The 142,810-nt window shown below is 41.3% G+C and overlaps 4 protein-coding genes across 4 annotated transcripts; 2 read left to right on the top strand and 2 right to left on the bottom strand.

Moving 5' to 3' along the window:
• The first annotated feature begins 22,484 nt into the window (after positions 1–22,484).
• On the top strand, positions 22,485–45,711 carry LOC116888378 (5-aminolevulinate synthase, erythroid-specific, mitochondrial-like). The gene is given in 12 exon segments (XM_032889656.1): positions 22,485–22,535; positions 27,175–27,370; positions 28,014–28,136; positions 28,986–29,096; positions 32,675–32,897; positions 33,478–33,662; positions 36,202–36,381; positions 38,841–38,868; positions 38,870–39,000; positions 40,031–40,299; positions 41,585–41,747; positions 45,418–45,711. Coding segments are annotated over 11 exon segments (1,758 nt in total). The 5' UTR covers positions 22,485–22,535; positions 27,175–27,189; the 3' UTR covers positions 45,582–45,711.
• Positions 45,712–46,601: 890 nt separating this feature from the next.
• Positions 46,602–61,574, bottom strand: LOC116888377 (DNA-(apurinic or apyrimidinic site) lyase 2-like). Its single transcript, XM_032889655.1, is given in 8 exon segments — positions 46,602–47,687; positions 47,689–47,735; positions 47,738–47,804; positions 58,168–58,237; positions 58,835–58,981; positions 59,499–59,679; positions 60,491–60,574; positions 61,347–61,574. Coding segments are annotated over 8 exon segments (1,548 nt in total). The 5' UTR covers positions 61,501–61,574; the 3' UTR covers positions 46,602–46,889.
• Positions 61,575–61,698: 124 nt separating this feature from the next.
• Positions 61,699–113,738, top strand: LOC116889124 (6-phosphofructo-2-kinase/fructose-2,6-bisphosphatase 1-like). The gene is given in 17 exon segments (XM_032890296.1): positions 61,699–61,733; positions 62,348–62,447; positions 63,296–63,427; positions 82,597–82,722; positions 90,004–90,097; positions 91,071–91,137; positions 92,189–92,263; positions 92,681–92,737; positions 95,181–95,192; positions 95,194–95,303; positions 98,882–99,089; positions 102,121–102,267; positions 104,145–104,249; positions 108,806–108,935; positions 111,726–111,788; positions 113,024–113,088; positions 113,421–113,738. Coding segments are annotated over 15 exon segments (1,410 nt in total). The 5' UTR covers positions 61,699–61,733; positions 62,348–62,447; positions 63,296–63,336; the 3' UTR covers positions 113,481–113,738.
• Positions 113,739–114,857: 1,119 nt separating this feature from the next.
• LOC116888464 (trophinin-like) lies at positions 114,858–125,877 on the bottom strand. The gene is given in 16 exon segments (XM_032889744.1): positions 114,858–115,074; positions 115,247–115,317; positions 115,319–115,454; positions 115,456–116,955; positions 117,437–118,695; positions 119,296–119,410; positions 119,857–119,919; positions 120,312–120,354; positions 120,449–120,528; positions 121,222–121,313; positions 121,753–121,832; positions 122,041–122,104; positions 122,212–122,316; positions 122,901–124,043; positions 124,326–124,395; positions 125,776–125,877. Coding segments are annotated over 14 exon segments (4,785 nt in total). The 5' UTR covers positions 124,371–124,395; positions 125,776–125,877; the 3' UTR covers positions 114,858–115,074; positions 115,247–115,257.
• Positions 125,878–142,810: the final 16,933 nt, after the last annotated feature.

Genomic DNA, 142,810 nt, shown 5'->3' with positions numbered 1-142,810 from the left:
CTAGGGGGGTTGTTGCATTACAGAGGGCAGAGAGGTGCAGAGCAGGACAGAGAGGCAGAGGCTGAAGCAGAGGTAAATGCAGAGGCACAGGCAGAGGTGAGGTAGAGGCAGAGGCAGAGGCAGAGGCAGACGTAGAGGCAGATGCAGTCAGAAGCAGCAGAGGGAGAGGGGAGAGATGTAGAGGAGCTGGGAAGTAGAGAAGCAGAGAGGTTTGTGCAGAGGGACAGAGGAGGTAGGAAAAAGGCAGGAGTGGCAGAGAAGCAGAAGCAGAGGCAGAGGCTGGAGTCAGAGCTGGGGCACTGCAGGCAGGTGAGGCTGAGGCAGGGGCCAAAACCTGAGAAGCAGAGGTAGCTGCAGTGGTGAAGAAGGAGAGTCAGAGGTAAGTAGAGCAAGTGGCAAAGAGGCAGGCAGAGGTAGTGGCAGAGGCAGAGGGGCAGAGGCAGAAGTAGAGTTAAGGCAAAGAGGTGAGGCAGAGGCAGAGAGGTAGAGAGGCAAGGTGAGACAGAAACAGAAGCAGAGGTAGAGGGAAGGTAGAGGAAGAAGCAGAAGCAGGGGAGGCAGAGCAGAGGCAGAGACAGAGGCAGAGAGGCAGAGGCAGAGGCAGAGACAGAGAGGGGGAGAGATGCTGAGAGGGGAGAGAGAGGCAGAGGCAAGGGGCAGAGGGGAAGGGGCAGAGAGGCAGAGGCAGAGGGAAGAGGGAGAAGAAAAGAGGTTAGAGGCAGAGAGAGGCAGAGGCAGAGGCACAGAGGCAGAGGCAGAGAGAGGCAGAGGCAGAGGCAAAGGCAGAGTGGCAGAGAGGCAGAGGCAGAGAGACAGAGGCACAGGTAAACAAAGAGAGGCAGAGAGGCAGAGAGGCCTAGGCAGAGGCAGAGAGACAGAGACAGAGGCAGTGAGGCAGAGGCAGAGGCAGTGAGGCAGAGGGTGAGGGTGAGAAGAGAGAGAGAGAGAGGCAGAGAGGCAGAGAGAGGCAGGGGCTGAGGCAGAGGTGCAGATGGGCAGTAGGCCAGAGGTGCAGAGGTGAGGCATAGGCAGAGGCAGATTGGCAGAGTGCAGAAGCAGAATCAGGAGGCATGGGCAGAGGCCGAGACAGGTGCACGTGGGACAGAGGCAGGAGGCAGGCAGAGGCAGAGGCCAAAGCAGAAGGGCAGAAATGGAGGCTGAAACAGAGGCAGAATAGAGGCAGAAACAGAGGCAGAAAGCCAGAGGGAGAGGCAGTGAGGCAGAGTCAGAGAGGCAAAGGCAAATGGCTCAAGGCTCATTGCTCTCTATGAGGTTTTTACCAGTCTTGTTTCTATAGCAACAAGACTAACAGGCCAAACAAGACTACATTGGGAGACTGTGTCAAAAACCAACAACAATTAAAAAAAAAAAGCAAGAAAGAAAGAAAAAAAAAATAAAAGCAAAAGCAAAGAAAGGTACGGAAACAAAGGATAGTGACATGTTAAGTTTTTCAGGGCTGGGGAGGTTGTTTACTGGATAATGTTCATTACCCCTAAGCTTGAGAATATAAGATTTGATCCCCAGGACTCAAGTCAAAGCCGGGCAGTCCTGGTGGCTGCCTTTATCTCAGAGGCAGAGATAGGTTTTCCTCGGCAAACCAAACTAGCTAAGTTAGGGAACTCTCGTTTGATCATCAGGTTCTGCCCGAATAAATAAAGTGAAGAGTAATTAAGGAAGACCCCCAATGTGAATTTCGGGCCTCCACATTTATGAAGAAACAAGTATAAGAACATGCAAATGTACCTGCACACATGTTGCATGAATCATTCTGGAATAAGCACTCCAACACCATTGAAAGCAGAAGAGAGAAGTCACCAGAGGACCAAAGCCAGGGCAGATCCTCAAAGGCCTTGAGGCTGGGTTGTGGTTTGCATTTTCATTTTGTACTCTAAATGACAAGGTGGGGGCAGGCAAGCAAGGAAGAGCTTACAGAAGCTTATGTGGCAGTCGGCAGGTTGTTAAGGGCAACCGCTCATTATTTCAGCTATTTCTCCAGGTCACTCTGTTCCAGATGGCAAATGACATCATGCTAAAAGAAGCATAAGCAGTAAGCCAAGTAAATCACTAAATATATCAGTAACCAAGATCAACAACTAGCCACTTATTCATTTCACATGTATGCACATAGGAACAAATATAATACACCACAAGCAAAATTAACAAAATACATACAATGTTTCAAGCACAGAAATATAGACTTCTCTGTTCTCTTTTTCTTTCTTTCTTTTTTGATACCTATATCATTTCTCCCTTCTAGTCCCCTCTTCAAGACCTCTCCTACCCTTCAAATTCATGGCCTCTTTTTTTTTTCATTTAATTGTTATTACATGCGTATATGTAATATGTCTGGAGACCAGTTGAATCAAGCAATAACTGATCAAAGGCGAGAACAAGAGCTTACGTAGAGCAATCCCCAACGATATACATCTACAACACAACTACCGTGCACCTAAACCCAGCATACAAAAAGAGAGCATCTAACAAACAGTTCTTCAAAATTGAGAATGACGGACAGAGTCCCTGGATTCTGTACCTGCTTTACTCAGTAAATGGTAAAAACCCCAGGATTCAATTTTTAATTTCTACCAAAAAAATCTGTAATGGTGAAAAGTTCTATAAATGAACAAGAGCATCAAACTTGTAACACATAAAGGAAGCAAGAGTAGGGTCATATATTCAAGAGTAGAGTCATAACACACTATCTGGAGGGAAGGCTTTTTTTTTTACCTGAGGGTCAAATGTCAAAAACTTTGTAGGTGTAAACAAGCCTTTGGCATACCATCTGTGCACTGACCATCCTCAGACCTTAGTTAAGCACCAGCAATCTGTAACAGAAAAACTATGGACTGCATGGACATGATGAGTCCTAATCATAAGGGCAGGCTGATTAATAACAAGAAAATCCATAAAATAAGTTGCTGAAGAGATACTATGAGGATTGGTTTGTGCTAATCTAAGCCTCATATATTTCTTTGGGCAAACTCTTCGTGGGTTTATTCACCTATTAATTTCTGATTTTTGTTATTATTGGAATGTTCTCTTTAAAAATAATGATGGGTATATTATAATCACAATGAATAAGCTATAAGTAGATCAGGCATTAGAAGAGGGTGCCCATTCCTTTGGAGTGAGCAGAAAATGTCTACCTTTTGCTAAGTAACAGTAGTACACAATTTAGCACTCTATAAAACATTCCAAATGTTTCTGAACGCAGCCCTTGTTAGATGCTCTTTTTTCTAGTGCTGAATGTATTCTATGCTTTACTTCTTAGCAATTATCATATATACATACATAATTTTTATGCATCTGCTCTTTTATACTAAGACATTTATGGAGAACGGAGGTTATTACAGATATTTCTGTGGCATTTTGGATAAGAATAAATGCCAATGTTGGCAAGATAGAGTCAGGAAGCTTTTTACCCAGACTTGGATAACAGGGCCATTTATTGAGACATCAGACATGACTGTCTAAACTTGAGCTGGACAAGGAATACAACAACAGACATGCCAAACTGGATGGGGAGCATAAGGGCCCACCTAACACTACACAAACAACTAAGAAATACTGAGAGCAGGAGAAATAATCTTTCCCAGAGAAGAGCCCACCAATTGACTATCCAGTACCAATGATTAGTCTGAAAACATACATACAAGTATAATTATATAGACTGATTAGGTTGTATTTATATATTTAGGCATACAAAATGTGTGTGTGTGTGTGTGTGTGTGTGTGTGTGTGTGTGTGTGTGTGTGTGTTATGACCAGTTAAAGAGAGGCCAAGAATTATAGAAAGAGAGTAAGGGGTTCATAGGAGGGGTTGGAGGGAGGAAAAGAAGGAGGTAATTTATTGTAAAAAGCCAGCCCTATCTATATAGAATATTAAAGACAATCAGAGATAGTTTAAAAATTTAGAAATAGGTTCTCAAGAACCATAGAGAATAGGTGTAGGAGCACAGAATTCTAAGTTTGGGATACTTAGGTAGTGTTACATCCAGAAAATCCTGTGAACCCTGCTAAGCCTGATAGCTAAATGTCCTCATAAACATTTTAAGTTCTGTTTTTTAACAGACATATATTGAATGCTTACTCTACTGTACAATGTTTTGATGGCTAGGGATACAAAAAGATAAATAGATAGTAGATTTTTATATTTTGATGTCTCGGATAGGAAAAGCAACAGCTAGTAGGGAGCGTACACATGATTTAGTGTAAACTATGGCAAGGACAATGTATGTTTTACAAAGATTCAGTCTTTTCTACCTCACCCAGGTGGTGGGGCTGCAGGTTCTTGGCAACTGTTTATTTGGACAGTGATACACAGAACAACTAAGGATCCAGTTCACCCACCAGAAGGAGAACTGACAGATAATTCTGAATTTTTCATTTTCCTTCAACATCGTGGCTTCTGAATGATAGTAACTACTTTTATACTACTTAGATTTTATTGCTCATTTCCCTCTTCATTATCTGGTGCATTCATACTTTATGCACCATTTTGAAATCCCATCTGTCTGCTGCTGTGTTTCCTGAAGCACAGGAAGAACTTTCAAACATTTGCTTGTATCCATACACTTCCCCCTGCTTGTTCAATAAGGGATTGAGAAATACAGCATGCTCCTGGCTCCTGCCAGGTAGGCAAATGGCAGGTCTGCACTTCTCCCTCCATTCCTACACATCCAATCCCCCAGCTTCATCTACACCTCTACAGAGAAAACCCTATGGCAGCCTGCCTCTGTCTCATCTCTAGTGGATTCAACAGATCCGCCACTTCAAACCTCCCTCTCCTCCACTTGTTGCTTTGCCCAGCCCCCTGAATCCATCAGAACTCCCTGTAAAGCTATAGATATCTCTCTGGTCAGGGAAACAAGTAGGCTTAACAACCAGATCTTTACCTCTCCCTCAGCAACTCCAAGTCCAATCCCCTAGTCTCATCCCTAGCTCTACACTAGAACACCTGCCTAGGCCTCCCTTCTCACTCTTCCCCCATCTCCAGTGGATCCCTAGAACCCCCATGAAAACCCTCCACCAATCTCTGCTTTGTCCCCATCCTCTAACTCCAACAGGCACTCTCTGGGAACCCACAGGCCACACTAGGCAAGTAAACAGGCTGGCTAATTGCACACCTTATCTCTCCCTCTGCTCCTCCAAGTCTAATCCCCCAGTCTCATGCCCCAGCTCTACAGTACAATACCTGCTGCAGTCTCTCAATCCCTCCTGGCCCCATCTCCAGTGGATCACACAGACCGTTTTTGAAACTTCCTTCCACCCAAGGGCTTTGTCCCAGTTCCCAATTCCAGAAGGCAACCCAGAGAACCCACAGACCACTCTGACTAGGGAGGCAAGCTCGCTAACTTCACCTCTCCCTCCAGTCCTCAAAGTGTAATCCCCCAGTCTCATCTCCAACTCTGTAGCAGACCCTCTGCTGTGGCTTATCCTTACCCTCTGCCCTTATTCCCAAGGGACCAGGTAGGTCCTGGTAGAATACCTTGCTTTCCTCCCTTCTCCAGTACACTGAACTTCCCCTAAGCCATGACCATTTCCCAAATTAGGGGTCAATACCCAGAAACACATTTATCTAGGCCTCTCAGTACCCACCCTATCAGGACCCCAGAGGCTTTCCTGCAGGCAACACACAGCCACCACACTCTCTTAACAACCAGAGAGGAAACAGAAACCAAAGAAGAAAACATCTACCCAACAAAAACAAGACCAGATATCAGGACCCAGGATAACAATCTTCCCTGTTCCATATGGTTAGAGGCCAGCAATAAAAACACAATCAATAACAGCCAGGAGAATATGTCTCCACTAGAGCCCAGCAACACTACTTACCTAGCAGGCCCTGAGTATTCTAACATGGCTAAACCCTATCCCCAAAAAGGATCTTATGCATATGAAAGAGGTCCATGAAGAGGAAAAAATAAATCCCTTAAAGAAGTCCAGGAAAACACAAACAGTGGAAGGAAATAAAGGAAGCTGTTCCAAAACCAGTAAAAACAGAAAAAAAAACGAAGAAAACAAAATGAAAATTTAGGAACTTGAACAGGAATCACAGAAACAAGCCTAACTAACGGAATACATGAGATGGAAGAGACTCTCAGAACTTGACAACACAATACAAAACCCAGATACCTGGGTCAAAGAAAATGTTAAATCTGAAAAACTCCTGGCATAAAACAGCTAGGGTATCTGGGACAGCACAAAAAGACTGTATCTAAGAATAATAGATATGGAGAAAAGAAAACGCCAAGATCAAAGGCACAGAAAATATTTTCAACGAAACCATAGCAGAAAATTTCCCTAACTAAGGGATGAGATGGCTATCAAAGTATAAGAAACAAACAGGAAAAACCCAGGTCAAAGGCATAGAAATTATTCCCCCAGGCACAGAAAATTTCCCTATCTAAAGGAGGAGATGACTATTAAAGTACAAGAAGCATATAGCACACCAATTAGATTGGAGGAGAAAAGAAAGTCCCCTTGCTACATAATAATCAAAACAGTTACCATACAAAACAATACTAACAACAACAACAAAAGAATATTAAAAGCTGCAAGGGAAAAAGACGTATTATAAAGGCCAACCTATTAGAATCACACCTGACTTCTCAACAGAGGTTCTGCAAGTGAGAAGGGCCTGGACAGATGTGATACAGACTCTAAGAGACCACAGATGCCAGTCCAGACTACTATACTTAGCAAAACTTTCAATCACCATAGATGGAGAAGATAAGACAGTCAATGATAAAACTAAATTTAAGCAACATCCGTCTATAAATCTAGCCCTACAGAAGGTATTAGAAGGTAAACTCTAGGGCTGGAGAGATGTCTCAGAGGTTAAGAGCACTGGCTGCTCTTCCAGAGGTCCTGAGTTCAAATTCCCAGCAACCACATGGTGGCTCACAACCATCTGTAATGCAGTTCGATGCCCCTCTTCTGCTGTGTCTGAAGACAGCTACAATGTATCCTATACCTGAAATAAATAAATAATTCTTTTAAAAAAAAGAAGGTAAACTCTAACCTTATGAGATTAAATGCTGCCAAGAAAACACAGGAACTAATCCCCAGATCAGCAAAAGTCAAGGAAGAGAACACAGAGTGCGGCGCTAAACACACACACACACTCACACACACAAACACCACCACTACCACTACCACCACCAACAACAATAGCAACAAATAAAAGGAATGAAACAGGAATGAAAAAATGATTAGTCATTGGCAACTTTCTTTCTTTCTTTTTTTTTTTTCTTTTTCTGGAGCTGGGGACCCGAACCCAGGGCCTTTAAACTGAGGCAAGCGCTCTACCACTGAGCTAAATCCCCAACCCCTAGTGGCAGCACCAGCATCACCATGTCAATTTCTCCAATAAGAAGCAGGCACAGACTAGCAGAATGTATACAAAAAAAAAAAAAAAAAAACAAAAACAAAAACAAAAAAAAAAAACAAAACAAAACCAAAAACCAGGATCCATCCTTCTGCTACATCCAACAAACACACTTAAAAATAAGGATAGACATCACCTCAAGGTAAAGGATTAGAAAAAGATATTTCAAACTACTGAACCGAAGAAACAAGCTGGTATAGTCATTTTAATACCTGATAAAATAGAGTTGAAACCACAATTGATTAGAAGAAATAGGGAAGAGCACTACACACTCACCAAAGAAATAAAAGCACCAAGGTCAACCTGCAATTATTAACATCCATGCCTCGAACACAAGGGTATCCTAGTTTATAAAAGAAACCCTCTTACAACTTAAATCACACACTGACTATCACACACCAATAGGGAGAGACTTCAATACCCAATTCTCACCAATGTAAAGGCCGAAAACTAAACAGAGAGATGCTGGAAATAAGTGTCATTATAAACCAAATGGACCTAACAGATATGTACAGAAGGTTTCACCCAAACACAAAAGAGCATACCTTCTAATAAGCAGCTCATGGAACTTTTTCCAAAACTGACCACATTCTCAAACACAAAGGGAATCTCGAGAGATATAAAAAGAAATCCAAATTACCCCCTGCGCCCTATCTGACCAACTCAGATGAAAGCAAAAACAGAAGCCTTATAAACTCTTGTTACTTATGAAAATATGGGTCACCCGAATATCAAAATCCATAGGATTATCTTGTTAGACATAGAAAAGGCCACTGACAAGATCCCTTCATGATAAAAACAAAAATCCTAGAAAGGTCAGGGATCCAAGGGACATACCTCAACATAATAAAGGCAGTTCACAGCAAGCCTATAACCAACATCGAATAAAATGCAAAGAAACTCAAAGCAATTCCAGTAAAATCAGGAACATCTTAGCTAAAGCAATAAGACAACTTAAGGAAATCAAAAAGATATGAATCGAAAAGGAAGCATTCTACATATGGTTATTTGCAGATGATATGATAATATACATAAGTGACTAAAAGTTCCACCAGGAAACTCTTACAGCTGATAAACACTTTCAGCAAATGACACATGGACTAAGAAAGAAACCAGGGAAACAACACCTTTCATAATAGCCTTAAGTAATATAAAATATCCTGGAGTAACTCTAACAAAGCAAGGTACTGGAGAAGATATCAGAAGTTGGAAAGATCTCCCATGTTTATCTCTACTATTATTAACATAGTAAGAACAACCATCCTACCAAAAGCAATCTACAGTTTCAATGCAATTTCCCATCAAAATTACAACACAATTCTTTACAGATCTTGAAAGGAAAATGTCAGCTTCATATGGAAACACATGTGCCGTTTTTTACACACACACACACACACACACACACACACACACACACAAGACCAGGATCATTAAAACAATCCTGAACAATTAAAGAACTGCTAGAGGTCTCACCAATTTTTATTTTAAATTATACAATAGAGCTATGGTATCTCTTCACAGCAATGGAAACCCGAACTAAGCACATAGTAGTAAAAACATCCTGGCTTTGACACAAAGCAGACATATAATCAAGGGAACAGAGTAGAGGATCTGACCCTTATGCTGCGCACTCCAGGCTTCCTGGGCTGTGAGTTTCCAAGTTCTACTGTCTCCACCTCCCATTTCACTGTAGGAATGCTGGATTTACAGATGCCTACCACTGTGTCCAGCTTTTTATGAGGGTTCCAGGACTCGAACTCCAGTTATTAGGCTAGCTCAGCTAAAACCTTTACTCACTAAGCTATCTCTCTGGCTTGATGGTAAGAGTTACTAAAACTTATTTTTAGATGTATTTTTATTTTGTCTGTATGGGTATTTTACCTGCAAGTATGTCTACATAGCACATGTGTGCAGTCCCTGTGGAGACCAGAAGAAGGCAGCATTGGATCCTCTGGAACTCTAGTTCCAGCTGGTCTTGAGCTATCATGTGGGTGCTAGGAATTGAATCTGGTGAGTTCTCTGCAAGAGCAACAAGTGCCTTTAACCACCATCTCTCTCAACCCCCCTGTATTTTTTTAAGGACATATATAGTTCTAGATATCATGAAACTTGCTCTATAGACCAGGCTGAAGATCTTCCTGCCTCTGGCTCCCGAGTTCTGGGTTTAAAAGAGTGAGCTACTACACTGGGCATAGTAAGATATATGTTCTTAGGTATATAAATTACTTATAAGAAAAAAATATTCTTTCTTTGCTTGTCATGCAACACCTTCCCTCCAATACCAAGTTTATACAGCTGTGAAACAATATTTATAAGACTATGAGTTGGAAAAGATTGACCTTTGAAATTTCATCTATACCTAACCAAAGAACACAAGTAAACTCCCAATATTACTCTCAACCACTTCAATAATATCCATTACTAACATTGATAAGGGAAGAAGTATAGATATAAAGAATCAAGGAATTCCCCTTCCGGTGTCTGCCTGTCCCCAGATCTGAAAGCCAGTCTCCAGGAACACTGACACACCTGAGAGCTGAGGTAAGACCACCACTTTTTCTCTGAGGGACCCGCCTGGAGCCCCCAGGAACAGAAACCTAGGGAGAGTCTGGGAAAGGATCCTTCCGGTTTCCATCTGAGCCCTGCGCTGACCTGGTCCCACAGTTCTCTGAACCGAAATCCCATGGAAGAGAAAGCTGGACTCTCAGAAATGAGGACACTCCTGAATGCTCAGGGGAGACCACCACTTCTGCTCACATTGCTGGTCCAAGAGGAACATGTCTGGAGACCTCTGGACACAGTAACCTAGGAGCAGTCTGGGACAAGACCCTTCCAGTCTCTGCCTGTGCCCAGGGCTGAAAGCCAATCGCCAGGAACGCTGACACACCTGAAAGCAGCGGAACTGCCTAGAGAACTCTGGACACAAAAACCAAGGAGCAATCTGGGACAGGACATTTCCTGTCTCTGCCTGCGCCTAGGAGCTGAAAGTCATTTGCCAGGAGCATGACAAAGCCTGAGGAGACAGAAGAACCAGCCTAGAGACCACTGGACACAAAAAACTGAGAAGCTATCTGTGACAGCACACTTCCTGTCTCTGCCTGCGCCTAGAGCTGAAAGTCAGCTGCCAGCTGAGGAACCCACCTGGAGACCTCTGACCCAGGAACCAAAAAGCAGTCTGGGACAGGATCCTTCTGGTTTCCTCCTGCCGCTGGAGCTGACCCAGTGACACAGCACTCTGTACACATATACTACTAGAAGAAAGCCAGTCTCCAGGAGTGCTGAAACACAGGCTTATAGGAGGGTCAAGCCACTGTCAGAGACAGCAAGGCAAGCTAACACAAAAGACAACCTGATGGAGAGAGGCAAGTGCAGGAACCTAAGCAACAGAAACCAAGGCCATTTGGCATCATCAGAGACCAGTTCTCCCAAAAGAGCAAATACTGGATAGCCAAACACACCACAAAAGAAAGATCTGGATATAAAATAACATCTCATGATGATGATAGGACTTTAGGAAGGACATAAATAACTCCCTTAAAGAAATACAAGGCAACACAGGTAAACAAGTAGAAGCCCTTAAGGAAGAAACACAAAAATCCCTTAAATAATTACAGGAAAACACAACCAACCAGGTGAAGGAGTTGAACAAAACCATTCAGGGATCTAAAATGGAAGTAGAAATCCAAAAGGGAACAACCCTAGGATAGAAAATCTGGAAAAAGATCCAGGAGGTCATAAGCATGCATCACCAACAAGAATACAAAGAGATAGAGAGAATCTCAGTGACAGAAGATACCATGAAATCATCTACAACATCAAAGAATAATGTAAAATGCAAAAAGCTCTAACCCAAAATATCCAGGGCATCCATGCTCAATGATCAAACCTAAGGATAATAGGTTATAGAAAAAAGTGAGGACTCCCCCAGCAAAAAGGGCAATAAATATCTTCAAAGAATTATAAACACAAACCCTAACGAAAAAGTATTTTGCCCATAACATACAAGAAAGCCTACAGAACTACAAATGGAATTGGACAAGAAAAGAAATTCCTCCTGTCACGTAATAGTCAAAACACCAAATGCACAAAACAGAAAAAATATTAAAACCAGTAAGGAAAAAAGGTCAAATGACATATAAATGCAGACTTTCCAGAATTACAAAAGACTTCTCACCAGAGACTATGAAAGTCAGAAGATCCTTAGCAGATGTTATACAGACCCTAAAAGAACACACATGCCAGTCCAGGTTATTGTATCCAGTAAAACTCTCAATTAACATACATGGATAAACCAAGATATTCCATGACAAAAACAAATTTACATAATATCTTTCTACATGTCCAGCACTACAAAGGCCAATAGATGGAAAATTCCAATACAAGAAGGGAAAGTATACTATAAAAAAGCGAGAAAGTAATCTTATTGCAACAGACCCAAGAGAAGAGAGGCACCCAAACATAATTCCACCTCTAACAGTAAAAATAACAGGAAACAACAATCATTATTCCTTAATATCTCTTAACATCAATGGACTCAATTCCCCAATAAAAAGACATAGAATAACAGATTGCATATGTAAACAGGACCCAGCATCTTGCTGCATACAGGAAATGCATCTCAGTGACAAAGACAGACACTACCTCAGAATAAACAGGTGGAAAACAATTTTCCAAGCAAATGGTCCCAAGAAACAAGCTGGAGTAGTAATTCTAATATTGAATAAAATCAACTTTCAACAAAAAGTTAACAGAACATATAAGAAAGGACACTTCATATTCATCAAAGGAAAAATCCACCAAGATGAACTCTCAATCCTGAATATCTATGCTCCAAATGCAAGGGCACCTACATTCATAAAAGAAACCTTACTTAAAGCTCAAAGCACACATTGCACCTCACGTAATAATAGTGAGAGACTTTGACACCCCACTCTCATCAATGGACAGATCATGGAAACAGAGACATAGAGAAACTAACAGAAGTTATGAACCAAATGAATTTAAAAAGATATCTATAGAACATTTCATCTTAAAACAAAAGAATATACCTTCTTCTGATCACCTAATGGTACCTTCTCCAAAACTGACCATATAATGGATAATAAAACAGGCCTCAAAAGATACAAGAAGACTGAAATAATCCCATGCATGCTATGAGATCACCATGGACTAAGGCTGGTCTTCAATAGCAACAAAAACGACAGAAAGCCCACATATACATGGAAGTTGAACAACACTCTACTCAATGGTAACTTGGTCAAGGAAGAAGTAAAGAAAGAAACTAAAGATTTTTTTAGAATTTAATGAAAATGAAGGTACAACATACCTAAACTCATGGGACCCAATGAAAGCAGTGCTAAGAGGAAAACTCATAGCTCTGAGTGCCTCCAAAAAGAAACTGGAGAGAGCATACATTAGCAACTTGACACCATACCTACAAGCTCAAAGAGAAGCAAATACAAACAAGGGTAGTAGACAGCAGGAAATAATCAAACTCAAGACTGAAATCAGGGAAGAAGAAACACAAAAGATTATAAAAAGTATCAACAAAACCCGGAGCTGGTTCTTTGAGAAAGTCAACAAGATAGATAAATCCTTGGCTAGACTAACTAGAGGGCCCAGAGAGAGTACCAAACTAACACAATCAGAAATTAAAAAGGAAACATAATAACAGAATCTGAGGAAATTTAAAAAGTCATCAAATCTTACTACAAAAGACTATATTCAACAAAATAGGAAAATCTGCATGAAATGGTCAATTTTCTAGACAGATACCAGGTACCAAGTTAAATCAGGACCTGATAAACCACCTAAACAGTCCCATAATCCCAAAGAAACAGAAGCAGTCATTAAAGGTCTCCCAACGAAAAAAGCCCAGGACCAGGTGGGTTTAGTGCAGAATTCTCTCAGACCTTCATAGACAACCTCATACCAATACTGTCCAAACTGTTCCACAAAATAGAAATGGAAGGAGCACTACCCAATTCCTTCTATGAAGCCACAATTATGCTTATACCTAAACCTCACAAAGACCCATCAAAGAAAGAGAACTTCAGACCACTTTCCCTTATGAATATCAATGCAAAAATACTCAATAAAATTCTAGCAAACTGAATCAAAGAACAAATCAAAATGATCATCCATCATGATCAAGTAGGCTTCATTCCAGGAATGCAGGTATGGTTTAATATATGGAAATCCATCAACATAATCCATTATACAAACAAACTAAAAAAATAAAACCACATGATCATTTCATTAGATGTTGAGAAAGCGTTTGACAAAATACAACACCCCTTCATGATAAAAGTCCTGGAAAGAATAGGAATTCAAGGCCCATACCTAAACATAGTAAAAGCCATATACAGCAAACCAGTCGCTAGCATTAAACTAAATGAAGAGAAACTTGAAGCAATCCCACTAAAATCAGGGACCAGACAAGCCTGCCCACTCTCTCCCTACTTATTCAATATAGTTCTTGAAGTTCTAGACGGAGCAATCAGACAAAAAAAAGGAGGTCAAAGGGATACAAATTGGAAAGGAAGAAGTCAAAATATCAACTATTTGTGGATGATACAGTATACTTCAGTGACCACAAAAGTTCCACAAAAGAACTACTAAGCCTGATAAACAACTTCAGCAAAGTGGCTGGATATAAAATTAACTCAAACAAATCAGTAGCATTCCTCTACTCAAAGGATAAACAGGCTGAAAAAGAAATGAGGAAATGACACCTTCACAATAGTCCCAAATTACATAAAATACCTCGGTGTGACTCTAACCAAGCAAGTGAAAGATATGTATAACAAGAACGTCAAGTCTCTGAAGAAAGAAATTGAAGATCACAGAAGATGGAAAGATTTTCCATGCTCATGGATTGGCAGGATTAACACTGTAAAAATGGCCATCTTGCCAAAAGCAATCTACAGATTCTATGCAATCCACTTCAAAATTCCAACTCAATTCTTCATAGAGTTAGAAAGAACAATTTGCAAATTCATTTGGAACAACAAAAACCCAGGATAGCTAAAACTATCCTCAACAATAAAGGGACTTCCAGGGGAATCACCATCCCTGAACTCAAGCAGTATTACAGAGCAATAGTGATAAAAAACTGTATGGTATTGGTACAGAGACAGGCAGCTATCAATGGGATAGAATTGAAGACCCAGAAATGAACCCACACACCTATGGGTCACTTGATCTTCAACAGGGGGCTAAAACTATCTAGTGGATAAAAGATAGCATTTTCAACAAATGGTGCCGGTTCAACTAGAAGTCAGCATGTAGTCAGCAAGTCAATTCATTATTATCGCCCTCTACAAGGCTTAAGTACAAGTGGATCAAGGACCTCCACATCAAACCAGATACACTCAAACTAATAGAAGAAAAAGTGGGGAAGCATCTCAAACACATGGGCACTGGGGAAAATTTCCTTAACAAAACACCAATGGCTTATGCTCTATGATCATGAATCGACAAATGGGACCTCAAAAAATTGCAAAGCTTCTGTAAGGCAAAGGACACTGTCATTAGGACAGAATGGCAACCAACAGATTGGGAAAAAAATCTGTACAAATCCTACATCTGATAGAGGGCTAATATCCAAAATATACAAAGAACTCAAGAAGTTAGACTCCAGAGAACCAAATAACCCCATTAAAAATGTGGTACAAATCTAATCAAAGAATTCTCAATTGGGGAATATCGAATGGCTGAGAAGTACATACAGAAATGTCCGACATCCTTAGTTATCAGGGAAATGCAAATCAAAACAACCCTCAGATTCCACCTCACACCAGTCAGAATGGCTAAGATCAAAAACTCAGGTGACAACAAATGCTGGTGAGGATGTGGAGAAAAAGGAACACTCCTCCATTGTTGGTGGAATTGCAAACTGGTACAACCATTCTGGAAATCAGTCTGGAGGTTCCTCAGAAAATTGGACATTGAACTACCTGAGGGCCCAGCTATACCTCTCTTGGGCATGTACCCAAAAGATGCCCCCAACATATAATAAAGACACGTGCTCCACTATGTTCATAGTGCAGCCTTATTTATAATAGCCAGAAGCTGGAAAGAACCCAGATGCCCTTCAACAGAGGAATGGATACAGAAAATGTGGTATTTTATCTACACAATGGAATATTACTCAGCTATCAAAACAATGACTTTATGAAATTCATAGGCAAATGGATGGAACTGAAAATATCTGTCCTGAGTGAGGTTACCCAATCACAGAAAAACACACATGGTATGCATTCATTGATAAGTGGCTATTAGCCCAAATGCTTGAATTACCCGAGATGCACAGAACACATGAAACTCAAGAAGGATGACCAAAATGTAGATGCTTCATCCTTCTTAAAAAGGGGGAATAAAAATATTCATAGGAGGAGATATGGAGACAAAGTTTGGAGCAGAGACTGAAGGAATGACCATTCAGAGCCTGCCCCACCTGGGGATCCAGCCTATATACATACAGCCACCAAACCTAGACAATATTGCTGAAGCCAAGAAATGCATGCTGACAGGAGTCTGATATATCTGTCTCCTGAGAGGCTCAGTTAGAGCATGACAAATACAGAGGTGAATGCTAGCAGCAAACCATTAAACTGAGAATGGGGTCCCCATTGGAGGAGTTACAGAAAGGTTTGAAGGAGCTGAAGGGTCTTACAATCCCATATGAACAACAATACCAACCAACCAGAGCTTCCAGAGACTAAACCACCATCCAAAGAGTACACATGGACGGACCCATGGCTCCAGGTGCATATGTATCAGAGATGTCTTTGTTGGGCACCAATGGTAGGAGAAGCCCTTGGTCCTGCCAAGGCTGGAACCCCTAGTACAGGGGAATGTCAGGGCAGGGAGCCAAGGCAGAAAGGGTTGGGTGGTTGGGTCGAGAAAAGGGGATAACATTTGAAATGTAATTTAAAAAAATATCCAATAAAAAAAATCAAGGAGTTCATGGGAAAAGCTCTTAGTGACTTAACTGCCACTAAGGAATGAATGGCCTGGGTTTCAAATAATTTTACTGGCATGTTCTATCAAATCTTACAAGAATGGGTGTTTTAATTAAATTAACCTAGAAACCGCAGAGTAATTTCACAAAAATAAGGAACACACCTGAAACAGGATTATAAGAAAGCCCCAGAAGTGACTATTTGCTGACATATACCCTAGAATCTTGGTACCTATTACAGCCAACAAAAGAGAAAGATAATAGCGAGCCTAACCCAGCAGAGTGCCCAACACTGCTCCATGTTTCTTTTTCAACTCTGATTTGTCGTCACAAACTGGTAACACTATCATTAATTACTGTAGCTCTTAGAGGAAATAGTTGATAACATGTATAAAAATCTTTAAAAAGTTCAGATCCAGAGGGACACAAAACAAAAGATATGAATGTGGGAAGGAGATTACGAGGAAACAGAGGTGGACACGGGAGGGAGAAAGATAAGAATGTGGGGGATGAGAGCAGTCAGAAGGCATTTGAAATAGTTAAAGAACAAATTTAAGTTTTAAATCAAGGGATAGCATTCCTAAAAAGCGAACAGTAATATTTCTATATTAGAGGTAGTGACTGTGCAATTATAATAAATATACAAATATTTGTTGAATTGTGTATTTAACATGAGTTAAGTATTTCTCAATTAGCTTATAGGTTAATGATTTCCTTATGGTACTTTCATACATACTTTGCTTTGATTCTACACTTTTTCTCTCCCCTCTTCCGGACCCTCTATTTCCCTACCATAGCCTTCTACTTCCAATATTCTCCTTCCCCTTTAATAACTCATATGCTCCATTATCTTTCATATCCTATTGCCTGGAGCTTCCTTTTCTCTTCCTAACTTCACAGTTTATAAATTTCCAGTGCTGGAAAATTCTGGCTAAAAACAATATAAGATGCACACAGTACTGTGAGTTCTAGGATAATCACTGCTGTGTAACTAACCATACTATAAATAACTGAACGATGCAGTTCATCAGAAGAGCCGTATATTTCTTTTTGCAAGGTTGATATGAGAGATCCAGACATGAATCAGACACCCTGACTCTGATCATGGAAGAATTCTTAGGCAGGCAGGAAGTCACCCGAAACACAGAACAAGTTAATCCAAATAGATCGGGAATTGTGTTAGGTAAGTATTCCCTGAGTAAGTACCACATAGAGACCTGGGACATGAACAAGGTCTGTTCTCCACACAGAATGGTCTTGCAGGGAGATGAGAATTACATAAGCACCAGACAAAGGTGACACAGAGGAGAGTGAAAGGGGAGAGGAAGAAAAGAAGAGGAAGGGAAATGAGGGGAGGAGGGAAGCCGCTCATGCACAAGTACTCCTCTGGAGCAAAAAGGACAAAGCAGGCCTTGAGCTACCGTGTGGATGCTGGGATTTTAATCTGGGTCCTCTGTGTGAACAATAAGACTGTCTTAACTGTGGAACCACCATTCTAGCCCCCAACACTTTTTTCTGGGCCAGAGTCCCACTATGTTGTAAATGGAACTTTTAAACTCCAGATATAATTGTCATCTCAGAGGTTTACGCCTCAGACTGCTAACCTAGGCCTAGTCCTGGAAGCTTCTGCCCTCCATATAGTATACGCTAAGCCTAGAATATTTTCAGCCTCCAAGACTTGCTACTGAAAAGCTTACCCTTTGTAGGTACTTCTGAGCTCTGGCTGGCTAGATTAACTCAGCTGTTTTGGCTCAAAACTCCTCTCAAAGCTGACTGGTCCAATTGGGCTTCTCTCAGCCTCTCCTGAACCGCTCTGCTTGCCTTCATACTAACTTTGGCAATAATGATCTGATCTGGCTCCTTCTCCTTCTCTGGCTTGTTCTCTCTTCTAACTCCCTTTGTACATCCGTCCTGGTAAAACTGCCTGCTTTTTCTGCACTGCCCCTTAGGTAGCTTCCCTTTACTCTCTTTTCTTGTCAAATCTTTCTCTGACTCATCACTTTGCCATCACTTTCCAACATGGGTGCTTCCTTCTACAGACTAATTTTACCTTCATTGTTTGGGATTAAAGTATGTGTGAAGGGTTGAGCCACACCACAACTAAAAACATTTTTTTTCATTAAATAACACAATCTCGGGGTACACAGTGTGATCAAATATCCTGCAACACTATGCAGTCCTAGATATCCTAAAACTTGCTATGTAGACCAAGCTGGCTTTGAACTTAGAGAGATCGTCCTTCTTTTGTCTCCGAGTTCTGGGATTAGAGGCATGAGCTACCACACTGGGCTTGGTAAGATATTTTTATTAGGTATATACATAGAAAGTAATCTTTCTTAGTCTGCCACAGAACCCCTCAGTTTTAACTTAAATATCCTTCCCAATAACCTGGGAGGCTCCTGTTTCTACCACTGTGTCACTTAACATTCTTCCTCTTCACTATTGGAGGTGTGCCAATATCCTCCTAGGGTTTTATCCTCCTTGTCCTTTCCTAAACATAGGCAGAATAGGGTGGGAGGATTGGAAAACATGTACCTGAATACAGAAAGCCTCTCCTTACCCCCACCCTTTGGAGACAGGATCTTACTATTTAGCTCTGTCTAAGCTGGAACTTAAACCTGCATACCAGACTGAATTCACAGAGATCTTCTTGCCTCTGCCTCCAAAGTGCTGGGATTAAAAGCATGTACCACTATGCCCAGCCAGCAAGCCCTTCTATTATGTCCCTTTTGCTTATGATTTTAGATCCTTCTCAAGTTTCTTAGGATATGATGGGGGAAAAGACAAAAAATAATTTAGTGAGTATACATTGTGATAAATTCTGGGAGGAGAGGGAGCAGAGCCAATGTGCGGCTAGGAAGGGTTTCTTGGGGGCAATAATCTTAACTCAATGCAGCAAATGGTTCGCTAGAGCACTGGAGGTCAGAGTTACGACAGATCTAATTATTACACTGACTGATTAATGGCTTGATTTTGTGGGGGGGAAGGAGCATGTGGGCTGCAGCACGTGTGTGGCAAAGAGAAGGCGATTTGCGGGAGCTGATTTTCTCTTTCTACCATGTGGTTCTTAGGGATTAAATTCAGCTTGTGAGGCCTTGTGGCAAGCACCTTTATGCACCAAACCACTTACCTACCTGCTATATCTCTATTTTATGTTCTTTCCAGAAGAATTGGAAACCATCTTCAACTGTTAAAAGATGGTTAAATACACTGAGGTATATCCACATTTTCCAATTCTATGCAGCAAAATTTCTAACACTTAGCACACCAATACTACAGTATCACACTGGTTGACAAGCAGACAATGTTTATTGAATTAATAAACAAACACAGACTGGACAATAAATTTTAGAGAAAACATTTTAATAGGTGTGCTGGTTAGGTTCATGTCAATTCGACATAACCTAGAATCATTCTGAAAGAGGGAACCTCAATTGAGAAAATGCCCCCACCATAATGGTCTAAGGGAAAACCTGTAGTACATTTTCTGGATTGATGATTGACAGTGGATGAAGCTCAATGTGTCCAGTGTCACTCCTAAGCTGGTGGTTCTGGGTGCCATAAGAAAGCAGGCTGACAGAGGAGTTAAGAAATCCCACAGAATCAACTATCCTGGCTCAAAGGGGCTCACAGAGACTAAACTGACAAGAGAGCCTGTGAGACTGAATTGGCCTTCTGTATAAATGTTACAATAGTGTAGCTTGGTCTTCTTATGGGACCCTAACAGCAGGGAGTGGGGCGGAGCTGTCTCAGTCTTTGCTGGCTTTGGGACCTTTCCTCATACTGGGGTTGCCCTTCCAGCCTTAATACAACAGGGGGTGCCTACTCTTACTGAAACTTGATATGCCATGTTTGGTTGATGTCCATGGGAGGCCTGCCCTTTTCTGAAGAGAAATGGAGGAGTGGTTGAAAGGGAAGAAAGGGGAGTTGGAAGGAAAGGAGGGAGGAGAAACTGTGGTCAGGGGGTAAAAATAAATAAAGGAGAGAAAGAGAGGGAGGGAGGAAGAAAGGAAAGAAAAGGAAAGGAAAGGAAGCAGGGAAGCACGCTGAGCAGGCTAGCAGTCAGCACTTCTCCATGGCTTCTGTCTGTTTCTGCTTCCTTGTTACTGCCTTGAGTTCCTTCCTTGACTTACCTGAGGGATGGACTGTGATAAGGAAGTATAAGATGAAATAAACTCCTTCTCAAGTTGCTTTTGCTCATGGTGTTTCTTCACAGCAACAGACACCCTAATTAAGACAATAAACATGCTTATTAAAGGACTGCTACAGCTAATGACCTAAAAAGCCTATAAAAACACAATAATACGAATGACATCCTTATAATGATCATATAGTATATGTGCTATAGTAGTCCCATTTTATAGATGAGGAATCAGGAGTTAGTGAACCACACATACATAATATAACATAAATTAAATCAGGTGAGTCTGACTCCAGAACACATCCCTTGATACTGCCAACTCATCCCAACAATTGGCAAAAAGCAAATCAAGTGGTTTGGATAAGGAATAGGCAAATGATCAAGAAATATATGAAAGATACCCAATCTCATCAATAATTGAAGAAACAAGTGAAAACAGAAAACTCATGTTTAGTGCCCATAATTATAACAATGATTTCTTGATTGTTGTTGAATTAAGGAATTCTCTCTAGCTCTCTGTCTCTGTTCCCCTGTCCCTGTCTCTCTCTCTCACAAACACACGACACACACACACACACACACACACACACACACACACACACACACACCACTTTTGGTGGGAAATATACATATGGACAATTGCAAATATTAAAATTGAAATCTTCTTTATACTTTTTTATACAATGTATTTATTTTATATGTGCATATGCAGAGGATAGGGACAGGGATGAACCACAGAGCACATGTGGATGTTGGAGGGGGAAACTGTGGAGTTGGTTCTCCCCTTCCAACTTTACATGGTTTCAGGAACTGAAGTCAGGCTGCCAGGCTTACTCAGCAAGCACTTCTGCCCATCATAGGCCCAGGAATCTTCGTTTTGTAGAAATAGTTTCACAAATGTCCAAAGTTATTTATTAAAAGGTTATTCCTAAAGTAGAGGACCAATCCCTGGGGCTGTTCTACATTTCCATCCATGAGGGAGTGTTTAAATGAATTATAATACCTTTGGGTTTAATAGTGCAACTCCCCTAAATAGTGGACTTTTATGGAAAGACTTCCACTGCTTATTGGCATATGGCCATGTGGAAAAAAAGAAATGGCACATAATATGTAGTTTATCATTTTTATTAATGTAGGTCTAATATTGATGATACAACTTGCTACAGAGATGAAATCACCTAGATATAATACTCCCATTGCCCTGGGCTTAGGAAAAGCATGGGGAATAAGACATGAGAGAAAAATATTAAAAGGGATAGGAAACAAATAAGCCTCATATTTTAACTGTATGTTCTAAGATGTACAGAAGAGTGTAGGTTCTGGCAGCATACTGTGATGTACTGTCTAGATGGGCATTTGGTAAGAGTCCCTTCTCCAAGTCTTAGTTTCTTTATCTGTGACATAGAGATAACTGTGCCTCAGTCTTGAGATTCTTATGAGGCTAAATTAATCAATGTAAATTACCCCCCACAAGGAAGTAAAAGCAGTGACTCCACAGGAGCTGTTATCATCTCAAACTAGGCACAGGGCCAAATGTTCATACATGACAGTTCAACATCCTTTGAGTTGACCCATCTTCCCATGGAGGCTCATAGCTAGAACCCTTCAGAGCCTCAGTGCCAACAGTGCCTACAGTGTATTTTAGGTCAGACTTCAGGGTCTTCTCCATGTGAACTTGCCTTTTCTGCCCTCCTTTCATGGTTGAGGAAACTGAAGGTCAGAGGGATGGTTCTCCAGAAGGTACCCTGGCTCTTATAAGGATAGTCTGATCTCAAAATCAAATAAGTTAGTTTTACAACCCCAGAGGGAGAAGAGGAAGAAAACTGAAAGAGAAAAGACAGAACAGGGGGACTGAGAATGTGGAAGGAAACTACTTTGTTTTTTATCTTTCACAGAGGCCTGAGACACCTTAGGGCCAAGGCAGAAGGGGGTGGGGAGAGGAGTTGGGCGGGGCTGAGCGGGAGGCTGGGATGAAAGCTGCTTCCCAGCCCAGCCCACAGTACTCACCGTCTTTGGTTCGTCCTCAGTGCAGGGCAACAGGTAAGAAGTATTTTCAGTGCTTTTTCTGGGCTCTCCCCTATGCTGCGCATTGATCCTGGGTGACTACACCTGACTTTGACCTTGACAGAAACTGTCTTTTCCATTTTGGGGTTTTCCTTTCTTTCCCCATTCTCCCTCTTTTATTCGTTTCTTTACATTCATCTCATTTCTCTTATTCTCTGATATTCCCACTTTTCCCTTGATGGACTTTTCTCCAGATCTCCCCAACCCCATTTCTATCTCCTTTTTCAATTCTGTATCTTAGTCTCTTTCTGTTTCTGTCTCTTCCTCCCCCCCTGCTTCTCTAGGAAAGGCATCTTAACCTTACTCCATGTGTCTGTCACTTGACCCTTTCCCTTCTTTGGCCTAGAGCAAAGTGCAAGGCTTCAGAGCATTTGGGGTGGGGGTGGGGTCAGATCCAGGGAAGAAACTCGGGAGGGTTACTTGGGGGTGGTGGTGGTTAAGAATGGTAAGGCAAGAAAGATACAGACAGGTATTGAGAGGTTGCAAAATTAGCAGAAATCAAGGGGGAAAGATGGAAGAAAATTGTCATTGTGCAGAAGAAGAAGATGTGTAGTCTCACTCTTAAGTCACTGTGAGACCCTAGGCAGGTCATTTATCCTTTGATAAAAGGGCTTGTCCACAGTTCCACTAATTTCTTAGTTCTGGTTTTGTGATACATTCTTCTGCTTTTAATTCTCCAATAATTTTCCAGGGTTGGAAAGTGGGTACTAGGAGGGGAGGTAAGGCCTGTTGCTTCCAGCTCCTAAAAGATAAGATTCTTTTCCACACTTAAATGATTCCTAAAAGCAGGCCACAAGTAATGAGAGACAGAGCACAGAAAAGCTACAAGAGTGGCTTCTGACTTCCCTGCTGGGATGGCGGCCCAGCTGATCTTTCTGGCCTACAGGCCTGCTAATTGAGTGCTGATAAACGGGAATTGTAGAGATACAGGAAAAAAAAACTTTGAGTAATGATGCCACTTGTCATAAAAATTCCCCACTCTCTTCTTTGATTTTGTTTTAAGATTCCTGGCAATCTTTTCTATGCAGTGGGTCTAGAAGTCATTAAGTAGTGGAATGAATTAATAAATGTTCAATAGTACCTGAAATCCTATAAAAGAACATTTGTGGAAAGTGTTGGTCATAAAAGACCACAATAAAGGGGCCTATATTACTGTAACGGAGTGGCTTGGTAGCTAGAGTTGAATTCTCAGCTAAGAAAATAGGGAACGTTTGGACTATGGATTCATGGTGGCTAAAGTTAGGGGGTCTCTAGAGCTAGGCCACCTAAGCTGAAATTTTGCTTCTTTCACTTAACAGTTTTGTGACTTGGGTGTGTCATTAGATCTTTTGGAGCCCACGTGTCCATTCCCAACCTTGTCCTGAGGACTGAATAAGTCTATGTGTGTGGAAAACTGACAATGGTCAGAGCTGTTAAGGTTTGAATATCAGAACCAGAAGATAAATTATAAAATTTCCTATCTAATCCAATGTCTGTGGAGAAACTAAGGTTCAGAAAAGGTGGAGGAGGGAGGGGAACCAAAGTTTACACACAGTAAAAACTGTAATAAAAGTGAGATAAAAATCTCATCTCCAGCTTTCCAGACTTGGCCTGACATATGCATGGTGGATCTCTGATATATTCATGATGTGACTCCTTGGCTCCAGACTATATGTTTTCTTTTGTTTGAGAAAAGATTTGCTACTTAGTCCTGACTGGGAGCTATACAGCCCAGGCTAATATGCAATTCAGGATCCTGTTGTCTCTGCTTCCTGTGGTGTCAAGATACCCAACTAAGAGTCTGTGTTCTTAATTCCCTGACCTGCTTGAAATGCTTCCTCTATTCGGTTTTACTCATTCCCAGCTCACATTAAATAGTATTCTAGAATAGACATTAAGAGTCCATATACAAAGTTATGGGTCATAATGATGTTCAGGAAGATCAGGGTAGGACAAGAGGAATTGTCACTGGAGTTTTAAAATAATCTCAAAATTTCAACTCACATCAAGTACTTTGTATTTTTCCCAGGACTCTCAGTATATCATGGCCAATAGTCTCACAAAAATGGGGAATCCACTGGACCTTTTCTGGTTTTATACATGGAAAGTAGGCCTTAATCAACTATTATTCCAGGGCAGGACTTGGCCTCTAATCTTAAGGGCTTCCTGTCTCACTATATACCTCAATGCTATTGTCAGTATTGGAGAAGGAGTTTAGACAAACTTGCAGGGACCTGGGCCATCTATCTTGACTCCCTACAGATTGCCAGAGCCAGCCTTGGCCAGATGCTCAGACGTGATTCCAGGAAGGGGTTCTTCGTCTCTCCCACGCCCTGGCCTCATCTTAGGGAGTAGCCAGACTCTAATGGTGATAAACTCTAGGGGCTTTATCTATGGTCTGCAGGCTCAGCCTTGAGTGCTTTAGCCTTCGTGGGCAGGCAGTCAGAAGGTCGACTCTTATTTCCAGATATGAGGTAGGCACTGCATCTAACCAATGGCCTACTGGGTGATGTAGGCAGAATTAATTCACATTTGACAACTGATTAAAGCTAAGGCCCAGAAAGGAGAAGTACCTTGCCCCAAAACACCGAACAAAGAATTGAGGAAGCCAGAATATAAATAAGAAAAATCTAACTTTTTATGCACTGACCAGTGTGCTGAAAGGTTCACAAGTATTTTTTTTCATTTTGTTTTGTTTTGTTTTGTTTCATTTAATCCTTCCAACCAACTTTCTGCTTTTTGTCATTCTATGGCCCACAAACTAACTCAGGCTGCTGTGACAATCTGGGAAAGGGAGGCAGGATTTCTAAGATGGAATAAGATGACTGGTGGCTTTGTACAGTAAGAGGTGGGTGCTTGTTCTTTGACATTAGGGAGATAAAAGAAGTTGCCAATAGCATAGGACCAAGAATTCCTCTTGTCCCTCACATAATAAGGCTTTATACACTGGGCCTTTTGCTTTCTTGGCAGAGCTAAGGCCTTAGTCTTCCCACTGTCCCTCCTATCTCTCCTATTGCAGTCTACAATTAGCTCCTTTTCTTCCAATCTGTTTCTCCCTCTTGTTCTGTCTTTCATTTTGGTCTCAATCTTATGTCCTTATAGCCCCACCCCCACCTATTTCCTTCTTAAACATAAATTTGTTACTTTAAATTATGTGTATGTGTTTGGTCCTGTCATAGGTATGTATACATGAGTGCCAGACCCGTGGAAACCCGAGGCATCAGATCTCCTGGAGCTGGAGTTCCAGGCAGTTGTGAGCCACACAGCATGAGTACCGGGAAGCAAACTTGGAAGCACAGGATTTACTCTTAACCACTGAGCCATTTTTTCTGCTGCTACCACTGTCTCTTGACCTTTCTGCGTTTTTAAAAATCCACTTGTCTTTTTCACTGTTTCTCTCCCACCACCACTCCAGCAGGGTCATCTCCCCCGCCTTAAGTCTATATAGTCTAACCCTCCCCTTTTATCTCAGTGCTCTGGTGCCCTTGCTGGATTCCTTTCTCTACCACTTAATTTTCAGTCTTTATATTTCTCTAGGCTACCTGATATCCCTTTTGTCTCTGTGTGTCCCTCTCAGTCTGTTCCCTGCTTCTCCTTTTGTTTTATCACCTTTCCCTACTTTCTGTATCTCCCATCATCCTCTTGTCTTGTTTCTTAGCATCAGTCTTCCTCTCCATGTCCCTTTCTACCTTTACCTTGCTCTTCTTCCGTCCAGCTCTGACATCTGTCTCTTTCTCAGTTTTGGGTCTTGCTCCTCCTCCTCTACTCTTTTGATTGCTCCTTTCTTTTATCTTTCGGAAGTTGTCTTGATTTTTCCTCTACCCTACATGCTCTCCTATTGAAGATCATAGCTATTCACTAATTTACTCCAAAATTCAGCCAATATTCAATGAGTTATTTGTCATTTGCTTTATCTTTTAATATTCATATCCCTGTCATTTCTCCAGCCCCCTTCTTTTCTCTATCTTAGCCTTTGTCTTCTTTACTGACCTACATAGATTATATCTTCCAGCCTCTTTGGGTCTTACTTGTACCTCCTCCTTTATCAGAGTTTAACCAAAAGTCAAGAAAAAAATCCAAACATATCAAAATACCAACCTGGTGGTACATAGCCTATAGGGCACATGACTGCCCTATCCTTGTTTCAGGATCTCCTTAAATTGACAGCTGGCTTTAAACCTCTTTCCCCTCTCTGGTAGAGCATTCTCTGGACACAGCAGGACTAGACTCCGAAGCATCTGTCCACGTAAGTGGGCAGAGTCTTCATTTGGTTAAGGATAGCAGTCTGGGAGATAGATCTCAGGTGCTGATCACAGGGAGAGTTGTCAGCTGTCATTCTGCAGCACAAAGTCACTTCAATGATCTTCACAATCACTGAGCAGCTGGTGACAAAGTAAATCAGAAGCCAAGTTTTCTGGGCTCTAGTTAGAACTTGCCCATTTCTCTAGTGGTGTTTTTCATTTCTCCCTCATATTTTAACACTAGTGATCCTTGCTGAGAAAGATAATGAGGGGGGATCTCTGAGGAAGGCAACTTTGAGTGGGAAACCAAAGGTAAAGAATAAGACACAGGCATGACTTTTGGCTTTTGGCCAGGCTTTCATGATGGAATCTCATCTCTTCCACAATTTCCACAGGACTTTGGGCTCAGGATGGTGGCAGCAGCTATGTTGCTACGGTCCTGTCCAGTGCTCTCTAAGGGCCCCACAGGCCTCCTAGGCAAAGTGGCTAAAACTTACCAGTTCCTATTTGGTATTGGACGCTGCCCCATCCTGGCCACTCAAGGACCAACCTGTTCTCAAATCCATCTTAAGGCAACCAAGGCTGGAGCAGGTAAGAGGTTATTGGCAAGTGGGAATTTCTGGGGCACGAAGACAGAGTTCCAAATCTGACTATCATTACCTAATAGCTTGGAGAGTTAATGTGAAAATGTCAAGGCAGGATGAATTGACCTAAAAAAGATACTCAGGATATTTATAGAGAAAATATAAATTACTCTATGAATTCCAGGGTATTTATAGAGAGTCACATACTATACTTCAGCCATACTAAACAATGTTAAAATTGCTCAAATCTATTCTCTTGTCCTATAATCCCTTGCCTTTGCTCTTGATATAAAACCTTTTCCTATACTATTATCACCTCTCAATTTTCCTATTAAACACTGAATTGGGACATTATGGCTTCTGCAAATTCAGCCTAGACTCTTACCCTATCTGATACAACTCTTGGTCACATCCCTTTTATCTTGTAGGTTTCATTTGTCCTGTCTTCCTTCCCATTTCATTTTTCCCAACGTGTTATCAGTATGTGCTATTTCTCCCTGCTTAGGAACTCCCTTAGCAGTGAGACCAGATTCATCTAAGTCCTTGACTCTATCCTAGGGGTCTCTAGGATACAGTAAGTCCCAGTAATCATTGCTGAGCTGAATACATAGCTAAGAATGAATGTGCAATTACTCTCTTACCTTATGTAGACTCTCCGTCTTGGGCTAAGAGCCATTGTCCTTTCATGCTGTCAGAACTCCAAGACAGGAAGAGCAAGATTGTGCAGAGGGCAGCTCCAGAAGTCCAAGAGGATGTCAAGACTTTCAAGACAGGTTGGAGTCAACCTCCATCTTTTCCAACCTCCATTCCTAATGACTGAACCCACATTATCAGACTCTTGAGTGAGGCAAATCCAAAGAAAGCCAGTGGACATTTTATGATGGGAGGTCTTGCAGGGGAGCCGTAATAGGCAGCTGCCAACACATGCACATGCACATGCACATGCCCCCATAACTTATAACTGTCAGTCTAAAATTGGCCCTCTTCTGTCCCAAGTGGCTAAATGGAATCCAAGAGGCTGGGATCACAATTTAAGCAAACCATATTGTGTTTGTATTAAGGAAAAAGAAAAGAGAACAGATGTTTCTTTTAGTTTTGACACAAATGGTCCATTAATTAGCTTTTGTTCCCCCCCCCAAAGTATCTTGCATTATCAATTTTATTAAAAGAAATTCAAAGAAAGTTTTGTTCTCAACAAAACAATCTTTATAAGGGTATAGAGTTCAAGGACAACCTGGGCTTAGCACCTAAAATGATTATACTTAAGTGATGACCATTCTATTTTGGCATCTTTCACAGGCCGCTTTGAGTTATCACTAAGAACTAAAGTTAAATATTGAAAGTGAATGATGTTCAGAAAAGAAGACTAACACGTACTCCCAAGGTCAGGGGTTAGGGTGTATAGCCCGGTTACCTTACCTAAAGTGCAATGAACTGTCAGTCACCTTAAAGGTTTCTGGACATACCAGGGCATTGCTACTGGGGACACAGTGGATGTTTACTTTACAGACAAGTACTCTAGGAACTTGAATCTCTATACATTACACACCAAACCTAAAGAGGACAACAAATACTGCCTTGTTTTCTCTCTTCATGTCAATGAGTTCCATATTTCCTATCAGACCTGCTGAGCTCCATGGATTCAACTACCCGAAGCCAATCAGTGCCTCGTTTCCAGGATCCAGAACAGACTGGAGGGGTACCTCCCCTGCTGATTCAGAATAATATGACTGGTGAGTTGGCCAAGATGGGAATGAATGGTATGGGAACAGGGCAGTAGCTGCTGAAAGGGTGTGTGACACAGGAGAAGAGAGGAAATGCAAAGACTCTTAAATCAAAGAGACTTCGAAAGGAAGTCTTAGTGCTGGTGTTGCTGGGGCTGTGTCATCTCTAACTAAGTCACTTCATTCCAACACTTACCTCAGTTATCTATGGTAAGAAGAATAAAATGCCATCTACAGTAATGTGGTGCTTTTAACTCATTCTGATGTCTCATTAAAAATTAGGCTTCCCAGCTTGAAGGGGCTTGAGACCCCATATGTACAACAATGCCAAGCAACCAGAGCTTCCAGGGACTAAGCCACTACCTAAAGACTATACATGGACTGACCCTGGACTCTGACCTCATAGGTAGCAATGAATATCCTAGTAAGAGCACCAGTGGAAGGGGAAGCCCTGGGTCCTGCTAAGACTGAACCCCCAGTGAACTAGACTGTCGGGGAGGGCAGCAATGGGGGAGGGGGGAGGAACACCCATAAGGAAGGGGGAGGAAGGGGATGTTTGCCGAAACCGGAAAGGAATAACACTCAAATGTAAATAAGAAATACTCAAGTTAATAAAAATAAAAAATTAGGCTTCCCTCCACTATTCCTTCCCACACTCCCTCAAAGTTTCCCGCCCTTCACAGATTTCCTTTCTGTCTCCTATATTTATTTTTTCATAATGGAACTCGCTTCATTTTTCTAATATAGGGATAAAAATATTTTTAACAGATACAGGAAAATAGAGTAAATTATATCAATCATCTACTATTAACTTTTTGTTATATTTTCTCTCAGACATACCTTTCTATGGCTATATACACACAGAGCCACAGATGCATGCACGCACATACACACAAAGAGAATATCCCATCCACTCTCATTATCATAATCACTGCCTGCTTTGTTCAGCGTGACCTCATATCACTTATCCCTTTGTGTCCATCCACACATAGCTGAACAACCACTACTAATGGCTGAATCCTGTTCCATGGTACGGACACATCATTATTCCTGCAATCTAGGACCTATAATTCAGGTCGTTTCTATGGTGTTTGTATTCTTCTGGTTTAGCCTTTCATCCACATGAATATACCCAAAGAAAATTCTTTTCCCTTTTTTCATTATCTCAACCCCTGTGTCACTTCCTTCCTGGGCATTAATTTGCTGTTCTTTTCATGTCTCAGTCACTTCATCTCTCATAGACAAATATTAAGAGAACCCTCCATAGAAGGTTGCTGTAAGAAACAACAAAAAAAAAATAGCATTTTTAAGGGTCCTAGAAGTAGGTTTTGTATGTATTGGGCATTCATTAATGCCTGCTACGATAATATAATAAGATACTAGCTAGTTTAAATCACAATTATCATCAGAACCATAATCATCATCATCCTCATCATACTTGTGATGATACTCTAATTACCTCATATCAACTATCAGTAATGTCCTCAGATTCTCACACCTCAGCAAGAAAAGAATTCTAAGCGCCATTCTACAGCCAAGGACATGAAAACATAAAAGGATTCTTTTAAAAACCATTTATTGACCTTAAATTGTTTTGGTTGGCATCCAAAGTAATGGGTTTCACAAGGTATCACCATACAAGTGTGTTATTATATTTTATTCTCATTTGTTCCTCTTTCCCCTGGCTCCCCTTCTTTGCCTAGTTAACTCTCTCTGTTTGCTGGTCCTACTACATATATTCTCCTTTCTATTTTTGACCTATAAACACACATGTACAAACACATACACTATATACACATTTTAAATTTTAAGTCCCACATACATATAAAAGAACACATGCAATATCTGTCATTCTGTCTGGCTTAAATTGTTTAACATAATGATTTCCAGCTCTAGCTGTTTTCCAGAAAATGTCAGGATTTCATTTTTTATAGCTGCACATTACGTTGTTTATATATGTACCATATGTTTATTATCTATTCATTTGTTTATAGACACATAGGCATATTCCATTTCCTAGCTATTATGCATAGTGTAGCTATAAAAATGAATGTGTCAGTATCTTTGTGGTATGATAACTTGGAGTCATTTGGGTTGATGCTCAGGAGAGATAATTCACATAGTATATCTGTTTTTTAATTGATTCTTTTGAAAAGTTTTGTTTTTATCATTTGAAAATTAGGCATGTGTGTGTATATATGCATGCACATGTGTGCTAATACCCTTGGAAATCAGATGTCGAATGCCCTGGAGCTGGAGTTACAGGCAGTCATGAGCCACTTGATGTGGGTGCTGAACCAAATTCAGGACCTGTACAAGAACAGCATGCACTGCTGAGTTATCTTTATAACCTCTGTTATTTTTCTGAGGAACTTCCTCACTGATTTCCACACTTGCTATACTAGCTTACATTTGCACCCTTGGTGTATAAGATTTCCTCCTTGCCCACATGCTTGCCAGAATTGGTTGTCATTTGTTTTCTTGACAATAGCCATTCTGACTGAGGTGAGACAGAACTAAAAAGCAGTTTAAATCTGTATTTCCCTGATGGCTAAGGATGTTAAAGTATTCAGTGTCCATCTGAACTTCTCTTTTGAGAACTGTTTATTTGTTTATCAGTTTTTTACCATTTGGATGATTTGTGGGGTTTGTGGTACTTAATTTTCACAGTAGAGAAGATTCATTGCTGGCTCAGGATCATGTAACTATCAGGTGAGAAGAGACATGACTAGAAACTAGGTCTAGCAATGACCCTTTCTCTGGGACTGAAGTGGTAACTCCTGTAAGGCATCTTTCACACTGACTGGAAAGAAAGATGAAGCCATGCTAAGTACAGAAAGCATGGCTAAATTTCTGAATGTATTACTGAGTTAATGAGTAAACAGAGGGATGATTGAATAAAATAGCAGAGAGCTAATGTGAACCAGGGCTGGGGAGACGGCTCAGTGGGTCAAATGCTTAATGTGCCAGCCCAACAGCCTGAGTTTGAGTCCTCAGAATCCACACAAAAGTCAGATATAGCACAACCATTGATAATCTCAGTATGCCCCAACTGAGAGATGAAAGGTATAGATGGGAAAAATCCCAGAAGCCAACGGACCAGCTCATCTGGAGTACACCACAGTGAACAAGAGACTCTCTTTTCAAATACAGAAATAGAGACTGACATCTGTGGCTGTTCTCTGAATTCTACACAAGCACCGTGCCACACACAGACTCATATACACATCTCATTAAACAATAGAAGAAAAAAGTGAATGAAAACTAGTAAGACATTTGTTGAGGGAAGAAATGAATAGATGAGAAGACAATGAGAAAACTCAAAATCAACACCAGGGATAAAATAATGACTACCCAGGAAGCAATTTAGGTTGAATTCTTTTTTTTTCTCTTTCCCCCCATTTTTATTAACTTGAGTATTTCTTATTTACATTTCAAATGTTATTCCCTTTCCCGGTTTCCAGGCCAACATCCCCCTAACCCTTCCCCTTCCCTTTCTATATATGGATGTTCCCCTCCCCATCCTCTCCCCATTACCGCCCTCCCCCTGGGTTGAATTATTCTTATCTCTATTTCTACTCCTGCAGGAAGCCAGGCTTTTGGTTATGACCAATTTTTTAGAGACAAGATCATGGAAAAGAAACAGGACCACACATACCGTGTGTTCAAGACTGTGAATCGCTGGGCTAACGCCTACCCCTTTGCCCAACACTTCTCCGAGGCATCTATGGACTCAAAGGATGTTTCTGTCTGGTGCAGTAATGACTATTTGGGCATAAGCAGGCACCCTCGTGTCTTGCAGGCCATAGAGTAAGTAGTAGAGTGTGGATTATACGCTATGGGTCACATGTAAAGATGTGGGGCCATACTAGCAGTAGATACCTTGGTTCTCCTGCCACTTCTTTTGTATAAGGTCCACTCAAGTATATCTGCTCCTCAGATATGAACTAAGTCAGTCAACACATAGCACTTGATTAATGACTGTTTGATGTGAAGGATAATAGAAACTAAGAAAGACTCACTGACTTTATGAGCTAGAAACCAAAGTTTAGAATGATGTGAGGGAAGGAGGGAGGGAGGAAAAGAGGGAGGAAGGAGAGAGGAGGAAATAAGGAAGGAAGAAGGAGAAAGGAGGAAGGAGGAAGGAGGAAGGAGGAAGGGAGGGTTTCCTTTAGCTTTTCCAAACTTCTCAAATTACTTCTACTTTCTACCTCCATCCTGGGGTACCTCTCTACGTGTCTCCTTCTTTCCTCTACTTGGTCACCAAGGACAGCCTTTACACAGGACCTTTATATTAGTACTGAGCACATTAAGGAAGGCTTTCATATTTCCTCAGTGCCTAACAAAGTTACGTTTTGTTTTTCCTTATCTTCTACTTTCTTGGGGCCAGGGAGACCCTGAAGAATCATGGAGCTGGAGCTGGGGGCACTCGCAATATCTCAGGTACAAGCAAGTTTCATGTGGAGCTTGAACAGGAGCTGGCTGAACTACATCATAAGGACTCGGCTCTGCTCTTCTCCTCCTGTTTTGTGGCCAATGATTCTACTCTTTTTACACTGGCCAAGCTTCTGCCAGGTGAGCACAAGGCGTGAGATGGTGAGAGCTATGTTTAGGGCTGGGGTCCTCCAATAGAGCTTTTGGTCTCTGGCTGCCCCCACTATTTTGAGCTTGCTTTCTCCACCTGTTCATCCTTCTGCCAGATACACATAGACTTGACAGTGTGTGGTTATATCCCTCTGCCTTTACTCCTTCTACACCTAGGTTGAAGGCCAGCACCAGAACCTAACCTGATGGAACAGTAACACCATAAATTCATCATTCTCTAACACATACAGTCTTTTGTGTCCACAGAACTTTTAAAAACTTTTCTTAATCTAAAACCTCTACCTCCATCCTTCACTTTTACCATAAAACCCATATCCTGCTACAGGAATAATATAGAACCATTGGATAGCTTCTCCTTACTTATTGACATGAAACCAAAATCTATTTGTGCACTGACATTTTTATTATTTCCTTTACTGTGAAATATATCTCCCTTCTGCCTAAAGACATCCTTCACCTGTACACCATAGCCCATCTTCCCACATTCCAACTCTCTAGTTTCCTCATATACCTTCCATAAGTCTGAATCTCAGATGGAGACAGTGTTCCACACCTACATCAATCCTCAGCTCAGAAAGAAGCCACTAAAATGTCACACCCCTTAACCTCTACTCAGAGCATTTCAAGCCTCTGCGACAGATCTGACAAGTCCTCCTGTCCTCCTTTCTTCTAGCACACATCCTCCCCTCCTACTACCCTGAAAGTAGAAGACACCAGACATTATCCTCAACTTTGAGCCATAAAACACTTGCCAACTTCCATGCATCCACAATTTTCATCTCACTCCTTGCTTCCTGTAACAGTGTAGTACGTGCCTTTCTCTTGTTAACTGTTCCTTCCACTGGTGCACTAGTCACGCCACAATCCAACCCTCTCCCTCTGTCGCTCTGTCCCTCTCTCCCCCTCTCTGTGTGAGTGTGCACGAGTGTGTGTGTATACATCTGTCCTCTCCTGGATCCCCTCCCAGATCTTCAGCTATTCATTTTCTTAAATAAGTCTCGCCTCAACCCCTGCATCACCCCCAACTCCTCGCTTTGTTTCTCTCCCTGACTTAAAGGCAAAAATGCATGAGTAAAGTCTTTGTACTTGCTGTCTGCTACTTCGGTGCACACTTCAAAAGTCACCACCACTTGAACACTTTTTCTAAGGTCATCCAGAACCCCTAAGTACAGTTAACATCTTGGGGATTTCTTTCTGATCAATTCTTTACTCCTCAACCAATAGAACCCAACACTTTCATTTCTACTACCAACATTCTAGTCTAACCAACATCATTTCCTTGATTTCTTCTTTCCCTGCCTACAATATACTCTTCACACACTCAGAACAATGTTTCATTATATAAATCTATACATGTGTTTACCATATTCAAAATACTTTAATGGACCTGTTACCTCTAGGATCAAATGTAAATTCTAAGTCATGGCTTCTAGCTAAACTGAACCCTAAGACAGGCACAGTAGAACTGAGCTGTAATCACAGTACTTCAAAGGCTGAGTCCAAAGGACTTCATAGTGAATTATAAGCTACTCTATGCTACAGAATGAGATCCTAATGCAAAAAAAAAAAAAAAAAATCCCTGAAATCTGCTACTCACATATCTTTTAAATTTCATCTTTTGCCATCCTTTTCTTACTGTTTCATTCATTTATAAATCAGTCACTTGTTTATCCATTCATTCATTAAAAATGTTTCCTTGGCAATATTTGTGCCTTATACTGGGAACAAGGGATATACAGATAAAAAGACTTGGGCTTTGATCTCATGAAACTTCCAGCTAGACCAGCCAAGTTGTGGAAGAAAACATGATTAATTTTTCTCAAATAGATGTTGTCCCTTACTATATTGAAGGCCACCGTTCTTTCTTAATGGCTGTGAGATTTGGGTTCTTCCACATTCCTACATCCCTACCCTACCAGTATGACATAGTAAAAATCTCTGCATTCTCCTATCCTAGAGAAAACCATTTTCATGTGCTTAGCTTTCTTCTCTGTGCAGTAAAATGGTTACTGTCTGCTCCTTTTGCTGTGAACTGTCATGATCATATAATCCCAACAGTGAATCCTGATAAGCATCCATTCCGGTAATTATAAAAATTAAGGTGCTACCTGGAAAAGGTGAGGTGTCATGTAGACCACGAAGCATCTAGCATCAGTCCAAGTCTGCAAACATTCTGAGATTAATCCTTTTCCCACCTTTGATTTTTCCCAAGTATGGAGAATAAAACTAAAACCTGTCATTGAGAAACTCAGGGTTCCTGGGAAACTGAATTTCTTCTCCCTCAAGAAAGTCGGAAGCAACAGTTAGGCATCCTTGGAGGGAGTCCTGGGCAGGGGAGTTGCAACAGGGGTGGAAGAGATGTGTCACAAAGGTTTCTAAAGGAGGAAGAAAAAGACCAGGTCTTCAGAGGGGAAAGGGAGTAGGGAGTCTCTCCTCTCCTGCCAGGTCAGACTCCAAAGGTAAAGCAGGACGAGATAGAAGCTGAAGAGTTACACATCTGTTTCCTCAGGGTGTGAGATCTACTCAGACGCAGGCAATCATGCCTCCATGATCCAAGGCATTCGTAACAGTGGTGCAGTCAAGTTTGTCTTCAGACACAATGACCCAGGCCACCTGAAGAAACTTCTTGAGAAGTCCGATCCCAAGACACCAAAAATTGTGGCTTTTGAGACTGTTCACTCCATGGATGGTATGTATACATGTGTTCAAGTACATGTTTACCAGTACTGTTATCCCATGATAAAGATGATGACAAAACCAACTATTAGTGTGCTATGCAGTTATTCATATAATGTGTGTATATATATATTTTTTAAAACACGAAATCCTTATGATTCTATGAAGTAGATTCTATTATTAGTAGGAGGCATTATTATTTATTCTAATTAATTATAAGTAGGTATTACTACTACCACTACTACTACTACTCTTACTCCTACTCCTACTCCTACCATTGCATGAGGAAACTGAGACATGAACACGTGGAGTCACAGAGTCACACAGGTAGTAAACGTCAAAGGAGAGGACACTATTACATTCTTACACATAAAGGAGCTAAGTTCCACAGAGCAGAGTTTGTCTTTCTCCCTCATTCAGTTGATGGCAAAATGACTATTCTCATACCAGGATATAAAACTTTATTTCCTTGCATGGCAGCCGTTTCATAAGGAATGATATGCAAGTTGGTTGTGGCAACGTCTGGTATTTACAGCAGCAAATTTTACAAACTCTTGCCTAGGGTCCCATGGTCCACTAGGAAGCACTGTAGTCACAAAACTTGACAGATGTGGATTTAAATCCCACCCTTGATACACAGTATCTGTGTGAACTTGGAAATTCTGGAATTCTCTTGGCCTCAGTTTTCTCCAGGGTAAAATGTCTGGCTGTAGAATTATAGGTGATCAAAGTAATTGATTTATTACATTTTAACAGAAATAAATGATTTTATTCTCCCACCTCCTTTCTTATAGCAAGTGAAATAAGGTCCAAAGCTGTCTATTGTTGGTTCTGTGCATCAGAAGTCATGTGGTTTAGGGATCTGTTTCCATCTTTATATAAAGGAAGAGGTCCTCATCTCCTTTCAAGGTGCCACTTTTCCAATTGAAACGATGGAGGACCCTTAGTATTTATTCCCTGATTTATAACCACAAGCACCATAAACATGCAATCACAAATGGCCCACATTCAAATGCTACCATAAGCATTTATTAGCTTAAGCAAGTTTTAAAAGAATATTTATTATTATTGTAGATGATGTGTATGTGGGTGCCCATGACACAGCATCATGTGGAGGTCAGAGGATAACTCTGCGGCATTGGTTCACTTCTTTAATCTTGCTTGGTTCTAGAGATCTACCTCAGGTCGTGAGGCTACTTCAGCAGGCTCTCGCTGGCTCAGCCTTTCACCAGCTCCTCGTATGTAGATTGTTAAGTTGCTTTTGGTCAAAGAAAGACTAGTCATATCTGTAAATGAACTGTTCTCATTCATTCATTCATTCACTCATTCATTCATATTGGTGGAAACTACCTAACTGGTCAATTCTAGAGATGGATTTCTCCTTCTGAAATGATGCCAGAACCATTTTGAACTGTCTTATCTCAGACTCTAGCTCCAGTTGTTGGCTGTCCTTATGTTTTCCTACCTTCCCCCAACCCCATAGTCTTTATTTCTGGTCTAGGGACCTGGTTTCCATCTGAAGAAGCTTTCATTACAAGTCTTTTACCTTGGCAACTGCTGGGGGTGGTGGACAGAGTCTTAGAAGAGTAACAACAGCCACATAGCCTATTCAGATGACATTGCAAATAGAGTGGAAAACAGTAATTAGGGATATACTATGAAATAGCTTCTAAGTTGCTACATTGTCACTGAGACTGAGGGAGAATTGCCTCAAAGACAAACCACCTTCCCAGAGACACTTTTCAGGAAAGTCAATAAAGCAAAACCACAAAGAAACCCAGGATGAGATATAAGGGTACAGAGAAAGCATAGAGAAGAAAGGAATACACTGAGAAAAAGGTTAGAAAGACAGAGCAGAGGGATGTGAGATATGGATGTGAGCACAGAAAGAAGACAGTGACAAAATCCAAAAAGGACAGAAAGGAAGAGGGCCAGGGAAGTATAAAATATGAACGGCTTATCAGTTGTCCCTGCCCAAGCAGGTGAGTGGCTTGGAAGTCAGGACTGTAGTAAGCTAGAGCAGACCATGACTTTTTTCACATTAAGCACTGGTATTGGGGTTGGGGATTTAGCTCAGTGGTAGAGCGCTTGCCTAGCAAGCGCAAGGCCCTGGGTTCGGTCCCCAGCTCCGAAAAAAAGAAAAAAGAAAAGAAAAAAAAAACAAACAGGTATCATGGGTGGCTGCCACCTCTAGATAGAAATGTACTAACCCATAAGGGGAGAATTTGAAAACAATAGAAACGAGGTTGTCAGAGTGAATTAAAAAAATGACCAGATGAGGAAATGCAAAGAATTCGGGTGTGGGTGTGGTTTGTGAGGTTGATGTTTGGAATACTCCAAAAGGATGGCAGACACGCCCCCTCCTTGTATACCACACCTTTTTCTAAGCCAAAGTAAGCTTAAATGAGAACGTCGCATACAAGAGCTGGGGAAGGGTTATGGCATCCTACCTTTCCCCCTGGCTTTTCTCAGGTGCCATCTGTCCTCTGAGGAACTGTGACGGCCCACCAGTACGGGCCCTGACCTTCGTGGGATGAAGTCCATGCGCAGAGGACCATATGGAACCCGGGTGCAGGGATCGGGAGCGTGATGGAATTATGCACCAAGCTTGACATCATCTCTGGAACTCTTGGTGAGTGTCTTAGATAAGGTTAATATTACTGTCATGAAGTATGGCAAAGAGCAACTTGTGGAGGAAAGGATTCACTTGGCTTATATAACCTGAATCACAAGCCAACCAGGTAAGAACCTGGAGACAGGAGTTGATTCAGAGGCCATCGAGGGAGTGTTGGTTACTGGCTTGCTCCTTACAGCTTTTTCAGTCTGTTCTCTTATAGAACATAGGAATATTAACCCGCAGTGGCATTACCCACAAAGGGCTGGGCCTTCCCACATCAATCACTAATTATGAAAGTGTTCTACAGGCTTGCCTACAGCCTAGCCAGCCTTATAGACACAGTTTCCCTCCTCTCAGATGACCCTTGCTTGCATCAAGTTGACACAAAGCTAGCCAGCAGTGAGCAAACACTTGTGTATAAGAGCTTCCATTATGTACAATATAGAGAAGGAGCCCTAGCAAACAGTTCTTTGGAAAGAATTTATAACCTCAGGCTTTTTAAAAACTTGACATGAACCAATTTTATTTTATTTATTTTTTGGCATTATAATTTCATCATTTCCTCCTTCTCCCCCTTTCCTTCAAATCTGCCCAGGACCCCAATGGCATAAATCTCTTTTAAGGATTATAGAAATGACAGAAAATCCTGACCTACCAAGTCATCTCTTCCCCACCCCCCCACTGTAGAGTCAACAAGAAAGTCTAGAAAAGTTTTTCTAAAAGGCTCCTGAACTAGACCAAACAGCTGGGTTTGACCAGAATAAGAAAACTGTTTTCCTCCCCACCCAGTTCATAGCCTCATCTTAGTTATTCTCCAGGCTCTAACCAAGTAAAAGTCTCCACCCTCTCTTGCCTATCTAGTCACTACATATGGTAGTATGTGGCAGTCCTATCTGAGAACCACAGCAACACGGCTCTGACATGGATAGGAGAGATGTGCAGAGGACTGGGAAGGGCGCCCGGAACCCTAGCTTCTGGTGTACCTGCCTATGCTACCTTGGACATGATCCTGTCCCTCTGGGGACTGATTATTGCTTGTTTGCAGGCAAGGCCTTTGGCTGTGTCGGTGGCTATATCGCCAGCACTCGGGACTTGGTGGACATGGTGCGCTCCTACGCTGCAGGCTTCATCTTTACCACTTCACTGCCTCCCATGGTGCTCTCTGGAGCTCTAGAGTCTGTGCGTCTACTCAAGGGAGAAGAGGGTCAAGCCCTGAGGCGTGCACACCAGCGCAACGTCAAACATATGCGCCAGCTACTAATGGACAGGGGCTTTCCTGTTATCCCCTGTCCCAGCCACATCATCCCCATAAGGGTGAGGACCCCACCATGCTCCACTTCCTTCCCCACCTCCCTGTTCTTGGAACCTTCCCATTTGCAACAAACTGACACCTGCTCCTTCAATCAACCCTTCTTACGACCCACCCCTAACACACACACACAACACACACACACACACACCCCACACAGAAAATTTATCATTGCATCTGGTCCCTGCTTTGAAAAATCAGCCATTATAAATTAACCTGTCATTTTAGCATCAACCATCACCCTACCTCTACTAAACTGCTCTGACCCTCACAATATTGGGCTTTTCATTTGGTGATTTTCAAATTTTTTATAAGAACTATTAGTGGATTACAAAATCAGTATAGTGGGTTATATTTAGCCTATAAACAGGGGGGAAATGAATAGAAAATGTTGGAGCATACAACACGAAGTAAAGGCTTTGAATTTGATCAGGTTTCTATCAGACCTAATTATACTGTAAAACATACTTGATTCTAATAGTTAAGGTCAAAACAATACAATGAACAGCCACAGAAACAGCTGGTACTCTAGATCACTACCTCTGTTCAAATGTTTCTTCTCGCTTCCAAAATCAAACCTTGCTCCTTTCTGAAATGGCATATATTTCTGTGAGCCTGTTAAGTCAGGGTGTGGGAAGGATGCTTCTTACGACAATTTTGGGGGTGGGAAAGAAAGAATAGTAATGTCTCAGTATCTATGGAGGATTGGTTCCAGCCCTGCCCATGGCCCATGTCAAAATCCATAAAGGCTCACAAAAAAGTGTTACATTTCCATATACTCTATTCAACCCTCCAATATACATTTAATCATCTTTAGATCACCAAAAATACCAAATTCAAATAAAAACGACTTAGTAGTTAGACTGTATCAGGGAGGGAAGTCTGTACATTACAGATATTTAAATTTTATTTGAGGCTAGTTGGATACTTCAACAAAGGACACAGATGCAGAGGGCCAACTGGGTCTAACTAATGTTTAAATGAACCTAGCGACAGCAACTCAGAACTGCCCTGGTTGTCCAACTCCACCAAGTTAATCGACGTTCTTGCCACACAAATAGTATCAAGACAAGATGCCACTCTCTCTCCTTCACATCTCATTGCTAGCCCTGGGTTCCACCTTGATAGAGATTCTGGAGCTGTCACTGCCTAAGCCCTTTTAGGAAAAACAATCTGTCCCCAAATTCAGTGGTGCTCCGTAATGTGGTTCCCTCCACCTACTTAATAGAGCTAGTGTGCAATGGTAGCCCCGGGGTAAGAGGTACTGAAAGCCCTGTCTTTTGAATCCAGGTGGGTAATGCGGCACTCAACAGCAAGATCTGTGATCTTCTGCTCGCCAAGCACAGCATCTATGTGCAGGCCATCAACTATCCAACTGTGCCTCGTGGTGAGGAGCTGCTGCGCTTGGCCCCCTCCCCCCACCACAGCCCTCAGATGATGGAAAACTTTGTGGGTAAGTCCTCAGCATGGGTATCTACACTTTCCTATCCCTAAACCCTGGGATCCAAAGAAGCTGGGAGAATAGATTCCATTTGACTTGGAAAATATTTCTAGAAGCATCTGTTGTGTAACAGGCTCTATACCAGGGTCACAAATGATTGGGAAACAGCCAGTAGACTCCCTGGGCTCTAGTTTGATTGGAGTAATCACAGAGACAGAAACAATAGTAGATACAAACAATGATGTCAGGCGAGATCAAAAGTTAACAAAGATGGTGTCTGGGGAAATTGTGGGAATAGAGAGGAGGGGCCTATCCTTCAGGATTCAAGATAGGCTTCCTACAGGAAGGGACCTCTGGGCTGAATCTTACTAGTTGTTTGGTTTTGGACTAAGAGAAGAAAGTTAATACAAGGCACTCCTAGAGGAGGAAAAAAACACAAAGAAAAAGTTAAGGATAAAGATGAAAAGGAGCTACATGTGAAGAAATAGTATTAGCTGAGTTCAAAAATCCCAAAAGCACTTTGGAGGCGGACAAGGGGATCAAGAGTTCAAGGAATTCCAGCAGTTCTAGAGGGATTACTGGACTGGTAGAAAGGGAGGGTGAGTGTCAATCTATGAGCTACAAAAACAACGTAAGTAAGGGCTAGGTTTAGAGGCCTATAGAGCTGAGCTGGGGAGTTTGCGTTTTACTCTAAAAGATGGCAACTTGGTGAATTCACCCAATGTTTACTCTATTTCTTTTAGGTACATTTTGAGATTGTAATTTAATTACAGTATTTTTCCCTTCCCTTTTCCTTCCTGAACACCCTCCCATATAACCCTCCTGGTGTATTTCAAATTCATGGCCTGTTTTTTCACCAATATATGTTCATATTTGTATATATGTATATAATCTGAAATATAACCTGTTGTTTCCATATAATGTTTATACACACACACACACACACACACACACACACACACACGTTGTCATGGTATAATGTTTTAAACATAGAACCTGGCAAATAACAGGTCCTTATTCTAAGTCTCTGGCATGAAATAAATATATGTAGACAATCGTACATTGATTGGCAGAGGAAACCAATATGGATGGTACTAGTCACTAAGTAGCTATGAAGTACCAATAAGAGTAGAAAGGATTCATAGGTGGTCCACACTGAACTACATGTGGATATAATGCCAAGATTCTAGAGTAAAGGAATTCCCAGAGCGATGATTAGACGGGAAAGCAGAGGGCGCGTACTGACAAGTCATTCTGTCTATAGCCTGCGCAGCATAATACAAGGATATTATATTATACTATATTACATTATATGAGGATAGTGAAGTCAATCCATTCATTCACTTAAAAACATCAAATGCTGCCTAATATCCATTACTTATCATGTGCCAAACACTGTTTTAAATGTGTTAACCCATTTAATACATGGAATAGAGGTGCTTTTATAATGTTCATTTTGTATTATGTACAAATTGAAGCTAAAAGCAGTTACTGGCCCATGGTCACATAGGCACTAGGAGCCCTCACTCTTTTCTCCGTGGTCAGAGCTTATATGAGTGGGTAGCTCAGAGTCTTCTATAGCTCTGGGATTCAGTTATGGAGCTCTCAGTGCTTAGGTGTCTCAGTGTTCTATGTTTGCAGGGAACATATACTACAGACATCTCCCACTACTCCACCAGTCCCTTAATCCCATAGCTAACTCTTCCTGAAATCCTGCACTTCTTCTCTTCAACCTCTTTCAAATAGTCTCATTTCTCTGCTGCAGTTTCTTGGAAATACATCCATATTTTCCCCCATTTTCTTGCTTCTTTCCCCTTTAAAATGTTCTTCATACTAACTAGCAGAGGGATTTTCTCGAAACCCAACAATATTGTTCCATTTCCTAAACCTCTCCATTGCCTATCACATTCTTCTAAAGTAAGGTATTCAAGACGATCCACAGGGCTGAAAGATGGCTCAGAGGTTAAGGCTGCTTGCCCAGAGGTCCTGAGTTCAATTCCCACGGCGGCTCATAACCATCTAATAATAAAATCCGGTACCCTCTTCTGATGTGCAGGCATACATTATGCAGAACACTGTATACACAGTAAATAAATCTTTTAAAAAAGATTTATTTATCTGCTAGCTGAGAAAATATATCGGAGTTTAATGTGCAAATGATGACAAATGTACAGAATGTATATGTACATCTATGCTGGAGGTACATCCTAAACCATTTATACTAATAAGAATGTTTAGCCCCAAATTTGTAGAGAACACTAGATTATACAACAAAGTTGAAGCTGCCTAGCATGACATTCGGTGCTTTCTACCTGGTGCTGTCCTTGTCCTGTCCTGCTGTGACCTCTCTTCTGCCACAGGCATTTTGTTTCTCCAACTATATCCGATCAATTCAAGTTCTCTCACTGTACTTCACTCTTTCTACTTCATCATCCATTATCCCCTCCGGCATACTTCCCTTCATCTTCTAGTCTTATATTTTTGGTTGTGAGCCTAGCCTTTAACGGCTGAGCCATCTCTCCAGCCCCATCTTCTAGTCTTAACTCATCCCTTCATAGATGCCTATCGTGTTCTTATTATCGGCTGGACACTGTCCTAGAGACCTAGGAATAGACAAGACACAGAACCATTAATTCTACTTAATTAAGCTTCTTAATTCTAGTAGAAAGGGATAATCAGCTTTAAAAAAAATCAATTAGGATTCTAATTCAAAGTGTTAAGAGAAAGCAGAAATGGGGGGACACGAAGTGCTATGAGCAGGTACTGGCTTGGAAAAGGACCGTAGACATGGAGTGGCAAGGGTAGACAAGGAGTGGCAAAGGTAGAAAACATTAAGGTGACACTGAGAGACGATCTGAAGGAGACACTGAGGTTAGCCAAGTAAGTACCTAATGGACATCCCAGAGAACAGTCCAAGGCAAATACCCAAAGACAAAAACATTCCCTTCATAGTTGGAAAACAAAAGGTGGGTGTGGATAGGTAAGTGGCTGAAAAAGTGAGCAGAATGGGCTTGGTGGAGGACAAGCAGGAATGGTTCAGTCGTGTCCACCCTGATAGATATAGCTAATTAGGGCAGCTAAGAGAGATGCTATTGGACATAAAAGTCTAGAAACTAAGTCAGAGTTCTGGGGAAGCTGGATGTAAAAAATTCAGAGTCGTCTGCACCCAGATAAGGAGCACAAGACTAGATCATACCAGCAAGGGATGGGCAGAAAAGGGCTAAAAACAAAGACCAGCCACACACCTGAAGTACTTCCTATAGGTGGTCCTGTTCCCTCCTCTGGGTTCCTACACACCCTAGAAAAGTGCCCCTACCCTGTCTCGCAACACTGATATGGCAGTATGATTCCTTTTAGTGTTGTCTTTATCGGGTCAGGATTTTCTAAGTAGAGAGATTGACTGTTGGGCCTACACATGTCCTTCATCTAGGGCAAGATAGAAGCTAGCACAGCATGATTTTAAATCTTGTCATAGGCATGATTTCCTGTTTTTTATACATCCTAGAACCCAGAAAAATAGTAGCATTCATGGGTCACACCGAAGCAGACAAGCAAATCTACTTCTAGACCCAAGTTACCTCAAAAGATCTAGGGAGGCAAGACCATGGTACACCTATAGCAACATGGGTTTTGGAAGACAAAGTCTAACCAATTCTTTCCCTTTTCTCTTCTTCCCTTTCAGAGAAGTTGCTGCTGGCCTGGACTGAGGTGGGGCTGCCCCTCCAAGATGTGTCTGTGGCTGCATGCAACTTCTGCCGTCGTCCTGTGCACTTTGAGCTTATGAGCGAGTGGGAGCGATCCTACTTTGGGAACATGGGACCCCAATATGTTACCACCTATGCCTAAGGAGCCAGCTGCCTTAGATGCCAACCCCACCTGCACTCCCCTGGGGATGGTCTTCCTCCTACTCTCTGCTTTGCTGTGTGCTTCTAGCTGACTTGATTCTAAAAATAAAGAGCAACCTGAAACATTTGTAGCCCTTTGGTAGACAAAGAGCAGACAATTTATACTATACTGACTCACTCAGACAAGTCCAGCCTCTCAAGGAAACCACAGATTACTTGTTGGTCTGACCACTCTATTTTACTGATAGGAAAAGTTAGATTTAGGAAGAGGAAAGAAATGTCCCTAAACTGTATTGGAAGCTATACAAAGAGCTAAACCCCTTAGCTAACCTAAAGAGGTTTTCCCAATAGTGCTAACAAAAATATAGGGCTCTACTCTTCACTGGGAGACTTGGAAGGCTGAGCCCCAGGTAGCCTCTAAGGTCAGAAGATAAAGTGGGTCTCAACTGAAGACTGATTGTTCTTTGGGAATAATGGCTTCAATTACTACACCATGGAATCTTCCAAAAAGTAGAATGGATTCTTTTTTGATCCACTATCTTTTTTCTCCAATAGTATCTTATAGGTTTTACTATCCTTTCTTAAGGTGAAGGAAGAGGCTTGGCTACAGTACACATGTCTTCACAGCAAGGTTCCCAACAGCAAATTAGTAACTCTAGTGACCAAGGTGGTCATCTTCCCTGAGACTTATGGTACCTCAGCCCCTTGAGCTCTGAAGGCTGAAACACTGGTTCTTCTCTCTGGTGATTCATCTGTAACAGCTGAAGAACACACTATTTGGGACACTCTTAAGAATACACACCCACACACCATGCCCACCTTCCTCACTGATCCCAACTCAGAGTAGGAAATAATCCCCAGAGCTCACCAGACCCCTTCAATGGAGAGCACAGCTCCTCCTTCTACCACGCTGCCTTTGTAGTATCTCACTGGGCTACAATGAGGCCAAGCAAGCCTCACACTGAGAGAGCCTCTGACTCAACTTTTTAGAGTGTGTATAAAATATGCACTCAACATGGTATACTGAAACAAAAATATGAACTTTATTTATGAACAAAATGTTATTTATACCCCAGCAAGAGCAGAAGGGGTTAACTTAGTTCCTTGCTCCTATATGTTACAAAGAGGAAGAAACAGAGATATGAGAATGGGAGAGGCATTAGGGGAAAAAGGGAAGGAAGGGAGTGAACCAAGAGAAGAAAAAGCAAAGGAAAAGAAGTCTCGGTGAGAAGACATCTTCAGAGGCAGGGACCTGGTATCGACCCTGTGTATGGGGTGAATACACAGACATCCCTATGCCTTGGTCTGTTCAGCTGGGCCTACTCCAGAGGAAGAAGTTACAGCGGGAGGAGGGGTCACTGGGAGGACCTCGGGGTCTAGCACACATATAGAAATGGCGGCCAAAGTTGGGTCCTGCTTTTTTTACAGTACGCATTACACATGGCTCCCTATGGCCTCCACAGAGGGGCATTGGTGAGGGCCCACTCAGCATAGACTTCCAGAAGGCAGTCCTTACTTCCTTCTCATCTTTGGCCTCTGGAACCTTGTTCTTCTCTTTTACCACTGTGGCCATTGCCACCTCTTCTGCAGTCTTTGTGCTTGTAAGAGGGCTCACCAGAGGCAGGGTAGGCAGTTCTACATCAGAAGTTTGGGAAAGGTTAGAGGAAGGCTGGAAGTAACTCATCAGGCTTTTCTGGTTTCTTTTGGGGACACCTTGAGTTTTCCGAAGCCTGGTTGAATGTATGCGGGCTTTGCTTGGCTGTTTCTGTGCCTGGATTTGATGACTGGGCTGCAGGACTGGCTGTTCCTTCACAGGTTCTTGTTCAAGAGGAACTAGGAAGCGAAGAATCTTGAGCTGGGTACCTGCAAACTCAGGAAGGAAGCGGGTACACAGAGCTGGGCACTGTTTTGCTGGCACACAGGATACATTTAAGATAGCTCCCACAGGGCAGTGGTCAGAGCCCATCACTTCAGGGAGTAGAAAGGAGGCCTGGAAGGTATCTATGACCAAGCTCCTATCTCCCAGGACATAATCAAGTCGAGAGCCATAGTTGAGATGGCGTGCACCACTGACCACTGACCAGCAGGTGAAAGCCCTCTGCTGTTTTTGGATGGAAGTAGCGGAAACTATCCATGAAGTGCCCTATGTGGGTCCAGCCTCATTCCCTGGGTTACTGAGCAAGGCATCCATCCACTTACGCCCTGGGTCCTCTTCAAAGCATTCCTGAGAAAGGGAAAGGGAATGAAAAGCCAAAACTAGATCCTTAAAACAGGACAAAATTTAGACTAACTGCTTCATTTTACAAATAAGAAAATAATAAGATTCCTGTTCAAGGTCATATACCCAGACCACGGATAGGCTTTGCTTTCTTTCTTTCTTCCGTTATTTATTTTTATGTATGGGTCTTTTGCCTTCACTGTCTGTGTACCATGTTCACACAGTGCCCATGGGGGCCAGAATAGGTCATCAGGTCATCAAGTTCTTAGGAACTGGTGTTCTGGGCTGCCATGTGGGGTCTGGTAATTAAACCCAAGTCCTCTGTAAGCACTTTTCATAGCTGAACCATCTCTCCAGCCCCTACAACATGAGCATTTAAATAAATGATGCTACAAATCAAAGTCTGGGATTAAAGCGAAAGCTCAGTGCTTAAAATGTGTCCCACCCTTGCAGTGCATCTGAGTTAGACTCCAGTACCCATACAGATATCTCAGAGCCACCTCTAACTGCAGTTCCAGGGAACCCAATGCCCCCAGTTTCTATAGGCACCTGCACTTACGTGCATCCTCCCATAGACACATAACTTAAAATAAAAATGTCTTTAAAAATATTCATTTGTCTTTTTGTCTATCCCACACTTGTCAAATGTGAAGGTCTGTTGTTTGCTTAATCAAAGTAATTCCCAGAACTGCTTTTTGAAAGATTGTCAAACAAAACAAATCATGGTAGTTCTACCTGTAAATCTAGCACTCAGAAGGCTGAGGCAGGAGAACTGGTGTGAATTTGAGGCCACCCTGGGCTATACTGTGTGTCAGTGTCCACACTGACATCCCTCTTCACTTGGAAACTTAGGGGATTCAGGCATACACATCTGTGCTTTTGCCTCTGATCCCTGATCCATCCACCTCATACATTTATCCAGCCCACCCACTTGCACACTCATTGATTTAGTGTAACAACATATCATGGAACAACTGTTTTGTGACAGAATTGATGCTAGGGGCAAAGTAGATATAGTCTTAATATCAAAGGATGCTTGCTTGGGGAAAGGATCTGGGAACAAGATGTGAAAGTCATGTGGTAGTAACTCCAGTATATGGGGCTCCAAACTGTAAGAACAACTCGGTGATGGGCTTGTGGAAGGAGAGTGCAAAATATCTCAGTAACCTGAGGGAACACCAGACTGAAGATTCCAGTAGGATAAGACTACCATAATCCATCAAGTAACAGGTGATGGGTACTTAGACTAGCGTGGTCCCAAAGAAGACACAAAAAGGTAACCATGAGATAATCTGAAGAGAACAAAGGCTACTGACTTGCTGCCTGTGGTGAAAAGATAGACAGAGAAGGATAAGAAGACTAGACAAATAGCTGTGGTGGGAAGCAGGGGCATGCCTTTGTTTGTAAAGGACTGTACCCATCACCTGGCGCCATTCGTTCTTTTCTGGAACAATCATAAAGGTGGCCTGGACACATCTAAGGTAGCTCTGAACTAACTGGAGAAGGTAGAACAGTATCCAGCACTATCATGGAAAGCTGAAACAACAAGAATTACTACCAATGCAGTATGAGGCAGGGAGTGACCAAAAGCTTGCACTTTGCAGTGTTTTTCAACTTTGCCATACTGTCATCACTTCATATTAGCCCAGTTCTGCCAAGAGTTTCTGTGGCTCTCTTAAACACCAACTAAGGAACCTTCCCATATTCCATTTCTGAAGTAACTCCGGGGATGAGTTGTACTGTGCCACCACTGATCATGTCTTCGATGGTGTCATACAATCTGTTCTCACTCATGCTTTCGAGATTATAACTACTTCCTCAAAGCAAATCCTAGAAAGTACTTTTCTTCTCCCTAAGGCAACTTTATAAACTAACCTTTCCTCACATTTAGGTAGCTAGTAAGAGATTCTTGGTCTAAACCTTGTCTGACCTTAGAGCAAGGGATACCTAGTCCAGACTCCACTCTTAACCCAGTGGCCAACTGGCCTGGAAGCTGGTTCGCCATCGTCACTCTCCTTCCTGTCTTACATTGCAATTCTCTGGCCTCATTCCAAGCCCTGTGGTGTAATGCTTGCAGGAGATTGTCCTCCCATTCTTCCTTCATTCCCTGGACCCTCCTCCAAACCTCGAGGCAGACCCAGCTTTCCTACTTCCTGTGGACCCTCTCAGTCCACCTACACCTTCAAGCCCATTCCTGTTCCTTTGTATCAACTGCTGATGCCTAGAAACACTCTCTACCTGGAAACCCAATGTCCACACTGGCCTGGGAAGCAGGTAGGCCAACTTCACCTTCCTTTCTGTCCTCCATGGCTATTTCCCTGGTCCCATCCCCAGCCTTACAACAAAAAGACCACCTGAAGGGGATAGTCCTCCCACTCTGCCCCTGTTCCCTAGGGACTCGACCAAAGCTTGTAGCACACCCAGTTTGCCTCCTTCCTATGAACCTTCTCAACATCCCTTCTAGTCCATCTCTTTCTCATGTTTCAGCCTCCAAAACCCTAAAAAATCTTTCTACCAGGAACCTGCAGTAGCTACAGCTGGCAGGGATTCAAGTAAGTTTAGCATGTTACAGTTCCTGTCTTCCATTACAATCTCCTGGTTCTCACTCTCAGCCTGGCGACAGCCTGCTGACAATACTCCTCCTACTAATTCACCTTCATTCACCAGAGACCCCAACACTTGGTTCATGTCTGTCTGTCTGTCTGTCTAGGCAATTCTTTGCCTTGCCACAACCTACTTGATAGGTTCCCTGCCCTCTTCCACTGCACCTTCCAACTCCCTGTGAAATCAATCTAGATGTGAAGCCTCTCTCAGTCTTCTCTCCTAGGACAACACTAGTCATCTCTGCAACTACTGGCCTACAGGAGGATTCTCTACAAGGCAGCATACATACAGCCATCACACTTTCTTTCTTTAGAACCAGGCACATTAACAAAATCTAAGGAATGGAACACTCATCCAACAAAGGCAAGACCAGATATCAACACCTATAATTACAATCTTCCTAATCCCAGATGCGTAAACATAAAAACACAATCAATAAAAGCCAGGACAGAGTATCTCTCCTAGAATCCAGTATCTCTACTATCGTAGGCCCTGAGAGAAATGCAATATGACTGAAGCACAAGACAAAGATGTCAAAATATCTATTATGGATATGTCCAAGGACCTTAAAGATACGAATAAGTCCTTTTATGAAGTTTGTGAAAATACATACGGTGGAATGAAGTAATGAAAATGGTTCAAGACATCAAAGTAAAAATAGAATCACTAAAGAAAACCCAAACTGACATAAAACTGGAAATGATAAATTTAGAAACTTGAAAAGGAACCATACAAGCAAGCCTCACCAACAGAATATAAGCCATGGAAGAGAGAATCTGTAATGTTTGAGACAAAGTAGAAGAAATGAATACCACTATCAAAGAAAATGTTAAATCAAAAAAAAAATCCAGGCACAAAATATTCAGAAAATCTGGGATACTATGAAAAGACCAAACCTAAAAATAAGAGAAAATAGAAGAAGAAAAATTACACTGCCCAAAGGGGTAGAAACTATTTTCAATAAAACATATTAGAAAATTTCCCTAACCCCCCAAAAAAGATGTCTATTAAAGTATAGACGGCATATAGAACACCAAATAGACTGAACCAGTAAAGACAGTCTTCCGGGAACATAATAAAAAACTTTAAAACTACAGAACAAAGAATATTAAAAGCTTCAAAAGAAAACAACCAAGTAACATATAAGGGCAGACTTGTTAGAATTATATCTGACTTCTCAAAAGAGACTCTGAATCTAGACAGATGTTCTTTAAACTCTGAGATCACAGATGCCAGCCTAGACTACTACACCCAGCAAAACTTTCACTTTCAACAGATAGAAAAAGAATCCCACAATAAGACTAAATTTAAACATAGTTCTACAGAAGGTGTTAGAAGAAAAACTTCAATTTCAAGAGGCTTTCTACACCCAAGAAAACTCAAGGAATGTACAATCCCTGACCAGTAAGTCAAAAAAGGAGAAAAAATACAACAGAAACAAATTAATGGGAATCAATAACCATTGGTAAATGTCAACACTGTCTCAATTCTATAATAAAAACTCACAGATTAAATGACTAAATTTGAAAACAGGATCCATCTTTCTGCTTCATCCAAGAAATACACCAGAAATTAAAGATAGACATCCCATCATCGTAAAGGGTTAGAAAAAAAAATATCCCAAGCAAATGGACATAAGAACCAAACAAGTGCAGTCATTTTCATATTGAGAAAATAGTCTTTAAACCAAAATTAATCAGAAGATAGAGAAGGACACTCATAGTCATCAAGGGAAAAATCTACCAAGAGGGCATTGCAATTCTTAACATTGATGCCAAAAACACAAGGGCAATCAAGTTTGTAAAAAGAAACAATACCACAGCTTTAACTGCATATTGACTCTAACACTGATAAGGGACTCTTCCATACACTACTCTCAACAATAAACAGTTCATCCAGACAAATGATAAACAGAGAAATGGTGGATCTAAATAAAGTCATAATCAAATGGACCTAATAGATATTTACAGAACATTTCACCTAAACACAGAAGAGTATCATGGAACTTTCTTTAAAAATTGACCACCTACGTGGTCACAAAACAAGTCTCCACAGAAAAATGAAAATTGAAGTTAACACCCTGGTTCCTGTTAGACCACCACAATTTAAAGCTATCAGCAACAGTAACAATTGAAATCTTACACAGTCATGGAAACTGTGCAACTCTCTACTGAATAAGAATGGACCAAGCTAGAAATCAAGAAAGAAAGGTAAGATTTTCTAGAACTGGATAAAAATGAATATATACAATATACCCAAACTTATGGGACACAATGAAGGTGGTGTATGAGTAAGCTCATAGCACTAAGTGCTCAGATTAAAAAAAAAAAAACTTGGAGAGATCTCATACTAGTAACTTTAAAGCATATTTCAAAGCTCTAGAACAAAAAGAATCCACAGTGAAAAGCAGTAGATAGCAAGACATAATCAATAGAAACAAATAAACAAAATATTAAGAATGAATAAAACAAGGAGCTGGTTCATTGAGAAAGTAAGACCGACAAAACCTTATCCAAACTAACCAAAAGAGGAGATAGAAGCTCCAAATTAATAAAAATTAGAGATGAAATGGGGACATAACCAACTGCCATTAGTGAGGCTTCCATGGGCAGCTAATGGGAGCAGATGCAGACAAAGAACCACATCCAAACAGTAGGTTGAACTCAGGAACTACTTGGAAAAGGGGAAGGAAAACTTGTAGGAGCCAGAGGGGTTGAAGACACCATCATAACACAGTCCACAGAACCAACTATTCGGGGCTCACAAGGAGTCTATATGGGTTTGAGTTAGGTCCTCTGCATAAATGTTATGGCTGAGTAGTTTGGTGTTCTTGTGGGACTCCCAGTAGTGAGAGTGGTGGTGTTTTTAACTCTTTTGCCAACTCTTGGGACCCTTTTCCTCCTACTGGGTTACCTCGTCCAACCTTGATATGAGAGTTTGTGCCTAGTCCATCTTGTTATACAGTGTTCAGTTGGTATCCCCAGGAGGCCTGCTCTTTTCTGAAGGGAAACAGAGGAGCAGTGAATCTGGAGGAGTGTCTGGGGGTAACTTAGAAAAGTAGAGGGAAGGAGGCTGTGGTTGGAATGTATTATATGAGAGAAGAATAAATAAAATAAATAGGGGGGGGGGACATAAACAAAATACCAAAGAATCAGAGGGACATAAATCTATACTTGACCAAATTGGGAAACATAAAATGGATATATATCACTTACCAACGTTAAATTAAGACTAGATAAGTAATTGAAACAGACCCATAACTCCTGGTAAAGTCCATAGAAGCAATTATTAAAAGTTCCCCAGCCAAAGAAAGCCTAGGGCAAGATGAATACAGTGCAGAATTCTACCAGACATTAAAACGATGCCAATACTCCTTAACAAAACAAACAGTGCCTAATTCTTTTTAAGAGTCCACAAATATCCTGATAACTAAAACACACAAAGCCAACAAAGAAAATTACAGGCCATTTTCCCTTATGAACATAGATGCAAAAATACATAATAAAATATTTTCAAAGCGATTCCAAGAACACATCAAAAAGACCATCCACCATGATCAAGTAGGCTTCATCCCAGAGATAAAGGGATGATTCAACATATGTAAATTGATAAATATAATCTACCACATAAACAGACTGAAAGACATGATCATGTCATTAGATAAAGGAAAGGCCACTGACAAAATCCAAAGACACTTCATGAAAAAGTCCTTGAGAGACTAGGGATACACTTAATATAACAAACGTGATTTAAAACAAGCCCACAGTTAGCATCAACTTAAACCAAGCAAAACTCAGGACATTTCCACTAAAATGAGGAAGACAAGGGTGTCCACTCTTCCCATACCTATTTAATACAGTACTTAAGGTCTTAGCTAAAGCATTAAGACTACAGAAGGAAATTAAAGGGGATGACATTAATGTACATAAGTGACCCTGAAAAACTCCACTAACTTCTATAGCTGACGAAAACTTTCAGAAAAGTAGCAGGATACAAAATCAACACACACAAGCACACAAAAAAAAATCAGTAGCCTTCCTACAAACATATGACAAACGGGCTGAGAAAGAAATCAGGGAAACAACACCTTTCACAATAGCCTCAAATAATAAAAATTGGCTGGGATAACTCTAACCAAGTAAGTGAAAGACTTATATGATAAAAAAACTTGAAGTCAATTAAGAAAGAACTTGAAGAGAATACCAGAAGATGGAAAGATCTCCCATGTTTGTAGATCAGTAGGATTAATATAGTGAAAATGGCTATCTTAACAAAAGTAGTCTATATATTCAATGCAATGCTCATCAAAATTCCAACACAAGTCTTCATAAAACATACTAAGGATAATAATCAGACTCATATAGAAACACCAAACACGCAGGATAACTAAAACATTCCTGAACAATGAAAAAACTACTGGAAGTATTTATCATCATTCCTGATTTCAAATTGCACTGCAAATCCATAGTAATAGAAACAGCATGGCATTGGCAAAAAAAATACATATTGATCAATGGAATAGAAGTGAAGACCCTGACATAAGTCCACAGATTTACAGACATTTGATTTTAGATAAAGCAGTCAGAAACATACAACGGCTGGCCAAACTGGATGTTAGCATGTTAAAAAAATGCAATTAGATATATAGTTATTGACCCATATAAAAGTCAACCCAGGGGTTGGGGATTTAGCTCAGTGGTAGAGCGCTTGCCTAGGAAGCGCAAGGCCCTGGGTTGGTCCCCAGCTCCAAAAAAAAGAACCAAAAAAAAAAAAAAAAGTCAACCCAGAAGGATAAAGGACTTCAACATGAGGCCAGAAACCCTGATTCTGACAAAAGAAAAAGTGGGGAATAACTTTGAACTCAATGGCTCAGTGAGACTTTCTAAATAAAAAACTGAAGGGGTTGGGGATTTAGCTCAGTGGTAGACTGCTTGCCTAGCAAGCACAAGGCCCTGGGTTCAGTCTCCAGCTCGAAAAAAAAAAAAAAAAAAAGGAAAAAAAAAAAAAAGAAAACTGATAGCAGATGTACTAAGAACATCTTAAGATGTCATCAACCTGGGAAGCTGTATGGACATCTTCATTTGGACAAAGCTATAGAAGGAAAAAGATCATCACCAAATACATTAACAGAGGACTAATATGTAAGATACATTAAAAAAACTAAAAAACTGGACATCAATAAAATAATCCATTTAATAAATGGAGTGTAGAACTACAGAGAGAGTTCTCAAAAACTGAAACACGGATGGCTGAGAAACACTTAAGGTGATGTTTAACACCAGGGAAATGCAAATCTAAGCCACTTTTAGATTTCACCTTACACCTGTCAGAATGGCCAAGATCAATAAAACAAATGACAGCTCATGCTGCCGGGGATGTGGAGAAAGAGGAGCACTCATCCATTGCTGGTGTGGGTGCAAATAGATCTACTCAAGATCCAGCCACACCATTCGTGGGACTATATTCAAAGTACTCTACATTCTGTTCCTGAGACACTGCTCATCCGTGTTCACTCCTGTTCAATTCATAACAGCCAAGACTGCAAATAGCCTAGGTGTCCATCAACAGATGAATGAATAATGAAAATGTGATAATACACACAATGGAATGTCACTTAACTATAAAAATGAAACCCATAGTTAAATAGATGCAGCTAGAGAAAAAAGCCATCCGGACTGAGGTAGCTAACCCAGACCTAAGAAGACAAATACGAGCGCAAGGCCCTGGGTTCGGTCCCCAGCTCCGAAAAAAAAAAAGAAAAAAGAAAAAAAAAGACAAATACGGTACTTATTCACTTATATGTCTAGGTTAGCTTTTAAGACTTCAATGGGCATGCTACAATTGTATAATCCTAAGGGTTAGATATAGAGTAAAGGGCTAGGAGGGAGGGGAAGGCTTACCAAGGAAGGGGAATGCAGTAAGTAGAATACAGTTATGGTTATGGAGAGACAGGGTGAAGGAAGGATAGTGGTGGGCCTGAAATGAGAGGATTAAATGGAGAAGGGTAGGAAAGAGAAAGATCAGAAAGAGAATATGGTGACAGCAAAAACTAAAGGTCATTCAAGGGGTCATATTAGGCCTTCTACAATAGAAGTTTACATACATACATACACATGCATACACATAAGTGAAAGAAATATAAGTGGGATTACCAAATAACGGGGGAAAAAAAAGCCCTAGGCATCTCTCACTATCAATCGAAACCTCTAATACCAGAAATGGGCTACATACAATTGAGTTGTTGGCCAAAGGAATCCCAGGGAAACCTTCCAACAATTCAAGCTATTTCCAAGGCAACTGAATACTCTCTACAAATTGATGGAAACGCCCTACTGCCAAAGACAACACATATATATCTCACTAAACACAGAAAAGTGAAACTGGTGCCTAACCAGAGCCTTCACCCCTACTGTTCACCCCCAGGGTTCATTCTACTGGAAGACACTTTGAATAATTTCAAAGGAGAAAAGTAAAGACCAACTCAGCTATAATCCTTTTGATAAACCATGATAACCTGCATTCATGATGCACCAGTACAACAGTGGCACAAAAGTTGTGGGAGTAAGCAACCACTCTCTGAGTGGATTAGAGATATACTCCATGACACGGAACCCATGGCTGACACTGCCTTGGTGGCCAGGAACCTGAGACTAGGTAGGTCACGTTAATATCCACAGCATGTAAGAAACACAAACAACTGAATAATAAAAACAGATCTGATTGAAAAAATGGGCATATAATCTGAAAACATTCTCAAAAAAAAAAAAGAAGATATGCAAGTGGACAATCTGTATATGACAAACTGTTTAACATAATTATCTGGGAAATGTGAACCAAATCCAGTATGCTAAGCAGCATATCCTTCTCACCCTTGTTAGAATGGCTTTTATCCGAGACAAGAAACATGCTGACAAGGATACAGAGAAAGGGGAACTTTCATACACTGATGGGGGCAATATAAACTATTGTCATCTTTTTAGAAAACGGTATGGAAGGTTCTCGAAACATTTAAACCACCATGTGATCCAGAAACCCCACTTTAGGGATATATGCCAAGAAAATGAAATTAGTATATCAAAGAAACATCTGAACTCCTGTACACTGCAGTATCATTTATAACAGCCCAGATACACAAGCAACCTCTATACTCATTAATGAACAAATACGGAAAATATAATATGCATACAGCACACAATACCATTTAGCCAGAAAGAATAGAATTTTCTTGTCATCTGCAGCAAAATGAGTGGAACTGAACCACTTGAAATCAAGGCAAACCCAGAAAGATCGATGCCATGTGACCTCATTCCTGTACGGAAGTCACAAAAGTTAATCACATGGAACAGGGTACAATAGTTGTCACAAGAGTCCATAGGAAGAAAGGGATACAATGGCTGGTTAGTATGAACAGTTTGATAGGGAAAAGGCCTAGTATTCCATATTGTAGTGTAATAGCTGGCGATAACTTACTACATATTTCAAACCAGGTAGTAGAAAAAGTTTTGAATGTTTGCCCACACAGAAAGACTAATATTTGAGGAGACCAATACAATAATTTAACCCATTTGAGCATTATGTCAGAATTTAAGTGGTACTCCATAAATATGTACAATTGTCACATGAAATTTCAAAGTGAAAAAATCATATATTTAAACCCAGGATAATTTTTTCTATAAAAGAAGCTACCTCTGGTGCCAAACACCCAGTTTTGGCTGGCCGTGTAAACAGAGCAAAACCAGGGCCTGTGGTTTAGAGGGAGCCTTACCAGACTACTTGCATCACAGTGGTCAATGGGTCGGTGGGCTGTATTCAGGTCCCCCAGGATTATCACATGACTGAAAAACACAACGTGGGACTGTCAACTGGGCATTAAAAAAGAGGAGTCCCGCATACTTTTCTCCCAGGGCCAAGAGCATAGAAAGGCCACCTCCCACCTAGAGGCTTAGGTAACAATTACTTTTAACAATGTGTCTCTTCCACTCTCCCGTCTTGAAGCAACCCCTGGGCCTGAAAGTTGACACCATTGTGTATAATGGGATTACTTCAATGTTCTCTACCTAACACCCACTTTCCTGTCAATCTTTGGAACTAGGCATTTACCATCATCCCCTCATCTTGATCTTCTACTGGGTAAGGATTCACACAGGCATTTGACAAAAGACATCAGAGAGCTGCACTGCCTTTGAGGCTCAAAGTAAATGGAGAGGCAGAATACATGCCCAGAGTACAAGGCTCAGAGTTCATGTCATTTTACTCTGTTCTCCCAGCTCTTATGACAGCAAGGGCTGATCAGGTCAGCCTGACAGTATTTGACGCTAGCTAGACTGTATAGGACCTCAAAGACAAAATTCTATGTCCTTTCATAGACCATAGCACAGGCCAGCCACCAAGATGTGTTCAACCAAACTTGGCTGCTTAGATTGACAAGATACCTGCCAGCTGCCAGGAGCGCTTCTGCTCGGATCTGCAGCAGGCGATAGAAGCGCATCTTAAAGGTCAGCCGCTCAGGCTTCCCAGGATCCGCGTGAGGGCAGTACACATTGATCAGAGTCAAGGTCTTCTCCTTCCCTTCCAATGTGCTGGGGAGAAAAAAGCCCCACAAAAGAGGTCAGTTTCAAGACTCCCCTTCACAGCCACCCACCATGCAGCTTCTAGTTAATGGGATGAAAGACCACGGGATGAAAGAAATGGGAATTGGGAGAAATAAATGAGCAACTCTTAGGGAGATAAACTCTGGATAAGGTAAGCGGGGCATAGTACCCAGGTGATAATGCTGCCATTCATGACTGTAAGATACCCAGAAAGAAACGAATGTAGGGTGATGGGTTCTGTGCTGGCTAAGCTATTTTTTGAGGAGCCTATGGTAATTAAAAGGCTATACTCCCAGGCCAGTCTCCCTCTGTAGAAAGGGGAACACAAGGCTCAGAAGAAAGTATGAATTTTCAAAGATCACTCAGTCCAGCCAGGACTAAAATCCAGGAAGACAAGTTTGGGAACTTTTCTATAGTGACTGCATCCCTATAAAATGGATCTTATATTCTGGATGCAAAGACTAGAACCACTGATGGCCTATAGTAGGAGGATATGAACTATTACCGGATCTTGTGCTGTGTAAGGAAGGCCCGGCCCTCACTATCCAGAACCCGGAGTTCTTCTTGCGTGAACTCGTCCGTGTTTCCATAGCAACCAATATCCCCATTTAGGGTAGCAAACACACCACTCAGACCTTCTTCAGCAGCTACTGGGGTAGCACTGTCCTTACAAAAGGTAGCCACACCTGGGGACAGACAAGGGCATTCTGAACGAGATTGGCAGCCAATATATTACTGTACAGTCTATTTCATTCCAACTGTGTCCACACAAGGAACAGCTTTGGTTATTATTGTCACACTGAATTGTTTCAAAAATGTATGAGCAATCCTAACCCAAGGGGCCACATATGGCTCAGTAGAGTCTGAAGCATCTAAAGCATACCCTGAGGCCTCAGTTTCCTCTAAAGAAATCCCACAGAATAATGTTGTATTTTACAAGAACAATAATAATGTATTGTACAGATACATAGCAAATGCTGATGACATATTAGCTATTATTATTATTAATATTATTATTATTAACACATTCAAGACTATGTCTAAACCCTTGTGAGAGCCTAGAAACTAACCATTATCCTCATTTTCTCGGTGAAAAACCTGAAACACAAAGGTAAAGTAACTTGCCAGAAAACACAGAGCCAGGATGAAGTCAGGATTCGAACCCTGGCAGATAAGCTCTAGTGCTCATACGATTAACCATATTACTGTACTTCAGTGGGCTGAAAGGAAATGTTGGTGCATAAATATGAGGTTTCATATAACCTAATATTATGCAGCATCTGCTTTAAATGAAAAAATCAAAATATATTACCTTTTTTTTTTTTTTTTTTTTTTTTTTTCCTGGAGCTGGGGACCGAACCCAGGCCCTTGCACTTGCTAGGCAAGTGCTCTACCACTGAGCCAAATCCCCAACCCCTTACCTTCTTATTAAATACCAAAACACTCCTTTTCTCCATCACCAATGCTAACACAAATACCCCAGAAGACCCCATTTACCAGAATAGCCACTACGGCTGCGGCTGAAGCTGAAATAGGAGTTATAACCCTCAACAATAGCCAGGGGCTCTGTCAGTACATCTCCTGAAAAAAAATGTAAAATAAAGTCAGAGGTAAATTAGCACTGTGGACCCATGAAAGACTGGAATTGCAGATATAGGCTAGCATATATCAGAGCTATAATTGGGGGTTGGGAGCAGTGTTTATATTGACAAGACTAGAGAGATAAAAAAAATAAGGAAGGAAAATGATATTCAAATTAGATAAGGAAGCTGAGGAGGGCAAATCAGAGCTAACTAAGTCTTGGGGTATACATGATAGGATAGACAGAATGCTGGCAGTGGTAACTGGGGACCTGAAGTGAGGGTGGGAAGTGGAAGAGGGAATTAGGGAATGCCAGCTGGGAATTATGGGAGAAGAAATTATGTCTAAATCTGGGGTAAGACATCAAAGAGGAATGAATCTAGGGCTCTGAGGTGGAGAGAAAAGAGGAATTGGGGATATGGGAAGGAGAAATTAGAGTCTGAGTTGAAGGCAAAGATTAGGTGGGAATTAAGGACTGAGGTGGGGGCAGGGATGGAAAACTGAGGGGTTTGGTTTAGGAGCATGAAAAGAGAAAATTCAAGGCACCGAGTTGGGGCTATAGAAAGAGTAGGAATCTGTGTAAGCAGGCCAGGAGTGGGAAATGGGGGCTCTAGCTGGGGTGGGGGTGTTTAGGAGGGAAAGTATCAGGCTTTTCATATGGGTATAAGGGCAGGATTCTAAGTATGGGAAAACGGAAATGCAAAATGAGACGGGGCAAACGTTAGCAGCAAAAGGAAAACATGATAGAGATCCTGGATTCTCGAGTGCTCACTGGTTACTTTGGTCTCCTGGAGACAGACAATATCAGCATCCAGCTCGTCCAAAACGCGTCGCAAGGCCGTGGGACTGTTGCTCGGTTCCTGGCCTGCAAGCCCTTGCAGGGGACTCCGGATCCCATTGATGTTCCAGCTTACCACACGCAGCATTTTAGTAAACTACACCGATTCCCAAAGGAAGCTTAGGCGGGCAAAGGCATTGCCGCCCGGAAGTGAGCTGGTTCCCCGCCTTCCTCTCGCGTTTCCACGGCGTTCTCACCGTCCCCTCCGCCCACTCCGACGGCAGGACGCACGCAGGGCGGGACTTCGAGTTCAGTTCGCTTAGGCGGGAGACGGAGCTGAGGTGGAGGCTGTAGGAAAATCGGGCTTGGTCATTCAAGCCTGTAAGCCCAGTACTCAGGAAGCTGAGGCAGGGTCAGTAATGAATTCAAGGCCAGCCTGGGCTACATAGCAAGACCCAGTCCAAAACTTGGGAAGAGTAACTGGTGAGAGGCGCGTCTCTGGTTGGGCTCCTTCACTTCTGGCCGCACGCTAGCCTGGACGCCAGAATCTGACTGCTTTTCTCTACCACAAAAGTCCCCCTGGTGTGCCAGGTTACTTACAATGGGGTTTTGTCCTTTGTCAAGGGGCAGGCCTCTGGGGAAACAAGCTCAGCCAACGCCCTACTCGGATCCAGACAGAACTCCGGCTTAAGTGAGCGGCCCCTGGCGGTGGCTGTGAGGGGCTTCTGCCCCTGGAGTCCTTTGGGGAACTTTCTCAGTTGAAAGATGGAGCAGTTAAGAATTTACTTAGCTAGCCTCCGTTTTAATGGAGTCTGGAGGAAGGAGACTACCTCAAATCCTCCCTGTAGAGCCATATTTGTCGTGACTTTCAAAGCGTGAGTCAGACTTGCATTTGGCTCCATTTCTCAGATGAGCAAAATCGAGGCCTAGAACATTTAAGCTCCGGAGCAGTTTCTTTTCCCTATCCTGTCTACGCTTTGTCCTTTCATTCTTAGGATAAACCAGGAAGAGGCACTGAAGCTAAGTAGAAGTTGAATAAATTCGTCTCAGCCTCACAGAAGTTATAGAGCCAAGATTTAAACCCTTCTTAATCAGGTAAACAATTGATTTTCTGTCCACACAACTCTGTCTTTTTCCCGTGGCACACTGCACTTTACGATCCATTCTAGCGCAACATTTACCACAGTGTACAGCTCCCATTGATTTCCATTGTTACTAGACCGCCAACACCCTGAATGCAGTGGCCATCTTGGACCCAGCTTATATGATAACGGAATAAATATTTAGCAGATGGATGAAGAAGCAGGCCAGTAGCGATGAGTTCTTGACTTATTTTTTGAGACAGAATTAACAGGAAATGCCCAATTTTCAGGAAAACTATAACTTTACATCGTAAGGTTTTTCACTGAAAATTGCTACAGAGTTATTCCCACTCGAATACACACACCCTCAGAATCTCACAGCCTTTAAGCCATGATCTTCAGTGGGCTGCTCCTCTACCCCCAGAGGACTTAAAGGTCACTAGTTATTGACATTAGAAAAAACATCTCTGTAATTAAAAGTCTGTGCCTTGAGCTTTTCCATGCATTGGGAGTTACTGACTAAAGATCGAGTCCCAGGAGGGGGTTAATTAGGACAAGGGAAATGAACGTTTTTCTTCATGTTGCCAGATTGCTTTCAAGCAAGGGATTTTGCCTATGCTGTACTAAAGGCAGACAGAAACCTTTGTCCCAAGGAAATCCAGCTTTTGCTCACCTCAATAGCTGGTTTTAATTTCTCCATTCTCCAGTGGCTTGTTAATATTAGTACTGACCTTTGGGGCAAGGTGAACACATGGTTGGACTGAAGAGAAAAGGCTCTGGGTGGCTCAGGAACTTCTTTGGCAAGTACAGCAGCTAATATTTCAACACTGCACACACCCCTTAACAAGGGCGCTTCCTCAGCCTTCCCAGGAACCAACGGATGTCTCCGAGTTTTCTATTTGATGCCACCCACCGGACCTGCTTTGGGGGTCTGTAAATGCAAGAGAGCCATTGGAAAATTAGCGATGGAAGAAAAAGCCTCTAAGAGAACAGGTAGGTGAGCCTAAAGGAAAAATAGACAGGTCTTTTACAGGTCAAAAATCCTTCTTTAAGGGCTTCTTGGAAGATTTTCTCTGCATAGGAGTCTGATTTAGCTTTATTAAAGGGGATGGGAGAGTTGGGGAATGATGATATGAATACCTAATTCAACTGCCAATATTTTATTTTTTAATTATTTTATTAATATTCCAAATGTTGCCCCCTCCCTATTGTCAGTATTTTAAAATTCATTTGTACTTGACTTTTTAGGACCAAAAAAAGGTCAAACCCCTACTATCTTTGAAATTCCAATTTTTGTTTTATTTAGTTTTGGAAAATGGATTTAACTGTGCTTCCCATGGGGGCCTGAAACTTTCTATGTAGCCTGGAGTGGCCATGATTGTGTAACCCTCCCAGCCTAGCTTCCACCTATGTAGTGTATGTAATTTTTTTAATTAAATGCACAATAGAGAGTGCATCTCTGACCTCTCCTCTAGTGTATAAAGTTGAGTTGATTTGCTGTGAAACTTTGACACATTCTTTAGTTTCTCTGGGTGTCAATGGATACCTTAGTAAAACAGAAATTAAAGTCCCTAGCCTCCTTCCCACAGTGGACTGGCCTGATGATCCAGAAAGTGTAATAGGCAGAATCCAGAGTTCTTTTGCTTCAGAGCTTTCATGCCGTATGTGTGACATTCATGTTCTTGGCTTTTATGTGGCGTCCACAGGTAGTACCACCCACAACCCTCTATGTGCTCTCCTTCCTAACTGACTCGTCCTAGACGAGAATGCAGTGAGCTTTGTGGAGCAGACATGAGTCTGAAAATAGTGGCATAATGGGGTCAGAGCAGTCACTGAGAACAAAGGGATTCTAGGCTGCTGTCCCAGAATTCCTGATATATGTTAATACATGAATCTAGCCTGTAATCATGTGATTATCCGTCAGCCTTCTAGCCTATAACAAATGTACTCACAACCACACATTTCAAGACTTACCAATAAGGAGACCCCATTTATGACTTTATTTTCCATCCTATCTTGATACTTAAAATGAGCTTCCTCACCACACTGTACATGGAGGTGGGAGCAGGCTCTATGGCCGAACATCATACTGCATAGTTTCTTCCCTAGAGATAGTTCTACTTTATGGTTCAGCCTTTAGCCCTGAGTGTGAAGCTGAGTAAACCCTGTGTCTATAACCAATACATTAAAACGTCTTAGAATTTTATCATTTTATTCTGTGCCATCCTAAAGTTTTAAGGTTTTGGTTTTTTTTTTTTTTAGATGTTGCTCTTTACCTCAGAAAAACCAGCTCTCCCCTGTCCATTTCCCTGAAAGCTGTCATAATATCTACCATGGTGAACTGGGATTTCTTGTCACCATGTTTATCTCTTCTGCAGCAAAGAGATGTAGATTTTGAACATGGTCACTGAACAAGTGTCCTCCATACCAGAGCCCGAAATGAACAGTCAGCAGGTCACAGGGATCCGGGTCCCATTTTCAAGGAGCCCACAATCTACTTATGTACCAGACCAGAGGACGGCTCATGTGGCAATATGAAAACTGAAAGCTAAGCTAAGGCTATAATACTGACTTTCAGAGAAGATGAACACTAAAACTGGTCTTGATGAGCAAGACAGAGTTCAGTGAGAATAAAAGATACTTCAGGCTGAGCAAAAGACTAAAGGCAGGAAAACGCTGTGTTCGAGGGTCCTGTAATCAGCCAATGTGGTTAAACATGGGGGATCTGGGGGATAGAAGACTGGTAGGTGGCTTAGGACTTGATTTAGAAGAGTTTTGAGGTTGGGATTTAGCTCAGTGGTAGGCGCTATGCCCAAGGCCCTGGGTTCCGGTCCCCAGCTCCGAAAAAAAAAAAAAAAAAAGAAGAAGAGGTTTGAATGCTAGTCTGAGGCACTTCTCTAAGGCTTGTTTTTTGCTGTTTCTGAGTTCAATATTGCTAATGGTAGTGAACAGTTTCATAGTTCTAGGCAGGGTTAAATTAGGGTGTCAAACCTGGACCCTGAGTTTACCCATTCAGACCTTGTCAGAGGCCTTCTAGCTGCCTAGCTCAGATTTCTTGCTACTAAAATTATCTTCTTGATTCTTGGCAGTGTTGTAAGGACAAAATTGTAAACATAAAAGACATGTTCATGTTGTTGGCTAGATTACCTTGGACAAGCCATCCCCTCCTCAGGCCCATTTCCCTGTGCTATTACTGGGGAAGTTTGAAAGAAACAAATAAGATAAAGAAAATGTTACTTTGTGCGCACTGGAAAACATAAAAAGTCACAGCAAGATCATTAAAACAGACTTCCACTAATTATGTGACTTACTAGGATTAAGAGACTCATGTCTTGCAAAGTCTCTTTCTGAGACTCTAGGAGTTGTCTGCTAATCTGGAAAAAATTCATTATATTGTATTTTTTACTTTAAATTGATACATAATTGTTTATACTTGTGTGGTACAGTGTAATACTTCAGTGCATGCATATAATGTACAATGGTTAATAGCTTTATGTATCACCTCAAATATCTATCATTTCTCCTTTCCACCAGCTATATTGAAGTATCCAATTATCTGTTGTGAACCATAGTTATCCAGATGTGCTCTTGAACATCAGAAGTTATTCCTCCTGTTTCCCAGAATCCATCCTGTTTGTTCTCTCTTTTTTCCCTCTCCTTTGCCCACTAGTCTATACTCAGTTTCTCACCAATCTCTTTTAGGTTTGTCCAGTAGGTGAGAGCATGTAGTATTTGATGTTTTATGCCAGACTTAAGTTAACAGAAACCTAGGAAGGAGTTTACCTTTCTAATTGACACTCAAGAAGTCTTTACAGTATAAATGTTAATCCCATGTCACAATAACGTGCTAGACCTTGCAGATTACTTGGAGGGAAAAAGATGAATCATTTACTTCCCAAAGGAAACAACGGTGTTGAATCATATGTATTCAGCATTCCCGAGGTTTCTTCATGTGTATCAATAGATTGACTCTTCGCTAACATTGAGGGAATGGACCCTACTATCCTTATATCTAGCAATGCGCAGAAGTGAGAGTCCACCCAGACAGTATGGTTCCTAATCCCATTGTTATTGTTCTTAACTGCTGTGATCCATTGCCTCAGTAGGCTCCTTGAGATAGGTAGGCCTTGATGTTGAAAGTCTTATATGCTCAGCAACTGGAGTGAATCTAACCCTTGTATAGACTAAGGTTCTGAGAAGATATTTTAGGAAGTGTCTTAAAAGGCAAAGTAAAGCTGGGAGCATTTGAGGGCAGGGACTGGAGATTTCTTTTCCCGAGGGATTGCCCTTGCATAGTCCAGCTCAGTGGAAGAAAGTTGAGCTTCCTAATACCCAATCACTGGAGCTTTGCTGGGGGTGGGAAGGTTACAAAGAATGAAGTAAAAGGGCACTTGGACATCTTCCAGGCAAGCCATGCAGTTGCATGAATTCTACAGATAAAAGTCTGAAAATAACTGGGGGAATGGCAATAAGAGTGGGGACAAGGGAAAGGGAGACATCTGGATGAGATATCTGCCTGTGGATTTGTGCTATTTAAATAGATGCCATTACCTCTTGTTCCCCATAGTCTCCTCAGTGCGGTTTCCTCTCTAAGATCCACATCCCCAACACTTTGGCTTGAAGAGTTTTTATACAGGTTTGAATTAGATTCTGATGCCATTAGTGCTGGGTCATTTCAGCATTGGCAGCCATGTGAGCGGCCCTTACTTATCGGCTTTCTGCCCAGCAATGGCTGCCCTCACTCTCATTCCTAAGGTGTCAGATTTACTCTGATTTATTTAACCTTGGCTGGAGAGAGTATAAAGGTGATCAGATAGTGCCAATCTCTTTGAAGTGCCCAGGACAGCTCATTTTAAGAGGGAGAGGTCCGGTAGAGAGGCAGGGAACAAACTCTAGGGAAAGACAGTTTTACAGCACCTTTTGGAATAGGGTAAGTGGTGAGGTAGTGAAAGTCTACTTCCAGTTTGGGCCTTTAATTCCTAGCTCAAAACATTGCATTTTGATTAGGAACATTATGTTTGTGGTTTTGTTGTGGGGGGGCCTTGTAATGAACCTCTGTTTCTGAGTTGGAGCTTAATGTTCTAATTAGGCCTGCTTTGAAATCAATTTCAAAGCTCAGGCCTATCTCCATCACCTTTGTCATGCACACAACACAGGATGTAAGCACATGATCTTTGGTCTTTTATTTGCATACTCTACTAGTCCTGCCTTCATTGGCGAGAAGTAACTGGCCAGACCTGGGCTGTCTTGCTGGCTGCCTTCCTTGCTGGGCTCCAACTTATCTTCTATGTACATAGCCCTTGGAGTTCAGAGGCCTCTGCTGACTTCTGCTCAGCCTCTGGCTCTCAGCACCCACATCCCCACTTGTACATCCGGGAGCAGAAGAAAAAGAGGGAGCTGGAGATAATCTGTGAGAGGCTCAGAAGCCCAGTACATCCCCCTGACTCAGCCCTGCCCATCTGCTGCTGTGACTACAGCAACAGACAAGACAGCTAGGAAGATAGGAAGTGAGGTCCAATACCTTGTGGGCAGTGGTGTCATTAGCTGCAACGCCTAAGATGTCTCGAGAGATGGGAGAACTCACTCAAACCAGGTTACAGAAGATCTGGATTCCACACAGCAGCAGTAGCAGCGTGCTGCAACGGCGAAGGGGCTGTAAGTGAGGGTTGTCATTTGTGGGTGGTGGTGGTGGGTGGGTCTAGAAGAACAAATGGTGTTCCCCATCCACTCCTACCCTCACATAGAAGTTGGAATAGATGATCATTTGGATGAAATTGCTAGAGTATAACAAGAGGCTAATATGAGAAAGGGTAAGGAAGTAAGAGAAAGGCAGGTAGAAAAGACAACGATGAGGCTTAGATAAAAAGAACCCAAACTACAGGGACCCCTGACCTAAGGGCTGTCTCCCTTTATTTGAGAAACGGTCGGAATGCTTCTTGTCTGGAATGCAAGCGTTCTAGTGTAGTGTTACCCGAGAGTATTTTATTTTAGCTTCTCTTATGAAAGATCTGGGAACAGGTCTTGTTTAATTTATGCCAGGGTGAAAGAAGGTGATGGTCCCTGGCGTGGTCTCTCGGAGGCTAGGTGCTGAGTCCACACCATCTTCCACCATCCTCTTAAAAATAACTCTGTACCTGCCCCAGCTGGGGACAACTGCGTACTTGGCCTTGACATTCAGAGACAGTCTTGCTGTTCTGAGGAGTCGAGGGGACAGACAGTATCACAAAGACTGATCTGTGTTCAGTTGGAGCTTAACATCCTAATTAGACCTGATGTCTTTATTTTAAAGCTCAGGCCTTTGAAATTTTAAGGAGGAGCAGAGGCAAAGTAAGCAAAGCTTGTAAATAGGCTTTGAAACCGAACAATGCCTCATAGATAAGCAGGGATAATCGCTCAACAAGGTGTTTGCAGCCCAGCTGGAGAAACCAGAAGGGGGCTAGAGATAAGACATCTGCGGACTGCAGGACTCTCGGATAGCTCAAGCAGCAGCTGAGGAAGTGGCCGGACTCTTAATGTTAAAGGAGGGGTAGGCCTAAGGCATTTGGGGAGCAATACTTCCTAATATTAGATTAGTACATAGGATGAAGGATGTGTATAGAAGAAGCAGAGTGGAGGATAAAATCCAGAAATCGGTTCTCCATTGTTTTCTCCATCAGCAATTCTGGAGATATTGGAGTTTGGATGAGATAGAATGAGGTTCTGTATGCATAGGTCTTCCAGAGTAAAAACCCTTATATTCTTGAGAAATCTGCCTTCCAAGTCGGAGGGGCAATATACATTCATGACTTTGCAGTCACATAGAAGATACAGGATGGAGCTGACTATGACCAATACTCAGGAGGCAGATTCAGAAGGACTTGCTAAGTTTGAGAGCGGGTCTTAGCTTCACAGGAGGTTCTCAACCAGCCAGGGCTATACAGTAAGGCTCTACCTCAAAAGCAATACAAGAACAACCGCCATTCCACAGAACAGAAAAAATATGTGTTTATTTAAAATCTGAGCTCCACATTCCTTAATTGTACATAAGAGTAATACTGACCAGATGTAAAACTGTGTAGCTTTGAGCCCCACCTCCTGTCTTTGTAAACTGAGACGAGCCTTGTTTTGCTTCCGTTCCCTCACCTGTAAACTGATGTTGCTAGCAGTACTGTTGAAAAAGATTAGATACACGAAGCAGGTAATGTGCTCAGAAAATGACCATCCCATTGTGTGTACTTAGTAAACAAAAAAGCATGGTTACCTGCCTTTATTCAATATCATACCCAGCACCAAGTCCTGATCCTGGCCCAGCACAGATGCTATTGGCTGCTTTTACTTTTACCATCATTCTGTGTACCCAAGATACTCCTTAGGGAATAACTAAATTGTTACTATAAGCATTACTTTTGTAGAAAATTGTTTTATAGTAGTTTGATGCTGTGTGTGTGTGTGTGTGTGTGTGTGTGTGTGTGTGTGTGTGTGTGTGTGTGTAAATTGGTTTTGTATAGGGTATTTGTATTTGATAAACCTAGTAAACTTTCTTATTAGTTTTGGTAATTTCTGTGTAAACTGCAGCTTTTATGTTTTCCAGAAATCTTTATCCTTATGATTCTTAAATATCTTTTTTCTTACATTAATATGCTGCTAAGATATCTCACTTCTAGAACATGCACACACAGACATCCACACACGACTGCATGCACATGCGCATACCCACACTTATGCTTGCAGGCATACCCACACACATACAATATAATGTTAAAAGTTTATTAATAGTGTGTATTCATAAGTTGATCATAATTTTAAAGATACTTTTTTTAAGTTAGATCATTGTGTAATTAAATGAAGGCTTTTTTTGCAGCTATCTCTTAAGAGAGTAAGGAAGGTTTTTTTTAATTTATAATTTGGCATAGTTTTTAAAAAGTGAATTGGTGTTGAAACGAATGTATAGGATATATTTTCTAAATCTATTTCTATACAGCACGATTCTTTTTAACTTTAACTTTTTTGTGCTACATGTGTTTTCCTTTTTATGAGCTAATCTTGCAGTCCTGAGGCATAAAAGCACTTTAGATTTAGTTCACTAAAATTTTGTTCTGTTGTTGAGTATTTTCTTCAGGAGACTTAATATTCTCATGTTGTCCTTCTCTGGTTTTGATGTCAAGGTTATACTAACATCATGCAATGAGGTGAGAACTATTTTCTTTCATTCCATCTCTGACAAAGTTTGTCCCAGAACTATCTGTTCCTCAAATATTTGGCAGAACTTTCAGATCAAACAGTCTAGTCCTAGTGTGGCTTTGAAACCATTTAACTGTTACAGTTTCTCTGAAAGTTATGGATTTTTTTTTGTTTGTTTGCTACTTGTACTTAGACTTAGTAAGTTAAGATTTTCTGGGAATTTTTTATTTCACAAGTTTTCAAGTTGATGTAAAGTTTGTATGTGCCTCCTTTAAAAACCTTTGTTGTCTTGTTATATGTTCTTTTTCTAAGACTTATTTTTTTATTTTTTATTGAAAAAACAACTTTTTCACACAATACACTCTCTAACAACATTGTTCACTTGTACCTCTGTTTTATTCCCTTGACAAATATTGTGAACAATTTATCTGTTTTTGGTTTTTTAAAAAAAAAATGAGCCTCCTTTTTAAGCTTCATTTTTTTGTTTGTTTCCGTCCTGTCTTTATTTTTGCTTAATTATCTTTCTAGTGGCTATTCATAGCTTGTTCTCATTGAATATTTTTTAAGTAATGGAGTTAGATTATTTTCAAGCTTTCTCCTTCTCTGATCTACAGTTGACCTAGTAAATAGGGCTTGTGTTCTGTGTATGCATAAATCTTCCCAGACCATTCGAGAAACAGACCTTACCATAGACTTACATAATCTGTCACTCACCGAGTTGCCCAGTTGTCATCATGGCTTCAGTCTGTACTCCAGGACACTAGGCCTCCGTGGATTGCCGTGTGGAGCAGCTAAGAGGTTAATGCTCGGAGCAGCAGGACTCCTCTTGGAGTAAGTGCCAGCCCTTGAACCAGCTTCTGTTTAGATAGGTCAGTGTCATTGCCATGTCCACTCAAATTCCATTCCTGCAGAAAACAAACTGTATGATCCCAGGTCCTTGAAATCTGCTTGATGGAGCATTTGGTGACTGTTCTCTGGCTACTTGAAAAGAGGGTATATTTTATGTTAATTATGTGTAGCATTTATCTTAAGCTTTGTTAGTTTGACTGAAGTGTTCCAATATTCTGCTGGAGTTTGGGTTGCCAATTGTGGAAAATGTGTTAAAGTATCCTAATATTTTGCTAGTTTTGCCACCTTGTTACAAATAAATTTAGAACTGCTATATCTTCGATAATATCAAAAGTTAGTTATTATCAAATTACACTACAATCCCAATTTTCTTTGATATTAATATGTCTCTACTCAGTTTCCTAAATTCAATATTTGCCCAATAAATTTTCTTTTTTAAAGTTTGTTTTCTTTTGTTTTATATGAGACAGTCTATTATGTAGCCCTGGATGTCCTGGAGCCTGCTATGTAGACCAGGCTAGTCTTGAACTTACAGAGATCCACCTGCGTCTCCCTCCCAAGTGCTGGAATTCAAGACGTGTGCCATCACACACAGTAAATTGTTTTAAATAGAGAAACAACTCATATAATGTAAAAATTCACCATCTTGAAGTGTACAAGAAAACTATTTTGAACATATTCATATGGTTGTACATCCATCATCCCTAACTCCACTAATATGCATTTAAAATTGGAGTGATCTGGGAGGATTGGGGACTGAATATGACTAAAATGTATGGTATACATGTATGAAATTCTGAAAGAATAAAAATATTATAAGATTTAATTGATTCATAACTACATACTTTAATGATATTTTAATTCATGTATACAGTATGAATGATTAGATTAGGTAACTAATCTATTTATTAACTCAGACATTTATCATTTATTTGTGTTGGGAACATTTAAAGTCATTCTCTCTACTTTCAAAATTCATTGTAAGAAAAAGAAACTTTATACCCTTTAGAGTACCATCCCATTCCACCCTTCCCTCCACCCCTTGCAGCTACTAATCTACTCTCCATTTCAATGGGTTAGTTATTTGAAACATTCCATAGCAAGGGAAAGTAATGTGGCCTTTAGTCTGGTTTGTTTGCATAATGTTTTCAAGGTTAATGTTTGTTGCCGCGTGTTTGTACCTTTTTATAGCCAAATATTGTCTTATATGAACATACCACTTTCTATACATATATTCATAAGGTGATTGTTATTTTGCTTGTTTTTACCTTTGACTACTGTGAATAATAAATACTGTCATGAATATTCATGTATAAGCTTTTATGTGGACATAAATTTTCTTCCCTTTTTTTAAAAAGATTTTTATTTTATGTATTTAAGTACACTGTAGCTGTCTTCAGACACACCAGAAGATGGTATCAGATCCTATCACAGATGGTGGTGAACCACCATGTGGTCCTGAGTTCAATTCCCAGCAAACACATGGTGGCTCACAACCATCTGTAGTAGGATCTGATGACTTCTTCTGGTTTGTCTGAAGACAGCAACTGATACTCTCTGACATAAGATAATAAACCTCTAAAAATTATGATTTACACAATTTACTTTTATAAATCTGTGGGTTTCTTTTCTTTTTAATTTTCTCCTTCCTTCCTTCCTTTTTTCCTTCTTCCCTACTTCCTTCCTCCATTCATTCACTCCTTCCTCCCCTCCCTCTTTCTTTCCTTCCTCTCCACCCCCGCCTCGTTTTGGGACAGAATATTATGGGAGACTGGCTTTGATCTACCCAAGGTTGACCTTGAGCTTCTTATTTACCTGCCTCTATCTCCTAATTTATATTAAGATGACAAATATGAGCCACAATACACAATTGATATGGTACTAGGGATGCAATGCTAGAGTTTCATCATGCTAGGCAAATACTTTACCAGCTGAGCTGCTTCTCTACCTGTCAGGGTTTTTTTCACTGTTTGAGATAGGATCTTGCTAAGAAGTCTAATCTGTCCTTGAACTCAGGATCCTTCTGCTTCAGCCTTTGTAGTATTAGTATAAAAGATGTGAATCTCCATGTTTGCCTTCACTTCTTTTATAGTATCTTGTCTTTTCTTTCTTTCTTTTTAAAAATAGCCATATAGTTCAAGCTGGCTTTGAATTCCTGATCCTCCTGTCTCTACCTTCCTAGTGCTGTGTTGACAGGTTTATTCCACTATGCCTGTCCTCTACAGTATCCTTTAAAATACAAACATTTTTAGTTTTGAACAGTACAGAAGTAGAAGGAAAACACATTTGAGCGTAGCCTTGGCTACATAGCATATTTTTAGGCTTGTTTGTAATAGTCTTTTCTTTTTTTAAAGATTTATTTATTTTAGTTATTATTTATTTATTTTAGTTGTATGAGTAGTTGTACAAGTAGTTGTCACTGTCTTCAGACACAAGAGGGAATCAGATCTCATTACAGGTGGTTGTGAGCCACCACGTGGTTGCTGGGAATTGAACTTAGAACCTCTGGAAGAGCAGTGAGTGCTCTTAACCACTAAGCCATCTCTCCAGCCCGTAATAGTCTTTTCTTGCTAGTCATTTATGTATTGTTTTAAAGAAACTGTTGTCTAATTCAATGCTGCAACGATCTGTGCTTAGGTTTTACTTTAGGAGTTTGTAATTTTGGTTCCTATTTATTTGTTGCTCTGTGATCCATTTTGAAATAATTTTGTCATATGGTATGAAACAGTAACATAACTTCATTTTGTCTTTACATGTGAACATTAAGTCATTCCAACTGCATTTATTGTAAAAACTTCTTTCCACACTGAATCACTTTGACACCATTAATTAAATTCAGTTGACTATAAACTAAAGGATTTATTTCTGGGTTTTTAATTATACTGAGCCCCCATTAGTTACAGTCTTCATTACTATACTTTAACATATAGTAAAGTTTGCATATGGTAAATCTTGAAACTTTAAAACATGACTCTTTCAATTTTGATCTTCAAAATTATTTTGGCTACTTTACATCTTTTGCATTTTTATATGTATTTTTGGAATGGATTGGTCTCTTTCTGCAAAGGGGCTGGATTCAATCTGTAGATCAGCCTGGGAGTGTGGCCATCTTACCAATATGCACTCTTGGGTTTGTAAGTTTAATTTACTTAGGCTGCTCTTAACTTCTTTGTAATTTTTCAAAGTACATTCTTATGTCCATCTATTTAATTTTATGGCAGTATAAATTGAATTGGTTTACTTAATTTCACTTTATTTTTTCCTTGCTTCATTTTAAAAATATTTTATTTTTTGAGACTGTAATCACATCATTTCCTCCTTCCCTTTCCTCTCTTCAAATGCTTCCATATATTTGCTCTCTTTGAAATTCATGGCCCCTTTTCTCATTAGTTATTGTTACATGCATATGTGTGTGTATGTATATACATATATATTCCTAGATATATTAATACAACCTGCTCAGTCTGTATACTGTTACTTTTGTATATACTTTCAGGCCAGACCTTTTGCCATTGGACAGCCAATTGGTCTGATCTTTTCTGGGGAAGACATTTTTGTTACCACTCTCAGAATTTCTAAGTTGCCTGGAGTTGTTTGTGTGGTGTTGAGGTCTTATGGACTTCCCTCTATCCATGATGGCAAATATACTGCTGCCCTTCCTTGTTCAGGTCATGTGTAAGCTGTCATGTTGGTAAGACTTTATGGCATACCTCTTGTCTTTCCTAAAAGACAAAATCTCACAGAAAACTATTCTTTTATCTTTTACAATACCTCCCTACCTCCTCAAAGAGCACTGAGCCTTAGGTGTGGGATTAGTACTGTAGATGTTATCTGTTGAAACTGTGTTCCACAGCTCTACATTTTGATTGGTTATAATTTTGTTTCCTTGATGAGGGGTGAAAATTATACTTATCTGTGGGCATAATGACAAATATTTAGAATGTACTTAGGGATGATGCTAGTTTAATGAAGTGACAGTTAGAGGTTCTCTTCCAAGCTCTATGACTTCACTAGCTCTGAGTAGTTGGCTGGGTTTCTAGTGAAAGGCCTGCTTTTCAACTCTTGTGTGGCTCTTATGTCCAATGAGAGAGCTGTTGGTTACCGCCAAGGTATAAATGCCACTACTGTACTGTTAGGGTTATTATGCCATGCTGATTGTTGTTGTGGTTCATAGACATCATAGCTGAGAAAGATTGTTGGTTTCTACACTCCCTCTAATACCATAAAATCTAGTCCTCAGGAAAGAAGCATTCAGGTCAGGTCCAGCTCAGGTGCCTCTGGGTACTTTATCTGAAGTACATGGCTTTTTTAGCAACAGCAACTTACTGTCCACCTCTGGGGCCCAATACCAATAGCCTATAATGTTTGGGGAATATTTTGGACAATCTTGATTAATAATTTAAAAGAGGGCTTCTCATGCCTGCTGTTTGGGGTTTTGTTAGGTGGTCTTTGGGTCTTGGAGGGAACGCTGTCATTAAAGATGGAAATGTTCACTTAAACTATGTATGTATGTTTATACACCAATTTATGTGTACTGTAGGCATTTTTAGGTATTTAATAGTATGATTCCTTACAACTCTTAAGTCATCCTTACTCTTATTCTACCTTCTTCTATCCTTCTCACTCCCTAATGAGAGCACCCTCTCCCCATTTTTCTTATTTTTCCAATCAGATCACTTGAACCCTGCTATTATCCTCTCTATTGCTCCCCTACCCTTGCAGTGGTCTATTCTTCCTTTCCTGGTTTCTGCATTTACTCCAGGTTATATAATCCTATATGATGATTTGGAACTTGGGACCATGGATATGATGTTAATCCTTCTTGGTCTGACTTGTCTCACTCAACATGATCTTTTTTAGTTCCACTCCAAAGATATCCAGAGGTTCTTATGGGGCCTTCTCACTCGGGTGCAAAATCATTATTGAAGTATCCTACTAGCTTTGGGCATCTAGTCCCTTCAGTTGTTGCCCCTATCTAAGTTACCAATATGACACCGGCTTTTAATGAACCAAGTGGAAAGCAAGAGAGAACCAGCAAGATTGAGAAGACATTCACAATTTATTTACAAAACACCCGAAGGGGTCACATGAGAACTATTATTCAAACTACCTTATGTGCTTTGCTTCACCTAGAGATCTCCCAGAAGACCTTGCCTCCCAATAGCATTTCAGAAACAAGAAAAGATCCTATCTTATGACGTATTTTCATTTCATTATATTTTTTTACTATTTCCTATTCATAGTGTAGTTCACTTATAGTTCACTTTTCTCCATTATGTCTTCAAATATTTCTTTTGTCCATTCTTTCTTCCATATGTACATGCTAAGTATATATATTCATTTCCTATTCACATATATTTGGTTTTTATAATTTCTCTACCTTTTCTTATTATCTTTAACCACTTAAAAATTTGAATATGCCAGGCATGGTGATTCATGCCATTAACCCCAGCATTTGTGAGGGGGTGACAGTAAATCTTTGTGAGATTGAAGTCAGCCTGGTCTATAATAGTAAGTTCTAAGACAGTCAAGGCTATGGAGAGAGACCCTGTCTCAAAACACCAACAATAAATTTAAATAAAATTTGCCTGTATTAAAAGGATACCAGAAATTAAACATTCCAGAAGGACAAGGGCCACATGATTTCATTCCGAGTCTTAAAAATGGCTTCTATAGCTATTGATAGTAGAAGAGTTGTTGTCAGGGACTGAGGAAGGAAAGGGAGAGAGTGATAGTTTAAGGTTGCTTTATGGGTATTATGTTTAGGTATGGATAAGTTCTAATGTAGTGTTACACTGTAAGGGGAGTATATATCATAATTACTGCATATTTTTATTTTAACATTTATTTTGCAATATGTACAATTAAACATAGACTTTGAAGCTACTAGGCTCTACTACTGAATTATATTCCTAACCCTATATTACACTTCCAAAAACTAGAATAAAAGATTAAAAATATTTAACCTATTTTAAAATATGTTTTAAATTTATTTTTATTCATGTTTATGAGTATTTTGCTTGCATATATGTAGTGTGTATACATTTCCTGTGTTGCCTGGAGGCAGAGGCAAGCAGATCTCTGAGTTAAAGGCCAACCTGGTCTTCAGAGAAAATTCCAGGACAGCAAGGGTCACATAGAAAAACCTATCCCAATAAAACAAAATAATTAATTAATTAGTTAATTTAAAAGGGGGCTAGAGAAATGTCTCAGTGGTTAAGATCACTGACTGCTCTTCCAGAGTCTCAAGGTTCAGAGGTCCAGAGCCCACTCTGCAGCTCACCATTGTGAGTCCAAGCTGAGGATCTAACACCTACTCTGACCTCTAAAAGCACCAGGCATGAAGTCATACACTGTAGTGCACAGACATTGCAAGCAGGCAAAAACTAAAGACTATCTATGTGCGTGCACTGCCTGCAGAGCCCAGAAGATGCTAGATCCCCTGGACCTGGAGTTACAAAGGCTGAACTGCCAGGTAGGTGCTGGGAACTGAACCTTGCTGCCTACAAGAGCATCTAGCATCCTTAACTATTGATACGGTATTGCTCCAGCTTCCAATCTTTAATATTTAGTTTTACTTTAAAATATTTCATGCAATATATGCTGATCATACCCCCCCAATTAACTCCCTGCACTCCTAACTTCATGTTCTGTCTCAAAAAAAGCCAGGAAAAACCAATAACAACAAACAGCCAAAATATAAACAGACAAATGAAAAAGAAAACTAATGAGACAGAAACAAACAAAACCAAAAAAGCATGTGTGCATATGAGGCTTGAGAGTAGAGGTTTAATGAAGATATTCCATTTAGAACTGAGTGTTCCAAAGTTTCTCACTCTCTGTATATGATTTACTTGTGAGTCTCTGTGTTAATTTCCATCTACTGCAAAGTGAAGCTTCTCTTATTAGGACTGAGTGATGATCTGCTCCATGGGCAGAGCAATATTTTAGGGCTATGCACCTTTAGTAAAATAATAGTATTAGGTTTTCCACTAGACCTATGGCCTATCTAGTCTCAAGTTCTTGGATACTTTAGTAATGTCATATAGTCCATGTAATGGAGTGGGCCTTAAATCAAATCAAAAAGTGGTTTGCTGTTCCAATAATGTTTGTGCAACAATTGCAGCGATATATCTTGCAGACAGGTCTCTGTTACAGGTCACAGATTTGAAGTTGGGTAATAATTGATGATTGCTTTCCTCCTCTGATCATGGCAAAGTACCGCCTAATACCATGAAAGCTCGTCAGCAGGGGTGAAGCTGCTAGTTGTCAATGTTCAATGACATAAGTATGTCGTGTCAGGTTATAGAGAGTAACCAATAGCTTTGGCAATGACCTGTGATATTTGGGAGTTTTGAGACAGGCTTTCTATGTGTAGTTCTGTCTGTCTGTCCTGGAACTCGCTCTTATAGACCAGGCTAGCCTCAAACTCACAGATCCACCTGCCTCTGTCTCCTGAGTACTGGGAATAAAATCAAGCAGTTTGCAGGTATTTTATCGAGTATTTTATTTTTATTTATTTAATGCATTTATATGAGTACACTGTAGCCATTTTCAGACACACTAGAAGAGGGCATCAGATCTCATAACAGATGGTTGTGAGCCACCATGTGGTTGTTGGGAATTGAACTCAGGACCTCTGGAAGAGCAGTCAGTGACCTTACCTGCTGAACCATCTCTCCAGCCCAGGTCCGGGTTATTTTTTTATTCCTTTGTTTTTCTTATATGTACTTTTTTTTTTTTTTTTGGTGGAGTTTAACTTTAAGCCTCTTCTTTAGGACTAGAAGTGAGATAGAAATTGCTTAAATTTTTTTCATGAAATGGTTTATTTTCTCCTTTTGTGGTGATTGAAGGTTTTGTAGGGCATAATAGTATGGAATGGCAACTTTAGTCTTTTAGAGTCTATTACCATGTCTGTGTAGGCCCTTTGGCTTTTAGCATCCCTATTGACAGTTTGGGAGTTATTCTAGTAGGTCTGCCTTTATATGTTACTTGGTCTTTTTTCCTTACAGCTTTTAATATTATTTCTTTGTACTTTTAATGTTTTGATTATTATATGGCATGGGGACTTTCTTTTCTGACCCAGTCTATTCGGTGTTTTGTATGCTTCTTGTACCTTGATAGGCATCTGCTTCTTTAGGTCTATGATTTTGTTGAAAATATTTTTCGTGACCTTGAGTTGGGTTTCTTCTCCTTCTTCTATCCCTACTATTCTTAGATTTGGTCTTTTAATAGTGTCTCAGATTTCCTGGATGTTTTGTGCCAGGATAATTTAAGATATAACATTTTTGACCCATGTATTTATTTCTTCTGTCAGGTCTTCAATGCTTAGATTCTCACTTCCATCTGTTATATTCTGTTGGTGAACCTTGCCTGTATGGTTCCAGTTTGAATATCCAACATTTACATCTACAGGATTCCCTCAGTTTGGATTTTCTTAATTTATTAAATTTCCACTTTCATATTTTGAAGGGTTTTATTCATTTCCTCCCACTGTTTGTGTCTTCACGGATTTTAAAAGGGGGTTTATTCATTCCCTCTGTACGGAATGCCTGAAGGCTGTTTCAAGGACTTTTACTTGTGCTTCAACCATGCAGTACTCAGGGCCTCCTGTGGTGTGGTTGATGGGCTCTAATGAAGACACGGTAACCTGCCTATACATTATTCTACTCCTTATTATGGTCCCATAGTTTTGTAATTTCCTTTTACTTTTGATATTTTAGTTACATAATTTCTTCCTTCTCCTACCTTTGAATCCTCCCATATACCCCTCCTACTCTCCTTTTAACTCATTGCCTCTTCTTTTGTGTGTGTGTGTGTGTGTGTGTGTGTGTGTGTGTGTGTGTTTCTCAATGCAACCTTCTCAGTCTGTATAATTTTACTCATATGTAATTGATGTACTCTTCATTTGAGCAGACTATATTGCCCTTGCTCTCAGCATTTCTTAGTTGCCTGTATGTAGTTCTTTGTGTAGAATTGAGACCTTATAGTCATTAACAGTGTTCTTAGGCATGTTTATTGGCGTAGTCTTTGTTCAGCTCAGGTTTATTCAGTCATGTTGGTGAGGCATCCTGGGTGGAGCTCCTGACATTCCTAGGAGACACAGCCTTACTGCAAACTCCCTGATCCTATCTATGGCTCTTACTTTTCCCTCAGTGTTTCCTGAGCCTCGGGTAAGAGAGTTATTTTGTAGGTGTATTCATTTGGCTCCATAACTCTGCATTTAATTGGTTATGGTTTTCTGTAATGGTTTCCATATTTGCAAAAAGAAGTTTCCTTTCTGAAGGGAGAGAACTGTACTTAACTGTGGATATAAGCACAGATATTTAGATGGCTGTCAGAAATTATGCTTTTAGTAAAAGGAGTGGTAGATAGCTGTCTGATCCTGTGTATTACGTTTTCAAATAAAGCATTTAACAGAATCCTCATAGCTAGTTTAAATCTTTAGTCTCATAATTCCAGCTTTAGCGTTCAGCTAAGTCTGTTTCTGATAGTTTCTCTCTCTTCAGCCTTTTTGTTTGTCCTTGATTCTTATTCTTTGTGATGCTCCCTGGAAACAGTCCACTCCCTTCCTCTGGATCTTTGAGACAGGGTTTCTCTGTGTAACTCTGAGTGTCATGGAACTTGCCCTGTAGACCAAGTTGGCCTCAAACTCAGAGATCTGACTGCTTCTGCCTCCCGAGTGGTGGGATTAAAGGTGTGTGCCATCTTTCTTGTATCTCTTAAAGATACATTTCACTGCTATTTTATCTTTTTTTTTTAAGATTTCTTTAAAAATTGTATGGGTCTAAGTACTTTGTTGCATGTATGTGTGCACGTGAAGGTCAGCAGAGGGCATGGATTCTGTGAGACTGGAATCACAGGTAGTCATGAGCTGACACATGATGCTAGGAACCAAACCTGGGTCTTCTGCAAGAACAGCAATTGCCTTTAACTCCTGCGTCATTCCTTCACCCCTTCCATATTCTTTTCTTTTGTTTGTATTTTTCTTTTATTAATCAATTTATTCATTTACATTTTAAATGATATCCCCATTCTCAGTATCCCCTCTACAAACCTTCTATCCCATCCCCCCTCCCCTTTGCCTCTAAGAAGGTGCTCCTCCACGCACCTACTCCTGCCTCACTGCTCTGGCACGCCCCTATGCTGGAGCATCAAACCTCCACAAGACCGAGGGCCTCTCCTCCCAGTGATGCCAGATAAGGCCATCCTCTGCTACATATGTGAAGCTCTTTACTTTGGCCATGGGGAATGGGGAACTAAGTTGTTGTATGTTAGCAAGTCTCAGTCTTACTTTGAGTATCGGAGGTGTGACCATCATAAGTGTCCCTGGCCTACAAATGTAATGAGTAGGCCTAGCACATTTCCATGTTCCTGCCTAGTAAGCGCATTTTCTGTATTTCTTCCCACTTCAGAGAATTTTCATCAGTGCCCTGAACTTCTGTTTCCCTTCCTTCTACAGATTGAAATGTTTTTCCCTCCCAGGTGAAAGAAGGTAAATTGATCTGGCCCAAGTTCCAGGCTAAATGGGTTAGATTGAGAGGGATTAGCTGCCAGGTGTGATAAGTTCCCACCAGTGGTTTCAAGCTGCAGTTTATTGCCTATCTGTTAATAGTAAGGCTTTCCTCACAGGAACATGGAGAAAACTTTCTGGGTATAGTTTGAACATTGGATATTGTTCTGTCCTCCTCCCCAAGCCAGAATTCTATGCAATACTTTTCTCAGGATTTTTCCCAATCTTCTCTGTCACCATCTGGAGGAAGATTAATAAATATGTAAAATTGTCTGTGTCTACAGTCCTTCTAAGGTTCCCATTGGCCCACAACCAGCCTTAGCAATTCATTAGTCATTTTTATCTGGCTTTCTTATGAGTTAGTGTGTTGTTCATCAGTTTCTGTATCAACTAAGAAATGCCTGGGTCCTATCTTCCTCTTCAGATGCCTGGTTTTTTTCCAAGTTTAAGTTAGCTCTGTGTACCACAACCTCAATTTTCTGATGAGCCTAAGGAAAGTTGTGACGCCCATTTCACAAAGCTTTGCCCTCCCACTCATAATGAGGGAAGCAATATGGTTTCCAACCCTATATCTTCAAGCTAATGGCAGAAGAGCTTCTCAGGATGGAGATAAGATTTTGAGGATCTCTTTGTCTTCCAGCCTCCATACCACAGTTCACTAATTCTCCCACAATGGTGATCATGGTGGGTTTACCAGCTCGAGGCAAGACCTACATCTCTACGAAGCTCACACGCTATCTCAACTGGATAGGAACACCAACTAAAGGTACGTCTCAGAAATCATTGCCATATGCCTCCATGACAGGCCACTAACTGAAAATTGGGAAAAGTGGAAGGCTAAAACTTTCAATCCTGAAAATGCTGTATACCCTACTTTCTAGGATTAAAACCATGTCTACAACTACGCTACAACTATCATGATGGACTTATAAGTCATACATTTCATGAAAAATATTCTCCACCTAATACCAGGCTGGGTTTTAGGCATAGAAAAACTAGTATTGCCTTCTGGTCTCCATCTGCGCCCTAGAGTTAACACTGGCACAGCTGGTCTCCCAGGAGTGCTGAAACACATAAGAGCACAGGCTCACAGGAGGGGCAGGCTCCAGTCAGAGAAAGTAAGACCAGATAACACCAGAGATAACCAGATGGCAAGAGGTAAGAGCAAGAACCTAAAGCAACAGTAACCAAGGATACTTGGCATCATCTGAACCCAGTTTTCACACTATAGCAAGTACTAGATAGCTCAACACACTGAAAAAGCAAGACTTAGATTTAAAATCACATCTCCTGAAGATGATAGAGGACTTTAAGAAGGACGTAAATAATTCACTTAAAAAAATACAGGACAACACATAAACAAGGTAGAAGCTTTTAAAGAGGAAACACAAAAATCCCTTAAGGAATTATAGGAAAACACAACCAAACAGGTGAAGGAATTGAAAAAAACCACCCAGGATCTAAATATGAAAATAGAAACAATAAAGAGTCACAAAGGGAGACAACCCTGGAGATAGAAAACCTAGGAAAGAGACCAGGAGTAATAGATGCAAGCATCACCAACAGAATACAAGAATAGAAGAGAGAATCTCAGGGGCAGAGAATACCATAGGAATATACCTTCTTCTCAGCACCTCATGGTACCTTCTCAAAAACTGACCATATAATCAGTCACAAAACAGGCTTCAACAGATACAAGAAGATCGAAATAATCTCATGCATCCTATCAGATCACCACAGACTAATGCTGGTCTTCAGTAACAACAAAAACAACAGAAAGCCCACATATACAAGGAAGCTGAGCTTGCCTAGCAAGCGCAAAGGCCCTGGGTTCGGCCCCCAGCCCCGAAAAAAAAAAAAAAGAAAAAAAATGAAGGAAGCTGAGCAGTGCTCTACTTAATGATAACTTGATCAAGGAAGAAATGAAGAAATTAAAGACTTTATAGAATTTAATGAAAATGAAGGCACAACATACACAAACTTATGGGACACAATGAAAGCAGTGCTAAGAGGAAAACTCACAACTGTGAGTGCCTCCAAAAAGAAACTGGAGAGAGCATACACTAGCAGCTTGACTGCACGCCTAGAAGCTGTAGAACAAAAAAGAAGCAAATAAACCCAAGAGGAGTAGAAGGCAGGAAATAATCAAACTCAGGACTGAAATCATCCAAGTAGAAACAAATAGAACTATACAAAGCAAACCAGGAGCTGGTTCTTTGAGAAAATCAACAAGATAAATAAACCCTTAGCCAGACTAACAAGAGGGCACAGAGACAGTATCCACATTAACAAAATTGAGAAGTGAAAATGGAGATAAAACAGAAACTGAAGAAATTAAAAAACTCATCAGATCCTACTACAAAAGCCTACATTCAACAAAACTAGAAAATCTGTACGAAATGGACAATTTTCTACACAGATACCAGGTTTCAAAGTTAAATCAAGATCAGATAAACCATCTAAACAGTTCCATAACTCCCAAAGAAATAGAAGCAGTTATTAAAAGTCTTCCAACCAAAAAATGCCCAGGGCCAGAGGGGTTTAGTACATAATGCTATTAGACCTTCAAAGAAGACCTCATACCAATACTATCAAAACTATTCCACAGAAGGAGCAGTACCCAGTCCCTTCTATGAAACCACAATTATGCTTACAACTAAACTACACAAAGACTCTACAAAGAAAGAGAACTTCAGACCAATTTCCCTTATGAAAATTGATGGCAAAATACTCTAAAAAATTCTCACAAACTGAATTGAGGAACACATCAAAATGATCATCCATGATGATCAAGTAGGCTTCATCCTAGGGATGCAGGGATAGTTCAATATATGGAAATCCATCAACATAATCCACTATATAAAGAAACTCGAAGAAAAAACCCACATGATCATTTCATTAGATGCTGAGAAAGCGTTTGACAAAATTCATCACCTCTTCATGATAAAAGTCTTGAAAAGATCAGGAATTCAAGGCCCATATCTAAACATAGTAAAAGCAATATACAGCAAACCAGTAGCTAACATCAAACTAAATGGAGAGAAACTTGAAGCAATCCCACTAAAATCAGGGACTAGACAAGGCTGCCCACTCTCTCACTACTTATTCAATATAGTTCTTGAAGTTCTAGCCAGAGCAATCAGACAACAAAAGGAGGTCAAGGGGATACAGATCGGAAAAGAAGAAGTCAAAATATCACTATTTGCAGATGATATGATAGTATATTTAAGTGATCCCAAAAATTCCACCAGAGAACTACTTAACCTGATAAACAACTTCTGCAGTGTCCGATTATAAAATTAAACCAAATCAGTAGCCTTCCTCTGCTGTAAGAATAAACAGGCTGAGAAATAATTTAGGGTAATGACATCCTTCACAATAGTCACAAATAATAAAACATACCTTTGTGTGACTCTAACCAAGCAAGTGAAAGATCTGTATGACAAGAACTTCAAGTCCCTGAAGAAAAAAAATCAAAGAAAATCTCAGAAGATGGAAAGACCTCCCACGCTCATGGATTGGCAAGATTAATATAATAAAAATGCCCATGTTGCCAAAAGCAATCTACAGATTCAGTGCAATTCCCATCAAAATTCCAACAAAATTCTTCATAGAGTTAGAAAGAGCAATTTGTAAATTCATTTGGAATAACAAAAAACCCAGGATAGCAAATCTATTCTCAACAATAAAAGAACTTCTGGGGAAATCACTATCCCTGACCTCAAGCAGTATTACAGAGCAATAGTGATAAATACCGTATGATATTGGTACAGAGACAGGTAGGTAGATCAATGGAATAGAATTGAAGACCCAGAAATGAACCCACACACCTATGGTCACTATCTTTGACAAAGGAGCTAAATGGTGCTGGTTCAACTGGTGATCAGTATGTAGAAGAATGCAAATTGATCCATTCTTATCTCCTTTTTAAAATCTCAAGTCCAAGTTGATGAAGGACTGCCTCATAAAACCAGATACACTCAAATTTATACAAGAGAAAATGGACAGAGCCTTTAACACATGGGCACTCGGGAAAATTTCCTGAACAGAACACAAATGGTTTATGCTCGAAGATCAACAATCGACAAATAGGACTTGATAAAATTGCAAAGCTTTTGTAAGTCAAAGGACACTGTCAATAGGACAAAACAGCAACCAACAGATTGGGAAAAGATCTTTACCATTCCTACAACTGATAGAGGGCTAATATCCAATATATACAAAGAACTCAAGAAGTTAGACTCCAGAGAGCCAAATAACCCTATTAAAAATGGGGTACATAGCTAAACAAAGAATTCTCAACTCAAGAATACTGAATGGCTGAGAAGCACTTAAAGAAATGATCAAAATCCTTAGTCCTCAAGGAAATGCAAATGAAAACAACCCTGAGATTCCACCTCACACCAGTCAGAATGGCTAAGATCTAAAACTCAGGTGATACCAGATGCTGGCAAGGATGTGGAGAAGGAGGAACATTGCTCCATTGTTGGTGGGATTGCAAGCTGGTACAACCACTCTGGCAATCAGTTTGGCTATTCCTCAGAAAACTAGACATAGTACTACCTGAGGACCCAGCTATACCATTCCTGGGCATATACCCAAAAGATGCTCCAACATGTAAGAAGGACACATGCTCCACTATGTTCATAGCAGCCTTATTTATAATAGCCAGAAGCTGAAAAGAACCCAGATGTCCTTCAAAAGAGAAATGAATACAGAAAATGTGGTACATCTACACAATGGAGTACTACTCAGCTATCAAAATTAATGACTTCATGAAATTCATAGGCAGATGGATGGAACCGGAAAATATCATCCTGAGTGAGGTAACCCAGTCACAAAAGAAGTCACATGTTATGCACTCACCAATAAGTGGATATTAGCCCAAATGCTCCGAATACCCAAGATACAATTCACAGACCACATGAAGCTCACAAAGAAGGAAGACCAAAGTGTGGATATTTTAATCTCTCTTAGAAGGGGAAACAAAATATTCAAGGGAGGAAATAAGGAGTTAAAGATTGGAGCAGACACTGAAGGAAAAGCCATCCAGAGACTGCTCCACCTGGTGATCCTTCCCATATACAGTCACCAAACCCAGACACTATTGAGGATGCCAAGATGTACATGCTGACAGGAGCCTGATACAGCTATCTCCTGAGAGGCTCTGTCAGAGTCTGACAAATACAGAAGTGGATGCTTGCAGCCAACCACTAGACTGAGCACAGGTTCCCCAGTTGAGCAGTTAGAGAAAGGACTGATAGTTTTGAAGAGGTTTGCAACCCATAGGAAGAGCAACAATATCAATCAGCTGGTCCTCTCAGAGCTCCCAGGAACTAATCCACCAAGCCCATGGAAGGCCCATGGTTCCAGCCATATATGTAGCTGAGGATGGCCTTTCAGGCATCAATGGGAGGAGAGGCCCTTAGCCCTTTGAAGGCTCAATGCACCAGTGTAGGAAAATCCCAAGGCAGAGTTGGGGGAGCACTCTCATAGAAGCAGGTGGGGGTAAGATGTGGTAGGGGGTTTCCAGAGGGGAAATCAGGAAAGGAGATAACATTTGAAATGTAAATAAATAAAATATGCAAAAATAATTACTAGTATTAAGACCAAATCTTCCCATTAGAAGGCTCTCCAATGCAAAGCAACCCTCTGGGTACTACATGTACTGTCTTCTATCTAGTAACCCCTCCCTCATTTCCATCAAGCCTTCTGTTTCACTTTCTTTTCATGTGCTAGGATTTAAACATGCAGTCTACCGTGGATTTCCACTGGGCATCAAATCTCCCCTCCCCCCAGTGTATCCTTCCTTGTCCCTCTTACACTTTGTCTAATTAATCTGTGTGCCAAAACCCATGCCAAGCATTAGGGAAGAAATAAAAAATGGGCAAGACTCATGTCCTGTCCTTGAAGAGTTCTAACTCTGAATGGTATATATACATAACAAGTCCTAGGCCAGACTAGAAATTCTCAGACAGGGTGCTGATGGTGCTCACAGAGGGAATTGCTGACTGACAGGCACCCAAAGCTTCATGTATAAGAATATGTCTGAAGTGGGTCCTGTGGGAAGAAGGGAACATTTGACAAAGCAAAGACAGGAATGAGCCACTCTAATACAGAATGGCAAGCCTAGGGAGCCTCTACTGAATGAAGAAGTATAAGGCATAATAGCTGATGGGTCTCTGACCTGATCCCCCCTTTTATTCTGTCTATTCAAGTTAAGTACTCACATAGGCCTTCAGAATGAACTTCAAACTACAAGACTGGTAATACCTGTAGTCTCCAATGGGCTGCAGATTTGAGCCCAAGCCCCTTTATTTCTGTTCAAGACTATCCACAGTTGACCTATTCTAGCTTTTTAGGCCCTAGCCTGGTTAACCCCTTCTCTCAAAACATGTTTTCCCTTCTACAGATGTTATACCTATGCTTAAGTAGTGTCGGTAGATGACCTACTTGTCATCTACCTATACTGTCCTTGCTCCCACCCTCACCCTCATACCCTCCAGTAAAAGACACCTGCCTTAAAAGGCCTTGTTCAAATACTGCTTTCTTTTTTCTATTTTCTATTTTCTATTTTTCGGAGCTGGGGACCGAACCCAGGGCCTTGCGTTTGCTAGGCAAGCGCTCTACCACTGAGCTAAATCCCCAACCCCAAATACTGCTTTCTTTAAGATACTCTAAATTAACCCCAAAGGGATCCTCCTTTTCCTTCCCCTTCACTCTCCAGCATAGTTGGATATTGTCTCTGATGGAGCACTTAAAGGACTCTCTGGGAGCTCTCCTTTTCCCTGAGGTGGTTGTTGTCTGACTTTGTACTTATGAGTTGCTTGAGGGCCCCTCACAAAAATCTGGTTCCTCTGTGTGTGACCCAGAAGTTCTATCTCACTTTACAGAGTGAGCATTTGTTTTAGTTAGTGTTCTATTGCTGTGAAGAGACACCAAGACCAAGGCAACTCTTATAAAGGATGGCATTTCATTACAGCTAGTTTATAGTTTCAAAGTTCTATTTCATTATCATCATGGTGGGAAGCATGGAGGCATGTGGGTAGACATGGTACTAGAGAATTATCTGTGAGTTCTACATATTGATCCACAGGAAAAGATAAAGACACCGGGTCTGGCTTGTGTTTTGAAACTTCAAAACCAGTCCCCAGTGAGAGACTTCCTACAACAAAGCTACCTCCCCTAATCCTTCTCAAGTAGTGCCCAGTGCTATACCCTGATGACTAAGCTTTCAAATAAATGAGCCTATGGGAGCCATTCTTATTCAAACCCCTACACTATCCTAAAATTATTTGTTGGACAAATGAATTTATGAAGCATGGTTTCTTTGGCTGAGTATCCTCTTTGTCCATTCCTTCTCTGTTCTCCCCCCATTACAAACAGGCAAGTGCTGTTTAGAAATTTGCATTTAGGTTTTTCCTTATGATATTAAATGGTAAAATAATATTGGGAGCCAGGAGTCAGGAGACCCAGTCTGTATACATTATTAATTCACTCTGGGTTTGACTTTGGGTAACTTGTTTTATTCTCTGCATCTCATTTCTTTATCTTCCCAATTGAATAGGAGATTTAAAGGGTTGGAATTTATAATAACGTAAAATGGCTTGGAATCAAGCAGGCCTGGGTTTGAATTTTGATTGCTAGTTATTAACTGTGAAAGCTATTTTACACCTCTGAGCTTTACTTTGCTCATTGGTAAAGGTGAAATGGTTAACCCCTACTTTGCCGGACTGATATGAGGGACGAAATTAGCTGGTACCCATAATGTGAAATCTCTTTTTTTTCCACGTGGAGAGGTTTAATGAGAGAAAAGGGGAAAGGTGGCCAGTGATGGGCACATTGAGCTGGGAGATGGGGAAGGGGGTAAGAGCAGCAAAGAACAAAGAGTAAGAGAGAAGTAAGAGGGGAGTAAGAGCGAGAAATCTTATATATACATTTTCCAGCTATAAATTATACCTTCTACCTCTGAGATTCCTTCCAGCAGAAACATGTTTTTGGCCACTGCAACCTTCCCAACATTTTCACTAGCGTTTTCTGTTTTCAGTGTTTAATTTAGGTCAGTATCGACGAGAGGCAGTGAGTTACAGGAACTATGAATTCTTTCGCCCAGACAACACAGAGGCCCAGCTTATCAGGAAGTAAGTACACAGTATTTAAGACTCTGTACTGCCCCTTGGCTGAGTGGGACCTGTCTTTATATCATAAGAGAGTGGTATAGAGAAACCCACTTTTCCAGAGTGTCCATACTTTTGACATTACAACCCAGCATAGTCATCTACAGTATTGGTTCTTGAGAATTCCTCAGTCAAGTTACAAATAGGGAAAAATGCAAAAATTCTCAAAAATTTTAAAGTAAGTTTACAGTCTGTGTTGGGTCACATTTCATAGTTAGCCTAGGCCATGAGTTGAATGCATTTGTGCCCAGTCTTTCTGTCAGCCTGCTCAACATCTGCTCTAGTCATAGCCATTTTCTATCAAGAAGGTTTTCCAGGCCTGTATTTCTGGTAAGCAAGCATAGCAAGGTCTTCTCCTTGCATTTGAGATGAGTGTTTCCCGAGCTCAGCTCTCTTCAGTCTCTGTCTCATCACTTCAGCTTTAAAGTCTCTTTTACCTATGTGTTTGGTACTTTAGTACTTTAGATGCAACCTGGCTCTGAACCTCTTATCTGGGTCCTCACTACAGAACCCAATAACCAATAAGAAATATTTTGCTGAAACCTAAGTACATTATCACTATTATACCTGTGCTTACAATATTGCCTATGACAAGAATTTGTTTTAACTCAAAGAGCACATCCATCTCTATGCCTTACCCATGTACATTAACCAATTCAACTTTAGCTCCAGTAGCACACAGTTAGATCCCTAAAACGATGGCGATTTCATTGTTCAGTTTTTCTTGGGCATGTCTCCTCATGTTCAGCTTCTAAGCGTACACACAGAGCCAGTTTCAACTCTGACCCCTTTATTAGAACAGAGGGCACCGTTCTAGATGTTCAATGGGTAGATGAACTATGTAGATGTTCAACAGAGAGATGCTTTGTAAGAGAACTGCAGTGAGAAGAACTGATCCTGAGGATAGGGATTCTCTGCTTCTTTCTCTGTTTTTCAGGCAGTGTGCTCTAGCAGCCCTAAAGGATGTCCATAAGTATCTCAGCCGTGAGGAAGGTCATGTTGCGGTAAATAATCTTCCATTTTCCCCCCTCAGGCTATCTGTCTGTATGGAAAGTAGATAATATGTGCTAAGCACTTAGTTATGGCATATATTATTCTAAGTACTTTGTTTATATTAATAATTTAATTCAAACTGCCCTATGAGATATGACATTATTATCCTCTATTTTAGATACCAAAAGAACTACCATGAAAAAATTATTTCCCAGGGTGGTATAATATGTATGTGGCAAGGGGTTGGGGATTTAGCTCAGTGATAGAGCACTTGCCTAGCAAGCACAATGCCCTGGGTTTGGTCTCCAGCTCCGGGAAAAAAATATGTATGTGGCAGGGCCAGATTATATAGTTATAGAATCCATACTCTTAAGTCCTGTGTTTCATTGACTTGCCATCAAGATTCAGTGGTATAAAAATTTAAGACTATGGTACAAATATTGCTTTCTTTCCTTTTTTTAAAATGTTATAAACTTTTTTATTAAAAATCATTGCAAACAAATACAAATACTATACCAAGATAACAAGACCCAAAGTCTATGTAACTCCATGAGCTTCTATACAGTGCAGAACAGAAGCTGTGAAATACATTTCTTTCTAAATTGAAATTTGCTTATATATCTCGGCAATGTAATATCTTAAACCCTCAGGTTAGAGATCACCAAATAAGCAATAGCCCCTTCTCAGGTGCTAAGGATAGGGAATTTTCCCTATTCCTGGGAGTTTCTAAGGATTTAGGAAGGAAAGGACTCAATCTGGAGAGCAAGCTGTACTATTGCTCTAACAGCAAGCATGGTTGTTGTCAGAGCAAGTTGTCTTTCTAGGTCTCTTACTTGACCTAGAAAATGATTTTAATAAAACCCCACATTCATAGAGTGTATTACTAAGCAGATAGTATGGTCTCAATGAGTGCTTTTGAAAGTGACGAAAGCAAATTCCAAGCCCTTCTTTTTCTTTAAGACTCTGAAGTTCTGCCCCCTCCACTTAGAAAAAGAGTGAACAAAGAATGTGATTGTATCAACGCTACACTGAGAGTAAGCCTCTCTTATTACATGTCTCCAGGTTTTTGATGCCACCAACACTACCAGAGAACGACGGTCGTTGATTCTACAGTTTGCTAAGGAACATGGTTATAAGGTAGAGTGACACAGCCATGCTTATCTAAGACAAAATTCAAAGCAGTCCAAAGCAGGGCATTTAGAACAGCCAATTTGGACACCGTGTCAGTTAGCTTTCAGATTTAGATTCAGCAGAACAGAACAGGGGAGGTGCCACATTAGACATCGGAAGATGATTACCGACAGACTGACACTGAGGTGGCAAGGATGGAGTGAGGAGAAACATATGTTAGAACCAAAAGTCAGCAGAAGTCTGGGGCAATCCAATTAGAGCTAGGCTGCTGCATAGGAGTCCGAATTCTGAAAGAACCATTATGTGAAAGCATTGCTTTTACTAATGTCCCTAGGGATGACTCAGGCTATCAAGAATAGGTAATCCTCTTTGGCTCCCAGGAAACATAATGCCCTGATGGAAGGTTCTCTTTTTCTCTTATAGGTCTTCTTTATTGAGTCTATTTGTAATGACCCCGAAATCATTGCAGAAAACATCAAGGTAAGGAACACCAATTATCTTTCTTCCTTATTCTTTGCAAAATAAGCGTTGATATATGTGTATATATCTATGCACACATATATTATGCATATATGTTCTTAACATGAATGTGGAATGCACATGACATTGTATATATGTGGAAGTCAGAGATAACTTCAGGTGTCTGTCCTCACCTTCTACCTTGTTTAAAGTAGGGGCTCTTGTTCTCTGTTGTATGTTCCAAGCTAGCTGGCCCTCAAGCTTCTAAGGTATTCTACCTGTCATTTTACAGTAGAAGCACTGGGGTTACAGATGCATATCACTACATTCAGCTCTATGTGCATTTAAGGAATCTGAACTTAGATCCTCATACTTGTATGGCAAGCTTTTACCCACTAAGTCATCTCCCAACCTTTAATCCTCTGTATTTTGTCCTAGGCCTGGGTCATACCTAAAGGACTACTAAACTTAAAGAAAGCATTTTCTCTGAGATGCACCCACTTTGTATAAGAAGAACATTCATGCCCACAATGTTCCTATAAAGTTACATGAAGCCAGCATATATAGAGCCCTTATGTTCCTTTAAAGTTACATGAAACCAACGTATATAAAGCCCTTAGAATGCATCAACCATTAGGCTCGACTCTCATTTTTTTCACAGAACCTTCACGTTAGAGATTCTTTCCCTGTTTTAGAGGGGAAACTGAGGCACAAAGAGTAGTTGGCAAAGGGTGGTTCAGCTCAGAAAAAAAAATGGAAGTAGGTAGGAGTGTACCCCAGGCTTGTCTGTCTTTCACAAAAGCCCATGTTCTGCATTATACCCAAGGTCTTGCACCAGAATCATTGCTACTTTAAGACTTGAACTTGCATGGTCCAGAATTAGATCACTTGCAAACTTTGGTTGTTCCCTGCCCCTTCAAATTAGTAGAGTTAAAGGGCATAAGAGACCTTAAAGCGCATCTCTTTCAACCTTTCATCAAGTTCTTAAAATAGCCAAGTATTTGTCTAATGGCGAATTAAAAATTTCAAAAGTGAATTTTTGAAATTTCAAAGTGAAATTTCACTAATCAAAGTGAAATTTTTCTCCCTGTAACTTCTACCCCTTATTCCTATTTCTATCTCTTGGGATATCTAGCATCTTCAGATCTTTTGTCTCTTTATCCACTCAATTATCCATCCATTTATTGATTCAGGTATACAGGTAATACTGTATACCTGGATAGCCATTATGAGCTTTAAAGATCTAACAACTGAAATCCCTTCTGTTGAACTCACAGTCTAATTACTGCCACTGGCAAATATATAGACAGAACTTTAGATTAGAACTGCGGTAAGGGGGAAGGGAAGGTTGTAGGAACATGGCGGTGAGGGCCCACCTTACATGTGGTGGTATGCCTTCAAGGGCCTCCTAGAGGTGGCAGCCACATCCTGATAGATGCATAGGAGTTTTTACATGTAAAGAATTGAAATGGGGAATAGCATACACTAGATATGGTCTCTGCAGGGAACCATAAGTAGTTTAGATCTGATAAGGCAAGAATGTCTGTCTAGATAGGAGAGCAGTAAGAGGTGGTAGTGAAAGGCAGTTGAGATGTCATGATCTATTTGCTGAAATAGTACATACTTAGTCTTAAAAGCCACATGGAAATAGTGAAAGAATTCAGATATGAAACATCTGTTGTCAAATATGCATTTTATAAATATCCTTCTGGGCCGGGGAGATGGCTCAGTGGGTAAAACTGCTTGGCACACAAGCTCTGAGTTCTAGCCCCAAAACTTATAGTTAGGTAGACGGAGAGAACCAACTTCACAACGTTGTCCTCTGTTTTCCATACATGCACCATGACATGCATATGTACCCCAATACTACATCATACACATGTAAATGCAAATAATAATAATATAATGAATTAAACATTTTAAAGGAATTCCTTTAAAGGAATACCAGCAATCAGTCACTTAGTTGTAGTGAGCATAGGCAAAAAATGGCTATTTAGAGGAGGTTAGAGAGGCTTAGTTCCTGCTAGCAAGTGAGATTCCTTGTAGGCTCAAGTGATTGAGTGGAGCACTGTGAAATATAGGAGGAGAAGGCCAATACTGGGGATTAGGAGATGCCAGCCTTTGAGAAATCCAACAACAGCATGCCTGTTTTCTCAGCAGTGACTAATTACACAAGAGCCTTTATGATATCAAGTCACAACATCTGATACTTCTGTATCACACCTTCCTGTCTTCTTATAAATGTTTTTAAGCAATGTGTGTTCCTGGAGTAAATACATTGTAACATACAGCCCAACTTAAGCAAAACCCTTTGTCAAACTCCATTTCCTTGCCTTTGTAATGGGATGTGTGATAGTTGTCTGTGAAAGTCATTTCCAAGTATAATATCAGTCAGTCAGTCAGTCAGTCTCTCTCTCTCTCTCTCTCTCTCTCTCTCTCCTCTCTCTCTCTCACCTTCTCCCAGCAAGTGAAACTTCGGTAGTCCTGATTACATAGACTGTGACCAAGAAAAGGTTTTGGAAGACTTTCTAAAGAGAATAGAGTGCTATGAGATCAACTACCAACCTTTGGATGAGGAATTGGACAGGTAAGAGCCCAACACCTCTTGGAGCCTTAGTCCAGTTTTCATATCTTATGGGACCTAAGGAAATGTCCTCTTAAGGGCCCTACCTTTTCTATCTATAATATCAGAAGTGGGACTTTATATGTCTTTATGACTCCCTTCAGTCCAACTTTCCATGAGGCAGTGTTACCTTGATGTGGACAGCATTCATCCACATCATATACTTTTCAAATTGCATCTGACTGCTATTTCTTACCACTTGCCTATTTGGATACACATTTTGCCATTTCAGATCTAAATTACATATACTTTCCTGGAGATAGCTTATTTCGTGTATGTTTTTCCCCATATGAGTAGAGTTGTGCCTTCCTGTGCTATACGTGCAGATTAGGACTTTGCCCTCTAAGAACAAATGCCTCTATTCTGTGGGTATTACTGTTGTTATTGCAAAAAGTACTCTTTTCACGTGGACGGCACCTCAGCACCCAAACAGATTCCGTTCTTTCTTTAATCACATTTCCACAGTATCTCCATAAAAGTAGCTGTAGTAGACCTGATGATCATAAATTTCCAAAAGGAGGAAGGTGAATCTTAGGGAGCTAAAACTACTTCTAGCCTTCCACCACGAGCCAGAGGTGCATCAGAAGTCTAACCATATATTCTGTCTCCTTTCATTTCTCTTCTCGTTACCCTCATATATCTCTTCAATCTGCAAGTCTTTGGAAGCTTTGCTTTGCATGCAGAAGGCGGAAATAGGGACAAGTAAGATGGGTTCTGTCCTTGGGTAGCTTGTATAGAGTCTTGCATATAGAGAGATATAAGCAATAAGCAATGCCATATATAAGCAGTAAAATAAAAAAAATTCTTTCATAATACTAGCTACAGATAGAGAAGTACTGGCTGGCAGTTTAAGGCAGATGTGACTTTAGATGTGAAATGTTCAAAGAAACTCACAATCTTCAAAATGGGTTCCAATGAAAACAGAATCTGGCTACCAATATTCTTTAAAAGCTCGAAGTATAAAAAGGGATGCAAGTGGTCATCAATACCCTAAGAAGTCTAAAAGCGTCGTCTCAGTCTTACCCAATGCCAGTTCATAGTTTTGAAAACTGACAACCAGGATTCAGTTCAAAGACTTGCCTGCGGACACACAGCGAATCATCAACACATTCTACACTAAACAATGCCTGCATTTTCCATATTTTAGCCTGGTTTTACCTCTCGACATCCTTTTATCATAAGAAATATCAAATGGGACTTGCATATTCAGCACAAGGGCCATGTCCTTCATGTTTAATTTCACAGATTACTCACTGTACATGCTCCCTGATCAAAGATACACCTTTTTCTCTCAGGAAGGCATGTGATGGAATGGGGTTCTTTATGCTTTGAGAAAAGTGTGGACTTTTCAAATTCTACAAATGTACTATGTAGGCTAACAGCATACAATGAAGAGATCTTGAAAGAAGGGGGCTGAAGAGAAAGAATGACATTAAGAAAGCCTCCAGACTTGGATGGAGGCTTCCCCAGCGGAAGCCTCTGAACACCTAGAGGAGCACTGCTGGGTTTTGTTTCTTTCTGTTACTCTTTAATGAGTCCATTGGGCCTAAAGAAGATGTATGGAGAAAGCCAACTTTATTTGTTTCTCCATTAATAGACATTTATAGTTCATGCATGATGGCAAGTTTTCACAGTGTCTAAGGAAGCCAAAGAGGCAAAGCTGTCCCTGTTTTTCTAGAATGCCCAGTAATTTGGAGACGGTGGTGTGGATATAGTTGGCACCAGTTGTAGGAACAGTAAACCAGATGATTGGAGGAACTCACAGCAGGGGACTTGGCACACGTTGGAGAGAGAATGTCTGGAAGAGCTAGGTAATTCAGTGGGCAAGCGAAACATCAGCAAGTCTGGATCTTCCAAAATAAGAAGAAAAGTGTCCTACAGCTATTTAACAATTAGTATATAAAAGTAGCAACAAGAAAAAGGTAGAAAAATAAAACCAGAACTTTATAGGGCCTCATTAGTACAGTTTATATATTTTATTTTAAATTGCACTGGTTGGGAGATGAACATGAACTTTTATAATAATTTGGTATTGTGCAACTGTAAATGACTTTGTATAGCTCTATACTCTAAGATTTCTTAGAGAAGATAGTAAATGCCTTACCTTCTATGGGTATTATATTTCAATGGCTTTTAAAAGATGTATACATAGGAACTCAACTTTGGGAACCAGCAAGCAACATCCTTTCAAGCAAAATGAAAGTACTTTGTGACAGCCTGCCTAATTAACTCAAGAGTACGAAAAGAGATGTACAGAGAATATTCCAAGTACAACAGCAGTACAAGAATTAAAAGTCATGGGTAAACATCGTGCTGAGGTGAGGCTACCACGGAGGGTCTAGTATTAGGAACAGGCAATAGCCAGGCAACAAGACTGCATCAGAGACATTCTGCTCTAAGGCTCTGGGGTTCTGAGACAGACCTCTAGAGTGGGACACGATCTCATAGCAAATTGCTTTTCTGTGTGCTTCAGACATTTTACATGATGATCTCTTCTCTGAATGATGGCTATGAGGATTCATGCATCTTAAAGTCCCCCAGTCTCTGCAAGATACACAAAAAATATTCAGCAGATGCAAGTATTCTGTGGGAGCCACTGCACATGGATCCGAGAGCTGCAAAGGGTGAGGCCGTAGATGTAAAGCACTTCCCTCTAGGAAGATCAAGGAAACAACTCTTGGAAACCAAAACTATCAGCAGCCTCATTGACCCTGGGCCACTCATGTCACCCTTGATTCTGGCTCCCACGCCCCTTCCCATGGAGCTCTCTCAGATTCTTAAATAACTAGAGGATTTACAGCTGTTACAGAAGATAGATAAGTCTTAGTTCGTGCTCTAAGTCTTCTGATCCACTGGTTTCCTCCCTCCTCCCCTGCTCCCTCATCCCTGTCTCTCTCCTCCTCCCTCCTCCCCCCTGCTCCTCATCCCTGCCTCCCTGCCTCGCCCTGCTCCTCCCTCCCCCCTCCCTGCTCCTCCAGAGACAGACTGTTGTATTTGATTATTACTCAGTGTATAGTTACTACAGCTGTGCACCTAAGAAAGGGGACCACTAGGAACTTGGTGCCAGGGACCACAAGTTTGCCAGTGATGTTTTGGACTATTTCTATATCCCTTCACACAATACTTGGCATACTATATGGTTTGAGACAAGAATATTGACTTATTATCCACGTGTTTCCAAGTGTTTGATTCTAACTGTTGTAAGAGTTCTCAAAGGGCAGATAAGCTCTACCTAAATAAAGCACAGTGCATTATTCAGATAAAAGAACTTGGGAATTGCATTGTGATTAAGAAAGGTCAAATGACAGGTTGACTCAAGCTGAAGAAAGGAGATGGTAGCCGGTGAAGAGCTCCTTGGAGTTGTCAGGAACAGAATCTCTAGGTCATATACCCAGAACAAGACTCGGTATAACACCTTGTTAGATAGGAGCTGAAATACAGAGGCTTGGAAACAGAGCGTGTGGTTGGGACTTTTTCTTGGGATCAACCTTTCCTACTATCAGCACCTAAGCTATGCTTGCTCCTGCTTGGGTCTGGCCCAGCCACCTGTCCTACATCAAGATCTTCGACGTGGGCACACGCTACATGGTAAATCGAGTGCAGGACCACGTGCAGAGCCGTACAGCCTACTACCTCATGAACATCCATGTCACACCTCGATCTATCTACCTATGCCGCCATGGTGAGAGTGAACTCAACCTTAGAGGCCGCATTGGAGGTGACTCTGGCCTCTCAGCTCGGGGCAAGCAGGTAAGGAGGGCTTCAGAGACTCGTGTGTAGATTAGGCTAGGCTAGATGGCCAATGGCGGGGTTTTGAGAGGAAGTATCCCTTGATGAGAAAGAAGCAAATTATGATCAATCCTCCTCTTCCACCATCAGTCATGAGTCCTGTCACAGACATTGAATGGCTCCCACAGACCTACTGCTTCTGCAAGACCAGTTGCATAACCCTCCACAGCTGCTCACCTCTGGCTGCTTCTTGAGCTCCATCATAGTGTCCTTCCCTGTCTGATGTCTCCCCCATCATTCTCATAGCCCTGTCCTTTGCTGGTGCTCACCTTGCTGTCCTCTTTGGTCCTTCTGCCAGCTGGTAACCCTCAAGTACAGTTGACAGAGGGCCTTAACCTGAATTTCTCTTCTCTGTGACGGTATAGATGTTGTCCCCTACCCCGTTTGAGGAATCATACTGTCCCCACCGTACTATCTCTTGCTCTTCCATTCCCTTCCAAGACCCAACTCTTGCTCCAAGATCTAGTCCCCTATTAAGGCCTCCCTGTTCAGTCCTTGTCCCAGGGGTTGCTGGTCTTTGAGGACATCTTTCCTTAACCAGGTCTGTTACTTTCTCAGGTCATGACTGTCCCTATTCCCAGTGCAGGATAGTAACCTGTCCATCATAGGTAACTGTTTCGTAAAGGGATTTACTCCCCAGCTTCTGGTCCTTTGCATGGACTTGTTAGCACACATGTTGCTAGATAAAATCACTTTGGGGTGGCATAGGTAGGAAATGAAGCACATCAGGGGCATTCCTGGTTCTTAGTGTCTTTTTTCAAAGTTTTAGTTGGTTTTATTTTATATGTATGTGTGTTTTGTCTGCATGCGTGTCTGTGTACCATGTCCATGCCTGGTGTCCACAAAGGCCAGAAGAGGGCATCAGATCCCTTTGAACTGTCCTATGGTACTGGGAACAGCAAAAGCCAGTGCTCCTAACTGCTGAACCCACTCTTCAATCCTTTATTGTCTTTTATTGGATACCTATGCCCAGCCACAGTACCATCATATACATCTAATTTCTGAATGACATCAGCACTATGAACTGGGCATAACTGTCATAGTTTATGGATAAGGAAGCTGAGTAACAGAAATAGAGAGGAATCTCCGGTCACATGGTCAGTACAGGGCAACATAGGCAAAACTGAAAACTAGGCCTTCCTGCCTTGCTCCAGCACCCCTGCTGGATAGGTAGGAAATGCCCCAGATGCCCTCTGACCTGACTCTAATCTCTCATGAGCTCCAGAACAGAGGCTGAGGTCACTCTAGGTACATTTTCATCTCCAAAAGCTCATGGATATAGCTGACTCCTGCCTTACCTGCACAGCTCAGAGCTCAACTGGAAAGGTGATCATGTTCATATAAATACCACCTGCACACACAAATGTGCATATGTGCACATATCAGACCCAAACCTTCACATTCTTCAGCACAGTGCACCAAGCCTGGCTTTAAAGATCAGTCACTCAATCTCTGTAATTTTCACTTAACTAGCACCTACTGTCTACCAGGGAGTAGTGTACTCATCACGAAGCTTAGAGACACAGCTGGATAACTGAATGATGTTTGCATTTTACGGGCACGATAAGAAGTCAGAGATGGGTACTGTGTAAGGGAGCTGTTGAGATTTACCTTTCTCTTACTCTCCCACACAAGGAAGAACTGACTGCTGACTTGTGTCTATCATACAAATTTGTGCCTGTGCCCATTTCTGCATATGTACCTAGGACATGGCATGTTTGAATAATAACACCTTGTACACAGAAGGAATGTGTATCCTTGCATCCTTGAGCTTCCATGACCCTTTGTGGTTCCCTTCTGTACTGCATTGTTTCTCTCCCTAAGTGGATGGATCTTGAAAGCATTAACATTCCAGCACCCAAAACAGGGACATGAATACTAATGTATGTGCAAATGCCCTTTACCTGGGTACCAGGCTCCCCATTCAAGCAATAGGAATCATAGCATCAGAGCATTGTCTTTCAGATCCTTCAATCTATACTTCAGACCACATTCTGGGCACTTCCACTCTTAGAACCCCACTCTGATGGCCTGGAATCTGCTTCAGTGCCTGTATGCATCAGGCTGTTAGTCTCCACCTGAAGACAGACCATGGTCACAGGGATATTAACCTTTAGACCCATGCATAGCCCTAGGGTTATTCTTTGTGTAGCAAGAGGATCACTGGAGATAGTGCATGACCAGAACTCTATGCTGTGATTTGGTTCACCTCAGACATATAGTAAAGATTCCTAGAAGTGCAGGATGTTGTCAGAAATGGAAGGAGAAAGGATGCAGACCGTCAGGTAGTTCCACTTGTTCTTAGGATTCACATATGTTAAAGATAGGCATGTTTGAATGAATGATTCACCTAGCAGGGAATGCAGTAAGCAAGTATCACACCCCCATCCCAAGCATGGATACTCTTTTTCTTTCATCTTTAGTCACACAGTAAAGAATATGACTTTTATTTTATTTTCTTTTTTTCGGAGCTGGGGACTGAACCCAGGGCCTTGCGCTCGCTAGGCAAGCACTCTACCGCTTCAGCTAAATCCCCAACCCTATGACTTTTTATTTTTAATACTTTGTGATTGCACATATTTGTTAGATACAATTTCTAATTTTCATGCTAATTGTATATTATGTTGTGCATGATGAGAACATTCATAATCTTCTAAGGATTTGGAAATACACACCATAAGGATAGCCAGCCTACTGTTCATTGAAACATTAGAACTTACTTTCCTGTCTAATCATAACTATGTACCCATTGACCCTTCTTTAACTATAACTTTGTATACAGTGATCAGCCTCTCTATAGCTTGCCTCCTCAAGAACTCAGCACCTCAACCTCTACCTTTGACCTATAGTTCCAGGTTTATTTTTATATAAATTTAACCCCCATTTTCTTTCATGTCCGTTAGTACTTCACCATCATGAGAGATTTGAACTTGTTCTTATGGCTCCCTTTCTCCCCCCTCTGTCCCCCCCATCCTCTCCTTTGTTCCCCTAGTATGCCTATGCACTAGCCAACTTCATCCGGTCTCAAGGCATCAGCTCCCTGAAAGTATGGACTAGCCACATGAAGAGGACCATTCAGACCGCTGAAGCCCTAGGTGTCCCCTATGAACAGTGGAAGGCCCTGAATGAGATTGATGCGGTAAGATGGGAAGGGTTAATGTCCTGCCATGGAGGGAGGTGGTAATTCTAGGCTTATCTCATGGGTTACCTCTGCTTCTGGGAACCTAATTAGTTCATCAAATATTTTTATGTTTTTGTTTTGTCTTTTGTCAACCAACCAATGTAAGAGAATATTCTGTGTCTTGGAGATCTAGTGAAGCCCAGCATTAGATTGCTCTATGGGGATGTCTATGGAAGCATTTACATGATTTTTAATTTATATAGGGGGATAGTTCACTGTGAGCAGTACCACCCCTAGGCAGGTATATCTGGGCTGTATACGAGAGCTGTCTTAATGTGAGCCTGAGGGTATGCTAGTAAGCACATTACCTCCACGGTTCTTGTCTCTGCTCTTGCTTGAGTCCCTGTCCTGAATTCCCTTAATGATGGACTATCACTAGAAGGCTAAACTGAAATAAACCCTTTTCGACCCAAGATGTTTTTGGTTGTTCTCTTGCTGTGAGAAACCAAACTAGACAACTTCTAGAAGGCAGTTGTTATCTTCCACATTTTGCAGATGAGGAAAATAAAACTCATAGAGGTTAAGCAGGGCTGCTTGAAGTCAAAGTAAGAAAGCAATGGCCATTTCCCCTAGCAAAAAGCCTCACAATGAGCTTGAGAACAGAAGATTGAGAACAGTTTAAAGGGATCTCTGGGTACTTCGTGCAAAATCCATTCAGAAAGCCTGACCCTGCAGAGCTGTTTGTAAGTTCTAAGTATTCTGTTCCTTCTCCCTGAAGGAAGCCTGGTAGGTAGTCCAAAAAGACAACAGCCAGAGTCTGGTGACCCTGGGCACCAAACTAGCAGGGTTCAATTGAAAGTCACACACTTTGAAGGAAATGCAGAAACAGCATCACTTTTTACCACCAGCACCAGTAGCTTTGCCTATGGGAATTTCTCAGTAGACTTGGAAGCTCTCAGAATTTGTCTTCCCATTAAAAAATTTACAAGTTTTTGTCTTATGAAGTATCTGTAGGTACATTTTCCCCAGTGATAATAAAATACAGGGCAGGTCAGGAAGTGTACAATATTTCAAATGCACGCAGAGTTTTAGACACCTGCCACAAGTATGTACAGGTGCACACATTCACGTCACAGTCACAAAAGCCTTTTTTTGCCATCAGGCCTGCACCATGTATGCACGGACATCTAGAAACAAATATAAGCACATCAGATACATATATGTATTTCATATGGAGACAGATGAGCAAACCATTGACATGTATACACCACTAATACATAGCTTCAAGTATATTACTGCAAATTCATAGACCTCAAACATAGGCACACAGATACAGATATATAGCAGAAACATAATGCAGAATACCTATGGTCGTGGATATATGCTACCAATACATATGAAGACACACACCACAGCATCACCCACACCCACATGGGCATGTTCTCAGGTGGTTAGACATCCTGTACATACACACAGAGACTACAAGCTTACTGCATATACATAAAGAGATATATACACAAACACAAGGTTTTAAACATATCTCAAGCACACATAATAAGCATGCTACACATGCTTACAATCACAGTACCAAATCCTTATTTGTACATATTTATAGCAACATATACATATACATAATGTATACATACAGAACTATTGAGGCAATCATAGGAAAATATCATCTACTCAGTCTGAACACACCCATCCATTTGTCCTTACACACACAAGCCACATACCTTACAAGCACATACAAACCAGGCAACAGGTATAACTCAAGAGCTACTACATCCACAGAAACCTAGGTATTACACTATTCCATACTCATTGGTGCCTAAACTGTGTGAGAAGCTGTGTTGATTTCCCCTGTTCAATATATTATTCACAAATACTTTTTATAGGGTGTCTGTGAAGAGATGACCTATGAAGAAATTCAGGAACACTACCCTGAGGAATTTGCACTACGGGACCAGGATAAATATCGTTACCGCTATCCCAAGGGAGAGGTAACGTTTGATGGGTGACCTAACTCCTAGGACTCCTCCCCTGTATCCTCATTCCAACTGCCAGAGTTTTGGAAATACCTTTAGAAACAAGGCAAAGTGTGTTTTCAGTAGCTGCCATCTGTCAAGGTACATGCCCTTAGATGTAGGCAAGTTATTCCTCTTCTTTTAAAAATACTCATTCATTCATTCATTCATTTGTATATTCAGTCAGTGAGTGAGAGCACACATGCCATGGCCTATGTGCTTGTGGAGGTCAGAGAACAACCAATGGGCCTCAGTTCTCTCCTTCACCGTGTGATTGCTGGGGATCAAACTCACGTCATTAGCTCAGTGATGGGTGCTACGTCCAGCTCCTCCTCACTTTTAAATCCACATATTTGCCTGTTTATAGGCCCTAAGTGTTTTTAGAACAACTTTGTCCAGTGCATTGTATTTGCTGTTTTCTTACGAACAACTTGAAATAGCTCAAAATACTGGAACTCTGTAATATCTTGTTGCCAGCATGCCTCAAGCTCCAGGCTCTCTCAGCAGTTGGCATCATTCCAAGGAACAAAAGCTATTAGTTTAATCAACTTCTTGGTTACCATATGAACCAGACTATAATTTTCCTGTCTGTGAGATGAATGCTTATTACTTTCAATCCAGCCTCTTCTTAGCACAGTTCTGCATTTTAATGTATTTATTAGTCATACTCCATTTCTGATCCAAAACCCTATGAAAATATGGCCATCTGGGACTATAAAACAGTGGATGTTATGTTCAGTCACAAATCACTTTCATATTTTCATCTTCATCCTCGGAACAGACTTTATAAAGTCAATGTTAATTTGTTCTCATTTTCTTCATATATTTTTAGGCTGTGTTATTAGAGGCATACAAATCAAAAGCAATGTTATCTTCTCACTGAATTACATATTTTCTATTAAGAGTGACTAAGCTTTTTTTTCTTACTAATGCTATTTGCCTAAAATATATTCTAACACAACTCTAGCTCTATGCGGTGGCTTCTAACAATTTGCTGGGTTATTGATTCATTTGTCTCTTATAAGCACTTTATAGTTGGATTTTGTTGTTTTTTAATCCAAACCAAAATAAGACTTTTGAATGCTAAGCTTGGTGCATATATTTTTAGTGGTATTACTAACATTTGAACATTTATTTCTATTGTCTTGAACTTTCTATGCTTACTTTATTTTTCTCTTGCTTTCCTTAGGAGTGAGTTTTTCATCAATATGGGTTATAATCTGTTTCCAGATTCTTGTGGAGGTTACGCTTAACTTTAAAAAAAAACTCATCATGGTTCTTTCTGTTTTTGAAGATATCCCACTAAGGGTATGAGGTCAAAATATTGTACTTTAAAATTACTCAGAATGATTTGTTGTGTATTGTTATGCAATTGACTTGAACATTTAATTTTTTATACTTCTATTTTAAATGAATTTTTTCATAAAATATATTTTGATTTTGGTTTTCCTTCCCCCAACTCCCAGAACCTCCCTATTTGCCCAACTTTATGTTGTTCCCCCCTCTCTCTCTCTCTCTCTCTCTCTCTCTCTCTCTCTCTCTCTCTCTCTCTCTGGCCTTTTCAAAAACTGAAAGCTTAAACAAGTAAAAGCCAGTAAGGCAGAAATACCAAAACAAAACAAAAACTTCATACACAAAAAACAAAACAATCAAAAACAGGGATTTCATTTTGTATTGGCCAACTACTTCTGGGTATAGGGTCTACTCTGAGGTATGGTTGATATAATAGTGACCATCCACTGGAGAAAACTGTTTTTTTTTCCCTTTGGCCAGTGGGTAGCAGCAGTTGTAAATAGCTTCTTGGTTAGGGGTGGAACCACGTGTCTACTTCTCCATCTCAGTGCTGGAACCCTGTCTAGCTTGAATCTATGCTGATCTTGTACATGTTGTCAGTGTCTCTGAGCTCTAATTTGTTATCAGCCCTGTTGTGTTCAGAAGATAGTTTTCTGGGAGTCATCCATAATCTTTCTGCTTCCTCTTCAACATGATGTCCTTGAGCCTTGAAAGGAAGGGTTCAATGAAGACATCCCATTTAGAACTGAGAGTTCTCTCACCCTCACACATTGCCCTGTTATGGGTCTCTGTGTCATGTACTACAAGAAGCTTCTCTGATGAGAGTTGAATGAGGCATTGATCTGTGAGTATAGCAATATGTCAATAGGGGTCATTTTATTGCTGAGTTCCTTTAGCAGAATAATATATTTTACTAACTATAGTATATATATATATATATAGTATATAGTATATAGTATATATTTCCCCTCCCCCAACTCCTCCCAGATCCTCCCTACCTGTCCAACTTTATAAGAGAGAGATAAGATGAGAATATATGACCTATCTAGTCTCAGGTTCTTGAACATTTTAGCATGTCAGGTATATTCATCTCAGAGAATAAACCTTAAATACAACCAAAAAGTAATCTGTTATTCTCATAATGTTTGTGCCACCATTGTACTGGGACATCTTGCAGATCTTGCAGGCAGGTCATTGTTGTAAGTCACAGGGTTCATATCTGGGTAATATTGATGTTTACTTTTCTCCATGTGCATAGCATCTTCTGTCACCATCGATGCTACTCAGTAGGGGTAAAGCTTAGTTGGGTACCAGCTCAATTTCTTTGTGTTTGATGACAAAGTAAGTTGTATCACATTGTGGAGAACAACCAACAGCCTGTAGTGTATTTTGAGTTTCCATGGGACCCATTTGGCCAATGACTCCATAAGATGTAATCCATTTCTGGCACTGGAAGTTTTACTTGGTAACATAAGATGTCTAATTGAGACATTGTCTCCCTTATTAGATGGTGACTCCATTTAAAGTCCTTTCACTTATCTATATGCTTTAAGAAGCTTCTACAGTAGTAGGCTTACCTGGTTTTTTATTTTTCAAAAAGCCTTTAATGTTAGTTGCCCTTCCCCATATTTCCTCCTTTACTTGCTTTCCTGTACCCATCCCTAATGAAGAAGAAACAATATTTTGGAGAGATTAGGGGGAACCTAGAATAGGAACATTTAGTATTTTAATGTATGTGACTAACAAAGTCTAAAATCAATGTCTCTGCTGTTGTCCTAAATAATATAGGATCTTTCAACCTTTGGTTCCTTCCTCTGCTAACTTACATGTTGTTTTATTGTTTTATATGTTCATATAGCCTCAATCTTAATCCCTAAGTAAATTATTACTGTAGTTATTGTGACTACTATTTGATACGTCATTTAACTGGATGTTTACTGATCCTTTGATCATTTTGCTTCCTCTATCTCAAGTTCCACTTTGCCATCCTTGTTGGAAGTATGTCTACTGACAATCTATCAGTAGTACTGTCACCCTTCCTCTCACCTGAAAGTGTCCTGTGGTTGCATCCTCAAGCAACCTGGTAGCATAGAAAGCTCTCAGGTTACTGTTGTTTTCTCAGCACTCTGAAGAAATGTTTCTCCTTGTCTTATTGTTGCCACTGTGGCTAAGGAACTTTTCAGCTTCATTATTGTTTCTTTGCTCTTTGGCTAAGTGGAAAGTCTATCTTTGTTTCCTTTAAGATTCTCTCATTTGTCTACATAGTACTTGAGTCCCCTGCTCACCTCCTCCCTCTATCCATTTCCTCCCTCCTCTACTTTCCTTTCCTTCCTCTTCTCTTTTCTCTACTTTTCTATCCCCTCCTTCCCACTCTCCCCTCTACTTCTCTCCTCTATTTCTTTAGTCCCCCCTTTCCTTTCCTTTCCTTTCCTTTCCTTTCCTTTCCTTTCCTTTCCCTTCCTTTTCCTTTCCTTTCCTTTTCCTTCCCTTCCTTTCCTTTCCTTTCCTTTCCTTTCTCCTTCCCTCTCTTCAACATCCTTGCATTTTTCCCTCTCCTTTTTCCTTTCGTTCATTCTTTTCTCTTTCTGAGGATGTTCACATACAAGGCTTTCTACATGTCCTTTACACTACCAGCCTTTTAAAATAAATTGTTACAGGAAGTTTTTCATATTTTCCCAAGAGAGTCTAACATAAGAAGACACATTTTCTCATCACTTTCCTTTTTCCTGTAGATGGACTATTTCTATTTTAAACTGTTACTGAAGGTATAAAGAATGGTCCTCTGACAGTCTCACATTTATGTTGAGTACCAACTCCTAGCTTAATTTCTATTTCTATAAGGTTTTTGAAACCCCAGCTTCTTGGCTAATGAGCTTGCCAAATGTCCCAAGATAGTTACGGCATCTACATTCCCTTATTCTTTTCTTTCTTTCTCTTCTTTTTTCTTTTTTTTTCTTTTCCTTTTGGGATACTACAGGTCAGAATTTTCCTTATTTTCGAAATGCCAGTTGTACAGTTAAGTAGATATTTTATAGAGCGGGGTTATAGTGTTGTCTTTTAGCCCACACTTATTGATTGGTTCATTTAACAGATGAGAAACTAAAACCCTGAGAAACAAGCGATTCATCTAATCATACTGTTGGGGCAACAATTCTGGCTCCCAAACCAAGTTTTCTTCTCTGGGTCACTGTGCTTCATCACTCCTCTGTTTACTAATTATTTCTCCCTCTCTTTTTTAGTCCTATGAGGATCTGGTTCAGCGTCTTGAACCAGTTATAATGGAGCTAGAACGGCAAGAAAATGTACTGGTGATCTGTCACCAGGCTGTCATGCGGTGCCTCCTGGCATACTTCCTGGATAAAAGTTCAGGTAACACCCCCTCTTCATTCTTGGTATGAAGAACTGGATATGATTTGAGATACAATTAGAAGTTTATATGATAGTGGTTAAAAGCAGACTATTTAAACCAAGGATTTTTAGGTTCAAACTTGTAATACATCTGTGCCACACTCAGTAAGTCCTGTTATCCCCCATCAACCTTCTTTCTCAACTAAATAGGGAAGATTAATGGTTAAGTTGAAATAAACATGTTTAAAGCCTAGAATGTATGATGCACTGTATAGGCTATGTTACCATATTAATATCACTCTTAGCTAATCAGCAGAATCTACATATTGAAAGCCAGCATAAACAGTCTGCTACAGCTTCAGACACTAAGCCAGTATAGGTCTGAAGCACATTGGCCTCAGTTGATAGTGAGACCTGTGATCTTGTAGGAATAATTTCTCCAAGATAGCAATGTCTAAAAGTTAATTTTTCAAGTGGTATTTTATCTTTCAAATATATCTAGACCCTATATTTTAAAGCATATATTTGCAGACTTTATATACTGCAATACACACATATATGTGTATATACACATACTGCTTATTTTATGCTGCCATACAAATATATGTAGGCCTCATATACAGTTATATGTATATATGTGTATATGTGTGTGTGAATACACACACTAAGATTTCATATATTTCATATGTATACATACAGACATATATAGCCATACATACATGTATAGACAACATATGCTGCCATACATATGTATGCTCAGAATTCATATACTGCTATATGCATGTATGCAAAGACTACATATACTACATCTACTTCTTAGGTGGCCTGGCACAATTTTCATACAACAGTCCATTTCTAATGTGGATGCTGGAATGTGGCATTTCCAGGATATTTCGAAGGAGTTTGGAAACCATGTTAAATATTATTTAATGTCTACAATATCCTGAACCCTTGAATCAATTCTGTTATGTTAATTTCAAAGTAAAGAATATATAAAATATGGAATAATCCAATACTGGAATCCAGGGAACTTGAGAAGTTGACATTGGAAAAGTCAGATTCTTTACCTGATCTGGATCCAGTGTCCTCACTTGATATAGGTGATGGAATGTGTGATGTGGTCCTTTCAGTCTTATAATTCTGATATGTTCGTATCTCTGCTTTTCAGAGCATTTTTTTGAGATTGTGAGGCAGGCCCCATTTCCATTGCTCAGATAAGAAAACCAAGGCTCCAAGCAGCAAAGTGACTTTCCCAGATTCATGGGATAGATTAATCCTAGATGAATCCCATTAGAGGCCTTTCCATATAAAATATACACAGGGGTGTTGTAGTTACTTCCTTATGTCTCCATTTCTTAGCCTCTTTCACATAGAGACCATTCTAGCAGCTCATAACTTCCCAGGGAGCAAGGTTACACAGGGCTAGGCAGATGGCTTCATCCTCAGTATTCAGAAGAGTGATGGAAGAAAGCCAGAAACTTTATATGAATTAGAATACATACCCACAAAACCACAGAGCTAGGGTACCTTCAGATTGTATTGAATCTAATCTTGTTCTGTAAAAAATAGGGACACTGAGGGACAGAGAGAGAAGAGACCATGACAGAGCTGGCTCAGAGACTTTAGATATTTTCCTTCTCTTCTCTAAATCTGTTTCTTCATATGGAAAGTGAGAGTAGACAGGACCCAGAGCATCATGGGAGATGGTCTCACACACACACACACACACACACACACACACACACACACACACACACACACACAGAGAGAGAGAGAGAGAGAGAGAGAGAGAGAGAGAGAGAGAGAGAGAGAGCATTAGCCCAGAGCTTCATTCTGATGATCATCAGTGAGAAGGAAAGAATGAATTTCAGGAAAATGCCCCCCTCCAGATATATCAGGAGGTTGGGAGGATGTTGGCATGCCTTCAATCCTACAATTAACCCAAGAGACAAAAAGTCATTCCAAGTGATGGTGTTCCAAGCTAAATCGTAAGGTAAGGATATGTATGTATTGCAGCCTGGAGACTGGTGAAGTGGACATAGGGATAAAGTACCTAGAAAGGTGTGCATCCCCAGACCTCCGAATTTCTCCATGGTGGCAGCTACAGACTGCAGTGGCAGACCATGCATATTGTCTTCAGAGAACCCTAAGTTTGAGGCCCAAGACTGCCACTTCCTAGCCCTAGTATGTTTCCCCTTGAAACCCATTTCCTTATCTATAGAATGAGCCACATCACCCTACCTCTTAGTATGTCTGGCAAGTAGACACACTGGTCTAGACAGGAAATTGTACATTAATGTTCAGAGTCACTGGCTGCATTAATAGTCAATGACAGAAAACCAGTGAGACACATACATACATGCACACACACACACACACACACACACACACACACACACACACCACCTGCCTTTACTGTGGAAGTGGCACATAGAAAAGTTTCAGAGTTTTGAGCCCTTGTGGGGTATGGGTCATAGGAGGTCTGCAGAAAGTTGGCACAGGGAAGGAGGTAAGCTTGTCTTCATTTCCTGCTGATTTGGACACTAAAGAGTTAAAACCCCTTACTGGGTACCTAGACATCCCTTGAGATGTACATTCTGTCTGCCTTTCCTAGGCTGTCTTGCCCTGGTTCCCAGGCCACTAGGTTGCTCACTTTTGCCCTCACAAATACCCACTATATAGAATCCTAGGTGTAAATCTGTGCTGGGGCCCAATTAGGAAGCAGAGTAGAAGTAGGGGCACCTAGCAAGCCTGAATGTGGTCCTTCGTCCAGTATTCCATTTCTCACAGCTGCTTCTGCCTGCCTTTCAGATGAGCTGCCCTATCTCAAGTGTCCTCTGCATACTGTGCTCAAACTCACACCTGTGGCTTATGGTAAGTACTGCCACTCATGTAAGGACAGGCACACAGAAATACCTCAGGAGTATGCCTCCAGTGTGCCTCCAGTTTGCTCTCAAGGCTCCTGGGTGAGGTTTCCTAGGTGGCTGGCAGGATGTCCTGGTAAAGGTGGGGCTGGTGACAGTAGGATAACAAGGAAGAACTAGGCTAGTATCCAAATCTGGAGCCTGGCTTTCTGTCCCTGCCTGGGCACTGAGAGTATAGTACATTGTTCTATTTGTGTTAAGGCAGGAATGTCCCCAACAGAGACCTAAGGAAAATTATAGGTTGAGGTAATATTGAAGGAAGAGCTCAAAGAAAATTCTGGGCAGTTAGACTCTATTGGGGCATTAGTTAACTATGAAAGATACCTAAGGAGGAAAGGGATGGAGTCAAATGAAGTCCAGGGTGTGAACAGGATAAAAAGGACCTACCAAAGCCCTGTGATTAGGATAGTTTACAGAATGGTGTTCAAGGGGCTACCATTGCCAGCCTCAGGCTCTTCTTCTTCTTCAGGAAGAACTTCCTGGTAATCACACCCCTGATATTGCTCTAATTGTCTTCTGAGTAAACCTTGCCTGGATTTGGGTACCCAGAACTACATCCCAGGCCTCTTCTACCTAGGATGGCTCAGAGGACCCATAGTGCTCTGTCAGTCATACAAAGATTTGATATCACTGTCTCATAGGTCGCAGGAGTTGGGGGAGGTCACAGAGATCATCTTCTCTCATTTCCCCATGTACAAATGAGCAACTGAAGCTGAGGAAACATATACAAGCAGAGCTGGGAGGATAACTGTTGGCTTTAGGGCTTTGGGGCCTGGATCTTTGCCACACATCCTCCAGCTTATCTGAACTCCCCTGCCTTCAGGGAGATACAATCTGGAGCAGTGCTTCTCAACCAGCTCTAATGCTGTGACCCTCTGAATCATTTCATGTTGCGGTGATCCCCCCAACCTTAACATTATTTTCATTGTTTGTTCCTAACTGTAATGTTGCCATTGTGGATTGGAATGTGAATATCTGATATATAGCAAATCTGCTATGCAACCCCCAAAGGGTTGTTACTCACAGGTTGAGAATAACTGCTCTGGAGAGTATGGACCTGAGTGTGAGCAGTGATGATGGGGAAGGGGAATGTACCTTAGGGGAGAGCTGGGCTTATCCTGAGCATTTATAGACATATGAGGTTTTTTTTTTTTTGTTTTGTTTTTTTTTTGTTTTGTTTTTTAGGCTGCAGAGTGGAGTCCATCTACCTCAATGTGGAGGCTGTGAACACACACCGGGACAAGCCTGAGGTAGGTGGGGTGCTCTATACCCAAGATGGCTGTTAACAAAGAACACACTGAAAGCGCTCTCCCTCATGGAAAGGCTGTCTCCAGCCCCAGACATCCCAGGTGTTTCAAATTAGCCAGTACGCAAAAATGGTAAGAACCACAGTCCAGGCCTAGAGAGACTCAGGTCTGTGACAATTCCTACCAAACAAACCTCAGGCTGATTCCCCAACCATGCCTGAGTAGAGGGCCAAGACCTATGCCCTGCTGAAAGAGGGATGCCCAGCAATAAGGACAAGAGGCGGGGCAGAGAGTGGGACTTTACACTTCCTACTAACCCTGGATTCTCTTCTTAGAATGTGGACATCACCCGTGAAGCTGAGGAAGCCCTGGACACTGTACCTGCCCATTACTGAGCCCTTTTCAAGTGATCAGATTGTCTCTGTTCTCACCTCCTTCGTCCTGTAGGAGCTGCTGCCCTTGTTCTCCTTAAGCAGACTCTGGCTATGGCCTGAGAGTGCCCTACCTCCAGTGAAGAAGTCCGTAGCAGCTCCCAAACAGGTCTCAATTCCTAGCCACAACTAAGGCGCCTACCTAGTTGTGGATAAAGTTCCTTTTAAATATTCTCTGATAAATAAAGGTGTTTATTTCTGCCTATAGGACAGGAAGAGGTTATAAGGCTTCTTCTTTCATTGTTCTTAAGATCTCAATTCTAACCCAACTCTGGTGCTTCTGGTGAAGAATGGGTGGGGACATCTGAGATGGAAGAATCCTTGGGTAGTGCCGAAAGATGGAAAAGATAGGTCCTTGTGAGTTCCTGTTGGTTTTGTTCCTTGACAATCAAGGTGCATGGGGACAGGATGTCCCTCCCTCCCTCCCTGGGCTTTGACTCCCTCACCTTCAATGATTGTCTGATATCATTGCAGCATCTTCTCTCTGGGCTAACTTATTGACTGAAACCTTCCCATTCATTCCAGCTCTATTAGCCTTATGACTTAGCAGCAGGCCTCCACACCATAGGCATTCATGCCGTATTTTCTTGATGAACAGCTGTCCTTGTCCTTAAGTATGTTCATTTTGAACCCTCTGTTGTCACCTAGTTCATTAGTTTCTCAATGTTCTTCCATCCCTCACCGACTTGGACCTCTTCTTCAGCCATTGTCCTTCCTCTAACCATTATTAGCAGGTACCCACATCCCTCTGACAGACTCAGAACCTTGCTGCCTTTGCTCTTTTAGTATGTTCATCCCACAACCATTCAGGGAGCTCAAGCCTTGAGTCATCCACAACCTTTCTCCCCCTCTGGGACCTACTAGAATTATAGATCATTGCTTCAAGCAGGTCTATTTATCCATGTCTACGGTTCCCCCGAGCCTGTTCAAAGTCAGGGTCACCCTGTCCACCATCGCACACTTATCTTCCATACCAATCCCCAGTCTCTCAACTGATTTAGGCCCTACCCTCCATACTAAGTTTTCCTTCCTATCCCAAGAAAATGCCCTCTTGCTCCCATGTCAATTCCTAGTTTCTTCCCTTCTTATCCCTGTATTCTTAGACAATTGCCCCAAATTAACGTGAGTTTACTTTGTTTGCCCTGTACCTTAGGCTTCCCCCTTCCATATCTTTGCTCAAGATATTATTCCTTGGCCTGCCACACTTTCCCAGAGCTCTCTGACTCTGAGAATTGCCTGCCTTTTAGCTGGAGCCCCATGGTTCCCAAAAAGCAAGTTGAACTCTAGCTGTTCTATGAACCCGAAACATCGCATCCAGCCATATTAAAGGACAGAATAAACTCAGCTTCCTTTGGCAAATTTAATGTAACTCTGATACCAAAATAGGACAACAACACAGGAAGCAACACAAAGCGGGAACAGCAGACTTTTCAGTGTTTCACTCAGCTGATGGGCCAATAGTGCTTAGGCTGCTGTGTGGACAACAATTCCAAAGCCGCACGTTGGCTCCATAGGAAGTACTGCTGCGGTTAGCGTTATCCGTAAACGGGGAACAAGCCTGCAAAACAAAGCCAAATACCCAGAAACACATTAGCACAAGGCCCATTTCCTCCTCTTTCCTTTCTCGTCTTCTTCTCACTTGGCCCCCTCCTATCTTAGGGTTTCCTCTAGTATCTCCCAGCAATTATACCTATCCCCATGGATTCTGGCTATAGAAATATTGTAGTTACCTGAAACTTTACTAGCCGTAAGAGAAGCCACAGGAACCCAGGCCATTGGCTCCACCACCAAAGCCAGTACCCGGTGCTTGGTGGTCCACCATAATCCAGCATTGGTGCTCGTCCACCACCAAAGCCAGTGCTGGTGTTCGGTCCACCGCCAAATGCAGCACTGGTGCTCGGTCCACCACCAAAGCCAGTGCTGGTGTTTGTCCACCCCGAATCCAGCATTGGTGTTAGGTCCACTACCAAAGCCAGCTACAGTGCTTGGTCCTCCAAAGCCACCTGCAGTGCTTGGTCCACCAAAGCCAGGTCCTGTACTTGGTCCACCACTGAAGCCACCAGTGCTTGGTCCACTGCAGAAGCCAGCACCAGTGCTTGGTCCACCACTAAAGCCAACAATAGAACTGGGTCCATTACTAAAGCTGGAGCCGGTGTTGGGTTCACCAGTAAAGCCACTACTGGTGTTGGAATCACCGCCAAAGCCAATGATGGTATTCAGTCCTCTGTCGAAGCTGGCATTAGGCCCACTGCCAAAGCCATTGCCAGTGCTAAGGCTTACACTAAAGCCTGCACCAGTGCCAAGTGTGCCACTGAAACCAGTATTGGTACCCAGGTCACCAGCAAAGCCATCACTAGTGACCAGTCCACCACCAAAGCCGGTGCTGCTGCCCAGTCCATCACCAAAGCCAGCGCCAGTGCCCAGTTCACCACCAAAATCAGTGTTAGTGTTTAGTCCACCATTGAAGCCAGCACTGGTACCCAGTCCTCCATTGAAGTCAGCATTATGACTTAGTCCGCCACTGAAATCTGTGCTGGTGCCTAGTCCACCGCTAAAGCCAGGGCTGGTGCCCAGGCCACCACTGAAGCTAGCACTGGGGCCTAAGCTTCCACCAAAGCCAGTGCTGGTACCTAGGCTGCTGCCAAAGCCAGCACTGGTGCCCAACCCATTTCCAAAGCCAGCACTGGTACTTAGCCCATTCCCAAAACTGAAAATGGCACTGGTGCTGTGCCCCTCACTGTAATTGGCACTGGTAGCACCACTAAAGCAGGAGTTGGTGCTGGAAGAGCCTCCAAAGCATAGGTTGGTGTTAGATGCACTGCCAAAACAGAGACTGGTACTGGGTGCTCCACCAAAACAGAGGTTAGTGCTGTGAGAACCACCAAAGCTAACACTGGTACTGGGAGCACTGCCAAAGCTAATGCTGTTGCTGTGGGTACTACCGAAGTCAGTGGTACTAAGTGCGCCACCAAAGCCAACACTGGTGCTGAACGCACCACCAAAGTCAGGGCTATTGCTGAGTGCACCACCAAAGCTGGCACTGGTACTAATTGCTCCACCAAAGCCAGCACTGTTATTCAGTGCACCACCAAAGCTGGCACTCGTACTGATGGCACCGCCAAAGCCAGCATTGTTATTCAGTGCGCCACCAAAGCTGGCACTGGTACTAATTGCTCCACCAAAGCCAGCACTGTTATTCAGTGCGCCACCAAAGCTGGCACTCGTACTGATGGCACCGCCAAAGCCAGCACTGTTATTCAGTGCGCCACCAAAGCTGGCACTGGTACTGATGGCACCGCCAAAGCCAGCATTGTTATTCAGTGCGCCACCAAAGCTGGCACTGGTACTGATGGCACCGCCAAAGCCAGCATTGTTATTCAGTGCGCCACCAAAGCTGGCACTGGTGCTAATGGTGCCGCCAAAGCCAGCACTATTATTCAGTCGCCACCAAAGCTGGCACTGGTGCTGATGGCACCGCCAAAGCCAGCACTGTTATTCAGTGCGCCACCGGCTGGCACACTGGTGCTGATGGCACCGCCAAAGCCAGCACTGTTATTCAGTGCGCCACCAAAGCTGGCACTGGTGCTGTGCTGATGGCACCGCCAAAACCAGCACTGCCATTGAGTACACCACCAAAGCTGGCACTGGTGCTGATGGCACCGCCAAAGCCAGCACTGCCATTGAGTACACCACCAAAGCTGGCACTGGTGCTTAGTACACTGCCAAAGCCAGAACTGGTGCTGATGGCACTACCAAAGCTGGCACTGCTGTTGAGTGCACCACTAAAGCCAGTACTTATGGCACCACCAAAGCTGGCACTGCTGTTGACTACACTGCCAAAGCCAGTGCTGGTGCTGATGGCACCGCCAAAGTTGGTACTGCTGTTGAGTGTACCACCAAAGCCAGTACCACTGGCACCAGAAGAGCCACCAAAGCTTACACTAGTGCTTAGTGTGCCACCAAAGTCAGAGCTGGTGCTAGAAGAGGCACCAAAGGACACACTGGTGCTGAGTGTACCACCAAAACCAGTATTGGTGCTAGGAGAACCACCAAAGGAGATACTGGTACTGAGCGTGCCTCCAAAGCCAGTGCCAGAGTAGGGAGAACTACCAAAGCAGACACTGGTGCTAAGTGTGCCTCCAAAGCCAGTGGTGGTGCTAAGTGCACCACTGAAGATAGTGCTTGTAGTCGGTGCACTGCCAAAGCTGGTGCTTGTGCTGAGTGCACCACTAAAGGCAGCTATAGTACTGCTGAGTGTGCCTCCAAAGCCACAGCTGGCTCCACCATTGAAACTGGCACTGGTACAAGGTGCACCACCAAAGCTAATACTGGCTCCACCACTGAAACTGGTACTGGTGGTAGGAGCGCCGCCAAAGCTAATGCTGGATCCACCACTGAAACTACTACCAATGCTGGGTGCCCCACCAAAGCTAATGCTGGCTGTGCTGCTGAAGCTGGTGCTGGTGCTTGGTGCACCGCCAAAGCTAATGCTAGCTGTGCTGCTGAAGCTGGTACTGGTGCTCGGTGCACCGCCAAAGCTAATGCTGGCTGTGCTGCTAAAGCTGGTGCTAGTGCTCGGTGCACCGCCAAAGCTAATGCTCGCTGTGTTACAGAAAGTGGCACTAGTACTGGGTGTGCCACTGAAGCTAATGCTGGCTCCGCCATTGAAACTGGTGCTAGTGCTGGGTGCACCACCAAAGCTAATGCTCGCTGCACTGCTGAAGTTGGCAGAGGTGTTGGGTACACTCCCAAAAGTAATGCCATTTCTGCCCCCAAAGCCACCATTGGGGTTGGATATGCCACCAAAGCCACCACTGGGATTAGTTATACCACCAAAGCTAATACTAGCACCATCATTGAAGCTATTTCTGGTACTAGCTCCCTGGTTGAAGTTGACATTAGTGGCGGGATCTGCATTTTCTTGGGCTCTGGGTTCAATTTCAAAGGAAAATCTGTTCCAGGCCTGTGCATCATCACCCAACTCTTCCCTTGTTAGGCAGTCAATATCCATGTCATCCCAATTCCAGGGCCCAGCCACAGCTTCCTCTCCAATCCCCATTTGGGCTCTTGCCTCAGCCCTGGCCTCAGCCTCAGCCACAGCCACAGCTGCAGCCTGAACGTCCATCTCAACTGCCTCGCGGTACTGAGCAGCCCAGTCTTTGGGATCTTTCTTCTGTACCTAAAATGGAAATTATAATTATTAGAATAAAAAGAACCCTTAGAGTTATGTGTGAAGCACCCATTATGGGATCCATACAGAACTAATAGTGGTAAATAAAAAATTTCTAGTGTTCTGATGGGTCAGTCTGGATTTCAAACTACATCTCTGATAACTTAGGAACTCAAGTTATGTCCTTGGACAAGTTTTTTCACAGAGCCCAAATGTTCTTGTTTGTAATATGGGAAATGATAAGAATGTTATAGATTTGAGTTTTGGGGAAACCCAAAATTTTTATGTTGAATATTAAACCACTAATCATGGCTGTATTTGCAGACAGAGCTTTTTATGAGTATAACTTCAGTGTTGAGCATAACAAATTCTGTGCCTTAAGCCATCCAGTTATTAACATTTTATAATAGCAGTCTGAACTGACTAGTATAATATATAAAAAATAACCAATGAAAGATATGTATCTTCCGGTGTTTGGAATATAGATAAGGCTTTATGTGTCTATATACAAACTATTTGTTGCCCCATACCTGTCTACTACTGCACACAGCCTGCCTCAGCTACAAGCATCCCATTCCATTAACATGCCAAGCTCAAGAACTTCATTACCTTGCATGCAAATTTCAGGACTTTCATCTTGCTAGTCTCATGGTAAGAGCGTAGGCCCCAGAAGAATTCATACTCAGGTGGTCTGCTGTTGGGGACCCTCTTGTATTCCAGATATCTTAGAGGAAGGAAATGAAACTTGATTCTAAACAAGCAAAACTATTATTTAAGCACTAGGCCTCAGATGAAGCAATCCCCTCTAAACAAACACCCTGGGGAATTTTTTCAAGGCCTTTAGACCCAGACTCATTCCCATACATGATTCCGTGCAAAGTAGTTATTGGTGATACTTACACCGGACACAATGCCACAGATAGGTTTTATCTCCGATGAAAACTTACCCCAGATTCCTATGGATATGCTCTTAATAAATTGGCCTTTCTTGGGCCCCTGCTCTGAGTATACCCCATTGTACCGGTCCAAATACAACTTGACTACAAGCATTTTGAATAGTACTCAGGTCTATACAGAGTGCCCTTCTGTCTATAAAGGGCGTAAGAAAGGCACTAAGTACTTTTGAACCAGAGCACTTGAGAGCTACACAGGGTCTTGAACACTACTTACTTCTGCTTCACAAATTCATCTGTGATGAGTTTTCTCACTTCTCCAAAGAGTGAATGTCTTACCCTAGCAAAGAAAAATAAAAAAATGAGCAGTGAATACAGATCAGAACTACTCAAATGAAAGCAGAGGTTTTCCCAACATATAGTCCATGGCGGTCTCAACCAGGTGAAGAGAGTAGTGAGCATATGGCCACTAGAAGAAAACAGTAGAGGCCTGATGGCACTTTGTCAGGGATGCCCGAAGGTCCACCTTATACCTCCTCTCAGAACAGACAGAAGACATAAAGGAGAAAAGAAGCAGAGTTCAGAACCACTTTGTCATTCAGCCAGGTAAGAAACCCGCCATCCCTGCCCCACACATGCTCCACCAGACCACCAGGCTGATGTAATCCTGGGACCGTCCTCTCTTGCCAAAAGACAACACGGACAGCAAGCGCTGAGAGAGCCCAATCATACCCAGGGCGCAGCCCCAACTTGCGCAGCACCTCCCAGATGACAGCTGCAAGAGGAGGCAAGAAGGAGACAAGGACAGAAAATGAGCATCTGGAATTCAGGCAACAGCCACCTATTCAACTGCATGCCCAGCCACTCACCCTCACTGGCCTTGTTGCCATTCATGAAAATGACACTCAGAATCACCATGAGGAGACCCAACTTAGGTGTGTCCTTGGTCCTATGAGAATAACAGGACATAGAGAAAATTTACGTTCATGAGCCGTCACCTGTAGGCCTTTTGTTGGGCCAGCCTCTCCTACATTCTGCAGACAGAGAATTCAGCCTACTCTATGGTTCCAGCTATCTGTGACCCAAGGCAAGGTGTGTGCACTCTTGAGCCAAGCTCTCCATGCACCAAAATGGGAAACCACATGCTACTCCTACCTAGGGGTAGAAGGACACGGAAGAATGCCTGTCAACCCAGGAATGTGAACACTCTGTCAATGGATGTCTTGTCTTTCTCTCCCGAAGTCCCAAACACCCCTGAGAGTTCTCCATGGAACTCCAGTGACATTCCTGCTCTCAAGCATCGTGGTCCTCCCCAGGAATCCCTCCCTCCTTTGAGAGTCATCCTTCCACAGCCAGGCCAGCACTTGGTAGAAGACAGAAGTAACAACAGGCTGATTTCCTGGAGGCTTGCTGGAGAGAGAGCCCCCTGGTGGCAGTAATGCCCCGCCCCAGGCTCTGAAACCTTTCTCTCAGTCTAGCAAGGAAGGCTAGGACCCACAGGGATCCAGCCATGTGCGGGAGCTGGAACAGGGGCGTTTAGGCCATTTAGGCCCTCTTTCCTGAGCTTCTAATAGGCCATGGAGAGAGGGATGGACGGATGGAAGCAGAAGCCCCTTCCCACCCTAGCACTTTCCCAGCTTACGTTCCCAGGATGCCTGCAGAGGACTCCTGACTGCTGATAAGAATATACAAGCTACTTTGCTTATCAATTTCCTTCAGATTGATGCAAAACATCTGCCAAGTAAAAAAACAGCCTGTGAATTCTCAAAATATATCTTAGGTATCAGTTAGCATGTTGAACATTGTGCAGATTGTTATACACCTAAGTAAGGGTTTTACAGTTCAGTACAAAGCACACATTAAAGTTGCAACAAACATAAGATAGATATCTACGACATCTTTATAATCAGTAAGCATCTGCAATGCATGAGATGGAGTATCCAGCAGCAGACAGAAGTTTGGACTAAGCTGCACAGTTTTAGTACTAGGTGTGTTTCCACCACTGACTTGCTGTGTGGTCAGTGGCCACCCCTCCCTGGCCACCATGTGCTCATCTCCACAGTGATGAGGACGTAGTAGGTCGCTGCTTCCCTCCACAAGGGTGATCATATACCTTTCTTCTGTTTAAAGCTTCCCCGGTGCGCCCATCCCCCAGGGCTGCCCCTTCCTTCACCTTCTCCAGAGCATAACTTGCTCGTTCAAGGATCTCTGGGAAATACTCATCATATTCTTGGATGACGTCCTTCAGCATGTCTACAAGGAGAAGACAGAAGATGCTAAAACATACAGAGGTCAGATGGCTGTCGTATTTTTTTTCCAGCCCTGTGTGGTCAGGGAAGCTCTGGTGAAATATGACTGTGGCAGCCAGGGTGGTGTGAGAGGAGGTTATGGATGTAAACAGTTACCCACTGGTCATGGGGACAGAGAATAGTGATGACGAAAGCTCAAATTGGCTACCTACCTGAGCGTTTGATTGGGATCTTTGTCTGGTCTTTAACCAACAGGTATTTCACCAACTTGTTTGCCTAGAAAAGGAGAGTTAGGGAGGTTTCAATCCAGTGGCAGAACACTTGGAAGAAGGTCAGAGAATGAAGAGAAGGAAAAACAGGACTTTGACAAATTGGATCCTTACCTTTTCCTGCAAAATGGCCACATCTCGGGGTGGCGGAGGCCTCCGGCTCCATGGGATTCTCCTGTAATTATTCCCAGTTCTTTCTTCTCCATTGGGATGTTTAGACTTTATCAATGAAAAGGAAAAAAATGCCTATAGTTACCAAATGAAAGAGTGCTGTTTCTTCTGGAGTCTGGAGGGCCTAGACCCTCCTCTATAGAGGGGCATGAGCCTAACAATGGCTACCCTGACCCTCAGGCTTTTCTTTAACTGGCTTCTAAATAACAGTTTGTCACCTCCCAGCGTACAAGCCTTCCAAGGACACGGCCTGGACTTTCTCCTTTTTCTTTAGCTACCAGCATACTGTGCGTTCAATAGATCACTTAATTCTGGGACTTTGTTTTTGGGGACTTACAGTCCCGAGTTAGTAAGAGCTCTTTTCAAGAAATCCACATATAGTCTAGGTAAATGTATTTGAAACAAGAGGCTGGCACATGCTTAAACACATTAAGTAAATACAAAGTGAGACACAAATAGGTCTTGACTAAGTACACAAACATATTTCCCCACCAATCTACAAACTACTGAAGGACACAAAAATGGATCACATTCTTCTCAACATATCATATATCCTCTATGAACACAAAATATGAACCTACAATAGCAACCAGAAAGTAGCACAAAGTTAAGGATAAAGTCACAGATCTCACCTTCCGGTTCCTCTTGCTCCGGGTTCTGGTGGTGGGCTCTAAACTCATATAAGCCAGATAGTCATCTGCCAAGGCCTGGACAGCAGCAGCAACCCGAGTCTCCAGGGCACTTATTCTGGCCTGAGAGGCCTGACCTCCTTGGTCAGCGATATAAGCCTGGCCTTCAGTTGCCCGAGTCTTAGTGGCAGCCTTTCGAGCCCTAGACCCTCTCCTGATCCGTACAGTGACTGATAGGGCATGGTTTGTGACCATTTGAATGGCAGGTGGAGCCTCAGAGAGCTCAGAAGCAGAATTTGAGCCTTTATTGGTAACCTTCTTCCCCTTGGGTTTTTTGGGCCTTAGAACTACAGCTGAGGTCTCAATCTGTCTGCTAGATGCCTCAATGGCATTTGAGGCCTCTACGTATTCAGTGTCAGTATTTGCAGTCTTAGCAGTTGTTCTTTTTCCTTTGGAAGTTTTCTTACTTCGGACAGTGGCTGCTGTAGCCTGGACACTACCTGTCTCCTTGGCAGCTTGGCCTTGGGTAGTGGCTGTGTGGGTGGCAGTCGAAGCCAGTGAGATCTCAGTGGCACTAGGCACAGTCTTATTGGCAGCCTTCTTTGCCTTAGAAGCTTTCTTGGGTTTGCTGACAGCTATCAAGGCCAGGGAATTAGCTGACTCATTGGCAATTGGAGACTGGCTAGTCGATGCAGTAACTGGCAGGTTTAGGCCCTGTAACGGTGACTTGAGCTGTGGAGTGACATCCTCACTGGCAGTTAGGGATACCTTGGGGGGAACTCTCTTTGTCTTGGCTTTCTTGGTCTGAGCAGTAACTGAAGCCTGGATACTAGGTGCCTCAGTAGCAGCTGAAGCCTGGCTAATCTGGGTGAACATTGGTAGGTTTAAAGCCTGCAAAGTTACTTTAGGTTTGTTGCTAGCATTATCATTGGCAGGTGGGACTGGAGGGGAGGTGGGTGTGGTCTTAGCAATAGGCTTAATAGAAGTCTTCTTGGTCTTGTTTTTCTTAGGTCGGCTGGCAATCGGTGGGTCCTTAGTTGCTGACAATGGGTCATGCATCAGCAGGGCGTTGTCCTTTTCTGTGTTCTCTGTCTGTACATCTGGAGAGAAAGGAAGCCCTAGGCTCCCAGGGGGAGGCAGAGGGCCCTACATACTTAGGATTATGATCTTATGGGCCACCCTGCCTCCCTACAACCACCCTTCTCTACAGTTGCCCCCTCTCCTAAGCAATTTCATTGAAAGGGGTTGGAGAAAGGGGGAGGAAGCAGAAGCTAGTCAGGTGAGTTTCCTCTTCCCTGCACCATGTAAAGGAAGACCAAGACAGGTAAGGTAGGGAATGAAGGAACTACACAGTGTTAATAGGCTCCACAGTGGTAAATAAATTGAGGGCACGACAGACAGCCTGGTAAGAATGCAGAGAGGTCTCACCTGGAATGTGGGCACCCGATAACCATGGTCATTTCTTCTATCCATCTTTCTGAAAGGCTAATAGCTGAGCCTGAAAGAAATCGGCCTGAGTTAGAGGAGAATAGGGGGATGTAGAGGGGGGGGGAGATTCATCAGAACTCTTGTTCAATCTTAAGGGTGAAAGAATTTGCCTAATTTGGGGCCCCAAATCTTTCTCGGTTCGCCTACCTAGAAGCCCAGGACATGTGGTTTCTGAGTGCCAGTATCTTTCCCTTCCAAGATGGCAAATTAGTTCTACGACCTACACCTTAATACCCTCTATCACACTGCAACCTGACAGTGCGCATGCGCACTGAATAAGAGAGGCACGCGTGTATACACACACACACACACACACACACACACACACACGCACGCGCGCGCGCGCGCACCCGCGCGCACACATACACACCCCCGCGCGCGCATGATAACAGGTTTTCCAAATGCCCCTGGTCCTCAAGGCCCTCAGTACGCATGCGCTATGATGGACAGGACCATCTCTAGCCATCTCATTTCCACTTATGTCCCCAGCTCTCAGAGCTACAGAACATCTCGGTCCCAACGCCCCCCCCCTCCAGAACATCTCGGTCCCACCGCCTCCTCCTCCCACATCATTGCTCAGTCCCTCTCAGGCTCTGCAGGGCCTCTTCGCACCGCCCCCTCCTACCACCACTCCCTGCCCCGTTCCTGTGCAGCCGCGCCAACCGTCAGCCCTCACCCAGGCTGTGGTTCCCAGTCCTCCGCACCTCCCACCCCTCTGCAAGCCCCCCCCCCCGCGCCGCAGTCGCCTTCGCCAACCCTGCGCCCCCCCCCCGGTCCACGTCTGCAAGAGCCCTGCCCCGCCCTTTCTGCATTGATACCCCACCCTCAAATCCAACAGGGATACCCCTCCGTGATTCCCAGCTCCTTAACTACCAGGTCATCCCCCCCTTTCAAAGCAGTGCTAACCGGATCCAAGCCCGCCTTTTCTCCCTTCCAAGCCTGGTCCTTTGGCCGTTTAAAGAGGATTCTGTCGTTCCTTTCTTGCTCCAGATTCGATTCATCCTTTCCAGAGCCCATAACGGGGGTCCAGCCCCTTTCTTCAGCTTGATCCAGTGCCTTACCTACCTCCTGAACTCGATCCCCCTCCCTTTTAGCTACAGCCAGAACGTTTTCTAGATGTTTCTTTTCCACCAATCCAACCCAGGTCTGCATCCCTTCTTTCCATCCCCAAACTGAGTGCAGACTTTCCGTAGCCCAGAGATTCTGCCCCCGCCTTTACCCAGTGAGACTTGGGTCCAGGCACCACTAAACCCACCACAACGAAACCGCTAAATCCTGAATCCAGCTAGGTTCTTATCAAACCTTAATGTTGCGTGAAGCTGGTCACCCCGAAGCCGCGGCTTTGAAGCCCCTCACGGGGTCTTTCCCAAAGCTGGCCACCTCAGCTCACCTCGTCCTCGTGAGCTGAGAGGACGTCTGCTCTCTCCAAGCCTCTCCTCAGGTCTGAGCTTGTAACCCGCCCCCCCTGGCCGGAAGTGGTCCTGCCTCTTTCCGCCTCCAGAGGGGGGTCTCTGTCCCTACCGGCCCGCCCCACCCCCTCCCTGCTTATCCGCTTCCCAGTCTCCTCAGTGTGGCGCATCTGTTTACTACCTCTTGTTCAGCAATCACACCTATTCTCCATTTCATTTCTCTATTCCCCACTCCATGTCCCTGTTTCTATTTGATTTTTCAGTTTCTCCTGAAGACAATGACCTCAGAGCTCCCATGCCTGTCCCGACAACACTAATTCCATGGCGTGATACACTGTAAGAACAGAGGATTATGTCACATTCATTACTGCCTCTCGAATATGACTCGATTAAGATAGAGGCGCTAAATATTAAAGGGATGTTCTCAGATAATTCATGTGTGTTTAAATAATACATAATAAATAACACACACATATATACAGTTTATATATATATATATATATATATATATATATATATAAACGGTAGATGTAAGAAAAATCAATTAGAGCCTGTTAGATGGCTCAGCGGCAAAAGCACTCGCCACCAAGCCTGAGGACATGAATTCTAGTCCCTGGACCCACATGGCGGAGGGAGAAAACCTACTCCCACAGGTTGTCTTCACAACTCTGCTTGCACACAAACACGTATGTGCATGCACATACGCTTTATTACAAATAAAATGTAATAAAAATCCCTCCATGCTTCTATTTATCTCAAAATAATTTCACTGATTCCTTTTTAAAAAGCAAATTATTTGAAAACTACGGGAGTAGGCATTTAACAAACCACTAATATAATTCCAACACTATTTGCGAGGGAGATGTTGAAGGGTCTTGAGTTCAAGTACAGCATTCTACAGTGAGACGTTATATTAAAAAATCATATGTAATATGCATATATATACAAATATACATATACGTCTTTTTTTCTCATGTTCTTTTCCTGATGCACTGAGCAAGAATTTAGGCTGTGTCTTGTGATGTAGCACACTACTCTCCAGTGCAGGAAACATTTTGTGCCATTCATTTTTTTCATTCAATTATGTCAAACTGAGTAGAGGTCAGTATGTCAGATTAGAAAAGTCAAAAGCTAAAATGAGACATTATAAAAAAGAATGACATTATACATACACTTGGTGTTTAATCCCAGCATTCAGGAAGAAGAAACAGGCAGATCTTATGAGTTCAGAGGCCAGCCAAGGCTACATGTAAGTGAGGTCTTGTATCAAGAAAACAAAACAACAAAAGATTATATAATAAGAGACACTTCACGAGGACCATATAAAAATTGCAAATATGGGGTTGGGGATTTAGCTCAGTGGTAGAGCGCTTGCCTAGCAAGCACAAGACCCTGGGTTCGGTCCCCAGCTCCGAAAAAAAAAGAAAAAAGAAAAAAATTGCAAATATATATGAATCCAACTTTGAAGCACTAGATGCAATGTTAATAATGAATGGGGGGATAGAGCACAATAAAACAATAGTAAAGGACTTCAATACCCATCTTCTAATAATGTAGGGAATATCTGGATGGAAAATCAGTAAAGAAAGGTTGGACTTCAGTGTTACTTTAGTCCAGATGAATTTAACAGACATCTACAGAACATTTCAGCCAGTAGCTACAGTACACACATTTTTCTCAAGTCTACAGACAGCATTCTCCAGCACACATCCTAAGTAGGACCACAAAACAACTCTTAACAAACCTAAGTAGAATATTCATCAAAACCCATAGAACTGTATGTCACTAAATGGGGACTTTAATATCCAAATAAATAAATAATAACCACAGTGTACAAGTGATCTTTGATATAATAAAATCTGTGACAATTATACAACTTTACTACATAAGTATCCTGCAATTATACATTTTATGATAAAGAATGGACAAAGAACTGAATATTGACAGCACCTAAGTAATGTTGTAAACGGTGAACAGGAGCAGTTTACCTTAACATATTTCGATGATTGATTGAATGGAAACTAAAATCAAAGGAAACCCTATAAATATACTTTCCTGTAGGTAGTACATTTCTTTTCTTTTTCCTTTTTGTTCTTATTGAAAATGAATTTTTTCTCTTAAAATATAACCTGATTATAGTTTCCCCTCCCTCTACCTGGTTCCTCCTGACCTTTCTTCTCCTCCAGATTCTCTGCCTTTCTGTCTGTCATTAAAAAAAAATAAAAAAAACAGACTTTTAAGCGACAAAAACCAAACACGACAAAATAAAATATAGAAAGCTAAAACAAAAACCATCACATTGAAGTTGGCTACAGCAATCCAACAGGGGGGAAAAGACTCCCAATTGGATACACAAGAATCAGAGACCCACTGGTCCTCACAGTCAAGAGTCCCATAAAAATACTAAGCTGAAAGCTATCACATATAGGCAGATGCCCTGGTGCAGACCCATGTGGACCCTGTGCTTGCTGCTTCCGTTTCTGTGAGTTTCTATGACCCATGCCCATTTGATTCAGAGAACCTTGTTCTTCTGGTGTACTCCAGCCCCTCTAGCTCTCATACTTTCTGCCTCCTCTTTTATGGAGTTTCCTAAACCCAAAGGGGAGAGATTAGATGCAGACATCCAACTTAGACTCTCTCCATGTAATGTCTGGGTGTGGGTCTCTGCATCTGTTCCCATCTATGAGTATATCATTAGGAATCAATTTACTGATTTTTCTTTTAAAGACCAGTAGTATTTGATTTTATCTTAGGTCTCTGGGCTAGCTGGCCTCTGGTTCATGATCACCCAAGAAGTATCAGATATAGGTTCCAAGTGTCAGATTAGGCTCATGCAGTGGGACTCGGATCAAATCAGACATTGGCTGGCTCCTCCTACATGTTCTGTGCCACCAGTGCCCCTGAATATTTTGCAGACAGGACAGATTGTTGGTAAAAGATTTTATTCCTGCGTTGGTTTCCATGTTTCTCTTTCAGTAGCCTGCACAGTACCTTCCTACACCCAAGACACTAGAACATAGGGGTGAGAGTTCCTTACAGGCTTCAGCTCAACTTCTCCATGTTTAATGAGCTGTGAGGGTGTTGTCTTCAGCACTGGGGCCCCATGGTCAGTATTCAGACAGCAACCTCTTGTCTTGGCAACAGCCTGAATTGTTTGGGGATTTTCATGGGCTCCCCTTGGCTAACAACTCAATTGAATCCTACTTAGCCCTGCTACTGGAAGTTTTGTCTGGCTACAAGAGATGGCCAGTTCAGACTCCATATCCCCCATTGCTAGGAGTCCTCATAAGGGTCACCTTCATTTATTCAAGGAAGTTTCCACTGCACTAGTTTTCCACAGACACCCCCAAGTGCCTCCTCACTTCCAAATGGTTCTTTTTGTATTCTCTTCCTTCACCCCATCTTCTCCCTATCTGATCCCCTCAGTCCTGTTTCCATCTACCCCCCAATACACCCATAAAATCTATTCTATTTCTCCTTCCCAGGGAGATCTCTACATAACCCCTAGACTTCTCTTTATGAGTCTGTGGATTGTAGCTTGGTTATCATTTATTTAACAACTAATATCCACTTAAAAGTGAATACATACCATATTTATCTTTCTGGGTCTGGGTTATCTCACTCAGGATGATTTCTTTTTCTAGTTCTATCCATTTGACTGCAAATTTCATGATTTCATTTTTAACATCTGAGTAATAATCAATGTGTAAATGTACCATGTAAAAGTATATTTTGTTTGCCTGACTTAATTGTCGTCTCTGAGGCTCACTGCCTCCATCTGTTAATGTGTGCCAAGTCCTGGAAGCTTTCAGCCTCTGTACAATCTAATCTAGGCCTAGAATGTTTTCAGCCTCTGAGACTTGCTAGAGTAAACTCGCCCCTTCCTAGTTCTGTCTGACTGGATCAACTCAGCTGTTCTGGCCCCAAATTCCTTTCCATACTAACTGCTTCAAACTGGCTCCTTTCGATTCTGACCACATTGATCCATTTGGTCTCAAACTATTACTATAGCAATCTGTTCTAATCCTCTAGCTCCTTCTCATTTTCTGGCTCACTCTGTCTTTACCTGGGTCTAGCTTGTTCTTTCTCTGCAACCTTTCCATGTGCAACTGTTTCAGGAAAACTGCTTTCTCTCTGTCCCTCTGTCTCTCTGTCTCTCTCTTTCTAGTGTGTCTCTCTGTCTCTCCCTCTCTGTCTCTGTCTTTCTGCGTGTGTCTCTCTCTTTCTGTCTATGACTCTATATGTCTCTCTCTCTCTCTCTCTCTCTCTCTCTCTCTCTCTCTCTCTCTCTCTCTCTGCAATGCCTCTTAAATAGCTTCCCTTTCCTCCCCTTGTGAGAGTTGGGCACATCCTATTCTGTCAAATATTTCTCAGACTCATCACTTTGCCTGCCACTCAATTAGACATCACTCTTAAACATGGGTGCTTCCTTATGAAAAACTAATGTTACCTTCAGTTTGGGGGATTAAAGGTGTGTACTAAGGTCATGTGTATATTCCAGTCAGAGGAATTAACAGTTTTTTCCAGTAAACAACACAATCCTGTGGTTCACAGTGTGATCAAATATCCTCCAACAGTACCACATTTTCTTTATTCATTCTTCTGTTGTGGGACTATGTAGGTTGTTTCCAGTTTCTGGCTATTATGAATAAAGCTGCAATAAACATTGTTGAACAAATGTCCTTGTGATAGGATAGAGCCCAAGAGTGGTATAGCTGGCTCTTGAAGTAGATCATTGTCCAATTCTCAGAGGAACCACCTAATTAATTTCCATAGTGGCTGTTTTAGTTTGCCCTCCCACCATCAATGGAGGAGTGTTCCCCTTGCTCCACATCTTCGCCATTCTGACAGTCTAAGATGAAATATCAAAGTAGTTTAGCCCTGGTGGCTAGGGATTTTGAACATTTCTTTAAGTCTCAGCCATTTTAGATTGTTCTATTGAGAATATTCTGTTTAGATCTGCTCTCCATTTTAATTGGATCATTTGGTGTTTTTTTTAATATAAAGATTCTTGAGTTCTTTGTCTATTTTGGATATTAGTCTGCTATAGGAAATGGAGTTGATAAAAAACATTTTCCCATTCCTTAGACTGCCTCTTTGTCTGATGGACAGACAGTGTCCCTTGCCTTACAGAAGTTTTTCAGTTTCATGAGGTCCCATTTATCAGTTGTAGATCTTAGAGCCTGAGCTATTGGTGTTCTGTTCAGGAAGTCATCTCATGTGCCAAGGTGTTCAAGGCTGTTTCCTACTTTCTCTTCTATTAGAGTTAATGCATCTTGTTTTATGTTGAGGGTGCTTGTTTGTTTATTTGTTTTTATGTACATGAGTACATTGTTGCCCATCTTCAGACACACCAGAAGAGAGCACTGGATCCCAATACAGATGATTGTGAGCCACCATGTGGTTGCTGGGAATTGAACTCAGGACCTCTAGGAAAAGCAGTCAGTGCTCTTAACTGCTAAGTCATCTCTCTAGCCATATGTTAAGGTTTTTTATCCATTATGCTTGAGTTTTGTACAGGGTGATAAATATGGATATATTTGCACTCTTCTACATGCAAACATGCAATTTGACCAGCACCATGTGTTGAAGATGCTGTGGGATTTTTCCAGTGTGTATTTCTGGTCTCTTTATAAAAACTCAAGTGTCCGTTTAAGTATGGATTCATATTTGGGTCTTCAGGTATGGTCATACCTCCAGAAGTTTCTTTTACTGTACAGGATTATTTTAGCTATGCTGAATTTTTTGTTTTTCCTTATGAAGTTAAGCGTTGCTTTTTTAAGATCTGTAAAGAATTGTGTTGGAATTGTGATGGGGACTGCACTAAATCTGTAGATTGCTTTTGGTAAGATAACCATTTTTACTAAGTTAATTATACTTATCCATGACTATAGAAGATCTTTTCATCTTCTGATATCTTCTTTAATTTCTTTCTTCAACGACTTGAAGATTTTATCATACCGGTCTTTCTCTTGCTTGATTAGTTAGCCCAGAATACTTAATATTATTTGCAGCATTTGTGAAAAGTGTTGTTTCACTGATTTCTCAGTCCATTCATCATTTGTATACAGGAGGGCTACTGATTTTTTTCAGTTCCTTTTGTATCCAGCCACTTTGCTGAAGGTGTTTATCAGCTGTAGAAGTTCTCTGGTAGAATTTTAGGGGTCACTTACATATTTTATCATATCTTCTGCAAAGTACAATACTTTGACTTCTTTCTTTCCCTTGATCTCCTTTAGTTATTTTATTGCTCAAGATAGAACTTCAGGTACTGTGCTGAATAGGTATGGAGAGAGTAGGCAGCCTTGTCTTGTCCCTGGTTTTAGTGGAATTGCTTTGAGCTCCTCACCATTTAATTTGATGTTGGCTATAGGCTTGCTGTAAATTGCCTTTAATGCTTAGGTTTCCCTAATCTCTCCAGAACGTTTATCATGAATGGGTGTTGGATTTTGTAAAAGGCTTATTCAGCTTCTAATGAGATAATCCTGTAGTTATTCTTTGAGTTTGTTTATATGGTGGAACACATTGACAGATTTTCATGTTGACCCATCCCTGCATCCCTGGGATAAGGTCTACTTGATCATGGTGGATGATCTTTTTGTTGTATTCTTGGATTCAGTTTGTGAGAATTGAAAATTTTTGCATCACTATTCAAGAGGAAGGTTGGTCTGAAATTCTCTTTCTTTGTTAAGTCTTTGTGTGGTTTTGGGTATCAGCGTGACTGTGGCCACAAAAATGAATTTAGAAATGTTTCTTCTGTTTCTATTTTGTAGTAGATGATATTGTGGATATGTTCTTGAGTTCAGTTTGTATTTCATTGAATATTTTTGCTTCAATGTTCATGAGGGAAATTGGTTTGAAATTCTCTTTCTTGAGTCTTTGGTTTAGGTATCATTAATTGTGAACTCATAAAATGAATCGACCAACAACCTTTATGTTTCTATTTTGTGAAATAATTTGTTGAGTATTGGTGTTAACTCTTTTCTGAAAGTCTGGTCAAATTCTACAATAAACCATCTGGCCCTGGGCTTGTAGTGGTGGTGAGGGAGACTTATAATGACTGCTTCTATTTCACTAGGAGTGATAGGTTCATGCAAATAGTTTATCTGATGTTGATTTAAGTGTGGTAAGTGGTATCTACTGAGAAAATTGTCCATTTCTTTTAGATTTTCCAATTTGGTGGAAAACAGATTTTTAAAGTATATCCTTATAACTCTCTGGATTCCCATGGTGTCCAGTTGATATGTCCCCCTTTTCATTTCTGATTTCATTAAATTGGATATTCTATCTGCCTTTTTTGTTAGTTTGGCTAATGGTTTATCTATCTTGTTGATTTTCTTGAAGAGCCAGTTCTTTGTTTTGTTGATTCTTTGTTTCTACTTGATTGATTTCAGCCCCGAGTTTGATTATTTTCTGCCTTTTATTCCTCTTGGGTGTATTTACTTCTTTTTGTTCTAGAGCTTTTAAGTGTGCTGTGAAGCTGAGGCACTCAGTGCTATGAGTTTTCCTCTTAGCACTGCTTTCATTGTGTCCCACAAGTTTAGGTACGTTGTGACTTCATTTTCATTAAATTCTAAGAAGTCTTTAATTTCTTTATTTCTTTGTTGACCCCTTTTTAATTCAATAGAGAGGTGTTCTGTTCCCATAAATTTGTAAGATTTTTTATGTTTATGTTGTCGGATTCCAGCTTTAATCCATGATCGTTAGACAGGTTGCAGAGAGTTATTTCTATTTTCTTGTATTTGTTGAGACTTCTTTGTGTATGAGTATGTGGTCAAATTTGGAAAAGTTCCATGATATGACATAAAAATGTATATTCATTTGTGTTTTGATGAAATACTATGTAAATATCTGTTAAGCCCATTTGTTTTTATAATGTCTGTTAGCTGTAGTATTTCTCAGTTTAGATTTTGTCTGGATGACATGACCATTGGTGAGAGTGGAGTATTGAAATTCCCCACCATCAGTATGTGAGGGTCATTATGCAATTTAAGCTATATTATTCCGTTTACAAAAGTGGGTGCCCTTGTGTTTGGTGCATAGCTGTTAAGAATTGCAGTGTCCTCTTGCAGGAGTTTTCTTTTGATGAATGTGTAGTATGCTTCCCTATCTCCTCTGATTACTTTTGGTTTGAAGTCTATTTTGTTGCACATTGAAATGGCTACACCAGCTTGCTACTTAGGTCCATTTGCTTGAAATATCTTTACTCAACCTTTTACCCTGAACTAATGTGTATTCTTGATGTTGGAGGTGTGTTTCTTCTAGTCATCAGAAGGATGGATCCTGTTTTCCATCCATTCTGTTAGTCTGTGTCTTTTTGCTGGAAAATTGAGGCCATTGAGAGAATATCAATGACCAAAGATTGCTGATTTATTTTGCTGTTGGTTGTGATGTTTGATGTATGTGTGTGTGTGTGTGTGTGTGTGTGTGTGTGTGTGTGTGTGTGTGTGTGTGTACTTCCCTTGCTGGTGTGGGATTATTTATTCTGTGTTTTCAAGGGGTATAGCTAACGTCCTTAGTTAGAGTTGTCCTCTAGCATCTTCTATAGGCTTTCAGATTTGTAGATAGATTGCTCAAATTAGACTTCATCATGGAATGTCTTATATTGTCCATCATGGCTGTGCACTGTGCTTTGAAGTTTTGCTAAGTAACCATAATAGTCTGGTATGGCATCTGTGGTCTCTTAGAGTCTGCAGCAATATGTCCAAACACTTCTGGCTTTTAGAGTTTCCAATGAAACATCGGACATAATTCTAATAGGCCTGCCATTTCATGTTATTTGGTCTTTTTCCCTTGGGGCTTTCAGTATTCTTTCTTTGTACTATACTTTTAGTGTTTTGATTATTATGTAGCAAGGGAACTTTCTTTTCTGTTTCACTGTATTTGGTGTTCTGTATGCTTCTTATAGTTTAATAGGCATCTCCTCCTTTAGATGAAGAAATTTTTTATGATTTGGTTGAAAACATTTTCTGGGTCTTTGACCTGGGTTTCTTCTCCTTCCTCTATATCTATTATTCTTAGGTTTGGTCTTTTCATAATGTCCCAGATTTCCTGGATGTCTTGTATCAGGATTTTATTAGAGTGAACATTTTCAGCGAGTGGTGCATTCATTGTTTCTAATGTGTATTCAATGCCTGAGATTCTCTCTTCCATGTATTGTATTCTGTTGGAGACGCTTGCTTCTGTACTTCCTGTTCCAATTCCTAAAGTTTTCATTTCCAGAGTTCCCTCAGATTGTGTTTTCCTTATTGATTCTATTTCCATTTTTAGGTCTGGAACAGTTTTATTTATTTCCTTCCATTCTGTTTATGTCCTTGTCTTTCCTTAAGGGGTTTATTCATTTCCTCTAGGTTTTTTGTATTTTCCTGGGTTTGTTTAAGGGAGGCATTCATTTCTTCCAATTCTCTGTTTGTGCTTTCCTGGATTTTTTAAGGGATTTCTTAATTTCCTCTTTACTAACCTCTATTCATATTCATTCATTATCATAGTCATGAAATTTTTTAAAAGTCTTTTTCTTGTGCTTCTGTTATGTTAGAATATTCAGGGCCTGCCGTAGTAGGTTAGCTGTGCTTTAAGTGGAGACAGTACCCTGGCTGTCTTTGATTGTATTTTTGCACTAGTGTCTAGGCATCTGGGTTTGGGATGATTAAAGCTCTAGGCACTGATTTCTGTATTTTTCCTATTGGGTGGGTGTCTTGTTCCCTGGTTTCTGTTTCTCCTCTGTATCTTCAGAGTGTTATGGCTGAGTTACCTCTTTTACTTGCTTGTTCATCTGGTGCATTCACAAGGAATGCCTGGTGGTGTTGAAGGCTTGGTAACTGGGATGATTTGGAGGAACAAAAATCAGAGGAAAAGGTCTTTGTGATCCATTGGGAATGGGGTCAGAGATGAAAGGGAGATCACAGCAGGTTTGCTGCTATATTACTGAAGATGAGACCAAGGGGATTGGATCACAGGTGTGCTAATATAGGTATAGGTCGGTCTGCGTTTAGCCTACTCCTTGCCCTGGTAAGAGCTGCCCTTGGGTTAGCAGGAGGTACCTACTAGAGTTGATGATCTAAGGCACAGCAACAACTTGTGGGTCTCTGATCTTCGCTGATCTTCAATTCACCGAGAGAGGCACAGCCAAGAACTTCTCCTGGACCTTCCTGCTGACTAGCACCAAAGCTGAGTCCTGGCTGTTTTTGCTATGTAGTGCCACAGCTGCTGATTCATGTTTGCTATCCGGACTCTAACAAACTGGACTGCTGGTGTATCCATAAAGTGTTTGTGAATGGATTGAGCTGGTGCTGCTAAGCTGTGAACTGAACTATCGATTTCCAGAGACCACAGACACAAGTTGCTTTTTTATTAATAATTTATTTGTTTACATTTCAAATGATATCCCCCTTCTCAGTTTCCTCTCCACACACCCCTGTCCCATTCCCCCATCCCTCTCCCCTTTGCCTCTATGAGGGTGCTCCCCCACCCACCTACCCACTCCCACCTTATCACCCTGGCATTCCCCTACACTGGGGCATCTAGCTTTCATAGGACCAAGGGCCTCTCCTCCCATTGATGCCAGATAAGGACATCCTCTGCTAAATATGCAGCTGGAGCCATGGATCCCTCCATGTGTAGTCTTTAGTAGGTGGAGCTCTGGGTGGTCCGGCTAGTTGAAATTGTTCTTCCTATGGGGGTCCAAAGAGCTTTTCTTTCTTTTTTTTTTTTCCTTTGTAGGTATTTTCTTTTTTTTTTATCTTTATTAACTTGAGTATTTCTTATTTACATTTCGATTGTTATTCCCTTTCCCGGTTTCCAGGCCAACATCCCCCTAACCCCTCCCACTCTCCTTCTATATGGGTGTTCCCCTCCCCATCCTCCCCCTATTACCCCCAAAGAACTTTTCTAAACAGGTCTACTTCCCTGTATTCTTTCTTTCCCACTACCTCTGGTGGGTGGTGGGCTAAAGGGAGGTTAAAGCATTTAATAACCATCTTTGAAAATAGGTTTTGAAAAAATTTAAAGTTACAATTGCTATTGTTTTCAATTGTTCCCAGATGAAGAAAGTAAGCCCTTATTGCTGAAGACATGATGCACTTTAGATGCAGGGTCCAGATGCTCCTGAGCTAGAACTGACCCGAGAGCCTCCTTCGTGAGAGCTAGCTTTCATGATACCAGAATGCACTATGCCAGCTTCCAAAGGAAGGACACAACCAAAAGTGCTACCCAGGTATGATACCTATGAACCACAATAAAAACACAGAATATCACAATAACTCTACGGTGCTGTAGTGGCTCACATACCTTGTTAGTAAGCACCAGCTCTTTAATTGAAGTTAAGACCCTCTAAACAAAAAGGAAAGTACGCCTGATAATGGAAACCTAACCAACTACACATAAAAGATTGTAAGACATAGACTAAAGGAATTTTCTGTGAGATTGTGTTTCCTAGTAAGGTCAGAAGCCACACCTATAAAGTCTCATCAACACGACTGTCTAAACATTAGCTGAACAAGGACAGAAATGGCCAGGTAGAGGTTTTAAAGCCCACGAGGCCTCAATCTACAGGCAAATAAGGAATACTGAGAGTGAGAGAAATCTTCCCCAGGGAAAAGCACAGGGACTGGTTATTCAATAGTAAATGAACAGCCCCGAATACATACATACAAGTACTATTATGCAGACTGAGCAGTTTATATATGCATGTAGCAACAATAAATAAAAAAAGATGCATTTAAAAAGAGCAAAGCAAGGTTGGAGGGAGGAAATGGAAGGGAGAAATTATGTGATTATAATATCAAAAACTAAAAGCAATATTTATAATAAAAATTACAACTCCCATAAGACCCAGCTATAACACTCTCTTGGAATACTGGCAGTTTATTACCTTCTAGTACTCAGGTTTATGCTATATTTTTCTCAGATAAGCCCTAGAATTAGTGATTTCTCACAATCTTGGATCTTTTATTGGAGATTATTATTTAGGAATCAAGGTCCAGATGTTAGGGTTGGTTATTATCATGGAGTTACCTTGGGAGAATGAACTAGAAAATGCCTTTTCTGAACTAACTCATTTATACACACATATTAGTGGTTTTATTCATCCATCTCTGTATGGAGTATGCCAAACACAATAGAAGTGCCTAACTCCAAGAGCACATTTGTAGCTGTCCTTCTTGATTATCTGTGGTTTCCCTTTCTGATTGATGAAGTTTGGCCATCATTCATTTACTCATTTGTTTCATCTGACTATGTTTGTATTCAGAACTGTTTAACCCATCCTGTTATAATAAAGAAATGTACCCTCTTAGTTTCCTCTGATCGAATACCCCAGCCTCATGTCTAGTGCTGCAAAAGAACACCAACTGCAGTGTCACTTCTGCCTCCCCTCATCTCCTGTGGATCCCACAAACCATTCCCTCCTAACCTCCTTTGCCCCCACTTCTTGTTGTGCTACAGACCCCCATTTCCAACAGGTACCCCTGCTAACCCAAGGGCAACTCCTACCAGGAAAAGGAGTAGGCTAAAGGCACAGAGACCCTTACCCATCTGTCTTTCAGGGGCTGGGTTATCTCACTCAGTATAGTATTTTCTAGTTCCATCTATTTATTTGCAAAGTTCATAATTGTATTTTTTCTTTACAGCTGAATAGTGTTCTATAGTATATATGTTTCATATTTTCTTTATCCAGCCATTAAGATATTTAGGGCATTTACATTGTTTCCATTTCCTACCTGTTGTGAACAGAGCAGCAATGAATTTGCCTATGCAAGTATCTGTGCAGTAGGATATCAAGTCCTTTGGACATAGGCCATGGAATGGTATGGCTGGGTCATGTGGTAGATTTATTTTTCAGCCTTTTGAGGATGTTCCACCCTGATTTCCAGTGTAGCTGCACCAGGTTGCAATCCCACAGTGAATGGGGATTACATTTTCCTCAACCCCCTCCAATATTTGTTGTCCATTGTTCCATTGATCTCTGCCATCCTTACTGGACTAACGTGAAATCTCAAGGATGTTTTGATTTGCATTTTTCAAATTGATATGGACAATGAACATTTTTTGGGATATTTCCTAGCCATTGTTTTTCTTCTTTTGAGAACTCTTTGTTCAGGCCCATTGTTTGAATGGGTTGTTTTCTATTTTTTTTTAAGTTCTTTATATATCTTCGATATTACTCCTCTGTCAGATGTATAGCCAGCACTGTGTGAGCTTTCTCTTCACCTGGTTGGTTGTTTCTATGCTGAAGCTTTTAGTTTTATGAAGTCCCACTTGTCTATTATTGGCTTTAATTTGGGGTTAAGTGGTGTCTTATTCCGGAAGTCATTTCTTGCATGTATATCATGTAGGGTACTGCCTTGCTTTCTTCTAGCTGGTTCAGTGCTTCAGGTTTCAGGTTTAAGTCTTTGATCTAGTTGGAGTAATTTTTGTATGAGGTGATAGATATGGTTCTAATTTCATTCTTCTGCATGTGAATACCCTGCTTTCCCAGCACCACTTGTTTAAGATGCATTCTTTTCTCCACTTTATGTTTTTGCTATCTTTTAAATATTAAATGGCTGAAGTAACATGTAACTCATGATTGAATCTTTGATCTTTTAAAAAAATACAGTTTCATCTTACATTTTCATCTTGCATATCCTGAAACATTGCTGAGTTTAGTAACCTTTATCAATTTGAGAGATCTCTATTCAGAGAGTCTTGTCATCTGCAAATAATTTTTACTTATTTTTCACTTCCTCATTCTCCTTATTCTTATTTTTTGAGATAGGGCCTCTTTATGTAGACCAGGCTGGCCTCAAAATCATAGAACTTTGGAAGCCTCTGTCTCTTTTGCTGGAACTAAAGGCATGCAGCACCATGCCTACCTCGGTCTTTAATTTTTTTGTTCCATTGGTTTATGTCTTTGTTTTTGCACCAATTAGCCATATTGTTTTTATTTCTATGGACCTACAATATATATTAAGATCTGAAATGGCAACCCTTCTACCATTGTTCTTTTTCCTCAGGATTGTTTGGCTAGCTAAGGATTTTTTGTTTTATTGATTGATTGATTGATTGATTGACGGTTCCATATAAATTATAGGGTCATTTTTAAAAATATATCTGTAAAGAATGAGATAAGGATTTTGATTGGGATTGTGTTGAATCTATAAATGGTTTTTGGTAGGATGGTAATTCTCAGAATATTAATTCTACCAATCCTTCCCTATCCCATTTGATTATGTTACTTTTAGCCATCCTTTTATTTTAAGGCATTGTCTATCTTTAAAAGTTAACCGGTGTTTCTCCTTTTATTCTTTTCTTGACACAGACTGATGGATTTTGTTTCATTATCCAATCAGTCTTGTGTCTTTATATGGAGCAATGAAGGCTGTTAATATTTTATGTAATTATTTAAATGCATGTATTAATTTTGATCATCATGTTGATTTTTTGTGGTGTGTTTTCAATGGTACTTTCTTGTTTAGTAGTGACGGCTTTGTATTTGTTTTCTTGGATATGCTCATTCCTCTCTTCAGTGTAATATATTGCTTCCTGTATTTTCTATAGACTTTGTTTCTTGGATATACATTTATTAGACTGTTCATATCATAGAAAGTTTTTTCTTTCTCCTTCAACTGTGGAAGATAATTCTGTTCAGTATATTAGTCTAGGTCTGCTGCCATGGTCTTTTAAGACTTGGAATCCATTGTTTTATGCTCTTCTGGCTTTCAAAGTTTCCATTGAGGAAGTAACTGTTATGCTGATGGCTTTATATGTAACTTGTGAATTTTCTCCTGCAGCCTTCAGTACAGTTTCTTTGTTCTGTATACTTACGTATGATATGCCATGGGAATTTTCTGTTTTGGTCTTATCTACTTTGTGCTCTGTTTCTTGTATCTGTAAGGCTATGTCTATCTTAAGTTATATTTTGTTGAGGACCTGATATATGCCATTGGTTTATGATTCTTCTGCCTCATGTATTCAAGATTTGGTCTTTTTTGTGGTTTCCTACATTTCCTATATATTCCTTTCCTATGTTTTCTAAAGAAAAATTATATTCCTTCCTTATTTACTTGGTCTACATCCTCTTTTTCTTTGAGTAGTGATATTCTAGCTTCTCTCAATGCATTCTACTTGTAAGGCATTCCTTTGAGTTGCCTAGTTGTGTTAATGGGTTTTTCAATTTTACCTTGAGTCCTTTTCAATGTTGGTATCTCTTTATTGAATTCTTTCTGAAGTCCTGGATTATTTTCATCATTCCATCAGCCTGTGTTTGTGTTTTCTTGGCATCTCTCAGGCATTTATTCTCCTTACGCCCCTTTTCCTTAATTTCATTGGGCTGTTTCTTAGTGTCTTCTTTAAACTCCTTGAATTCTTTGATGAAGTTTATGATTGTTCTTTTGAATTCTGTGACCTGGTATTAGCCCAGGTAATTCTCATTGGCAAACAGGACTGGCAGGACTGGTAGATTTCAGAGAGGAGATGCTGGCTTGATCTTTCATATTGTTTGTATTTTTGTGATGAGATCTGGGTATGTAGCCTTTGTTAGTTCTATGTCTGATAGGGACAGAATGGGTTATTGAAGAAGAGAAGATGTGTCAATGTGTTGGGTTAAAAATGGCTTAGGTGTGGGCTGGAGAGGTGGCTCAGCGGTTAAGAGCACTGACTGCTCTTCCAGAGGTCCTGAGTTCAAATCCCAACAACCATATGGTGGCTCACAACCATCTGTGATGGGATCCGATGCCCGCTTGGTGTGTCTGAGACAGCTGAGTACTTATATAAATAAAATAAATAAATCTTAAAAAAAATGGCTTAGGTGTAATGGAGTCACATGGACAGAGGGCACTGGGCTGGTGGTCATGGATTTGTGTGCACATTGTATTGGCTAAAAGGGCTGTGAGGCAAAGAGTAGGTAAGGGCTAACCAAAGCCTTAATATTGTTTATAGTGATGGGAGTGGCTAACTAGAATAGGCTCTACCATATGTAGGACAAAGGCTTGTAAGGGAGGATAATTGGTCAGAATCTATCAGAGCACACAAAATAAGAAAGTGCAGGGAAGAATACTGGGGCTAGATAGGTACACATGGGAAATGATGGGGACAGCAAAATAGAAAAAACCAGTAGTGGAATCAAGCAAAACTAAATATGTATAAAAATGTCATAGGAAACTATTACTTTATAAATTAGTTCCAAAACCTTTTTTTTTTTTTAGTGGAAGAGCTTTTTATTTTTTTCCACCTTTATTAAATTGGGTATTTCTTATTTACATTTCAAATGCTATTCCTTTCCCAGTTTCATGTCAACATCCCCTAACCCTTCCTTCCCTTCTCTATGGGTGTTCCCCTCCCCATCCTCCCCCCATTACTGCCCTCCCCCCAAGAATCCCATTCACTGGGGGTCCAGCCTTTTTAATAGTGTGTGTGTGTGTGTGTGTGTGTGTGTGTGTGTGTGTGTGTGTGTGCCACAGCACGCACATAGAAGCTGGAGAACAACTTGTGATAACAACTTCCTTTTATCCTGTAAGCTTAAACTTAGGCACTTTCACTGACTTACCTTGTAAGCCCTTTTCGAAGAAGAAAAAATATAATGAGAACAAAATAACTACAAATATACACCAAAAATAACCTTAACAGATGAATGACTAGAGATTAATGCTCATCCCTTTACACACAAAAATGATTAAAGATGAATAAACAAATTACCTGAAGGCTGGTCAAAGAAAGCTTTACAAGATGGTGACAGGAGTTCATAGAGCAGAAATTTGAATTAGGGCTCAAAATTCTCTACCTTTTGTTACTCTGTCCTCACAGATGAAACCAGGGAAGTCTGCTCTCTGTAAAGGAATAGATAAGAAAGTCTTCTTTATTGCTGTGGACGCCTATGGTCTTTACAATGGGACACCTCTGATGTCCTCGGAGGCCTTGAGCATAATATATAGAATAGCCTGGATGGCACAAAGTGGCTGTGCTTCAACGAGAAAGGCCACAGTGAGGTACTCTCTGATACAACCAGCCATCTCACAGTGCCAACATGATACTCAAGGGAGC

The sequence above is a fragment of the Rattus rattus genome, chromosome X, assembly GCF_011064425.1.
Source record: "Rattus rattus isolate New Zealand chromosome X, Rrattus_CSIRO_v1, whole genome shotgun sequence".
Classification (NCBI taxonomy): Eukaryota; Metazoa; Chordata; class Mammalia; order Rodentia; family Muridae; genus Rattus; species Rattus rattus.
This window is presented reverse-complemented; position numbering and strand designations above follow the sequence as displayed.